The sequence below is a fragment of the Muscardinus avellanarius genome (genome assembly GCF_963383645.1).
Source record: "Muscardinus avellanarius genome assembly, chromosome: 5".
Taxonomy (NCBI): domain Eukaryota; kingdom Metazoa; phylum Chordata; class Mammalia; order Rodentia; family Gliridae; genus Muscardinus; species Muscardinus avellanarius.
Genome location: NC_137790.1, coordinates 70,199,965 through 70,344,143, shown reverse-complemented (window position 1 = coordinate 70,344,143; position 144,179 = coordinate 70,199,965). Strand labels below are relative to the sequence as shown.

Below are 144,179 nucleotides of genomic sequence, written 5' to 3'. Positions count from 1 at the left end.
ACAGTAATGCCTGAGATCTACCACAGACTAATTAAATCAGAACCTCTGGGTGCTGAAAATCAGGCATCGACATTTCCTGAAAGCTCTCCGCTCTCCAGAAGATGCTATCAGGCAGCCAGGACTGAGAACCTCTGCCCTATGCTCTGTGAAGCTCTGTTAATCAAAACATGGCTGATGGACAGAAATACATCAGCAGCACCTGGGGCAGTCTTAGAAGTGGAGATCCATCTCAGGTCTCATGCAGGACCTCCTGACCCAGAATCTGCATTTAACAAGATCCACAGCTGATTGCCAGTCCCAGAAACGCTGGAGGAGCACCGCTGCTGAACATTGCCTTCCAGCTCAAAAGATTCCATTTCTTTTCAAAGTATAAGTACAGGTTTTACTGAGGCCGTTCACTGTACCCCTGCATGGTGGAAACTATTCAAATCGTGTTTAAACAGTGCTCTTCTGTTCCCAAATACCATGTATTGCATGACTATATTTAGTAGTGCTGCTCATAGGTAAACCATTATATTCTAACCAACCCACAGCTTGTCAGCTTCCAGGAACAAGGCTTTCTAAACAAAGTAGTGTGTGGAAAAGCATTCTCCCTGGAGAGGCAGGTTAGCAGTTAGAAACTCGGCCAAGGTTTGCTTGAGAAAGTGGGGTCTGTAGAAGAGGCAGCCCCGGATCATGCCAAAGGGAGGAGAGAAATGAGAAACAGAATGAAGACAGGCCTGGAGAAGCCTCAATGATATCACTTGAGGTAGACTAAAAGACTGCGCTACACACACACACACACACACACACACACACACACACACACACGGTTAGGGAAGGATAAAAAGTTAGCTAGGCCATCCAGGCAGTATCTTTTAATTTTTTGTTCTAAAAAAGGGTCTCACTGAGCTGGGCGTGATGGCGCACACTTGTAATTTCAGCATTTGGGGGACTGAGACAAGAGGACCCGGGTTCGCGAGGCCAGCCTCAGCTACTTAGGAAGATCTTTTGCAACTCAGTGAGACCCTATTTCAAAATAAACAATAAAAAGTAGGGCTGGAGGTATAGCTCAGATGTGGAATGCCCCTGGGTTCCATCTCCAGTACCACAAAAAAAAAAAAAAAAAAAAAGAAGTTCACTGGGTTGTTGAGTATCTCATGAAGTTGATGAGGCTGATCTCAAATCTGTGACCCTCCTGTCTTAGCCTCCCAAGTACTGGAATTACAGGCATGCGCCACCATGCCTGGCTTAACCTTGCTTGTGTTTGAGGACTAGACACCTGAGGTCCAGAAGTTCCTCTTCAGGTGGACTAGCCCAAACCAGGTGAATCTAAGATGGCTGCCAGAGTGACCCAAATACCTCTAACTTTATTATAATAAAATACATGAGTATTTCTTCCTACATTAACTGTGCCTACCTCTTTATCCTTTTTACCCTATATTTATAACCTCCTAGCCCCCAAAGGGTAGGAAGCTGACTTGCAAGTTAATATCTACTTCTCCTATTTTTGGCCAAGAATAAATTCTCTCTGCTGCTCACTGGGTTTTCAGTCTTGTTATTGGTTCCATAATTCTGGGAGAGGAAAAGGATCCAACTTTTGGGGTAAAAAAAATACTAAAAGTTGCAGATAGCTGGCAGTGGAGGTATGGATTCCCAAAGATCACCAGTACCACCCTGTCTGTGAAGTCTCAGAGTATCAGGGGCAGCAAACTTCATCCTTTTTTTTTTTTTTTTCGGGTCTGGGGATGGAACCCAGAGGCATTTGACCTCCAAGCTATACCCCCTGACCTATTTTTTATTCTTTATTTGAAACAGGGTTTCACTGAGTTGCAGAGGGCCTCACTAAGTAGCTGAGGCTGTCCATGAACCGCCATCCTCCGGTCTCAGTGAGGAGATAGAAAGGAAATAGGCAGTTAGGGAAGAGGCCTCCGTATAAAAAACGTAATTTCCTGAGGGGATACGAATACTAACTAACTTACAAGGCTCAGAGATAAGAATGACCAAAGCTTCACAAAACCATCTGTTTACTAATCAACAAACCCAGGAGATATCACTGGAGCAAGTCTGACACCCCTACTGAAAGGAGACCCCCTCAAAGGACATGCAAATACCCTATGCAAATTCTGAGAACTTTTTTCCAGAATCCCAAACTCCAACCAACAGAGGACATGCAGACATATATAAACCCCTAGCACAGTCACCAGAACAGGTTACCCACTCTGGGAACCCCTCCCCATTGGGGAGCCGCTCTCTCTCTCTCTCTCTCTCTCTCTCTCTCTCTCTCTCTCGCAGGTCGCGTTAGCCTTGAGAGAAGGTGGAGTGCAACTGAAGGCACTTGGCCCGGGATACACTTGGACTTGGGTAGTGACCTGAAGACCTCTGCTGGACATCAAGGCCGACCAGGGCCCCTAGGAGTGACCTGCACTTCCTTTCTGGCAGATTGCGTGGACTTTGGGAGAAAGCAGTTTGCAACTGAAGGCACTTGGCCCGGGCTACACTCAGGTAGTGACCTGAAGGCAGCTACTGGACACCAGAGCCCTGACAGCCCGTAGAGGTGTTCTGCCACTTTCCCTATTCCTTTCTGGCAGATCATGTGGACTTTGGGAGAAAGCACCTTGCAACTGAAGGCATTCGGCTTGGGATACCCTCAAGTATTGTCCTGAAGGCAGCTGCTGGACTTCAGAGTTCCAATAGCCCCTTAGGGGTGTTTGGCCACTTTTCCCCATTCCCTGCTGCTTCCAATAAACCTTTTACTCCCCTTCCTGAGGTCTGCGGGTGTCATTCTTTGCTCACTGTAGACAAGAACCTGGTAAGGAAATGCCAAATTTCTTCTCAAGAAACTCCGTTTCACCTTAAGGAAATGCCGGGTTTCTTCTCAAGAAACCCCATTTCATCAGCCTCCTGAATGCTGGGATTACAAGTGTGCGCCACCACGCCTGGCTCATCCTTTCCTCTAAACAGAATAAGAAAAAGAGGTTGAGCCAAGGGAGGAGAAACGCCTGGTTCTATCTTCTCCTAGAAAATTTTAAAGAGAAAATAGAGAGGAATTGGAGTTTCTTTATATTATTTAATTTAATTTCTAAAGTAATTTAATTACTAAGTCCATCTTAGCTTTTTTTTTTTTTTTTTTTTTTTGGTACTAAGGATGGAACCCAGGGGCATTCTACCTCCAAGCTACACCCCCAGCCCTATTTTTTATTCTTTATTTTGAAACAGGGTCTCACTGAGTTGCAGAGGGCCTCACTAAGTAGTAGCCAATGCTGTCCATGAACCGCGATCCTCCTGTCTCAGCCTTCTAAATGCTGGGATTACAAGCATGTGCCACCACGCCCGGCTCTAAGTTCATTTTATAGAGGCTAAAGATGAGGCTTTGAGAAGTTAAGCTGCTTATCCAAGAACACAGAGCTAGAAGTGGGCTGACTAAAATGTAAACAGTTTCTCTAACTTCTTTTCATTATGCTAAAGGTAACTAATTGGTTGAATAGTGTCCCACCACCACCAGTCCCCTACCCCTATTATTTATGTATTTATTTATTTATTTATTTATTTATTTATTTATTTATTACAGTACTGGGGATTGAACCCTTGAACCCATGGGACATTCTACCTCTGAGATGCACTCCCAGTCCTATTTGTTATTCTGTATTTTTAAACAGAGTCTCACTAAGTTGCAGAGGGCCTCACTAAGTAGCTGGGGCTGGCTATGAACCTGTGATCCTCCTGTTTCAGCCTCCCACGTACTGGGTTTGAAAGCATGCTCCACCACACCTGGTTTATCCCCAGTATATGTGAAAGTCCTAACCCCTTCATCTCAGAATGTAACAATATTCAGAGATAGGATTTTGCAGAGGTAATCAAGTTGAAATGAGATTTTCAGGGTGAGTGCTAGTCCAGTATGACTGGTAGCCTTATGAAAAGGGGAAATTTACAGAAAGAAAGATATAAAGGTCAGAAAGCATGAAGAGCTGCAGGAGAAAGTGGCCATCACAAGCCTAGGCCAGAGGCCTGGAGCAGACACCCCCTCACAGCCTTCCAAAGGGACCAGCCCCACGGACACACTTTCTTTTCACACTTCTGGCTTCCAGAAATACCAAGGGATGCATTTCTGTTGCTTAAGCCACCCAGTTTGTAGCCCTTGGAAATCTAATAAGTGACCCCATGATTAAGGTTTAATCAAGAAAACAAAATGTACATCAGTCAATTTTTTCAGAAAGAAATTAACTTAAAAATTGTTAATTAGGTACTAGAAGTAAAGATGGACCAGGTAAAGGTGGAGGATTGAAGTAGCTTATAATTGCAGGGAGCAGCTACCATCCCTGGAGCTGGGGGGACCAAGTGGAGAGGCTAGGGTTATCAGGATCTAGGAGTTAGGGGAGAGGCCCTGCTGGGGGGCGGGGGAAGATGCTGCAGGTCTCCAAGGAGACTCTATAAGGTTAGCTCAGAGGTGAGGAAAAAATAGAAACCAGACCACTTGTTATCACTGGAGCTCTACAGGACAACACTGATTAGAATAGAATACAAAGCAGTCCCAAGAATCTCTTCCAGTCTTCCAGTCTCTTTCACACCCAATATGGCCAGAGCCAGCTGGCCAAGGAGAAAGATGGTTTGGTGACATCTTTTTTCTTTTCTTATTTATTTATTTATTTATTTAGGTACTGGGGATTAAACTCAGGAGCATTCTACCTTTAGGTTGCACTCACCCCAGGCCTTATTTTTTAATTCTGAAATAGGGTTTCATTAAGTTGCTGCTTCTGGCCTTGAACCTGCAATCCTGTTTTAGCCTCCCAAGTTCTGGGATTACAGCATGCCCCAACATGCCCGGCAGCATTTCCTTTCCTATAAAGACCTAGGGGTTTTTTTGTTTTTGTTTTTTTTTTTTTTTTTTTTTTAGATCACTGCCTGACATCCCTTCCTCAGCCCCATTGCCAGTGGCCCTAGAATTTATCAAAGCTCACTTGAACCAGCTGGCATACTACTACTTTAAACAACTTCCCAAAATGTCATTTTCCTCACGTTATGCTTCTGAAAATCGTTAGTTTTTCGCAGTTGTCTCCACAGCCTCCTGTTCTCTCGCCTTGGGCCAGGCCCTCAGCCCTGAGCAGCCATGAGCTCACGGGTCCCTCTTTAACGCCCTTCCTTGCTCTCCACACCGGCAAGCCCACACTCTCGTACTTTCTTCTCCCAGCCCTTTCCCCATCTCAGCAGTTCAAGCCACTTCCCAACATGTAGTCTTACACACAGAAACGTTCCAACTTCTCTCTCCTCTTCGTCTAAACCTTCTGACATGGTCCACGCTTTCCTCCTTCCTGCCCGTCCCAGAGGAAGAGTATTTAGCCCCCTGCTCCAGGCTGGCTGCTCCCTGGGGTGCCCGGCAACCCTGATCCTACCCTTTCCTCCCAGGCCTTGCTATCTTGTCTGTATTTTCAGTCCTACTCTCTCCAGGAGCTACTGCTTCTCCACCTATAAGTACCCCATGTCTCCCCAGCCCAAAAAAGGCTTCCCCAGAGCCGGCTTCCTTTCCACATTCTCACCCACGCTGATCTTCACTCCTCGCCTTTCAATCGCTCACCAGCTGGGTATCTATCACTCAACAGTCTTCCACAAAGGCAGGAATGACCAAGTGACCAAACCCACTGTGTACTTTCCTTACCTTCATAGATCTCCTGGGAGAGCTGATGAACTTGTTTTTTCTTTTTAGTTTAAAAATAATACCTAGCTAGGCATGGTAGAGCACACCTGTAATCCAGTAACTGGGAGGATGAGACAGGAAGACTGTAGGTTCGAGGCTAGTCTCAGTAACTTAGTGAGACTCTCAGCAACTTAGTGAGAGTCTGTTTCAAAATTAAAAATAAAACAGAACAAGGAATGTGGCTTAGAGGAAGAATGCCCCTGGGCTCAATCCCCAGTAACACACTACTACTACTACTACTACTACTACTACTACTACTCATGCATTATTATTCATTATGGACACTCTGGGAAAAAAGAAAAGAATAAAATATATTTTTTTAAACAGTCACTATGCAGAAAAGAAATGAGATAACTGAGGTCCTTGGAGTGGAAAATTGAAAAAGAAAAATAGAAGTTGAAAACAGTTCAGAAGACACCATATTGTGATGCTGCAATCTCAACTATTGGCAATCTTTGGGGAATACTTGTGGATAACCCAGAGTTCTGAATAACTAATGCTTATCCCTGTAACCACCAAATCATTTGAATCTCATCACAGAATGCTAAAAATGTATTTTCAAAATAGCATACTTTTCCACTTTTAACAAAGAAATCAAACTCACCCTTTTCCTGATGTTGTATAAGTAACAATAGAACTGCATTTATTCCCTGCCTGATAGGTGCCAGGCTCATGCTAGACATTTTAAGAATGTAACCTGAATGTAATCTCATGTAATTTGAACAGCTTATCTGTGTTTTCTAAGAACTTAAGGCCTTATGTTCTTCCTGCTCCACGAAGCTGCATTCCCAGGGCAAGAGCACGGGCTTCACTCCTGTGTCTTTCCAGGACCTTGGGAAACACCACTGGGCCACTCAGTGACTAAATTACAAAGTCCCAGGTGGGCTATTGCAGCAGAACATAGATAACAAAGAAGTTCATTCTTAGCATATGGGTTTCAAAATAATCTTTGCAATAATTTGCTAGGGCTACCATAACAAAATACCACAGACCAAGTGGCTTAAACAACAGAAATTTACTTTTTCACAGTAAAAAGTAAATTTCTGGAGCCTAAGAGTCCAAGACCAAGGAGTCAGCAGATATGGTTTCCTTGGGTGTCTCTCTCCTTGGCCTGATGATGGCCATCCCTCCTCACTGTTACTCTCCACGGCCTTTTCTCTGAGGGCCCACATTCTTGGTGTCTCTTTGTGTGAATAAATTTTATCTTATAAATAGGACACAAATCAAATTGTATTAGGGCACCCCATGGTTTCATTAACTTAATCATCTCTTTAAAGGCTCTATCTCCAAATACAGTCACATTCTGAGGTTCTGGGGTTTAGGGCTTCCACATAGGAATCTTGGGAGATGCCAATTCAGACCATTATAATCTTTGCATGAAAAAGGACTTTGAGATCCAAATCTTGGCTTTTAGGTATCAAAAGCTAATTACCAAGAGACACAGGGCATAAAATCATATTATTATTATGTCATACCATTAAATTATAAATCCCATATTTCCCAATTCAGTTAGATTTCTCTGAATTCCCACTGAGTTGTAAAACACTATGACCAATTCAGACGTGCGTACAAGATATTTTGTCCATGCTAAAGTCGCTAGGCAGCATTGATGCTTTGAATGTTTGCACCTGACTTTCGTCATAGTTCGTACTCCTCAGCTGCTAGCACACTATCAACAGCTTTTCTGACTAATTGCAATATACAGCCAGATTCTTCTGTCACTCACTAACTTCGCACTAGCCCAGAAATTGAAAATTGAGATGCTTGAATATGTAAAAAAAAAAAAGGCTTTATTCAAAGGCTCAAAGGGCTCACCTGTGGATGAACTTGTGGTGTATGGTCACTGTGAAACCTGTTTTAGTGACTTGGGGACACTGCTCACTATCTTCTATCCCCAGCTGTGTTTGGATGGTTGTAGTCGCCTCAATCAACCTGTGTAGATGAGATGTTACTATCTAGTAAAATCTTGGCAAAAGAAAATTTCTTACCTCTCCATGGAGGAAAAATCTTAATGTTGATAACTGAAACTCTGGGATCTATTTAAATCCCAAAACTGATGAATAACACAGTGGCATATGTTGGCCCTCCTCTGTGGGTTCGCATCTGTGGACTGAACCACAAAGAGATTAAAAGTGTAGTTAGAATTGAGACAGGAGGATCACAAAGCCAAGGCTAGCCTGAGCATCTTAGCAAGAACCTGTCGTGAATAAATAATAAATAAATAAATAAATAAATAAATAAATAAATAAATAATAAACAAGCTGAGGATATAGCTCAGTGGTAGAGCACTTTTGAAGGGTTTGAGACAAGCCCACCACCCCAAATAACGAAGGACACTTTAGAGATGCAAGAGACAAGCGAGGTTTATTGTGCTGCAGCTCTTTCCCGGCAAGCCAGGGGTCAAAACCCAGACGTCACTCACCAAACACCTCACAGGGGATTATAGGCTACCAGAGAGTGGCCCTGGCCAAGCCGCAGCCCCTTTAGTAGGCGAGGGAGTTCGGTTGAGGGTCGACCCCGAGCTCACTGAAAGTTCTGAATTTATAGTCCAAAGAGGGGGTAGTCACACACGTCAGAGCCCGCCAAAGGCATATCCAATCATATAAACTTGTAAACAAGTACAACCAATAAATGTAAAAGCAAGCATACTCATACTTAATGCACAGCAAATGATTTTACAGAGCTGCCTTTCTACGTCATTGCCGCCAAGGGCCAGCTTATCTCCCTTATGCTGGGCTTGCTAGTGCTGCCTCTGGTCTGCAGATGTTCTAGCAGATAGCAAAAACTTAAGCAGATTAAGATGAAAAACAGGAACTTGTTAGTACCCACCAGCCTATCTAGATAACACACTCTTTCCTACATTCTCCAGTCCTATGCATAAGCATTTTACTTAAGCAGATCAGGATGAAAAACAGGAACTTGTCAGTTAACTACAATCCCACTAGTTGCTGCATTCAATAATTTTAAATTTCTCACATCACTCTTAACATTATTCTATCTTAAGTAACTTATAAAGCTATCTTTGCTAAACTTTCATGCTGTGGGGGAGGACCTCTGCTCACATATTCCCAAAGAGGTTAGTTCGTGGTTACAAGCTTCCTGGAACAGAGAACTTGTAAAATGCTTTCAACTTTCTTTAGCCTTCCTATTCCAAAAGCATATTTCAAAAGCAAAGCATAATTCTAAACTTTTCAAAATTCATTTCTTTACAGGCTTTTTACCTCTCTTTAAACCTAGGCCACATCTTCACGTAAGCAGAGTACAGAAGCTAAAGTTCAAGTAATTCATAAAAGACACTTACACCCACACATTTCTCAAGAAAAACTATCCTACGACTTTTACTCAAAAATACCATCAAAACACTTATTTATTTTTCTATTCTGAAGTCATTCTTTTCTTCACACTTATTACTATCCTATTTTCCTATTTCTTATCCTTTTAATCTCACATAATATCACCTTATACTCTAAGTCCTAATTCCTATTACACACCTCATACTATCCTGTATTGTTAATCTAAACCTTCATGGGGCTGGGGTCTTTTCTAATCCTCTAGTCCCTCACACTTTCTTAGCACATGAGGCCCCAGTTTAACTTCTAATACTGCAAAAAGAAAGAAAGAAAAGGAAGAAAGAAAGAAAGAAAGAAAGAAAGAAAGAAAGAAAGGAAGAAAGGAAGGAAGGAAGGAAGGAGCCGGGTGTGGTGTCGCAAGCTTGTAATCCCCGCACTTGGGAGGCGGAGACAGGAGGATCAGGCTGGTTGGAAGCCAGCCATACACAGGATAGTATGAGGCTTAGAGACCCTGTTTCCAAATGGAAAGGTTAAAAAATAATAGGTCTGGGAGTGTAGCCCATGGGATTGTATCCCGGAGGTAGAAGGGCTTCCAGGAACCCAGTACCACCAAAAAAAAAAAAAAAAAAAAGCAAGAAAGGAAAAAGAAAAAAAAATGTAGTTAGGTCTAAATGGTTGCATCTGTGCTAAACAGATACTTTTTTTCCTCATTATTCCCTAAGCAATACAGTATGACAATGATTAACATATCATTTACATTGTATTAACTATTATAAATCATCTAAGGATGCTTTAAAATATATGGGAGGATTTATATAAGTGTATGCAGCTACTGTGCCATTTTTATATAAGGAACTTGTGCATTCGCAGATTTTAGTAGCCATGTGAGTCCTGGAACTCATCCCTTGTGGGTACGGAAGAACCACTATGGAGCGGGGTGATAACACTGTGTTCTCCTCTGCCCACCCACTCAACCCCACACATATTCTTACCCATTGACTAGCCTCTGACTGGCCTACACCTGAGGCTGTCATCACCTCAAAGTGGGTTTGTTACAACAAAATGGAGATAACATTTTTTTTTTTATGTTCTTTGCTTTTGGATTTCAAAATACTATTTTGGGAAAAAAGTCTTGAGATACAAAATCTTATACCCAAAAAAGCACATATTGCAAATTATAAAATTATAAATCCTGTGTTTCTTTCTTTCTTTCCTTTTCTTTTTTTTTTTTTTTTTTTTTTTTTTGGTGGTACTGGGGTTCCTGGAAGCCCTTCTACCTCTGAGCTACCTATTTTATACTTTTTTATTTTTGGAAACAGGGTCTCTTAAGCCAGCACGGCTGGTTTCAAACCTGCGCGATCCTCCTGTCCCTGCCTCCCAAGCACGGGGATTACATGCGTGTGCCACCACACCCGGCATTAAATCCTGTGTTTCTAAAAGGGTAATATAGAAAGTCTCTTAGCCAGGTGTGGTGGTGCACGCCTGCAATCTCAGTACTTGTGAGACAGGACTCACAACTTAGTAGGACCCTGTTTTAAAATATAAAGTAAAAGCCAGGAGTGGTGGTGCATGCTCTAATCCCAGCGCTTGGGAGACTGAGACAGGAAGATCACACAGATTCAAAGCCAGCCTCAGCTACTTAGTGAGACCCTATTTCCAAATAAAGTATAAAAAAACTAGGTCTGAGAGTATAGCCCAGAGGTAGAAAAGTCCCTGGGTTCCATCCCCAGTAAACACACACACACACACACACACACACACACACACACACACACCATATATATATATATATATATATATATATATATTAGAATGCCCTGGGTTCAATCCCCAGTACCACAGAAGGAGAAAGGGGAGAAGAGTGGGGAAGGTGGAGAGAGGGAGAGAGAGAGAGAGAAAGAGAGAGAGAGAGAGAGAGAGAGAGAAAGAGAGAGAGAGAGAGAGAGAGAGAAAGAGAGAGAGAGAGACTCTCTTTGCTAGTTCTAGCTATTTTGTAGTAAAAGAAAAAAAGAGGTGTTATTTTCGGGCATACACTCCAATAAGAATACAAAGTTAAGTTGTAAAAGCAACTGTGCCACAAATAGTAACTGAGAAGAATTCAAGAGGCCTGTGATCTAGTCCTCCGTTCCAGGCTGTCTGAGTCTGGTCGCATGGGTCATTGAGAACGGCCTTTGGGCCCTTCCCCCACCAAGCTGAGACCAGGAGGAGGGTGGATGGATGCATGCTCAGAATCCTGCTGGGGAAATCTGAGCTCAGGGAGTGTAGTAAACTCCACTTCCCTGGAGGACTGACTGGTCTGGCCCCAGGCAGCCTGTGGGCAGGCAGGCCAGAGCTGTCTCAGAGATTGCCCTGTGCCCAGGCAAGTGGGCCTGCAGAAGCCTCATGTCTAGGGCAAGGAGGACCAGAGGGTGAGGGAGACCGCTCTGCAGAGGCCAGGTGTGCTGTGATGACAGCCCAGGGTTAGAGTCCATCCTTCCCTCCTCTCCTCCAAAGGCAGAGAACACTGAAGCCAGAGAGTAATCCCAGATTGTTAGTCATGGGAAAGGAAAGAATGTTACCCCACACATACACGCACGCACCAGCACACGCACACTTCACGCAGACCTGACTTACACCCTTGAAAGCCTGAACTCCTGTACTCTGTCACACACATACAAGAGAGCTGGGGAAGTGAGGAGTCTCCTAGCGCACACTCTAGCTAAGCCACTTAGCCTCCACCAGCATTTCACGAGCTGAGGTTAAGGGTCCAGGAACACCTCAGGACGCCTGTGACCACAGGCCAGCAGGGGTCAGGTCAGTGCCCGCTGGTCCCAAGGACCAGAACCACCAAGCCATCGTGTATGTGTGTGTGTGTGTGTGTGTGTGTGTGTGTGTGTGTTACTTGGGGTGGAACCCAGAGGCTTTTCTACCTCCAGGCTACACTGCCAGACCTATTTTATACTTTATTTGGAAATAGGGTCTTACTAAATTGCTGAGAGCCTCACTCAGTAGCTGAGACTGGCTTCGAATCTGTGCGATCCTCCTGTCTCAGCCTCCCAAGCGCTGGGATTACAAGCGTGCGCCATCACGCCCAGCTCCAAGCCATCTTAAGAAAAATAAGATCAAAGCCGGGCGTGGTGGTGCACGCTTGTAATTCCCGCACTTGGAAGGCAGAGACAGGAGGATCACGCAGGTTCGAAGCCAGCCGTGCTGGCTTAAGAGACCCTGTTTCCAAATTTTTAAAAGTATAAAAATAGGTCTGGGAGTGTAGCCCGGAGGTAGAAGGGTTTCCAGGAACCTCAGTACCACCAATAAATAAATAAATTAATTAATTAATTTCATTAAAGAATGTGTTGGAAAGATGATGCCAGGGTGTCTTGCAGGACTTGGAAAGATGGTGGAGAATCAAGCCTGGGCAGGCTCTGCCTTGCCCTGGGATCCCAGGCTCCCTTCCTCTGCTGCTCTCTGAGTGCTCTCTAAGTGGAGCAGGCTTTCTCTTAAATCCACACCTGGCCCCTCCCAGCCCAGATCAGTATCTGGTTTCTCAGCTCTTCAGAGGCCAACAAAGGACTAGAGGCTCTGGAGCCAATGCTTAACTCAAGAATTAAAAAAAAAATCCATAAACTTTGTAAACCAAAGAAAAGTTAAAAACAATAGTACAATGAATACTTGTTTATCCTTTAGTTTCATTTACCAATCATTAGCACTGTGACATTTCCTTGCGCTCCCCCCCTCTTTCCTGTCTCTCCTCATCTGTATAATATGGAGACATATATACTTATTTTATGAACCATCTGAAAATAAATTGTAGATCTCATGGAATGTTTTCCCATATTTCTTCTTCCTATATCTCCTGAAAACAAGAATAATCCAGGAGGGAAAACTGAGTTGACTTGAATACCAAATTGATTCTCTCCGGGTCAGATGTCACTGGTCCAGTCAGAAGGTAAAATCCCAACTCTGAGGCCCTCTTTTTGAGTAGGAAGCACTTCTCAGAGAAGAGCATGCCTGGGCAGGTACCAAAAATGGTTCTAGTATACCTCGAATACCATTTTATCCATATATATATATATATATATATATATATATATATAATATTTTTAATATGTCATGGGTCCTTGAGGCTGTCAGTGATTAGCTACAGCTGCACAACAGAAACCCACCAATGCCACAAATCTCCTATATTTTAAAAATGGCCAAAATCTATCTCTGTTCAATGTTTATAAAATGCTCTGCTGTTGACTACTTTCAGTGATGAAATTGTGATCTTGGAACATTCAAGAAAAAAGTAATTATACGGAAGATTCTGTGCCTATAAACAAATAGAACAGTTAAACAATCATAGTGATTGATTACTCTACATTGGGAACTATTTTAAGTATTTTGCATATATTATCCAATTCCATCCTCATGAAAACCCTGTGTGATATTATTATTTTTATTATTCACATTTTACAGAAGAAGAAACTAAGGAGCAAAGCGCTTAGGCCACTGGTCCAAGCAGTTAGCAAGTCAAAGGCCTTTAACAGTCCAGATGCTATCAGCTAATAGCTTAACCATGGCCCTATATTCAAAAGCATGACTGGTGCCCTGAATACTTAAGAAAGCTTCATTTTCCCTTGCCCCTATAATACAAAAAGAGAACTTGAGCCTCTTTTTAATAACAAAGGATAGAACCGGCTCCAATATTATATCCAGATCGTCTCAAACAGCAGTTATCGGTCTTGCTGCAGGAAGCTCACTGGGGACTTATCATCACAGAGTATTCTTGTGCCATTTAGAATGATCTCCCAACAGCCCCAGGATATTCCAAGTTCAACTGAAAGGCCACAGGGCAAATAAAGAAAGGTTATCCTTTCCTTATGCAGGTATTGGAATGAAACTTTCTAATCTCATTCCTGTGGCAGCCAGCAATACTTCAATGGGCGTCTCTGTGGGGACTGAGTCAGAGGACAGAAGGGACCATGTCCCCAGAGTCCTTCCTCAGGAATATCCTGGGCTAAGCAGTGTCCATTAAATGCACGTCTAATTATCCCCATCCCAGAGTCACAGAATGTTGGCTCTTGAGAGCCATTTAACCTAAAAAGTGATAGAGACACTGTTCTCCCGTCCTATTGGCTCCCGTGAGCCCTTCAGGCTACTTCAGCTCACTGTTTGAGACTGGTTGGGGGCTTCTGGGTCTCAAATCCTCAGGGATCCTGTCAATTTTGTAGTCCCTGCTGGCAGCTTCTTTGAGAGGAGCCCTATTCCACACCCTCCTGGGTTCATCCTGCCTGGAGTTGTGTGCGATCAGGCTGCCAGAGCGGTGTGGTAGGAGAGCGTGACTCTCCCCTGACCTCCACCTCAGAAGGGGAAACTGCCCCAACACACTGAGCTTTCCCCAATGTCACTCCTAACGCTGGGTCACACAGATACTTTTTAAAGCTTTTCTTAAAACTACTTATGTTTCCTACTTTTTATAGGTAGAATGTGTCCCTTTTGCAATGTAAGTCACCATTTCTATGTATCCATCTCAACTGTGTTCATTCAAGTTTCCTCAAATGGTCTCTAGTACAAATCTTCTCATTAAATGCCAAGTCGCTTTATGAAGGAAATATTTACCCCTACAATAAAAGAAAGCTCTTCAAGCTACTTGGAAACAACACACCCATAGTAGTGAAGGAAATGTGTGCACTGCAAGGGAGCATGAAAATGTGAAGCAGGAGAAATCATCCTGTCTTAACCAAGGCCTTCCAAGACTAAGGAGCCCGATGGTTTTCGCAGAGACAGAAACCTGGTGTTGTTCTCATTCAGTCTATCTCTAGTCTCCCGCTTTCACTGTATCACCAAGGTATATTCTTCCAAACACTGTGGATTGAGCCAATTTACTCCCCTTGTTGATCAGACTCCAGGCTCTTGGTCTCAATCCTCCCTTGTCCATCTTTTATGCCCAGGATAGCAGGATAAGCACACGCTCTATGAATACTGTTCAGAAGGCAGCTGGGGACGTGCCAGGCATTTAAATCTTCATAGTCTTATATCCTGGTTTGTATTTTGTAGATTCTGTTCTATAACCTCAGAGTTGCCTCAATAAAAAAAGAAGAAAACAGTATGACCACTAGCAAATTGTGGAGCTGAAAGAATTGAAACGCTCCATTGTTGCTGTGTGCAGGAAAGAGTTGACATAGACTGCAGATGACTGCTGTGCTTAGAAAGCCCTGGGTGCAAGGTTGGCCCTTGGTGAAGAACAGGAAAGTTGGATTTCAAAAGGGTTCCCATCATGTCCAGAAGTGTCTGTGCAAACACTATGGGATCTGGTAGCATTTTCTTTCCCTTCGGGAATCTAGAATTCTGGTGCAAGCTAGGCACAACCAGCTCCCAGTAAAAACAAACAAACATTGGACAACGAATCTCTAATGTGTTCACATTTCACACACATTGTACCAACTTATTGTTAGAGGAACTAAGAGCATCCTGTGTGACTCCAATGGGAGAGGTCCTTGGAGGCTTGCACCTGGTTTCCTCTGGTCTTCGCCCACGAGCCTTCTTCCCTCGCTGGCTTTGCTTTGTGTCATTTCACTGTAATAAATCAGAGTCATGAGCACAAGCACGTCCATGTGCTGAGTGGTGTGAATCCTCCTACTGAACCACAGAATGTGAACATGGTCTTGAGGACCCCACTTAGAGCCAATCCAACCCATAGATTTCCATCCACATTAGACTAGCCTATTCCGTCACATAAAAAAAACTGTAAGTCTCTCCCCTGCAGAGATATTACTTTGTGCATTTATTACAGCCATGCATTCATTACAGCTACTTAAGTCAGTAACTTGAAAGAGTCAGCTTTCTTTGGAAGTAGCCATAAGCGACTAAAAATTTAATGAGGGCAAAGAGGAGACATGGGAGGGGTTGCAGAGCCAGCAATCTGAAAGGCTCACTCTGAAGGAATACTCAGCAGCTTAGTGCCAGCATTTCTATATGCCACGAAAAGCCAGTAAAAATGTGCATTTTCTGCCATGTTCACACATCCTTAATAAGCCAAATTCTTCTCCTCTGTGACCTGTGTGTGCAGGTCAGTTCCTTTGAGCACAGCTGCATTTGTTCTCGTCCATTTTTAGGTTTCACTGGTGAATTAAAAATAATACCTAAGGTTCTGAAAGAAGCCCTGTCATTGCTCAGAAGGGCCTGACTTACTTCTGGGGGTAGCCTGGACCCAGATAGAACCTCAGGCACTGAGGTTTTGTGATAAATGTCAGCGATTATGCTGATAATAGAGTGCTCCACCAAAACGAGGGGAGGTATTTTCTTTTCAGTGGGGAAAAGAGCATAAATTGCTTTCTGCTGAGACCGGGATGGTGCATTAGCATCCTGCTTCTCTCAAGAGTAGAAATGGAAACAGCAGAAAAGAAGAAGATACAGAAGGAAGGGAGATTGAAGTGGGGACAAGAGGGAGACGGGCTCTCTTCAGGCGCTGGCTCTCTTCAGCTGTGGGCCTCCATCTCCAGGGGCTCAACTCTATCCATAACCTAATGCTGCCGGTGATACTTCAGGGGCCACTGTGGCCACCCTCTGTTGACCTGGACCAGTCCCATTCTGACAGGCACCTAAAGGAGAGCAAGCCTATCTTTTGTTATCAAGTCAGAAGCTTTTACACAAATTCGAATGGCAATTGTTTACTCTTATGTCTGGGTCTAGAGGAGGAAATATTCAACATCCCATGCTCAAGGAAAAGTCCAGGTTTTTTGCCCACAACCATATATGTCCTCATGGTGTCCCAAACTGGAAAAAAGCCCAGGAATATGGCCTACTGCCTCATAGTGGGCATTGATTGTGTGATCAGCCCCATGTCTCTGCGTTGGAGGTATCTTCTTTTTTCCACATTGAGTGAGAAGCTATGCATAAGAGTGTGCCACCTGCCATAGGGTGGTCTCATGACCAAACCCAGCCAGCCGCAGGACTGTCCCCTTGGCAAAGTGCTTTGTCCATATAACAGCACATGACAGGAGCAGGACCAATCAGAACCTTGCCTGGGATGGAGCTATGGACCTTGGGAGAATAGAATCTCTCTCTTGCTGAGGTTCCCAAGCCAAAAGGATATGATTTGAGACCTGTGCAAGCCATCTCCTCAGCCAGGTAGTGAAAGTGAAACAATAGAATAAACTAAGATTCTGGGGAGAGAGAGAGAGGGAGAGAGAGAAAGAGAGAGAGAGAGAGAGAGAGAGAGAGAGAGAGAGAGAGAGAGAGAGAGAGAGAGGAGAAGAGAAGAGAAGAGAAGAGAAGAGAAGAGAAGAGAAGAGAAGAGAAGAGAAGAGAAGAGAAGAGAGATATTACAGCATGAAGTCCTGCGCTAATTTTCTAGGGCTGCCAAGATGTTGATGACCTAAAACAACAGAAATTTATTTTCTCCCAGTGCTGTAGGCCAGAAGCCCACACCAAGGTGTGGCAGGACAACACTCCCTTTGGAGGCTCTGGGGAGAATTCCTTGATTGCCTGTTCCAGCTTCTGGGGGCTGCCAACATTCCCTGGGTGTTCCTTGGCTTGTGGCCACATCATCAAATCTCCACCTATCTTTACATCACCTTCTCCCATGTGTGTCTCTTCCAGCTGTGTCTGCATAGAACCTCCCTCTGCCTCCACTGCCTTTAGGGCCCAGCTGGATGATCCAAGACAAGCTCCTCCACTCAAAATCTTTAATTTAACCACACCTTTGCCATATAAGGTAATATTTACTCTTTTGGGGAAAAAGGTAACATTTAAAAGTTCCAGGACGTGAGTACATCTTGCGGGGGCATTTCTGAAGTCCATCACAAATCCCATTCAAGTCCCTGAGACTTAACTTGATTCTTGCAGCAATTCCTTCAGCCGCAGGAGCCACCAAAGTCTCCTTGGCAGCCAGTAATTTCCCTCTGGGCTTAGGCTAGTATGCACTGGGGTCAGGGATGCAGATTAAAGGTGTCTTTAGTAATACATGTTCCTGTGTCTGCAGCAGGCTGGGCCGTGAAAGAAGAAACATGGTGCTATGGGCAGAACATCTGCTCTTCTGCAACTGTGAGAAAAAGATCACTTCCCTTTTCCGACTCTGCTGTTTCAGAACCTTTACAAATATTAGGCTTAAGGGATTAGTGCATTTGTTTATACTATCTTGTTTTAAACACTCTGTAATAATATTTATGGTCTGATGACTAGTTGGAATGTTTTTCAATTGTATATTTTTGAAAAAGCAACCCAAAAGGCTTGAGAAAAGACAAAAGACAAGGAACCTAAAAACGTACAACTTAGATGAGGTACAGCTCCAGCTGAGGCTCTGATCCTATTCCCAGCCTCTATCTCTGGCTCTGCTCTCCTGGTGGCATGTCTCAGGCCGTGGAAGGAAGCCTGCTGTAGCATTATACTCAGGCAACTAGAATCCAGGCCCAGTCATCTGGTCCATCAGAGATGGTCAGCTTCTCTGATGGGTATGACAAAAGTCCTTGAATTTGATTTTAGTAACACCATTGTGCTGACTTCAGTCACATGCCTGTTTAGCTAATCACTGTTGCCAAGGGATGAAATGCACCGCTTCATCTGTCCTGAGTCACTTCTCCGCCTCTAGGATAAGGTGGAGCGCGTGGTTGAAGAGAAGATGAGGAAGGGCATTCTAGGAGGAAACCAGGTATCACTGCCTGAAATGCAAAACAAGCATGCTCAATGCAAAAGGAACTGATTTCTACCAAATATTGTGACATTTAAAAAGTTGTGGCTGGGACTATATAGCTCTGTGGTAATGTGCAAAGTGCATGCTTTGCACATATACAGCCCTAGATTCAATCCTTAGCACATGCATGCACACACATGCACATTTCTATAAAGTCCTTTTGTTTATCCAAATGAATAGGCCCCTCAAGCTCATGACAAATAGATATATTAACATAAATCATAGTGTATGGATATAATTGCAAAATCTATAATACCAATTTACAGAATTTTTCAAAATTAACTTAGATGAGATTGTGTGGATCTAGTACGTGTGTGTGTGTGTGTGTGTGTGTGTGTGTGTGTGTGTGTTGTATGTGTTGTGTACTGGAGACTGAACTCAGGGGCATTCTAACTCTGAGCTACACCCCAGTCCTATTTCTTACTTTTTATTTTGAAACAGGTCTCACTAAGGTGCTGAGGCTGGCCTCAAACTTGCAATCCTTCTGTCTCACCTCCCCAGTACTGGGATGACAGGCATGTACCACCATGCCTAGCAGGCCTAGTACCTTCCGGCAGGTCAGAATAGTCATACATTTAAATGTTGCTTTGCTCTGGATATATCAATGAGTCCATAAATATTCAGTAAATATTTCCTCAAATTGCTGATGAAAGCATCTTGCCACAGGTATTCTCAACAATTAGCAAAATGTCACAATGAATGTGACTAAATCACCATAATAAACAGTATTCTCAGCCAGGAGTTGTGGTACATGCCTAAAATTTCAGTACTTGGGAAGCTTTGACAGGAGGATCACAGGTTCAAGGCCAGCCTCAGCAATTTAGGAAGGCTCTCAGCAGCTTAGTGAGACCCTGTTTTAAAATAAAAGATACAATTGGGCTGGAGATATAGCTCAGATGTATAACACACTTAGGTTCAACCTCCAGTACTAACAAATAAATAAATAATTACATACATACATACATACATACATACATACATACATACATACAGAAATAGTGTACTCAACTCTCAAGGTGTCCTTTTGACCTCAGTGTGAGAAGATCACTATAGCAGTGACTTTAAAATGTTAAGGTCAGCCAGGCGTGGTGGTGCACACTTGTAATCCCCGCACTTGGGAGGCTGAGACAGGAGGATTGCGCAGGTTCGAAGCCAGCCTCAGCTACCTAGTGAGGCTCTCAGCAACTTAGTGAGACCCTGTTTCCAAATAAAATATAAAATAGGTCTGGGAGTATAGCCTGGAGGTAGGAAGCCTCTGGGTTCCACCCCCAGTACCACCAATAAATAAATAAATAAATAAATAAATAATAAATAAATAAAATGTTAGGGTCTCACACTACCACTAATAACAATAAATTAATTTATACAATATAAAACATAAAGAAATATAAGATGATTTAAATATTAAAAATTAATATTTAAAATATTTTTATCTTACTTATTAGTGGCCAAAAATACTTTTTTATCTCAGAAATAAAGGAGTGATAAATTTAGACAGTGATGTTCTTACTTCATTTTAAAAATATTTGCACCTGGCTCTTTGGACATTTCTTTTAAAGAACAATTACCTTATTACTCCTTAGTACCATCACATTTTATCTTGAAGTGATACATGTGTATGGATTTGTCTTAATCTGGTGGGTAAACTGAGCATGGTGGTGTACCTACAATCCCAGTACCTGGGAGGCTGAGACAGGAGGATCGCAGGTCTGTGACCAGCCTCAGCAACTTAGTGAGGCCCTCAGCAACCTAGTCAGGCCCTGTTTCTAAAAAAAATCCAAAAAGGGCTGGGGGGGGGGGAGTAGTTCGGAGGTAGAATGTCCCTGGGGTTCAATGCCCAGTACCACACCACACACACACACACACACACACACACACACACACACACACACAATGGATAGGAAGCATTCTCTTTGTTGGCACATTAAAAAACAACAAATTGAGCTGGATGTGGTCGCTCATGCTTGTAATCTCAGTCCTTGGAAGGCTGAGACAGGAGGATTGCAGGTTTTGGGCCAGCCTCTGCTACTTAGTGAGGCCCTCTCCAGCTTAGTGAGACTCTGTATCAAAATAAAATAATAATAACAATAATAAAATATAAAAATAAATAAACAACAATAATAATAATAATAATAATAATAATAATAATAATAAAACAGGCCTGGGGGTGTAACTCAGAGGTAGAATGCCCCTGGGTTCCATCCCCAGTACCATACCACACACACACACACACACACACACACACACACACACGGAGAACAATTCTCTTTGTGTCAAAGATGCACATTTTCAAGATTGACGACAGTTAAGGCTTCTGTCCCAAAATCTCCTGTAAGCCTCAGTGGGGTATAAAATATTTTCAGAGCCACTACCCATGTGATAACTAAATACTACAAATGGTGTGCTTTATTTAATTTCTGTAATTTATTAAATTGGCCCCAGAGGTGGCCTGTGGTGCTGCTTTGGCTGCAGTATCGGCTGCAGATGCTCCTCCACCAAATGGTGCAGTGAAGGTTTCACGCCAAAGCCTCTCTGTGGAACCTTCTTCCAACCAAATCAAAATAGCCACTCCTCTGTGGCCTCACTTTCACAGTTCCTCCAGGAAATATTGTTTTCATTAAAGATGCAATGTATTATTAAGAATGTGTCTTTCCTGGTATAGCTTTTCTTCATTGCTCACAAAAAAGCAATTCTTTGTGTATTTCATTATTGAAAAAGAACCTAGCCAATATAATAATTGAAGGAACATTTGAGACATCACTACATAGCGTGTCTTCCACATAGTATAATTTACTCTAATGATTGTTTGGCTTTTTTCTGCTAATCTACAGCTATATATAGAAAGAGCTTAGAAAAAAATATATATATATGGCTTAGATTATTATAGACAATTACCCCCTTGGTATCCTGGGGAATTGTTTCCAGGACACCCCTGAAGATACCAAAATTCAAGAATGCTCAAGTCCCTTATATAAAATGGTGTGGTGTTTGCATGTAACCTATTGTGCATTTTCCTGTATACTTTAAATTATATAGAGATTACTTATATAATACAATGTAAATGCTATACCAATAATTGTTACAATGTATTGTTCAGAAAATAATGACAAAGGAGAAAGTCTATATGTATGCACTATAAATGCAGTTTTTCTGAATATTTTCTACCTGTGGTTAGTTGAATTCATGGACGCAAAACCCTAAATGTCTATATATATATTTTATAATCATAATGTTTTCATGAAATAGTTCTACTATTTCTTATTAAAACAAGAAGACAAGCCAGGCGTGGTGGTGCATGTTTGTAATCCCAGTACTTGGGAGGCTGAGATAGGAGGATCGCAGGTTCTCAGCCAGCCTCAGCTACTTAGTGAGGCCCTCTGTAACTTAGTGAGACCCTGTTTCAAAGTAAAGGATAAAAAATAGGGCTGGGGGTATAGCTCAGAGGTAGAATGCTCCTGGGTTGAATCCCCTGTCCTGCAAAAAAAAAAAAAAAAAAAAAAACAAAAACAAAAAAAACCCAAACAAACCAGGAAGACAATTGTTTTACTCAGAGGTATGTCTTTTGCAACTAAGAAACTTAAAGTCTCTAAATATTTTGTAGTACGTTAAGTAAAACTTTTTTTTTTTTTTTTGGTGGTGGTGGTACTGGGGTTCCTGGAAGCCCTTCTACCTCCGGGCTACACTCCCAGACCTATTTTTATACTTTTTTTTAAACTTGGAAACAGGGTCTCTTTAAGCCAGCACGGCTGGCTTCGAACCTGCACGATCCTCCTGTCTCTGCCTCCCAAGCGCAGGGATTACAAGCGTGCGCCACCACACCTGGATAGGTGGAATTTTTATAAAGTACAAAATTGAGTATTGCATATCTTTAAACATCGCTATATATACATATGTATATAATGCGCACACACACACACACACACACACACACACATAGGTATCTTTATGTCTCAGATACCTTGTTTCTAAAGATCTTGCTGATCTCAAGGAGCTTTTTTTTTTTTTTCAGTACTGGGGATGGAACCCAGGTGTAGTCTACCTCTGAGCTACACCCCTAGCCCTATTTTTTATTCTTTATTTGGAAACAGGGTCTCACTGTGGTGAGCAGGGCCTCAGTAAGTAGCTGAAGTTGTCCTACACTGCAGTCCTTCTGTCTCCCCAAGTACTGAGATTACAAGCATGGACCACCATGCCTGGCTTTCAAGTACTTTTAACCAATTTCTCAAGGATCCTTAGGATAAGGCTATCAGTAAAAATGAATGTGAACCAAATGTGTTTTAGTTAATCTTATTGTTATATTTGGATTTTTTGAGTGTTTTATGGTAAAATCTGATTGTTTTTGCTAAATCAACGTGGCAGACAGCAAGCTCTTTTCTGAACTAGGAAATGTCAGTTCTGCCCTCTTCTTACTAATAGGGAAAAGCTTTATCCTCAACTGTGGGTTTGTAGCTGAAACGTTTTTAATCTTGCTTAGTTAACACTAGATAATATTGAATGAATGCCCGCTGAAGTGGCACACTGCGGTATACCACGGTCTGCTGAAGGGACCAGCTGCTGCCAGGCCCTTTGGGTGGAAGATCGCCCACTCTCCTGCTGTTTGGCAAACGGGATTTAAGTCATGACTGTCTGACACAGGAACCAAACATGGGTTCCAGAGTCAATCTACATATTTGCAAAGCCAATTTCTGTTTTTAGATAGGAAATAAGTAAAAATAGAATTCTAACATTCTTTTCCCGTGCCTTCTGGGGAGCCTGTACCCCTGTTTGGAGAGCGCTGATCTCACAGTATGAGTTTTTGACTCACAGCTGTTGACTCTCTATTAGAGCAGACACTGGCTGCTCTCAGCATCCATTCTCTGTCTCTCCTGCCAACATTAGCCCAATCTTTTTTTGGTCCTCATTGGCTTAAGCCAGCCAATGTTCTCCCCCCATTACAGTGACCCATTTAAAAATGTCAAGAAACTCAATTTGGTCTTTTTTTTTATTTTTTTGGTACTCGGGATAGAATCCAGGGGCATTCTACCTCTGAGTTACCCCCAGCCCTATTCTTTTGGTCTTTTTAGTTTTTTAATTTTTAATATTTTTTTATTTTTTATTGGTGCATTATATTCATACATCATAGTGGGGTAATAAAAAAAAAAGACTTGTGTAGACATGGTAGACATGCACACATCACCCAGTCAGCCCCCATTCAATCCCCGCCCCCTGGCTTAGTGATTGATACATTTGTCTAAATACATCATGTAGCTGGGCATGGTGGCGCATGATTGTAATCGTGCTTGGGAGGTGGAGGCAGGAGGATCACGCTGGTTCAAAGCCAGCCTTGCTGGTTTAAGAGACCCTGTTTCCAATTTAAAAAAAAAAAAAAAAAAAAAAAAAAAAAAAAAAAAATATATATATATATATATATATATATATATATATATATGTCTGGGAGTGTAACCCGGAGGTAGAAGGGTTTCCAGGAACCCCAGTACTACACACACACAAAAATAAATAAATAAATAAATAAATAAATAAATAAATGCATCATGTGCCTCAGAGAGCTTTTTACCCTCCTCCCCTCCCCTCAGTCAGATTGCCCTATTTGCTCCTCCATAGGCTCTCCTTTTCGCCTGGGGCTCCTCCTATGACCATTTCTCCCTAGCTCTCACATGTTAGTGAAAGAATCCGATTTCTTACTTTTTGTAACTGACTAATCTAACTTAGCATAATGTCCTCCAGTTCCATCCATTTCCCTGAAAATGCTGTAATTGTATCTTTTTTAATGGCTGAGTAAAACACCATTGCGTACATATCCCAGAGTCTTGTAATCCATTCATCCGTTGATGGACATCTTGGTTGGTTCCATAGTTTGGTAATGGTGAATTGCGCAGCTATGAACATAGATACACATGGATTAGTTCGATAGTTTGGTTTGCTTTCTTTTGGATAGATACTGAGAAGTGATATTGCTGGGTCAAATGGTAGATTTGTTCCCATTCTTCTGAGGATCCTCCATACTGTTTTCCAAAGTGATTGCACTAGTTTGCAATCCCACCAACAATGTTTTAGAGTTCCCACTTCTCCACATCCTCGCCAGCACTTGTTGTTTGTGTTTTGAATGATTGCCATTGTAGTTGGAATTAGGTGGAATCTCAGAGTAGTTTTTATTTGCATCTCTCTGATTGCCAATGATGTTGTCTTTTTTATTTTTGAAACAGGGTCTCACTGAGTTGCGAAGGGCCTAAGTAGCTGAGGTTGTCCGTGAACTGCAATCCTCAAGTCTTTGCCTCCCGAATTTTGGGATTACAAGCATGCACCACCACCCCCAGTTCCAATTTGTTCTTTAAAAAGTATATCCTATCCCAACCTCACTGGCCCCATGGGCCCCAGCACCAGCCTCACTGCACACTGGGATCGGAGCCTGCAGAGCGGCGAGGCAGGTGCTGGGGCCCGTGGGGCCTGCCGAGGCCTGGATTGGAACCTCCCAAGCTGCAAGGCCAGGACCCGGACCTGCTGCACATCAAAGGGCCAGCGGCTCCCTGCAATCGTGCAGTCAGGAAGTACTTGAAGCTGCCACTGCCTCACCCCATCTCTCAATAGACCTCCAGATCCAAGTGACCTCTATTAAAAAATTGGTGTGAGTGGATCATCTTGTCAAAGTCACTCACCTTCTGGCTGCTATGATTCCAGCAAATAGGAAATAGTGTGGAAAATAAAAGGACTTCCAAGGAAGAGATAAACTAATTGATCGGGTGTGGAGAAATAGAAACTGTAATACATTATTGGTGAGATTGCAAATTAATGCAACCACTTTGAAAAACAGCATGGAAGATCCTCAGAAGAATGAAAACAAACTTACCATATGACTCAGCAAACCACCTATGGGTATCTACCCCCAAAAATGAAAACCAAACTACCAAACCCAATGCACGAGTGTCTATGTTCATAGATGCAAATTCATCATTTCCAAACCATGGAACCAGCCAAGATGTCCATCAGCAGATGAGTGGATTGCAAAGCTATGGGATATGTACACAATGGAATTTTACCCAGCCATAAAGGAGAACAAAATTATGGCATCTACAGAGAAATGTCACAAAAAAAAATAAGGAATCAGATGCTTTCCCTAATGTGTGAAAACTAGGGAGAAATGGGTAACAGGAGGAACTCTAGTTGAAGAAGGGGCCTTATATAGGACAATTAAGGTGACCTAACTGAGGGGATGGGAGGGGGGAAGATGGAAATTCTTTAAAACACATGATGTACTTAAACATATCAAAGTCAATCACTAAATCAAGCATGGGAGTGAGGGAGGGGGAAGGAATGGGATGGGGATTGGATAAAGGCTAATTGGGTAATGTGTGCATATATATCTCCACAAGTTTTTTATTCCATTAAGATGTTTGACTACAATGCGCCAATAAAAGTATATTAAAAATAGAAAAATAAAAAGTATATCCTGAGTAGAAGTGGTGCTCATCTGTAATCCCAGCTACTTAGGCTGAGGCAGGAGGATGGCAACTGCAAGGCCATCCTGGGCAATTTATCACGACCCTGTTTCAAAATTTAAAAAGTAAAAGGGCTGGGGATGTAGCTTAGTGGTAGTGGTAGAGTGTCTCTGGGTTCAATCCTCAGTACTAGAAAGAAAAAAAAAGCATATCCTAGGAATTTCATAGCAACTCCAGAAAGAGGCTCTCCCACCTGATGAGACCAGTCCTGTAGTCAGTGTACCACCTTGAGAGAAAAGACAGACCATCCTGTGTACCCCAGGGTAGACTGAGACTGCTGAGGGCAGAAGCAAGACCGAGAAAGAAACTGATCCTTGCTGGACTTATCTGAACTCCCACAGGAAGGTTTACCTAAATCCAATTCTATCCCTGGATTTCTCAGCTATATGCGTCAATAAATTCCATTTAATTGTACAGCCATTTACTTAATGTCTCTTTGTAACCTGGAACCAAAACATCCCTCACCGACACAGCTCCCATATCCCTCATGCATTTTGTTTTGTTATTCTTACTTGCTTGTCTTTTTTTTTTCCTTGTTTGTTTGCTGTGGAAAACTAACCCTGCTCTGAATCAAGAACTAGGTGAACAAGTGTCAAGCACTTGTAACAATGTGCAAAAGAATGCCAACCTGCAAGCAGTATAAGCCACTGGATACTGCTGGAAAAGTATCTACACTTTTATAAGCTTCCATTTTTTTTAACTTGAAAATTGGAATAAAAAATATCTTTCAGTTTGTTGTGACAATTAAAGTGAGTCATGGTAAATGGCTCTCACAGAACCTGGCACATGGTGCCAACTGTAATTTAGATGCAAAGCCGATCACTGAAATCATAGCTACCATTCACAGAGGGTGCTAGCTGCTAGGCACTTTCTATAATATATCTATTTAGATTTCCCAGCCCCTGGAGGGTATCATCATTGGCACTTGTCACATGCAGAAATCTAGGCTCCAAGAGCCTTAGTAATTTGATGAAGGTTACACAGCTATTAAGTGGCAGCGACGGATTGAAAGCCAGGCTGGTTTGACCTCAAGCCTGTGTGCTTTCTACTATGCCAAGCTGTTGTCAGAAAAGGCACTTGAGATGCAATGAAACTTGACATGGGCTCTGCAAACAACAACAACAACAAAACAGAATTTTAATAGACAAGAAGGGAGGCATGCCAGCTTTGAGGGGTGCTGTGCTGTGCAAGGGATGCAAAGTGTTGTCAGTTATCAGAGGGCAGAGGCAGGACTTGACCCAGCACAGATCCCTCCTTCGATCCCTGCACAATGGTTAGGACATAGCAATGGGTGGAGGTACATCTATTTCCTATTATTTTTCACGGGAGCGGGCCTGAGTGGTCTGACTGGTAAGAGTCAAAGAACGAGGCCTGTGTCCTCTACCTCCTTGAGTTTAGGGGGCAGGCCTGTTCCAAGAAGCAAATGTTTCCTGCTTTTCCACAAAGTTAGTTTACATGAGAAGGCTTTCTGGTTCTGTCTGTGACCGCGTGGGCATGCTTAGTTCTGGGGTGCACTAGGAATAGGCTCATTGCCCCTCCAGCTCTACAGCCATGGCCACCATCCCAGTTGTCACCAGGACCAAAGCGGGCATTTAGCTGGGCGCAGTGGTGCACGCCTGAAATCCCAGTACTTGGGAGGCTGTGACAGGAGGATTGAAGGTTTGCATGAGCAACTTAGACTGTTTCAAAATTAAAAAGAAAATAATGGAATGGGGATGCAGTTTGGAGGCAGGATGACCCTGGGTTCAATCCCCAGCACCAAAAAAAAAAAAAAAAAAAATATTTTAAATGACATTTGCTGTCCATCAGTGAGACTCTTGTGGCCATCAATTGCACGGGAAGCTGGGCGCTATTTTGACGTCCCCTAAAACTTCAGCAGTAGGCATTCAGCAAGCCTTAACAGAAGAGTGACCACAACAAGGTGAGAGGACAAACCGGCCTGGTGTGAGCAGCAGAACATGCTGAGCATGGAGAGGCCAGATGGCCAGGGCGCACCACGTCTTAGATGACGAGGGCTTACAAAAGGGAAGAAGGTTTGGATTTAATGTGGGAGAAGAGTGCTGAAAGTTTCTTAGTAAAGGAAGAGAATAAAGAAGAATGGGAGAAAGCCGTTTAACCAGGTGGTCAAAGACTATGACAACCTGCTGCAGGGGACACAGAAGGTGGGGGTGGCAGTGGGAGCCAGAGGACAAGCAGGTGCTTTCTAGAATTTCCAAGAGGGAGAGGGAGAGTGACGTCAGGCCTATGGAAGTGGCCTGGGAAGGGGAGTAAGGGACACCTATGAGATCCCAATAGGAAAACCACCAGGCTTGGTGACAACGGGCCTCTGGCAAACGCAGATGGGCTTTGGAGGTAACCACGGAAGGAGCTAGATGAGGCGTCCCCAGAGCTGGCGGGAAATGAAGCCCAGCTTCCAGCATGCCAATTCTGAGGTGCCCAGGGGTCTCCTGGAAGGAAAGAGGCCATACATCAGGGGGTCAGCACTGCCGCAGGTACGCAGCTTTAAAGACTGTTGGCAAGAAGTTGGTGGATTCGGGAGGCACGACTAGGAAGGCTACCTGGATGACAGCGGTGTAAGGAAGCAGGGACCCAGGTGAGGAGAGGGTCCAGGATGGGAGGGAAGGGCAGGACTAGCCAGCTGCAAACACTGGACTCAGCCAGGCAGGGCGGCCGCACCTTCGCTCCCAGATCACAGTGGAACCCACAGCAGCCTTCCTACGCCTCTCGGTCTGCGCCCCTGGGCCCATTTCCCTGCGTTCCGGCTGCAGGGTCACCGCTGCCCCCGACTGGAGGGCCCCTCTGCACCCCCCCCCCCCGGCAGTGGGGCGCCTTTCCTCCAGGTCCTCAGCCCGGGCCGGCCCCCGCGGCCCGCCCACCTGGACACCCGCCGCTGCCCGGACCGCCGCAGGCCAGCCGGCCCCCGGGGTGGCGCTTGGCTCCCCCCTGGGCGCCCCCGGGACACCCCCGGGCCTCGGCTTCTGCGCGCCGGCCGGACCCGGAGGGGGGCTCGGCGGCGCCGGGCGCGGGGCGGGCGGGGGCGGGGGGAGGCGCGGGGCGCCGCTGCAGAAGGGGAGGAGAATGGGAGGAGCTGGGGGGCCGGCGGCGGGGAAGGAGGGGTCTTAAGGGGCGGCGGGCGCCGGCCGGGTTCCCTCGGAGGCCGGCGATCGCGAGGCTCCGCGCCTGCCCCGCTCGCCGCGGCCGCCTGCCCCGCGCCCCCGAGCCGGACCGCCATGGTGAGCCGGGGGCCGGCGGGGCGGCTGCGGGACCCGGGCAGGTCCGCGGCGGCGGCCGGTCTCAGCCCCTCTCCCCTCTCTCCGCAGATGAGCAGGCGCTGGGTCGCGCTCGCGCTGGTGGCCGTCGCCTGGGTCCGCGCCGAGGTAGGGGGCGCGGGGGGGGGGGGGCTCCGGGGACGCTCCGAGCAGAAAGGCTGCTTACCGAACTTAAATCTCAAAATCGGGAGAAGTTTGGGCCCCGAGCCGGAGCCCCACCGCGCCAAAAATGGAGAGAGGGTGGGGATGGGGAGGAAGCGCGAGCTGGGCGGGTCGGACCGAGGCGGGACGCGAGCGGCTGCCGAGTTCAAAAAGCGCCTCGAGTGCTTCACTCTGGAGGAAACTGAGAATAGTTGGGGACTTTTTCTTTCCAAGTCAGGCTCCTTGGGGGTGGGGGCGGGGGGTGGAAAGATTCTTCTTTGAGGGCAAAATAGATGTTTCTTTCTCTTTTATAAAGTGAGATTGTAATTCCTTGAAATTTATTTTCTTCTCTGAAAAGTGCTCTGAGATTTTGTATTATTATCTGGGCCATATAACGGCCTTTTAAAATCTGAAATTTCCCCTTAAGCCCACGTTGCGCAAGTGTGCGAGACCCAAGGCGCTGCCCTTTGGGGGCTCTGCGTTTCCAGTCAAAGCATTTCAGCGCTGGGTTTTCTTTTTCTTTCTTTCTTTTCTTCTTTTTCTTCTTCCTTTTTTTTTTTTTTTTTTTTTTTTGGTAATGTTTTCTTTTCAACTCCAGTGACCTTCCTGAGACACTACAAACAAACCAACAAACCTTCGATCACAAGCCCCTTCATTAACTCAAAGGTTTATGGACAGAAAATAAACAATTCTAAACTCCCTGGGCTCTAGTCTCCAGAACAGTGAGGTCAGAAACTAAACATTTGATAATTGTGGCAGGAAATGTGGAAGGAATTACAAAGCATGAGGGAGAAGAAATGGAATGCACATTACAAAAGAAATAGCTCCCTGGTGGGTGGTTTCCACTCCTCTTTGAATTTTTTTCCTGCATATTACAGTTTAGCCCCACCCTTACCGTTTTAACTTGACTCTGTCCCAAAATTCAGAAAAGCATACAGAGACTTCACTATTTAAATAAAATACACATTGTACTGAAGTCTCATTTAATTCACTACACTCTTGGCTAAGGTAGCAACACAATCGTTTTTTATTCCCAAAGGAATAAGGAAAATAGCTAATATTTATTAGATATCTACGCTGTTGTAATGAAATCCCGTTTTAGTGATAGAGAAAGTGAGTCACAGAAGTTTAGGTAACTTATCAGATGCCCTCAGCTAGAACTGGAACCCAGGTAATCTGGCTTCAGCCCCCACGCGCTTGGGAAGCGCCCCGCTCCACTTCCAGGAACTCCACTGCCAGGAACGAAGGCTTATCCTTCACCAAGTACTTTGTATAACCAGATATTGGCGGTGTTACGTGCATGATTTCTAAAGCTCTCCCCAACTCCATAAGGTAGGTTTCATCATCCCCACTTATAATGGAGGGAACAGATTAAAAGAGACTTGGGCACCTTGCCCAAGGTCATACAGCTGGTTTGTTGTGGAGGAGGATCCAAACCCAGCTCCCTTTACCTTTGGAACCCACCTTGAACTCCAGGCCTCCTCATCCATCTTGCTTTGTGGCCTTTAAGAATAGGAAGCATCTCCCTTCACGGGGAATCTAGCTCTGGTTAAGGAACTCGCCTCCATCCCCTGCTGTGGCCCTCAGAAGACAGCTGTAGTTAGTGATGGATGAGGTGAATCCCACTTGAGTGTTACAGCAGGCCTAAGCATTGCCAGCTAGTGTGTGAAATGGCTCTGTGAACCAGAATGTAAGTGTGAGGTGTGAAGAGGCTGTGAGTTCACCCACATAGAGCTGTGTGGTCCAGAGTCTGTACTACAACCCCTCCCCACCCCCCTGCGACTGCCAGGAAAATCCTAGCCCTGGCACGAAGTTCCCCCAGCAGCAGTTTCCTGCTGGAGGTAGTAAAGCATCCAGTACTCTCAACTCCCAGGCAAAAATCTACAGGGAAAAAAGCAAAATGGAGAAGTGCTGAGGCCTGAAAACAGAGGGAGTTGGTGCAGAAACAAGGCTCTGAAGTCAGGCCGTGGTCTACTGAAGAGCGAGACATCACATTTCATGACTTTAGTTTTTTTAAGGATTGTTACCTTTTTTAATCAATCCAACCTTTGGTACCTGGCCCTACAAGTAACTGGCAAGTTACTTTTAATCCATGTGTTAGTAATATACTTTTAGTTATTAATGAAAAGATAAACCAGCTCTCTCCATAGGAGTCTCGTGATTTGGATATATTTTAAGCATTATATCTTGTAGTTGATGGTGCTTGTGGCAGAAGTTTTTTTCCTTGTCAACTATAAGGACATTCAGCAAACATGCTCAAATATGGTATTTATAGTCTTTATTGGCATGAGTCCATTTTAGTAAACTTTTGATCAGCTAAAATTGTGCAAATCATACAGAACTCTTTCTTTTATTTAGTTAGATATTGGGAAATGAACCCAGGGGCATTCTACCTCTGAGCTATACCCCCAGCCCTATTTTATTTCTATTTTGAAACAGTGTCTCACTAAGTTGCTGGGGTCCTAAGTCGCCAAGGCTGGTCTCAAACCTTCAGTCCCCCTATTTCGGCCTCCCAAAGTACTGGGATTCCAAGTATGTGCCACCATGCCCTACCATGTTGAATTCTTTAAAAATGATATTTAGAAACTGAGTGTGGTAGAGCACACCTATAATTTTAGTACTTGGGAGGCTGAGACAGAAAGATCGCAGGTTTGAGACCAGCCCCAGCAATTTAGTGAGACCTTGTTCCAAAATAAATAATGAACCTCTGAGTTCAATCTCCAGTACCAGACACATATATAGGAATGAACCGTAGAGCTGGACACGGTGACACATGCCCAGTATTTAGGAGACTGAAGTGAGAGGACCACAGCTTGAGTGCTAGCACACAGTGACTTAGTGAGACTATTTCAGAATAAGAAATAAAATAGGGCTGGGATAAAGCTAGAATTCACCCTACACACATACACACACACTCACACAATGAAATTTAGAAATAAATTGTATAGGAATGAATAATCTGATTTGTAAATCTGCCCCCCTCCCCCATTCTAGACCTGGAGTGTTGGGAATGAACGCCAGCAGAGGCACTACCAAGAGCGATGGGAGGACCTGGGCACTCGCCAGGCTCCCCTCCAGAAGCAGGCAGCTGGGCCACAGTGTCACATAAAGTGAGGCCAGGCATGGTGGTCCAGACCTGTAATCCCAGCTCTTGGGAGGCTGAGACAAGAGGGTCACATATACAAAGCCAACTGCAGCAACTTAGTGAGAGCCTGTTTCCAAATAAAAAATAAAATAGGGCTGGAGGTGTAACTCAGAGTAGAATGCCCCTGGGTTCGATCCCCAGGAACCACGAGGAAAAAGAAAAGGAAGAGAGTTTTCTTGATGCTGTTTGCTTTACTTTTATTCAGTGTGTGTGTGTGTGTGTGTGTGTGTGTGTGTGTGTGTGTGTGTTTTTGCAGTACTGGGAATAGAACCCAGGGGCATTCTATCTCTGAGCTATACCTGCAACCCTATTTTTTATTCTTTATTTTGAAACAGTGTCTCACTGAGTTGCAAAGGGCCTCACTGAGGCTGTCCACGAACCCAGATCCTCCTATCTCAGCCTCCCAAATGCTGGGATTAGAAGCGTGTGCCACCAAGCCCAGCTAGCAAAAATGTTTTAATAGTGTGATTGCCTTACAAATCATGTTGATGTTTGAAGATACCAAAGCCTGTGGAGTAAACCTTCAGAACTGGAAGTGGTCCAAGCTTCGGAAAAGGCGACTATCAATATTGCTAATGTCAGTCTATGTAACTCCCATTTGGTTGGATTTGAGAAGCTGTTAATGAGTCTTATTAGGGCACGTGGTGCACTGTTTTTCATGGCCATCCTCTTACCTGGCCCTTTAGGGTTGCTTTTTGATTGCTTCCTTCCTTTTTGCTTACCTGCTCATTCCCTTACTCCTCCATCCCAGCCAGCCACCTTCTGAATCCTGCCCCATGCACGGAGCACACATTCACTGCACACTTAGAGTCTCTGCTTGAAAGAGGGTGTTGCGTGCTCCACATGCCTCTAGATGTAATGTTGGCATCTGGATGGCAGTAGACACAAGATGAAGGCAGCGGCAGAAGGGAGGCCCCAGCTAACACCCAGGAAGGACCTGCTCATTTTCTCCCATCCCCTCTCACTGGTCATCACTGCAGTTCCTGGAGAGGTGCTGGAGATGGAGGCATGTTATAGAGAACCCAGGAGTTAGCTCGTGTGGCCCTCAAGTCTCTGTCCGTGGATCTCTGTCAAATAGGACAGGCTGGAGGTGATGCTGGCAGCTGCCTGCTTCTGGAGGGGAGCCTGGCGAGTGCCCAGGTCCTCCCATCACTCTTGGTAGAGCCTCTGCTGGCGTTGATTCCCAACACTCCAGGTCTAGAATGAGGGAGGGGGCAGATTTACAAATCGGGTCATTCATTCCAGTACAGAATCCACACTTGGTCACGTAGGAACATAGCCAGGAAAAGCAGGGGCACTCCGCACCTCCCTGGCCCTGAGCGCGACATGCATCCTGGGAGATTATCCAGGCCTTGTCCCTCAGGACCACACTGCTCGCCTCCATTGGCATTCCAGTATCTGCAATGTGGCTAACGCTAAGGGCTTTGTGGGCTGATTTGGGGCTCCTCTACATTCCTTAGAATTGTCCTGAGAGAATCAGGCAGGCCCAGAGAATAGCCCACACCCACTTGCTGCTCCTCGGAGCTCCCCCTTGTATATTAGCCACTAAAATGACCTCTTCTGTATCCTTTGGCAAATAAACTACTTGCTGCGATTCTCAAGACCACTGTTGGAAATTTGGATGTTAGGACATAGCAGAACTGAGCCGGACACAGTGTCACATGCCTGTAATCTCCAGTACTTGGGAGGCTGAAACAGGAGGGTCACAGTTCCAGATCAGCTTCAGCAGCTTAGTGAGGCCCCTCAACAACTTAACAAGACCCTGTTTGAAAATGAAAAATAAAATAGAATTGGCGGTGGGGGGGAGGTGAATGTAGCTCAGAGTTATAATGCTCCTGGGTTCAACCTCCAATACAAAACAAAATAGCAGGATTGCTGCTGATAGCCAAAGCAGCTAGGCAACTACCTGGCAAACGAAGACCCTAGCCACTGAAGATGCCTTTAGAGAGTAGTTATGGTAGTTAAGTTCCTACAAATGTCTCTTGATGGGTTGACAGAAACTAAGAGTCATCAGAAGCCAGTTGGCAAAGAGCCATGATGGAGAATGGATGTGGGGGGCAGAGGTTGAGGTGGATGGAATGACCCTAGAAGAGATATCCCAAAGAAGCAAATAAAGCCAGGTAGGCAGAGCTGCATAGGCTTTCACAGAACAAAGAGGGAAGCGCAAGCTGTGAATACCAGTGGTCACGTATGAGAATTCAAAATGTCATTTCTTTTTCCTACTCCTCTTCACATAACTGCACATCCAACAGAACATTCCTAGCAGACACATTTTATTAGCTTAATAACAACAACAGATATTAGCTGGAGGTGGTGACGTAGGCTTGTAGTCCCAGCTACTGGGGAGAGGCTGAGGCAGGAGGGTCATTTGAGCAAGATCAACCTAAGCAACATGGTGAGACCCCCAGCTCAAGGTAATATCAGAGATTGTACGATTGAAATAAAGTATGGTTCATTTTGTAAACCAGATGATCAATATCTTTGCAGTCAAATGCATACTTTTCCAAGGTGCCTATTTCTAGTCCTTGCAGTTTGGGCAAAGGTGCTTTCTCTAAGAGTGAACCATGGATGGCACAGGATTCCCTTCTCTTTGCTGTCAGATAGCATCCGCTCCTGCAGGCTGTGCACACCTTGCACATGGCGCAGAATCATGGATAAAGTGCAAGACACGGTCTCAGCCCTTGGGTTGCTTACAGCCTGGTGGTGGCCTTTTTCTTTTCTTCCTTTTTTCTTTTTCTTTTTTGGTGGTGGTGGTACTGGGGCATTAACCCAGATGATGCTCTACCACTGAGCTTCCCCCTCAGCCCTTTAAAAAAAGAGAATGTTTATATGTATAGGGCTGGGCCTGGGGGTTCACACCTATAATCCCAGTGGTGGGAAGGCTGAGATAGGAGGATCACAGGTTTAAGACCAGCCACAACAACTTAGCAAGACTTTCAGTGACATAGTGAGACCCTGTTTCAAAAACAAAAAAATACGGAGGGGATAAGAGGGAGGATAAGGGAAACTCTTTAAAGCACATGATGTATTTAAACATATCAAAGTCAACCAGGAAGCCAAGCATGGGTGGGAGGGAGGGGAGGAAAGGGGTTAGAGATTGGGTAGGGGCTGATTGGGTGATGTGTGCATGTATATCTCCACAAGTTTTTTTTTTTTAATCCCATTGAGATATATGACTACAATGCACCAATAAAAATTTATTAAAAATAAAAAAATAAAAAGGGCTCAATCCTCAGTACCACAAAAAAAAACAACAACAGAAAATTTGCTTTTATTTTTTAAAAGTTTGTACAATATACAAATCTTTACTATGTAGCTCAGTGAATGTGACATCTGGATATATCTAGGTAGCCAAGACCCAATCAAGACAGAGGATGTTGGTGCAAGAAGGTGGTTATAAACTAATGTGGAAAGACATCTGGTGAAGACAGTGAGTAATAGGAACGATCATTTTGTGTATGTTTCATGTTTCTTGCCCAACGATGATTATATTTTGTCAGTCCAGATTGTTGGTGTTTTGCCCTTAGTAACATTTGGCAAGTTTTTAATTCATATTTTAGCAAAAATGAGCATAATTAATGAAAAGGTAAATTAATGCTCTTGGTGAGACTTGCAATTTGGATATTATTTTAAGCATTCTAACTTGTAGTTAACAGTGTTATGGTAAACTGTTTTCCTTGTTAGGTACAAGGACATACAGCAAACATAGTAAGTACAGTCTTTATGATATGAATCCAATTTAGTAAACTCCAGATCAGCTTTGGGGAAGCTTACTTGACCATTTCATTGGTGGATATTACAGGACTCACTTTAATATATATTGAGGAACTAAGTTAAGGAAAAAGCATCAAATCATTCTATTTGGCCAGTTTGTCCTGGTCACTATTACATTTAAAGAGATTAGACATAAGATGCCAACTGTGTTACCTATGACAGCTAAAAACAATGCCGACTAAATATCCAATGGGAGAAGGGTAAAATAAATCACACCACAGCCATGTGTGCCACTAAAAGTTGTGTTTATAAAATATTATCTGTAGGTGGTAGGCTTATTCTTGGGCTCTTGTCTTTTCTATATTCTCTAAATGTTTTATGAGCATATTTTATTTTTATGTTTTATTGGAAAATAGCATGTTAATTTCTTTATTTAAATTAAATAATGTATTGGGAGGGTAAATTTGTTTTGAAAAAGAAAGTGGTCAAAAGAATTCTCTTGATGTCAAGGCACTGGATGAAATGTCCAAAGAGCAGGACTTCTAGAAATTGTCTTAGGAGAAGAATGTAGGAAATAAGGTTTTATAGATAGCTACTCTCGGTTCATCCCTCTTCTGGAGAAATGATCAAACCAATCAACAGAAGTATGCAATGAGCTTATTAGACACGGTAGACAATAAAAGTACCACCAAAAGTACCTCCCAACACTATGAGATAAATGGCCTCTAGAGATGGCACAGACACAGCATACACATCACCACTACATTCCCCCTTCCTCAGGACAGACGTTGCTAATCAATCATAGAATTATTTTCTACTGAACCTGGAGGAGGTTTGAAAATCCTACTCAGCAATGTTCCAGGTAGTCATTAGCAATCAATCAAGAGTCTGTATGTGAGATGAAAGCTATTTGCCATTCTTACTGGAGAAAATCAATTCAATTTGGCAAGCACTGACAAATGTTTAGCCAGAATTAGAATAATTAGAAGACAGAGTTTGGGACTGTGTGGAAATAACAAAGACAACATAGAAAAAGAGATGCTAGAACCAAGGTCTCATGTGAATGAAAAGGCTAGGGGAATGGCACCTACCAATTTCTGACCCAAGCTTCTGCATTCTTCAGATGAATTCATTTGAGCCAAACCTTCTACCGTTGGCAGCAGAAAGGGTAGGATGATGAGATTTTCTTGGCTCTTCTGATGAAGAAAATAGTTGCTGTTACTAAGGCTCTAAGCACTGCTGCTATCATAGATAACAGCTTTTGCATTAGCAAAGTCTGGCAATGACTTGCTAATCAAATGCTCTTTGGGTAGTTGGAGTACAAAATATATCCTATAAATTTGCATTTTCTGCTGCGGTTGAAAGATTTCTCTGTAATCTTTTCACAGACTTTTTATGTCCTCATTTGAAAGCCATCACTGTTAAGCTATTCCCACGATTAAGTGTGAATTTATGATCCCCTAATACATTGCCTGAATAATCCCAGACACCATTTGTGACCAACCAAGCTGTTGCCAAACAAGTTATAGAATACTTGGCAAAGAGCTGTGGCATGTTGTGGGTCCAGATGTGTGTATGCCTTTGTTGTGGGATGTTGGCTTGAATTGATGGAGGAAAACAGTCTCTGTCTTTCTCAACTTTTTTTTTCCTGTTGTTTTCTAGCTTTAAATCTGGTGTCTGAGGCAAAAGTTGTTATTTTTTCCTCAGTAGAGTGGGACTAACAGGCGATACCTGACAGGTCCCTGTTCTGAAGGAGCTGCCACCACCATCGCTACTGTATGGCTCAGGCGCATCTGGCCTTTGGGAGCCAGATCCACGGTGTTAGCAGAAATTACCACCTCCTGTCTCACCTCTGGCCCCTGGCCCAGCAGATGCTGAAATAGAGCTGTGGGATGGGTGGCCCTGCCCCTCAGAACCTCAGAGCTCCACTCGGGCAGCCAGGCCATCCTCATCCTGTCCACCTGATCAGTGCGTCCCATCCAGGGGGTGGAACTTCCTCTGAAGGTGTGTCTGTCCCTGGGCTCTGGTGTTTTTCTCTTGCTTCTTATTTTCATGTCGCTCAAGCCTTCCCCAAATTTCCTCCTTCGTTTTTGTCTCTCATTCTCATATTTGCATTTCTCTAAGTCTTTCTTTTTTTCTTCTTTTCTTTTCTTATTTCCTTTTCTCTCCTTTTCTTTTCTGTGTCCCAGTCCTGAGGGTTGAACCCAGTGCCTTGTACATGCTAGGTAAGTGCTCTACAACTGAGCTACATCCCCCAGTCCCCAGTCTGTCTTTTACATGAACCCTGTCACGAGCATTTTTGTGTGTGTGTGTGTGTGTGTGTGTGTGTGTGTGTGGTACTGGGGGTGGAACCCAGGGGCATTCTACCTCCAAGCGACACCCCCAATCCTATTTTTTATTCTTTATTTTGAAACAGGGTCTCACTGAGCTGCAAAGGGCCTCACTAAGTAGTAGCTGAGGCTGTCTGTGAATCCGGATTCTCCTGTCTCAACCTCCCAAATGCTGGGATTACAAGCACGCACCACAATGCCAGGCTGAGCATTTTTTAAATTAAGAGCCATATTATGATATATTAAACCAGTCCTTGGCTGTCTTGCTTTGCCCCTTTCTAGCTGATAGCACTTTTTTTCAGGATAGCTAATGTCTCTGACTTAGGGCTTGACTGACAGGCTTTTGGGTGGTTGACTGGGCTTGACTTCTGGTTTATCCAGATGTGAGGCCTTGTGCAAGTTGCTCATCTTCCCTGAGCTCACTTTCCTCATCTGTAAGGTGGGAAGGATGCTATCTCTGCCTCTCTCCTCAGTGACGTCATGGAAAAGGCCCCTCTCCTCATGGTCCATAGTCAATAACAAAAATAACACTGTAAGAGATGAAGCGTCTCCTCGTTCCCCACGAGGCACTAACAAAGAATGTTTTGTTTTGTTTTTTGACTCTATAATTTCAACAATGTACACAGAAATATCCACTAGTCCATTATCGTACAGCCTGTGTTCTGGCTCAAGTGAAGTTCTAACTCTATTTTGGGAGGCTGAGACAGGAGGATCACACAGGTTCGAAGCCAACCTCAGTTACTGAGTGAGGCTCTCAGCAACTTAGTGAGACTCTGTTTCCAAATAAAGTATAAAATAGGTCTGGGAGTATAGCCTGGAGGTAGAAAGCCTCTGGGTTCCACCCCCAGTACCACACACATACACACAAAGAGCAGAGTATCTAGATCAGTGGTAAAGTGTCCCTGGATTCAATCCTTGGTACTGCAAATAATAATAATTATGATAAACCAAAATAAATTTGTGTGTGTGTGTGTGTAGTACTGGGGTTTCTGGAAGCCCTTCTACCTCCAGGCTACACTCCCAGACCTATTTTTTATATTTTTATTTTTGAAAACAGGGTCTCTTAAGCCAGTGCGGCTGGCTTGGAACCTGCGCGATCCTCCTGTCTCCGCCTCCCCAGCGCGGGGATTACAAGTGTGCGCCACCATGCCCGGCAACCAAAATAAATTTTAAAAACAGGGCCACCATGCACAGTGGAACAGGCTTGTCACTTAGATACTCAAGAGGCTGAGATGAGAAGATGACACGTTCAAGGCCAACCTGGGCAACTTAGGGACACCATGTTTCAAAATAAAATTTAAAAGACGAGGGATATAGCTCAGTGATAGAGTGCTTGCCTAGAGCTTGTGCAGAGCCCTGGGTTTGATACCTACAGCCTCAAATAAATAAATCACACACATAAAAAAGAAAACTGGGTTATTCCAGTGGGTGCTTTGGTGCTCAGAATTTATATCAGAACCCTTGCTTCTACTGAGTCAATCTTGCCCTTTAAACGCCTATATTGTGTTTCCTCTGTAAAGCCCCAACTCTGCCATTCCCCCAGGGAGAGAATTCTGCCCTCCTGCCACACCTCCTGGGCGTAGGTGGTGGGTCAGAGGCAGCAGAGGTTCCCCCAGAGGCAGTGGAGGATGGGAAGGACTGGGAAGAGAAGAAAGGCAAAGGAAGGGAGACGGAACTCCTCCTGGGTTCCTGCACGGCTTCTTCTCTCTCCTGGGTTTCTCTGTGTGTGTTGGTGGCCACCAGATATCTTGGATGAACATTTTCATATATTCTTGCTCTTATTCCCCTAGCATGGCCTGTTTTCTGACAGGGTTAAATTTTAGTGTTGGGAAATATGATCACACAAATAGGACCCGTTGCTTTCATTGTCTCAAAAAAAAAAAAAATCAGCTACTCACAGGCATGTGCATGTGCGTGCGTGCGTGCGTGCGTGTGCGTGCGTGCGTGCGTGTGTGTGTGTGTGTGTGTGTGTGTGTGTTTTACTGGGAATTGATCCCAGAGGCGTTCTACCTCTAAGCCAACCTTCCAGCCTCATTTTATTCTTTATTTTTTGTTTTTTGTTTTTTATTTTTTATTTTTTATTTATTGTAGTACTAGGGATGGAACCCAGGGGCATTGTACCTCCGAGCTACACCCCCAATCCTATTTTTTTAGTCTTTTTATTTTTTTATTATTTTTTTATTTTTATTTTTTGGTGGTACTGGGGTTCCTGGAAACCCTTCTACCTCCGGGCTACACTCCCAGTACCTATTTTTATACTTCTTTATTTGGAAATAGGGTCTCTTAAGCTGGCGTGGCTGGCTTTGAACCTGCGCGACCCTCCTGGCTCTGCCTCCCAAGCGCGGGGATTACAAGCCTGCTTCACCATGCCCGGCCTTTAGTCTTTTTATTTTTGAAACAGAGTCTCGTTGAGTTTGCAAAGGGCCTCGCTAAGTACCTGAGACTGTCCAAGAACCATGATCCTCCAGTCTCAGCCTCCTCAATGCTGGGATTACAAGCATGCGCCACCACTCAGCTTTATTCTTTATTTTGAAACAGGGTTCACTAAGCTGAGAAGGGTTTTACAAGTTGCTGAGGCTGGACATAAACCTGAAATCCTCCTGTCTCAGCCTCCCGAGTACTGGGGTTAGAAGCATGCACCACCATGCCCAGCTCCAACTTAAAGACAGGCCAGGAGGTGTTTCTGGAGCAGGCTGGGATTTGTCCCCTTGGGAGCCAAAGCGGCACCTTTGGGTGCTTTGCACACAAACCTTGAGTCCTCTGGGGAGGTAGTGCTGGGTTCACGGCTGTCCTGAGAAGCCATGCATGCCCACCCAGCTGGCCCCAGGCCCCGGAGCTGGTCCTGCCATCACAGTGAGGTCATCTCAAAGTGGCTGGGCTGCAGGAGGAGTCTCCTAGAACATCCACAACCACCATGCTCATATTTATGTAAAGATACAACTGCACAAAGCCATGATGTGCTGGTTTACATTAATCATCTGGGACAAAGTACATTTTTTCTTTCTTTCTTTCTTTCTTTCTTTCTTTCTTTCTTTCTTTTTTTTTTTTTTTTTTTTTTTTTGGTGGTACTGGAGATGGAACCCTTCTACGTTTGGGATACACTCCCAGACCTGTTTTATATTACATTTTTATTTGGAAACAGGATCTCTTAAGCCAGCAAGGCTGGCTTCGAACCTGCGCGATCCTCCTGTATCCGCCTCCCAAGTGTGGGGATTACAAGCATGTGCCACCAAGCCCAGCAAAGTACATTTTCTTAAAAAATCAGCTCAAAAAAGGAAAGGGGAAAGTCTCACAGACCTGTTCCCTCTCGCTGCATTTGTGCCCCAGGGAGCTTCCAGCTCTGACCCAGGCTCATAGTTGTCCAGTGTAAGAAGCGTGAGGACAGCACTAAGGGCCTTGTGGGGTCCAGGAAGGTCTCCAAGAGGAAGTGGCTTGCAAGCTGAGCTCAGAAAAATAGCCAGTGGTTATCCAGGAGGCAGACAGGAAGAGAAAGGCCCCATCTTATTTAATTCTCATAACCTGATAAGTAGTTACTATAATGTGCATTTTATCCATGAAGAAATCATGGCTCAGATAATCCAGCTGGGTACTCCAAAGCAGCCACCCTGTAAGTAGCAGAGTCAGGGTACAAAGCCAGGACTTAAATCCCAGGGTAAAGCGCAGTGGCCTGGGTCCACCCACTGGGCCTTATACGTGAAACTGACTTGGAAACAAACCAGACACTTTGCCCGTAGCGTGGGCTCAGCACCGTGGAGACCGGCCATGTAGCTCTTCAAGCTCCACCAGTTGTTACATAGATTGAGGGCCAGCTGACCCTGCCTCACGGTCCCTCTGGCCAGGAGGACGCGGTCATGGTCTTCACTTGGATTCAGCTCCAGTGGCTTTTCTGATGCATGTTGGAGCACAGATGCTATATCAAACCATTTGCAGCTAATAGTCAGTGACTCAGGATGTTTTAGGGCAATTTTTTTTTTTGTCCTTCAGATGTATTCACAACTGTTTCACATTAAAGAAGGCCAAATTGCAAGATGGCTCTGAATCTCCAGCCTAGTTGCTGGGGATGGTTGTACAGATTGTTTGCTGCACAAATGCGCCTTGCTGAGGAGACATGTAGTGCTGACTCTGCCTCACCCTGTGCTCACCAAGCCCAGTACCCCAGCCCAGGGCTGTGTGCCACCAGAGAAAGGGACACCGTTTTCCTAAAGAATGTGCCAAGTTCCTCAAACCCTGCACTGTCTCTGAATCGTGTGTTGCTTACTGGAAAACAGTGGCCATATTACATATTACAAAACTCTGAATGATATCTCTTGTATAAATAGATATCATTCAGAGTTTTGAGGACGCCATCAAAAAAACAGTTCTTGCTGGGTGTGGTGGTGTTATATGCCTGTAATCCTAGTAACTCCAAAAGCTGAGACAGGAGTATCTCAGGTTCGAGGCCAGCCTCCACATTTTAATGAGACCCTCAGCAATTTAGCAAGACTCTGTTAAAAAAAAAATAGGGCTGGGGGTATGCCTCAGAAGTAGAATGCCCCTGAGCTCAATCCCTGTTACTGCTCCCCCCAAAATAAAAAGCCAGTTCTTAGCCAGGTATGGTGTCACACATCTGTAATTCCAGTACTTGGGAGGCTGAAATAGAAAGATCACATGTTCTAGGCTAGCCTCAGCAAGTTACCCAGATCTCAGTAAGCTAGCAAGATCCTGTTTGAAAATAAAACATAAAAAGGGCCAGTAGGAGGTAGAATGTCCCTGGGTTCAATCCCCAATACCACAAAACAAAGGCAGTTCTTTATTTTGTGGGTTTCCTCATGAATAAGTTAAGACGGCAGAAATGGAAATCTTAAAAACCTGCTCCTTTAGCTGGGTGTGTGGTGCAGGCTTGTAAACCCCATTGCTGGGAGGCTGAGGCTGGAGGATTGCAGGTTTGAGACCAACCTCAGCAACTTAGGAGACTGTGTTTCAAAAAATAAAATAAAATAGGGCTGAGAGGGGAGTGTAGCTCACGGGTAGGGTGTACTGAGGCTCAATCCCCAGTACCACAAAAACAAAACAACAGTCACCAAAAGCCCTTCACCTTTGTCCTCTCATTGCCCAACTCAGTCGAATTTGGGAACTTGGAATCCCCAGGAATCAGCTCCCCTCCGATTGCTGGATTAGCAGAACTTCCCTCAATCTGCAGCTGAATTCCAGCCCCCAGGAAGAAATGTCATTCATAGAAAGAGCCCCCAGCCTGGAGCCTGTCAGAGGTCGGGTGGTGTGTTTTCATTAGCTGAACATGAAGTGGGCAGGCTTCCCGCCTGGCCCCCTCCTTTCCCCCTCCACTGGGAGAGGCCCGAGAAGTCTAGACAGTGTCTGCTTGGCACCGTGCCTCTGGGCGCAGTCCACGAGGCCCTGCAGCCCCCACTTCCCTGCAGCTCTGCCTCGAGTTGCCTCTTCTCACTCATTTTCCCAGCTTTCTTAGCCTTAAACTGTCCCGGGGGACTGGTCCGAGCCGTACACATAGGAAGCAGGTGAGTGAATTTATGAGCCTGCCAGGACTGCGCTGCCTCGAGGTGTACTGAATGGAGAAGAGACAGCAGCACTGGCTGATGCTGTGGCTGACGCTGGGCATCCCTCATAGAACCGGCTGCAAACGAGCCTCTGTCAACTGCCCAGAGGAGGGCTGGGGAGAACAACCAGGACAGACCGTGGCGGCCCAGGTACCAGCCTTATGCCATGCGGACTTGAGGGAGTCCCCTGACCTCAAGAGGGTGAGCTCTAAAACACAGCCCTGAAATCCTACCCATCTGAAAGGAGGCAGGCGTTTTAAGCTGGGTTATCAAAATAGTCTACTGAATGGAGTTTGGGTATTGCCTTAATTTACGGCCTCGGAAGGAGGGGTTGGAAATCGAGGCTGGTCCAGAAGGAGACCACAGTGAATGAAGCAGGAGCTCCTCTGTGTCCCTTCCTTCCCTCTGCTGTATTGAGTGCAAACAGTACAGCGTGCCGTCCCCCCCAGACTGTCTTCGTTTATGCTACAGAAAGGAATCACTTAATTTTTCCACCTCAAAAGCCAGCTGCACAGCAGCTCTGGATAAGAATTGAAGGATGCTGGGTCCCTGGGGTTGAGTGAGGAATCTTAAAAACATAAAAAGAAAACTGCAGATTCAAAGTGTGAAGTTAGGGAACTTGCTTTTAAAAAAAAGTTCCTTCTGATTTTATATGCTTACATTTTCTTTTTAAAATAAATCAGGTGTGGTGGTACATGCTTGTAATCCCAGGACTTGGGAGGCTGAGACAGGAGGATCACAGGTTCAAGGCTATCTCAGCAACTTAGCTAGATCCTGTTTCAAAAGAAAAAAAAAGGCTGGAGGGTGTCACTCCAGGGGTAGAATGCCCCTGGGTTCAATTCTCAGTAACCTCCACCCCCAAATAATGATGATGATGATACCGTGTGAAAACAGCTTACAAGAGCTGTCTGAAAATGTTGCACAGGATCTTATTTTGTTTTCCAAAACCTTTCTTGCTCCTCGCCATATTGTTTAGCCAGGGTCTCCTGAACAAGATGTTGATGAAGTTTCTGCCTTGGTCTCCTGGCCCTAATCTCCAAGTCAGCTGTGAGCTCATTACTATGCATGAGCACTGATCTTTGTCCTCAGTGCTTTAAATCAAGTGTCTTGTTGGGGTGACTTTAGTAAAGAAGCAGAGGCCGACACAGGTGTTTAGTTATGCTGAAATTTCGGTACCTTGCCTGCATACTCCAGTTCCTGAATCCCACAGTCCTTGGATGCTAAATTGTGCCACCTGTAGGTCCTGAATGGGTTCGGGGTCATCCCAGTGTTGCATGTGTCTTTCCTAGTCAGGGCACTTGTATCCTTAGAATTGAATTAAAATTGGCTGTGCCCCAGGGTAGACTGTGTGTGTGTGTGTGTGTGTGTGTACACACATGTGAGTGGATGCACAGGCACACACTGATTTTACTTCTTGGAAAACATGGCCATCTACCTATTCTGATACAGGTAGAGACTTCCCTCATAAACAAATCCAAAGCAAATTAATGAGAAACAAATTGTCTTCAAATTTACTTTAATTTAACTGTTTTAATGGAGTTTTGTGTTTGGCTTATTTATTTCTAATCCTAAGACACCAGTGGTTTTTGTGTTTGTTTGTTTGGGTTTTGGGTTTTGGTACTTGGAATTGGACCCAGGGAATTCTACCTCCATGCTACAAATCCAGCCCTTTTTATTTTTTTATTTTGAAATGGTATCGTTGAGTTGCTGAGAATCTCGCCAAGTTGCTGAGGGCCTCACTAAGTTGCTGAGGCTGGCCTTGAACCTGCAATCCTCTTGTCAAGTACTGGGATTACAGGTGTGTACCACTGCACTATATATATATATATATATATATATATATATATATATATATATATGTGAAATTTGACTGTAAGTTAACTTAAAATGCATGTTATTCATTCATTTCTACCTCAAAAATAAGAGACATGTTTTTCCTCTCAAATCAAATAGGTCCTATTAATTCTGTAAGGGTTAGGATAATTAAATATATTTTCAGTTATGGGGGGACCCAAGTTGGTAAAATAACATTTGCGACAAAGAAAAAGAAAATGAATGGGGAAGTCAAAGACAGTCTGAAGGGATTCCTGCTTCCTTCCCCAGGAATACTTGCCTCTTTCCAACTTGAGTGTGAAACTGATCAATGTGGAATTTCTAGCGGAGCAGCCAACTCCAGTGAAGGAGGAACGCAGATCCCCACCCTGAGCACAGTCAGACAAACCCGAGCTCCCTTTGCTGCCAGGGTCTCTCTCTCGAAGGCTGGGTGGCTTCCTGTGGCTTCTTGGTGGCCCAGCCCAGCCTACTTTGGGATGGAGGCAAATGTCTACATCATTCATCTCAAATGCATGAGCGCCAGTGCCACCTCTCCAAGGGCATCTTCACCCCGAGCCTTCCCTACGTGCTGTGATAATGATGCTTCAGATAATTGGGGCCGAATGTGTGGTCCACCCCAAAAGCAGAAAATCCACCTGGCTTCTCCTTGGAGTCCCAAGCGTCTCTCAGGAACGTGTCCACTGGTGCTTTGCCTCCTCTCCTCTAGTCTTTCCTTTTGATGGTTTCTGTTTTCCTTTCTGGTCCTATGAGGCCTCGGCCTTGCCCACAGCCACACATAGAGCAGCAGATTTCCCGGGGTAGGGAGTTTATTTTAAGGTAAAGCTTTCATTTGATGCGTTAATTGGCATCTGTATTGTGTTCAGCACAAGGGTAATTTTCTGCTTGGCACCAAGTGCTGGGTATCAATGAAAGACGGCCTGAGCACCAGGAATCCCCAGCTCAGGTGTGAGCTCTTTTGGGATTTCTCAGTGTCCTTTCTTGGAGAATGGGACTAGAAGGAGAGTGGGACTGGAAAAAATTTTTTTTATTGATGCATTATAATTACACATGATAGTGGAATTTGTTGTTATATCTTTGTAAATGGTCATAATTTGGTCAGTTCTGGAAGCACTTTGAGTAGGGACCAGACACTGATGTCTTTGCTAAAGCTTAGGTATAACAAATTCAGTACTCTTTGCAAACTCATTTCTTAGTAAAATTCTCTATTCATGGGCCGTGTTTAAAGGACAGTCACAGCATTAACAGTTTTCTTACCGATGTACAGTTGGGAAATTTTGTGGATTTCTTCTACAAAAGAACATGTATAATTTAATCTGGATAACAGACTAACAGACTGTGAAAGTTGAGGGTAATTTTGTTTACTTTAAACCTTATTCTAGACACTCTTTTCTCAATACAAAATTAAAGAAACCATGGTGGATGGAAGTGATATGAAATCCTATAACAACAACCAATGGCTGAGGATTATTAATCCCACTGTGTTGGTCATTTCACAGCTTCAATAGTGGCGTTTTCCCTCAAAATTCCCTGGACACATTTGATCACACAGAAGGCTCTTCATTTCCTGCCTACGTTGCCCCACTCCGTGGTAGTGTTGGTTAGAGAGAAGCCGGTTCCTCTCCACTGGCTGTGTTTCTGTTGAGGTTATTTTCCCAGGTAATGCAATCATTTTGCCCAGTGTAAAGGATACCTTTGTTTAGTGACTGTAATTACTCATGCTGGAGCAGCCCGGGAAGCATGGACCTCCTTGCTCCCTGGTGATTTGTTGTTTACTACCAGGGGAAAGGCTTCTCCCTCTGCCTGTGCTGGTGAAGTGTGTGTGTGTGTGTGTGTGTGTGTGTGTGTGTGTGTGTGTGTGTGTGTTAGCTGGGTGCTGTTAAAGGCTTAGATGCCAGTTTGTAGACTCAGATGTGATAGTAGCCACATTCAGGAAGTCAAGTCATGACATTCTTTTTGGGGGGAGAGACACATGTTAGGAGTTTCTAAGGCTGAGGGTATTCAAAGCATGAACTGTCCCAAAGTGGTTCTTGCCCTACAAATGGAGGGAGCAGATAGAACACAAGAGAGTAATGAGGAATGGATGAAGAGACAGGTGGCAGTGCAGGTAGGAAACTCTCACTGTTAATTGTAGATAATTGAGTTAAGCAAGTGAAGGTGGGATGATAAAGCGAAGGATTTCTGATCTTTATCGTAGATGAGCGAGCAGATGAGGTGATGCACGCCGGTAATCCCAGGAGGATCACAGGTTCAAGACCAGCCTCAGTAACTTAGTGAGACTCAGCAACCTAGCAAAACCCTGATTAAAGAAAAAGAAAAAAGAAAAACAGCAAGTTGCACCTCAGAGATAGAATGCCTCAAGGTTCAATCACCAGTATCAAAAAAAAAAAAAAAATGTATCAGGACACTGCTGATATGGATGATCAAAAAAGATACATAACTACTTCTGCAGTTAATGTATGACCCATACTCACAAAAGAAATGATAATGCAACAGTTGTATATTAAACACCAGTATATAATGCATAGCAAGGGAGATGTATATAATGTGCCTTGCACCAAGTAAGTACTCAGTTAATAGTAGTTATTACTCTCACTGCTATTGCTTGAATTCCAGATGACAGAAGGAGTTGAGGGCCTCGGCCTGTGCTGTATATTGGGTGATGTTAATGTATGTGCTAGATTTAGTGCTTTTTGACCTGTGGGACCTTTCAGAACCTTGCAATATTCATGTGCCTTAGTTATGATTTTCTTGGAGGAAAGTATAATAAGCATTGTTTCCCAATCATTTCACCACAGAGCGCCATGTCAAGAAATATCAGAACTGTTCAAGACTAGCGTCCCATGGACCGATCTGAACAGACCTCCACAAGCAGAGTCAATTTACACCCTACCCAAGGCCTTAGAGCTCATTTCCTAAACTACTCCCATTTCACCAGGAAGGCGTGGACCCATCTGGAGCCCAGGGCCAGTCTGAGGGAAGATGCTTCTGGGAGCGGCTCCAGCCTGGGCCGTCAGCATGACTTTGTCCATATGGGTATGGAGGGTATCAAGCCGAATTACCCAGGAATTTTTCTCTTTAACATTTCGCTTTCCTTTCCCATACCCCAGGCCCTCAGCAAGTTCCGTGGACCCTACTGTCAGGATATATCCCCTCTCCGTGTTCTGCCCTCTGTCTCATTGCCTCCACCCTGATCCCGGCCACCAGTGTGTGGTGCCTTGGGCTACCGCAGTGACAACCTGGCTGCTGTCTCCTTTCCCCTCTTGTCTCCCTGCCATGCGCCTCTCTACACAGCAGCCCGAGTAATCCTTGCAAAACACGTTGTCTGGCCACATCATTGCCCTGTGTAAAACTGGTTGCATTAAGAATGAAGTATCAGTTTCTCAGTGCTGACGAGGCCCTGCAGGCTGCAGCCCTTGCCTGCTCCCAGGCCCAGTCCCTGTTGGAACCTCTGCGTCTTTATTCTGTATGAACTGTTCTCATGCTTCAGGTTTTAGCTCAAGAGCATTTCTGACCACTCAGTCTGGGGATGCCCTGGCTCCCGGATGTCCGCCATTCACATTCTGTTTTCCCACAAACATACTCATCCCAGAAATGAACTTGTTATTTTTGCTTCTTCCCTGACCTCTCACTAGAACATGGACTCCTTCAGAACAGAGCCCTTGTCTGTCTCATTCACCAGCACATCCCCAGCACCTAGAACTGTGCTTAGTTATATAGTAGTTGCTTAGTAAATATCTCTTCAATGGATGCACTGGCTGAAGGAAGATCAATTGAAGGAGATCAATGAATGGAACCAGATGTCTAATTTGTAAGATGAGAAGGTGTGCAGCATCCTGCCCATAATCCACGTATCGTCATCACCATCTCAATGCCAGATTCCACAAGTATATTGTGGGCCTGGGAAGATGGTTTTCCACCGGTGCCCATCAACACATTTCTTAACCTTGGACACAGTAGTAATGCTGAGCTCGCTTAATCAGACACCTGGATTGTAATTCTCACAGGCCCAAGTGAAGCTGAAACTTAAGCAGGAGTTAGCAAAATAGTAAATATTTTTATTCTTTCCTTCCATGATCAGCAATTCTGATATAACTGGGCACCAATCCCAGAGGAAGCTAATGTCCAAAGGATATAAAATAAGGCACTAAGTTCTGTTGCTGGTGATTCTCTACCCAAAGCCATGAGTCACTTTTTCTACTGGCGTTGCCATTTGCTGAGACCTTTTCAGGTCCTTCCTGCTTTTGCTTATTTCCTACGTCATCTTAATCGGCAACTGTGATGTCTCCAAGGGGGAGAAAGGCACACAATGTTGCTGGATTTGCACATTCAAATCTCAGAGGATTCATTTATTCTGGGAACGTTTTATCACATAGCACACACCTATAGGTCCCAGGTAGCCGACCTCCCCACTCCTCTGCCGCCTTAACGCTCTTACACTTGACCCACAGACCGAGTTTCCGGATTTATGATAACACAGTGTTCCACTTTTTAGTGAAATTGGAGATTCCATGAGATAACCAAAAACAGTTAAATATATGGCATTTCTCCAGTGTTCAGTGAGTTTAAAATGGATAGCAGGCGCAGAGGTGCACACCTGTAACCCCAGCACTTGGGAGACTGAGCAGGAGGATCACAGATTCAAGACCAGCCTCAGCAAGTTAGCGAGGCCCCCCTCAACTTGGTGAGACCCTGTTTCAAAATAAAAACTTAAATAGGCCTGGGGGTGTAGTTTGGAGGTAGAATGCCCCTGGCTTCAATCCCAATGCCCCTCCAAAGAAAAAGGATAGCAATTCTGATAACTCTCCTGTTACATAGTACTTGGGAGTGTTTTTAACCACAAATGATAATCTATCCATAGCAACTAAGCTAGTTGGTCCTGTGTAGACTTTCTCTGTTTCCCTTTTGACCAGATAAGGAAGTCTTTGTGCATTGTTGGTACTGCTAGAGGGTCTCATGGGAGTTTAATTTGAGAAAGTGGAGGATTTTGCTGCAGGGGAAGAGATGCCTGACAACTGCTTATTGGTGGGCATCTTGTCAACTAAGGCCTGATTGGCCAGTTCATGAGTAGGTTCTACAGCTCCTTCCCCAAGCTGTGGCTTCCCAACTGCTCCAAGGAAAGAATGCAACGCAGGAAGGTAAGAGTAAGAGAATGTGCATGTTTGAATCGACTTGAATCTTAAGGCCCTGAAGATGTGTGTGTGTGTGTGTGTGTGTGTGTGTGTGTGTGTGTGTGTGTGTGATGTTGAAAGCCATTGGCAAGAGAAGAAAGCAGTCAAACCAAAAAAATGAAAAAAAAATTTTTTTGAGAAGATGCATTTACCTTCTTGCCAAATTTGTTCATGGATGTCCATGCCAAATAAAGTACTTAATTAAGGGAGCTAAGAATATGTAGTTTAACCAACTGTTTATCCTTGTTTCTGAATTAATCCATGCAGAGTCCTAAAGACAGGAGTAGTAAATATCTTCCTTATGGAGACCAGAAGGATAAAGTGACTTGTCCATAACCATTGAAAGCTGAGCCAGAATTAGGTTATGTGCCCATGATACCTGCTTGTCTTTTCTTTTCCTTTCTCATCTTTCTCTTTCTTCCTTTCTCCCACCCCCCCTTCCTTCCTTCCAAAATTGAACCTAGGTCATTCTACCTCTGATCTATTTCCCCCAGCTTTCATATATATATATATATATATATATATATATATATATATATATATTTTTTTTTTTTTTAAACAAAAGTCTCACTAAGTTGCTGAGACTGTCCTCAAGCCTGCAGTCTTCTTGTCTCGGCCTTCCATGTACTGGAGTTACAGGCATGTGCCTGGTTGCCTGCCCATTTTCAAAGTACTAGGTAGCCGGGTGGTGGTATGTACTTGTAATCCCAGTACTTGGGAGGCTGAGACAGGAGGATCTGGTTTCGCGGATAACCTCAAATACTTAGTGAGACCCTTTGCAACTCAGTGAGACCCTGTTTCAAAATAAAGAATATAAAAGAGAGTGGGGTATAGATTGGAAGTAGAATGCCCCTGGGTTCCAACATCAGTACTGCAAAAAAAAAAAAAAAAAAAAAAGTACTAGGTAAACTAGACGCGATGGTGTGCACCTGCAATTGTAGCTACTCAGGAGGCTGGGACCGAAGGATCACAAATTCGAGGCCAGCCTGGAAATCACAGAGAGACCCCCATCTAACAAAACAACCACTGAAGTACTGGGTATTGATCACTGGAGCATCCTAGCCTCGGATACAGTCCATCATGCTACCTTGCCCCATAGGTTCCCAAAATATCTGTGGACTATATACACTACTTCTAAAGCATTCTAAGTAAAGGTCTTCCTCTTTCTAGCAAGCTCTTCTCCTCCGACTCAGTAAGGTCAGAACTGAGGCCTCCCTGGTTAGAGATGCACTGTTCAGTAGAGATGGCTTCCAGCTGCAGGTGGTTATTGAACACTTGAAATGTGGCTGGTCTGATGAAAGTGCACCCTAAGTATAAAATACAGACCAGAGTCCAAAGACTGAGTGTGAGAAAAAGCTGTAAACTACTCAGTACTACTCATTACAAGTTGGAACAATAATATTTTGGACATATTGGCTTAAGTTTGTAACTAATAGAAAATTTTACTTTTATATGAGACTGGTCTTCTATTTCTAGTGGGTAGAGCTTCCCTGGACAATTGTCGCTTAGCCATATACATAACATTTAGTCACACGCTATGATTTTGTGTCACTGCTATGAGACTGTGGTATTCAGCTACCTGAGAGTCTATGGATGTATGTTTTTGTCTACTCACTTAAACCATGTTGGAGACATGGACCATGCTTTTTTTCTCTTCATCCTCGAGCCCCCAGCATGTGGCCTGTTTATTATTTTATTGTCTTATTGTTTCATATATTCCTTACTTGCTCCAAAATGGGTTTCATTCATTTCCACTTTGGACAGTGATAAAGAAATTGAGTGTTGGGAGTATTACATTTTTTTCCAAAAGAGTTTTTTTTTTGTTGTTGTTGTTGTTGTTGTTGTTGGTACTGGGGATGGAACCCAGGGGCCTTCTACCTCTGGGCTACACTCCCAGACCTGTTTTATATTTTATTTGGAAACAGGGTCTCTTAAACCAGCTGAGGCTGGCTTCGAACCTGCGTGATCCTCCTGTCTCAGCCTCCCAAGCGCGGGGATTACAAGCGTGCGCCACCACGCCCGGCTCCAAAAGAGTTCTTAAGTGTTCTCTGTTCCAGAAAGATCGCCATTTCTCAAAACTGGACTATTAAAGTCCAGAGTTATTAATGGAAAAGCTACATTTGAATATGTGTGTACATGTGACTATAACATTGTTTACCTGGACACTCAGTATTGGGAGGGAGGGAAAAGGGGAAACAGAGGGGAGGGCACCAAGTACTGTGTGAATATCTGCCATTGTCGACGTGATCCACATTATGATGTGAGACGATAGTGCACCAATAATAAAAATTCAGGGGATGTATAGGGCATGCCAGAACTTCCTTACATCCAACAAAGAGCAAAGGTGTTAAAAATCAGTGCCTCTAGGTCATAAGAAGCCTCTCTGTACTTGGGGTAAATTCCAAACTCAATGGAAATTTGCAGCCCACTTTCTAGAACCTGTCTGGGTATAGGTAAGGTAAATAAGGCATGTTGACCCGGTGGCTTCCACCAGCAGCCACAGCTGTCCAGCTACTTTCAGGAACTCCCACTAGACGGCTAGGAATCCCAGAGTCCCTGAGAAAACACCAGAAGATGCACCCTGGGTGGGCCTTGCCCTTTAAATACCCTACAATTTTGTAACTGAGCTTGTGGCTGAACCACATGCTCATAATACCTAGGGTGGCTTTATTAGGCCTAAAATACAGTCATTTCTGTTGATCCCCTGGGAGAGTCTGACCTTTCCCTGCCTTTCCTGACCACAGGATCCCTGAGCCACTGTTTCTGGTTCCCTTGTTAAGGAATGTGCAAGAATGCAGCCCTGGAAACATCTCCTCGTTCAGAGCAGATTTATGAGGTCTCGCTGCTGGGAATGATCCCGCTCCGCTGGGCACTTTATCACCATAAACAATTCACAGAGAAGCATCTCCCTTTGGTGACAATGTGTGAAATCAATGATTTACTCTTTAGAGGAGCAGTTGAAAGGATTTAAGTATATCTAAGATTGAAAAGCAAAAGTGGTCTCATCTGCTCAGCTTCCCAGCAGCAGCACCCCCAAATTCTCACGTGAATGTTGAATCAAGGAAGTGTAAAGCTACAAGAGGCAGCTCACACTCCAAGTAGGCATTTCTTGATGTTTCTTATTGTTCCTGGGTTTGGGGATTTGGGGTTGTGGGCATCTAATATGTCCCATTGGAAATTAAGTCTCCAAATCTGCGGCTGAGTTTCTTGGGGGCCCATAGACATTAAGTTAGAATTCCCATGGTATAAAATAAAAATAACAATTATTCCTGTAGGTAGCTAGTCATTAAAGTGACCAGATATCACAGTTTATGCCTGTTGTCTGAGTATATCTATTTAAAAGATTCCCTTTTTGCTTTCAAATGTCCCAGTTTGGGTGATAAAAATATATGGCTGAAGGCCATAATCACACATTCCTCCCTGTCCTGCAGTACCCATCCTCGCAGAGGAACTGGGCTCCGTAGGGATGAGGAATCCGGCCTGCAGCCTTCCTGCATGACCCTCAGGCTCAGATCCTGAAAGCCCCAGGGAGCAGGCACTGCCCAGAGAATGAAATGTCTGTGCAAGCTCTTCTCCAAGGACTCCTCAACTCCTTCCTCTGGATGTTGCAGAAGGGAGCCTTTAATTTGCATTTGGAATTGTGCCAGGTGTGGATCTGGAGGGTGGGAATGGGGAAGGAGAAGAAATCAGATGGAGAGAGGGTCCTGGAGAGCCAGAGGAGTCAGCCAGGAGGAGCACCGCCTGCTGCTGGCCTTTCCTTGGAAGACTACTCCTGGGGCTTCAGGTTCTCCCCCCTCTTTTCTCCTGGCCAGCAGTTGCCATGGCAACCCAGTGTCTGAGAACTTCTAATTACATCTGTCTGCTTCTCCTAGAACCCTACTGAGCCACACATATGGAGACTTCATTTAGCCTGCAGTTTCTGGCTGGGCTTTAACCCCTTCTGCATCCTTGGGCTAGATGCTGGAAGCTCCACAGCTGCTTTGCAGCCACGCTGCCCAGGGCATCCTCAGGGCTTTGTCCCCGATTTTAAAATGAAGACTCTGTATGCTGGGTGTCTGGGCTCTACTTTGTTCTGGTCACCCCTGTCCTTCCTGCCACCCAGACATGCTGTCAGATGGCCTTAGTCTTCGCTTTTTTCTTTTTATACTGACTGAGGATTGAACCCAGGAACATTGTACCTCCAAGCTATACCAGCATCCTACCTATCCCCATTTTTTTTTTTAACAGAGTGCTAGGTTTCTGAGGCTGGTCTCAAACCTGTGATTCTCCTGTCTCAGCCTCCTAAGACTGGGATTGCAGGTGTGCCTCACCACGCCCAGCTCACACTTCTATTTAATGTGTCTATTCCAGGGGAATAGCCCACGTGGGCACAGCCAAGGTCTTGCCCTTCCCGCACGAGCCACTTTTCGGTGTCTTTCAGTGGGTTGCAAGGTCAGTCTGGTCAAAGCCTCTACAACACTCTGGGAGCGGAGGGGGCAGAGCAAGACAAGAAGGCTCTTATTCTGGTCTAAGGAGACTGACCAACCCTCTTCCCCACAGGACAGTGCAGGCGCTGGGTCCTGAGGAATCCACACAAAACAGCTGCCTTGGGTAGTAAACCCATATTTACCGTCTCTCTAGAACCATCCTCGCTGTCTCTCTTGCCCTTTCCTCCCCCTCTTCATCCCTGCCTCTCCCATGTCCAGGCCACCAAGGAGTCAGGCTGCTCTTGGCTGCCCAACCCTTCATTCTAAACGCACCTCCCCACTATGTATCCCCCACCTTCTCTCCCTCCACCAAATCCTTATTCTCTCAGCATGTCTTAGCTAGGTTATACATTAATTGTGGGCGAAGGAAATGCCTGAAAGCCATTTTCATCCCCCATTGCCCTTCTGTCCACCCAGCAACACACACATACACATGCCAATGTCTTTCTGTGGGTCTATGCCAATCTCAACTTAGGAAAATTCCAGGCCGAATATTTATAATCTGGTGGGCAAGGATGGAGTCCTTGGGCCGTTTTCCTAGAAAGACCCAAGTCGGGGTGGGAGAGGCAGAATCCCCGAGGGAGGAGTAGCAGGCAGAAGCCTTTGTGCCCCCACCCCAAGTCCCAGGCCACGTGGCTCAGTCTGCTGTCTTTCTTCTAACAGAGGTTATAGTAGGACCTACAAAAGGCCTCCAGAACAGAATCTGTGTCCTCTAGGAGCATACAGGTTAGCTATAAAGCAGAATTTGGCAGTTAATTGTGTGTGTGTGTGTGTGTGTGTGTGTGTGTGTGTGTGTGTAGTACTGGGGTTCCTGGAAACCCTTCTACCTCCGGGCTACACTCCCAGACCTATTTTTTTTTATATATATATTTTTATTTGGAAACAGGGTCTCTTAAGCCAGCGCGCGCAGCTGGCTTCGAACCTGCGTGATCCTCCTGCCTCCGCCTCCCAAGCGCGGGGATTACAAGCCTGCGCCACCACGCCCGGCGGGCAATTAATTTTTTAAAAAATAAAATGATCAAAATGCAAAGGTCGAACAAGAAAGAAGGAACTCATACCAAAAAAAAAAAAAAAAAAGAAAGAAAGAAAAAAAAGTGTCCCGCAGGATGAAGTGGTGTAACCGGAGCTAAGCTTTGAAGGACAGGAAGAATTTGGGCAAGCCATATAATAAATCAGATTTCCCAGATGGTGGCATTATTTTTTTAGCTACTCTCCTGGGACGTTCTCTGCCCCTGTGAAGGTCAGAGAAGCATCTAACAATACCTCACAGTGCTGACATTTTCAAAGGGTAATGAGTTCTCATTTCAAACTGTAGAACCTCGGGAGCCCTATCCCTTTAATTTAGTCCTCTTGCCACTGAAACCTGCCCTCACTACCTGCTTTGCTCAAAGATTGCCCCCCCCTCGCAGCCATCTGTAGCCATGGGAAGTGGGAAGTTACTGGAGATGAGGTGGAGGATCTTGAGGTTACATAAATAATGAAGTCACCAGGAGAGAGGATAAGGACTCTGAGCCACGTGCAAAACACCTTGTTGAATGCTTCCAAGTGGATGCTGGCAGGTGACGGTGTCAGGCAGCCAACGCGGTGCCAGGTCATATGAACCACCCTGGAGAACAGCAGCTGCATTTTCAGCGTAGAGAGCCAAGTGCAAATTGCAGTGAGGGAAATGTGTGCTGGAGGCCTGTGTCCTCTGCCACAGTGCGTTCCTTCCCCAACAGGTGTGTGGTGTCGGGAACCACACGGGGACCTCCTGAATTCAACAGCACTCGGGCAAAGGGAGTGGAGCAAAGACTGGGTGCCTCTACGCTATGTTCATCTCATCTGCCTCCCGCCAAAGCCGGACGATAAATTCTGCATTCCACACAGAATCCTAAAGAATGAATCCTAATTGGTTCCGGGCATGGGAAGCTTGGGAGGTTGGCTTGCTGGGGATGAAGCTCTGGAAACACGCAGGGAGGTTAGTCCAGATGTGGCAGGCACTACAGGGGATGCTTCTAAAACCGGCTGGCTGAGAACTCTCCCAGCGCGGCCCTGCGGCCTCTCTCCCCTTTGAGTCAAGGGCATTGGGATTTAGGTATGAAATATATTTTTTATCAGTCATTTTCCTTGAACTACATGTGGAAATCATTAGAGCATGACTGCTGAATAGAAGTGAGCTCTGGCAGCCCCAGACATACTTCAGTGAAGGTTCTTGGCAGGGATGAAGACTTGTGAATCTCCTGTGAATTTCCTTTAGCCGTTCCCTCATTTCTTTTCTCCCTTTTTTCCATGCAAGGCAAACACAAGTAGAATAAGAACTTTGTTAACATTCTAGGAGAATAGAGGGTTCCAGACAGTTCACCCAGAGTGAAACCAGGCCATTTAATTGGGGTCCCATAAGACTTCCATGATTTCCTCTGTCGTGATTGATTTGTGTCAGGGGAGAAGGCATCGCTTTAGGAAAACCCCTTGACTCTGAGATCCAACTGTGATTCCTTACCAAATCCCCAGAAAGGTCAGGCTTGGTGGTGCATGCCTGTAATCCTAATACTTGGGAAGCTGAGACAGAAGGATTGCAGGCTCAAAGCCAGGCTCAGCAACTTAGTGAGAACCTCTTTTCAAATAAAAAATAAAATACAGCTCTGTATGTAGCTCAGAAGTAGAATGCCCCTGGTTTCAGTCCCTAGTGCCACAACAAACAAATCCTGAAACGCCATCAACAGCTCTGTACATAACCGGTTACTTGATTTGGGCATTTAAATTAGCTTTGGAGATTAGCCGGGTATGGTGGTGCACGCTTGTAATTCTAGCATTTGGGAGGCTGAAACAGGAGGATCATGGTTCAAGAATAGCCTCAGCTACTACTTAGGCTCTTTACAACTCAGTGAAGAAAAAATAGGGCTGGGGGTGTAGCTCGGAGGTAGAATGCCCCTGAGTTCCACCCCCAGTACCATAAAGGAAGAAAGAAAGAAGGAAAGAAAGAAGCTTTGAAGATTAAAAGTTTGGTATTTAGGGTCATCTAAAAAATGGCATTGGTGTGTATGTCTGTGTCTCTGTCTGTCTGTCTGTCTCTCTCTCTCCAGTACTGGCAATTAAACCCAGGGCTGCTGTACCACTGACCTACATCCTTAGCTCTTTTGGTTTTTATTTTGAAGACACAGCCTAAGTTGCTGAGGTTGGTGTTGAACTTGGGATCCTCCTGCTTTAGCCTCCTGAGTAGCTGGGATGATAAGCAGGCACCACTGCACCCAGAAGAATTAAGTCATTCTTGATTGGCAAGTCCACAGTAGGTATTGTTGTTTATCTTAAAGCCAACACTCTCGGGGTTATTCACCCCTCACTTTGATGCCACTGAGCTCAGCCATATCTTCCCAGAAGCATGATGAATGCTTTTTTCCTGGCCTGAATGGACCCCAAGTTAACATTTTTAAATACATTTTTCCATTTTTAAACAGCTTTATTAGAATGTCATTGGCAAATGAAAATTGTGTGTGTGTGTGTGTGTGTGTGTGTGTATATATATATATATATATATTTAAATTGGTGGTACTGGGGTTCCTGGAAACCCTTCTACCTCCGGGCTACACTCCCAGACCTTTTTTTTATACTTTTTATTTTGGAAACAGGGTCTCTTAAGCCAGCGAAGCTGGCTTCGAACCTGCGCGATCCTCCTTTCTCCGCCTCCCAAGTGCGGGGATTACAAGTGTGCGCCACCACGTCCAGCTAAACTTGTATATATTTAAGGTACACAGCTTGATGTTTTGATATTCGTGTACATTGTGAAGCCATCCCCAATACCTAGCTAATTAAGAAGCACATCATTATCTCTTCATGTTACCACTGTGCATGTGCAGAGGTATCCAGAAGATTTTGTTATTGTCTTAGCAAATTAAAAGTATCTATGTTAACTATACTGTCATTGATACTTTTATTTGCTAAGGGAATAAATTCTCCAGGAATTTTTTCATCTTGCATAACTGAAATTTTGTATCCCCAAGTGACATTTAGTATACAAATCACTAATTAAGCATCTCTCAGGCAGGACACTGCTGTGCATTTGTGGGAAGCCGAAGTGTGCAAGGCGCTTAGAATCCACTTGAGATAAGCCATGTATGCATAAAATATTAAATGAGTCTAACCAACTGAAGGCCCGAAAGCCATTGCTGGAAAGATCTCATTTTTGAGTAAAATAATAGAGCAAGTGGAGGGTTGGGTTTACCAGAAGCGAATCAAGGGCCAGTTTCAGTCCTTTTATTTGCAGGGCCCCAGTTTTGCATTCAGAATCGTGTGTTCTTTTCCTCAGAAGGTCCCACCTTGTTTAAGCTTTAGGCCTCCCAGAACCTGGTGCCCCAACCTTGAGATGAAGGGCTGGCTGTGAAGCACCAGTAAGGTAAGGGAAGGAGGCTTACAGGAGGGTTGCCACAAACGCGGGACCTGCTGCCAAGGGCATCCACACTACTGATGAGCTCATGACTTCGCCCTCTTTTCCTGGAGCATGGGTACCACCCACCACAGAATCGCAGAGGTTGAACAAGTCATGTGACTCTCCCGCCAGCTTCCCAGGGCAGATGCCCTTTTGCTCTTTCTCCTTGGCTCTGGAGCCTTGCTAGGGGGGGGCTGCCTGGGAGCAGCCGGCACCCCACCCTGGCACCACGCCCCGGCGCCTCCTTCTTCCCCCAGTGCTGGAATTCCTTTGCCCCCAGCTCTGTGGTACTGTGTGTTTCTGAGGGGCCCTCATGTTCCTGTGAAGTTTCCATGACTCATTCTGGCAGAGCAAGGAGAGCCTTTCTCACGGCAACAAAGCTGCTCTGTCTCAGAATAGTGGCCAGTGCAGCCAAAACTTCACCTTGGCATAAGCAGAGCATTTTTTAAAAAGAAAGTTGGGAAGAAGGAAAAGACTGGAGGGGACAGAGCTGACCCAGTTCACATCAGTGAAAAGATGGTGTATTAAGCTGTATTAAGCTATGGCTTCGCTCTTAAGCTTCCTCCCCTGCCAAAGCATACTGTTCTTCCCAAAATTATTTTACTTCAGAAGAGTTTTTTTTAAAAAAAATTCAAAGCATATTTTGTTCAGGCTTAATGCTGGTCAGCCCTGAGGTCCAGACACATGATCACCTCTACCAGTGGTTTTGCAAACAACTCACTTTAATATTTGCTTTACAAAGGTGTTTTTTTCTTTTTCTTTATTTGTAAAAATAATTTTCATTCTGTAAGACTTTGGATTCAAGACGACACCTCTCTTGGCTTTGATTTGTAAAGAGGTAGAGTAGTTTAATGGAAAAGAGGATGGATGAAAGTCTAGAAACATCAGACTGGGACCCAGCTCTGCAACTGTGAGGTCTTGGGCCAGTGACGTGTAGCTGTGAGTCTCAGCTTCATCTTCTTCATAGGACCTTAAATCTGAGAGAGCCTCAGAGGGGACCCCCTGCCTGCCCTTATTAAAAGGTTGCAAAAGTCGAAAACAACAATAAAGCCAGTCATGGTGGCTCACACCTGTGATCCTAGTACCTGGGAGGCTGAGACAGGATTGCAGGTTTGAGGCCAGCTTCAGCAACTTAATGGGAACTTGTTTCAAAATACAAGAAATTAAATAGGGTTGGGAATGTAGTGCAGAGGTAGACTGCCCTGGGTTCCATCTCTGGCAACACAGGACCCAGTTTGCCATACATTAATAGAGAACCTGCCTGTGATCTCACACTCCTAGGAGAGCATGCAAATGCCAGGGTGTTTATCTATGCACAGGTGAAGTTCTCATACAGCCCCGGGGACCTAATTTAAAAAAAAAAATCACTGTGGTGGTAAAACAAATAATTCTTGTTCACTCACAGTGACCCTGTGCCAGCCTTTAGCTGCTCCTCCCCACCTTTCTCCCTCCACCACACCCCAGGAGGGAACATGGAGGCCCCGGGGTCAGGCCAACCTGTGTCTGTTCCTGACTCACCTCTCACTGGTTATGTGGCCTCCATGTGCCACAGCTTTTCTGAATCTCAGATGCCTCTGCATCTGTTATGTGGGACTGAAAATATGGGACCGTGCACATAGGTGGCCAGGCCAGAACCCCATTCAGTGGGTGGTGCTGTAGTTAACCTCAGCAGGACCTTAGACCCTTGTCATCCCCGACAGGATTGCTGCCTCAGACCTGCCGGGTTTCCCTGCTCCCAGCCTCTCTCTGTCCAGGATGCTCTGCATTTTAAATCAGAATTGTAGATTGATAAGGGACTCAGCACAAATTAACATCCCAAAGTACCAGGTTCATCATGTCATCTGCTCACTCCCCAACCTAGAGGCTGTCTAGGATCTGTCCTAGGATCGGCCGTGGAGATCCACGCCCCTCACTGCCGTGGTCTGCTGCTTCAGATCTCTTCCCTGCTTCTCTCTTCTCATCGCGGCCCTCCTCACCATGCAGCCATCGCTGACCGTGAGCCCGTCCACACAGTGTTATCCCCCCTCCAGGTGTTTTCTCTCCAACTCCAAATCAGTCACTCCACAGAAGAGTAAGGCCACCTCCCCTCCTAAGGAACGCTCCGGGCGCCTAGGGGATGCACCTGACACCTTTGCTTCCTGAGAAGATGGGGCTCAGAAAAGAGCTGTCAAGAGATGCCACCTTTCTAGAGAAAATATTCTTCCTTCTTGATTTTAATTTCTGCCATAAAGCATGCTTATGAATGGGGAGAATTGGGGAGAAGTTTGAGGGCTTGGGAGAAGACATCCCTCCCAAGTTGGCAGGTACCCCTGCCTGTGCTGGTGGGGTGCCCAGAATTCCCACATCCTGCCCCGCGTGTCACTGGGAGGGCAGAGCTGGGCAGAGCTGCCGGAGCTGAGCTGCTTCTGCACTGCGGCTCTGAGCTGTGGGAGACAAAGAGAGAGATTGCCACCTATTGACAGGCAGGCGAGTCACCTGCAAAGAGGAAGGGTGTACGACTAGCGGCTCCCCCATCTCTCTGGGGCCTGCTCACAGACCACCAGCAGTTTTTAAGCCCTTTGCTTTCTCCAGTCTGCCAGTCCTCCTGCTCTCAGCTATGATTTCTAAGGGAGGACAGGGGAAAATGGGGTCATGACAGCCCAATGGCCATGACAGCATCCCAGTGGGTAACTGAAGTACATTGCCTGCGTGGCGGCAGTCTCTTTCGGTTGTGTGGCTGGCACTCTGCATGCAGTATGTGTCGTTCAGTGTCACACCCACTCTTTCAGGATCATTAGTCACATTTTACACACGAGGAAACTGAGGTTTAGAGAGAGGGCCGTGCCCTTCGTGCAAGTAAGAAATGGAGGTGGGTTGTGCGGAACTCAAGTCTAGACCTCTGCTGAGCTCCTCAGCACTTTCTCCTGACACTTGCTAATCATGCTGTTCACATCCCCATTATAATTTCCTTAACTTTATGTCATCTGGGTATGAAAATAAATACAAAAGCACCATTTCCCTTTAGTTGGGTAGAGTCCTCGTTCTGCCACTTTTTAGTTATTTTGGCCTTTAAGACAGTTCCCTCATCTGTAAAATGAATGAGACTGGTGATGATGTCTAAATTATGGAAGTGTTTTATAGCTTAAAAAACAATATAGGATAAGTCACTTAGCAGGATGCCATGTATTTATAAATGGGAGCTTAGTTATCTATGGTCTAAAGATACGGGTTGGAATCCTAGATCATCTCATTTTTAGCTTTGAGACCTTGGGCAAGTTACTTGGCCTTTCTGATCTCCGATTTCCTCATCAATAAAATGAAGCTCAGAATAATATGAATCTTCTTGCAGGGTTGTCAAGACAGTCAGACGAAATTGTAAGCTGGGTGTAGTGGCGCACACCTGTAATCCCAGTACATGGGAGGCTAGACAGTAGGATTTCAGGTTCAAGACCAGCCTCAGCAACTTAGTGAGAGCTTGTTTTACATTAGAAAACAAAATAGAGCGTCAGGTGTAGCTCAGAGGTAAAATGTCCCTGGGTTTAATTTTCAGCACCAAAAAAAAAAAAAAAAAGAAAGAAAGAAAAGAAAAGAAAAAGGAAAGAAATTACTAGGGAAACACCTAGTAAATTTTAACTGTAGTATTCAGAAACGAATTGGCTAATTGTTGTAATTTGAGTAGAAAGTATCTTTCTCCAAATGGATCTTTGAGAACTATTTCTGAAAAAATAAATGACCTGGGTTGAGTTTAACCTATAAGAAAATACTTTTATTTATTTATTATTCATTTACTTACTTTTATGGGTACTGAGGATGGATCCCAGGGGCATTCTATCTCTGAGCTACACCCCCTGCCCTATTTTTTATTCTTTTATTTTGAAACCGGGTCTCACTAAGTTGCAAAGGGCCTCACTAAGTAGCTGAAGCTGTCCTTGAACCACAATCCTCTGGTCTCACCCTCCCAAATGCTGGGATTAAAAGCGTGCGCCACCACGCCCAGCTGAAAATACTTTTATTTTTAATCCTCACTAAAAGCAAGATAAGCTAGACAGAGACTCCGGAAATGCCACTCACAGGCAGCTCTGTACGGTGTTACCATTAATCCCACGTCGGGCTGCTTGCTTTATGGTTATGATGCACTTCCAAATATATTATCGCATTTCATCTTCACAGAGCAGCGCTGGTATTCGCTGCCCCTTTTACAGATAAGGAAACATGAGGCACAGAGAACTAAAGTGACCAGGTAGAGACACACAGCTGCTGGGCGAGCTCTGTGGTGTTTGCCACAGCTGTGCGCTGCTGGTCCTTGAGTCCTTGAGTGTGAGCGTGCTTTTGTGTGCGGGTGGCTCACGGGGCACACCCGCAGGGGTAGAGTGGCTAGGGGAAGGGAGAAGATTATTCTGTCTCGAGTTTTTTGTTGTTTTTTTTTTAACATTGACCAGCAGTAGCCTTTTCGGGTTCCTTTTCAGTGTTGCTTCACATTTCCAGGCTTAGTTCGCACAAGAAGGTCCTTGCCTGGAGAATACAGTTTGATTTTTATCTGCACTCCCTGTTTAGAAAACAACCTCTCTCCAGGCCCTCTGCCTTATGAGAATTACTTCCTTTTTTCTTCCCTGCCTGCCAGCTTTATTAAATTCTCCTCAGCAACATCCAGAAAAGAATTGGTTTAGCAACAGCATGTGAACCAATGAAAGGCGAGTGTGCAGAGGACTCCTAGGCCAATGGGAGCCCTGCCAGGCAGGCGAGGCGGCTTGTGGAGGGAAGAATAGCCTTGCAGTTCTCAAGGCCGCCGCAGGGTGGCAGCAAACCAGCTGTATTGGACAGGTCCCTCGGCTAGCTCTCCCGTCTACTTTGTCCTTTTCTTTTCTTTTCTCTTCTTTTCTTTTCTTTTCTTTTCTCTTCTCTTCTCTTCTTTTCTCTTTTCTTTTCTTTTTTAATAGAACCTATTCTTGGATTTCAGACATTTACCGGCCATAAGAATTCTCCTGTTACATCTTTGTGGGTGTGAGTTCCCTGCATGACATGGTAGACATGGCCTTCCTCATGCACCCTTGCCTTTGCCACAGCCAGTCCTGTGACCCCAGTGGTTTGCCACAGCCAGTGCCAGCCCAGTGGTCTTGGGCCTGGTGGTGTGCGGCGACTCTGGCTGCCCAGCCAGACCGTGAGAGGGGTGGGGAAGTTACCCTCGTTCGCTGAAGCACCACCACTCCTGGGCGAGTGGCGAGTGAGCAGGCGGCTCCTCCAGGGAACAGGAGCAAGGCCCTGGGCCCCCGACAGATGGGCGCCGGCAGCACCCGCGCAGGTGCAGACAGACGCTCCTGCCTGGGTTCTGCTGCGAACATCTGGACAGGAGTCTGACCAGCAAGTGGTTTGGGGGTAGTTTCCTCTTTCAGGTAGTTTGGCTCTTATGGTTCTGAAGTTAAAGCAGACAAAGAGATGCCCAATATCAAAAAACCAAATCCCCGTTTGCGTGGTTTAGCCGTCCTTCTTTTGCCCTTTGAGAGATTGCTTTTAACACCAGGAGATGTGGTGTTAAAAGCAATAAATCTCATGTGGGGCCACGAGATGCTCGTATTTCTCTCCAACATTCCCATTTCTTTTGGACTTAGTCTTCTCGTCCCGTAAGAATCACGGAAGACATCAAACTTCAGAAAAACTCGTTTGATTCTTTCCCTCCAGTTCTCTGTGACCCCTGATGTTTCACATATATAAACACGTACTTTCTCATATGTAAATATATACATACACACACAAACACTTTCACATATGTAAATACACACACACACACACACACACACACACACACACACACACACTTTCTAAATGTTCTTTTTTTCCTTGATATTTGTGGAACTGCTTGAGGACAAGGACTGGTCTTGGTATATTCAGCCCAATAAGCTTCTTTTCTTTTCTTTTCTTTTCTCTTCTTTTCTTTTTTTGGTGGTACTGGGGTTCCTGGAAGCCCTTTTACCTCCGGGCTACACTCCCAGACCTATTTTATATTTTTGAAACAGGGTCTCTTAAGCCAGCGCGGCTGGCTTCGAACCTGCGCGATCCTCCTGTCTCCGCCTCCCAGGCGCAGGGATTACAAGCGTGCGCCACCACGTCCGGCTTTTTTTTTTTTTTTTTTTAAGAAAGGAATTCTGGTTCTTGTAGAAATGAACTAGGACTTAGGTGCCTGAGCCAGCCTGGAGCAGTGCCGGGAGCCCAGGGCTGGCTGTGGGGGTGACTTTTGGCTGACCTGCAGCACTGTGAGCTGCGACTCCAGACTGAAGTCCAAGCCTGAAGGCTAATTACTACCACTGTCTCTTCCTGTGATGGGGCTCATCTCAATAACGTGGTTTCCGTTCTGATTTGTGTTTTAGGAAGAAATAAGGAGCAAGTCCAAGATCTGTGCCAATGTGTTTTGTGGAGCCGGGCGGGAATGTGCAGTCACAGAGAAAGGCGAGCCCACCTGCCTTTGCATTGAGGTAGGTCTTGATGTCAGGAGCCTGAGGACATTGGCCAAGGCCAGTGTGTGACTACCATGCTGGAGCTGCCAGTCAGCAGGGCAGTGCCAGCAATTTCATCATCTTTATAAAGGCACACCTTGTCTATCTGGAAGACATGTAGAAATGATCCCCCAGGGTTAAAAATCAGATGCCTGATTTTTAATGCAGATATATATTTTCTTTTATAAAAAATGTTTAGCCGTACAAGACTTTTCAAATTAAGTTTTAATTTATATAAGTCAAATAGTATAGACATTTGTACAGATATAAAACTAGTAACATTTCTGTGTAACCCTCCAATCCCATTCGTCTGAGGTAACTGGTATTAACAGTTTGATATATGTTGTTTCAGGTTTTTTTTTTTTTTTTGCTATGGTGGTATGAACCTAGGGTTTCCCTCTGTTTTGCATAGAAATGAGTTTATAATACAGGGATATGCAATTTGCTTTTCAGACGCATAGATATATCACGGACAACACTTCAGATGAGCACATATAGCTTTAACTCATTTTTAAACAGCTGCATAATACTTAATAATAGAAAATAATTAGATTTATTCAAAATGGTTAAATAATATTTTCTTATATAAAATAACTAGATTTAGTCAATCATTTTCCCAGAGATAGACATTTAGGTGGTCCTTGGGTCCTTTGGCACAATAAACAATAACAATCTTATACAATATTTCTTCAGGCTGCTGCCTTTATTTCTGTTAAGATCGATGGCCACCAGGTCCTTCTAGGTCAAAGTATATGCAAATTTAAAAAAAATTCTGGACAGAATGTAGGTCTTGCAGTTTCACTTTTAAATGACATTTGGAGTTCAAAGTGAGCCAGGCGTGATGGTGCATGCCTGGAATCCCGGCACTTGGGAGGTGGAGACAGGAACAGCAGATGTTTGAAGCCAGCCTCAGCAACTTAGCAAGGCTCCCAGCAATTTATTGAGACCCTGCTTCCAAGTAAAAAAATAAAAGAGGGCTGGAGATGTAGCTCGAAGGTAGAATGCCCCTGGGTTCAATTCCCAGCATACACAAAAGGAATAAAAAATAAAAATAAAAACAAAAAATGAACCTTTGTGAAATAGGCAAGACTGATAAATTCTCACTCCTGGTGCAGACAAATACCCTGGACCTGTGTCTTTTTTTCTGTCCCTCCCTTCTGAAAAATCAACCTATAACCTGGAAACACAGGTCTTTCTTAAGTAAATATACCCAACTTAGTCTCCATATTCAAAACCCTGACCCATTGCCCCAGAAAGGAAAGTCTCCCAACTCGGAAACCTAAAACCTGGTCTTACTCCGAATCATTTTGCCCTGGGGGGTTCTTGCTGAACATACACTGACCACAGCATGGTGGCAGAGCCCAGACTAGGATCCAGAAACCTGACGTCTCAGCTGGGCCACATATAAATGTGTGATTTTGAGCAAACTAATTCCCTTGAAATGTCATGAAAACAGAGCCGGTGTTTAGTTTTTAATTTTTTTTTAACATCTATTCTTTCTGGTTTTGATCCCTCTATAAGGTCTAAGCTAAACTTGCTTTTCAGGCGCATAGATATATCATGGACAACACTTCAGATGAGCACATAGCTTTAACTCCCTTCCCCCTTCTAAAAACAACAGAAATCTTAGGAAATGGAGGTTGTCTGTGATTTTGGCACCTTCAGTAGCAAAGCAGAACTTAGGTGCCAGATGAACTTTATTCCATATTCCTGTCCATAGTGATTGACTGGAGCCCTTCACCCCACCCCACACTCGCAAAGGAGATTGTGAAAAGAGGAGGAAGACAAAATGGTCCCTAAATACCAAACAGAGCAAAAGATCTCTATAATTAGGCCCCAGAAAAATAGAGAGAGAGAGAGAGAGAGAGAGAGAGAGAGAGATGGGGGGGGTGGGGGGGTGTCAGTGACCATCAATCTTCACATTCCCACTTCTAGCTGTTTTGTCATCGAATGTTGAAATTTTAAGAGATCTTAGATCATCAAAAGACATTGCATAACTTTTTCCAAAGTGACAATCCAAATTCCTGACTCCTAATAAAATGTCCTTTCTATTAACTTGAGAGACCATTTGCTGTGCCCTAATAAAATGCCTGAGATTGCGTAGTGTATAAACAGTAGGGATTTAACTCTCACAGTTCTGGCCACTGTGAAGTCTGAGATCCAAGCACACGTAGCTTTGATGCCCGGTGAGGGCCGCTCTCTACTTCCAGTTTGGCACGTTGAACACTGTTTCCTCTCACGGCAAAAGACAGAAGGGCAAAGGGAGAAATGCTGTGTGAAACTTCTTTTATAAAGGCCTTCATCCCATTCATGAAGGAGGAGCCCTCCTGACCTCAATACTCCCAAGGGCCTTGCCTGCTGATACTGCCACATTTGAGATTGCGTTTCAATAGGAATTTTGGAGGAGGACCAAGTACTTAAGCCACAGTAGGATATCTGTTTCCACATTGAGTAGAATAAATGACCCTGGACCAGAATGGGCACCAAGTGCCATGGGGGGCTGGGAGGTGAAGGAATGCTTCCAATATCAAGGGGGTTAGGGTTGCTGAAGGCCAGACCTGAAGATCCCTGTGCCCTGGTGGCATAGAGGCTCCATCTTGCTGGTCGAGAGTCCATGCATGAGTGTGCATGGGTGTGTGCATGTTTGCACACGTGTGCCCTGGAGTATGTGTTGGTACCCATGACTCACTGGCACCCTCCCTCGGGTCCGTTTCAGCAATGCAAACCTCACAAGAGGCCTGTGTGTGGCAGTAATGGCAAGACCTACCTCAACCACTGTGAGCTGCATCGAGATGCCTGCCTCACTGGATCCAAAATCCAGGTTGATTATGATGGACACTGCAAAGGTACGGCATGCTGTCACCGGCTGCACGGCCACCCTACCCACTGGGAGCCAGGGAGCACAGCTGTGTGGCCGGGCTGTCCTCATGACCTTTCCAGCATGCTTATGGCCTCCTACAGCTGTGGAGACCAACCACAGCAGACCAATCCTACTGACATTTGTGAGCCTGCTGGGCTTGCCCTGGATGGCCCAGGCCTCTGCCCTGGATTTTCTGCTTTAAGCTTCAGAGGGGCTTCTAGCACTGTCTGCAGCTGGAGCGCAGATACAGTGACCACATCGGTAATCAAAATAAGAAAGTAAGACAACCCATGAAGGAATTCCATACCTTTACAAAGAGCAAATACATGTCTCTTTTCCTATGGCTGTGAATTTGGGAACCTCTTAGCCTTATGTTTCCTCTATTATGTGCCCCGTTACCTTTGGAGCAAGAGGGAAGGAGTCCCAGGCTTCTCGCTAACTAGAAACCAGTCCCTGGCCGGGCCATAGCCCTGCCAGGCCCGCTCAGCCTTGACATTTCCCGTTTCCCAGGCGTGGTCACCACTTCATTCCATCCAGAATGATTCTCCATAGGAAATCTCAAAATCCCAGGGAGCCCAACCGGAGAGCAACTCAGTGGCCCCAAAATATCAAGAGAAGATCCTCATCCTGGGGTCCTGGAGGATGGAAAGGAGACAAAGCTTTAAGACAAAATGATAGACAAGTTACAGTATACTACACAGTTTTTATCCTAGAAATACACAGAAATACACCCCTCCATACACACACACACTTTGTATTACACATGTTTTTCCTTTTGCCTTACAGAGAAGAAGCCTGTAAGTCCATCTGCCAGCCCAGGTGAGTTCTGTTTTCCTTCAGTGTGCAGGTATCTTGAGAGGGAACTTTGTGTCCCCCCAGCCCCTGCCAAGCACACAGACGCTCCTGTGTGTCAGAGCTTGTGACCCACAACTAGCTGCAGCTTAGCAAAGCTCAGAAAGCTGGAAAACTGCGTTTTCTGGGTGCCTGCCAAGAAAACAGCTGGTTGGGTGGAAGGTTAGCTGTTTTCAAATTTTTCTGAGTCGTGACAGCATTGCAAGGACAGAGAAGCCACTGAGTCCTTCTTTCAGCACCCTGCAAACATCCTCGTATCACCGGCCCAGCAGGACCAGGACGCACAGCTCTTTGGAAAGGGGATAATTAGAAACTGGGTGCTGTGGCGCATACCTGTCATCCCAGTACTTGAGTGACTGCAACAGGAGAATCACAGATTCGAGGCCAGCCTCAGCAACACAGCAGGATCCTCAGCAACTTAACAAGATCTTGTTTAAAAAAAAGTCCTCAGTATTAAAAAATAAAATAGGACTGGGGTGTAACTCAGTGGTAGAGTGGCCTTAGGTTCTAGCCCCAGTATCACAAAAAAGGAGTTAATTAGAAATTCTAATAAGGTGCCTGATGTGGTTTTCTGTTCATATGAATTAAAATTTCATCATGATTGCCGGGCGTAGTGGCGCACGCTTGTAATCCCCGCGCTTGGGAGGCTGAGACAGGAGGATCGCACAGGTTCAAAGCCAGCCTCAGCTACTGAGTGAGGCTCTCAGCAACTTAGTGAGACCCTGTTTCCAAATAAAGTATAAAATAGTTCGGGGAGTATAGCCCGGAGGTAGAAAAGCCCCTGGGTTCCACCCCCAGTACCACCAAAAAAAAAAAAAAAAATTCATCGTTATCTATATAGGCACAGAAGCTTGAGCGTATACTTTCCTCAGAGCCCCACAGTATCCTTATGAGGTAGGTAGATCTTACTTAAGAAGAAATTGAGGCTCAGAGAGATTATGTAGGTTTCCCCAAGTCACACAGCTAGGAAGGACAGAGTGGAGAAAAACACCCAAGCGTTCCTTCCGCTGGCCTCCCACCATCTTCCTACCCCGCCGTAAGTTGTCTTCCCAGAATTTTCTTCTTCCACAGCTCTCTCTATTCTGCTTCCCCGCCCGCCCGCCAGACTCTCAGTGCCACCTGTTGCACCCACGTGACTACAGCAGCTGTGCAGAGCCGGGCTTCCACATGCCCTTCCTTGGCCTCATTTGCTTAAAAAATAAATAATAAATAAGATACATGTGAGGTTTGGGGGTTTGTTTTGTGTGTGTTACTGGGAATTGAATCTGAGGCCTCTTATGTCCCAAATTTCATTAAGTACTCTACCACTAAGCTACATCCTCCGCCCTTTTTATTTGGAGACAGGGTCTCGCTAAGTTGCCGAGGCTGGCCTCAGACATTACATCCTCCAGCCTCTGCCTCCCGAGTAGCTGGGAATCACAGGCATGCAACCACCACGCCCGGCTAAATGGTGTAAAAAATTTTAATGGGAGAAAGTTTTGATAGAAAAATCAGGAATCTAGTGACGTAACGAACTATGGGTCTTGTTTATTCTCCGTATTATTTCAGCCTAGCTTTGAGCCAAGAGAGCATAGCTCTAGCCATTGATCCCCCCCTCAGCTTCCTAAAGTTAATGAAAATGCCCTATTTTTTTCACACTCAAGCAACAAAGGCTATTTTAATATTCTCCATCTTTGTCAGTGTTATAGAGGTACGAGCTTGGTTCCTGGCTAGACATCTTCCGGTGTGCGCCCTGGGTGTGATCCCCTGTCTCCTGCGTGCTGTGAAGCCTGGGTGACTCAGGCAGAGCCAGGGGTGGGTGTCTTCTCCTGCCAGCACTGACCGCCCTCCCTCTCCCCGCAGTCGTTTGCTATCAAGCCAACCGTGATGAGCTCCGGCGGCGCATTATCCAGTGGTTGGAGGCTGAGATCATTCCAGACGGCTGGTTCTCCAAAGGCAGCAACTACAGTGAAATCCTAGACAAGTACTTCAAGGTAATCCACATCGGCTCTCCTCCCTTGCCTGGCCAGGAGAAACTAGAGCTCTGTTTAGCATTCCCAAGTGCTCCACAGTCTAGATCATTCCAAAAGGCTGTGAACGTTTCCTCTGACCCGCTGGAGTGTGGGAGGCCTGCAGCCGACCTTTGGGGTCCAACACATACGAGCTGCTCCCCATGGGCAATTAATCCACACGGGTCTTGGAGAGGCGTCGGGGAGAAACGTGGCCAAGCTCTGTCCCCTGATGGAGCTGGCTGATGACTCACTGGCCTCACCCCAACCCAAACCGCTTCAGCCTCTTTTTACCTATCCAGTTTGACATTTCTCTGTCACTCACCTGACCATCCACAGCCCACAGAGCTTGCTCATTTGAGAAGAGGTGATGGACCGACATTTCATGGCTCCAGAGATTCTTTATGAACTGAGTCAGGGCCATTGCCCACCACATTTACTTGAAAAGACAGAACCTTCATTAAGGCCAGGAGAGATGCTGCTTTTAAAAAATGAGCCGGGCGTGGTGGCGCACGCTTGTAATCCCCGCGCTTGGGAGGCAGAAACAGGAGGATCACGCAGGTTCGAAGCTAGCCCCGCGCGCTGGCTTAGGAGACCCTGTTTCCAAATAAAAAAAAAAAAATGCAAAAATAAGTCTGGGAGTGTAGCCCGGAGGTAGAAGGGCTTCCAGGAACCCCAGTACCACCAAAAAAAAAAAAAAGAAAGAAAGAAAAAATGAGGGCCGGGCATGGTGGCGCACGCTTGTAATCCCCGCGCTTGGGAGGCAGAGACAGGAGGATCTCGCAGATTCGAAGCCAGCTGCGCATGCTGGCTTAGGAGACCTTGTTTCTAAATTAAAATGTAAAAGTAGGTCTGGGAGTGTAGCCCGGAGGTAGAAGGGCTTCCAGGAACCCCAGTACCACAAAAAAAAAAAAAAAGGAAAAATGAGGAAGGAAATAGTAATTGACAACGGATAGGGCCGCCAGGCATTGAGGTATTTCAGAGAGCTCTGTAGAAGGAATGGTTAAGGCCTTTCCAGGTGACTGACAAGAACACCAAGCCAGGCGTGGTGGCACACGCTTGTAATCCCAGCATTCAGATGGAGGGTGGTGGTTCAGGGACAGCCTCCGCTACTTAGTGAGGCCCTCTGCAACTTAATAAGACTCTGTTTCAAAATAAAGACTAAAAAATAGGGCAGGGCGTGTAGCTTGGAAGTTGAATGCCCCTGGGTTCCATCGACAGACCTGCCCCCCACTCAAAAAAAGAACACAGGCACACACATAGGAATACTCAGAAACACACACAACAGGCTGGGCACACACACACACACGCACCCGCACACGCACACACACACACTACAGAGTTGCACATGTTACACAGAAACATCCTGCACACAGACACGCACACTTCCACAGAAGCACAAAGCCCCCTTCACTCTTAAGACATAGATCTCACCAGGCATTGGTGCCCCATGCCTGTAATCCTGGTACTTGGGAGGCTAAGACAGGAGGATCACAGGTTTAAAGCCGGCCTCAGGAACTGAGTGAGGCTCTCAGCAATTTAGCAAGACCCTGTTTCCAGGGTCTGGGGGTATAACCCAGAGGTAGAAGTCCCCTGGATTTCATCCCTAGTACCACACACACAAAAAAGAACAGATTTCTAGGTGGACCTCATGCTCCCATTACGTGCTCTCAGTCCTGACCAGCCAGGACTCCGGGGCAGCGCCAAACCCCAAGAGACTTCTTGCAGCTCTGAGGCCATTCATCACACTCAGTGCCAGTCTGAACTGGAGATTCTTGCTTCTAGAACTGGTATTGTGGAGGAATTCTGGGTTCAGTTAAATGGATATTGGATCATTTAAGACTTCTTGACTCATTGTGAGTAAATAAAAGTTTCTCTCCTCTGTGGCAGAATCGCTCTCTCTAGATTTCAGGTTTCTGAGATCACACCAGTTTGAGAAAGCATAGCTCCTTTCTGTCCTCTGCCTCAGCCATTCCCACAGGACAGAGCCCTTGTGTCAGGGTGGCTTCTCTTCTACAGACAAACACAGTATGATGCTGAGCAGGAGAGTTGAATAGGAGCAAAAAGTAACTTAAAGAAAATGCTGGCCATATGCCTGTAATCCCAGTACTTGGGAGGCTGAGACAGGATCGCAGGTTCAAGAATAGATTCAGCCAGGCGTGGAGGCACACGCTTGTAATCCCAGCATTTGGGAGGCTGAGACAGGAGGATTCAGTTCTCGGCCAGCCTCGACTACTTAGTGAGAGGCCCTTGCAACTCAGTGCGACCCTGTTTCAAAATAAGGAATAAAAAATGGGGCTGGGGGTGTAGCCCGGAGGTAGTATGCACCTGGGTTCCATCCCCAGTACCACACACACACACATACACACACACACACACACACACACACACACACACACACACACAAATAGTCTCAGCAACTTAGCAAACCTCTCAGCAACTCAACAGTGAGACACCTGTTTCAAAACAAAACAAAATAAATAAATAAATAAAATGGGCTGGGGGTGTAGCTCAGAGATAGAATTTCCTGGGCTCAATTCCAAGAATAAACAAACAAACAAGCAAATAAATATTTTTTCCAAGCCCCAGTGAGTGGTACCAGCAGGGCCTGTTCTGAGCAGTGACTGCCCTGTGATTACAGCATGGAGCTGTGGGCCCCAGGAAGCGCCTTGCAAGGGGCCACTTGGGACCTCGTAACCATTTACAGTGGCCCTTTAATGTACCTGTGTGAGGCATCTGTGACACCTGCTATTAGATTTGACTCCCAAGAGAAAGCTCGGTCACCAGTGACAAACACGAAGTCCCTCTTCCCAGACGCTCTGGCCATGTCTTACAGGAGAAAGCCAGGGTTCCTTCTCACTGCTTTGATGACTGTGGGGGCCTGCGTGGTACTCTTTACGCAGGGAGGTCCCTCCCAGGAAGTCAGCCGCAGCCTGCTGGTGAGATCCAACATCTCAAAGAGATCGTTTCTGAACCAGTGAATTACCCCACCTGGCTGGTGTTCCATATATCAGAATAGTTGAAAAATAAGCCAGACGTGGTGATGCACGCTTGTAATCCCAGCATTTGGGAAGCTGAGACAGGAGGATCACAAGTCAGCGGCCAGCCTCAGCTACTTAGTGAGGCCCTCCACAACTTAGTGAGACCCTGTTTCAAAATAAAGAATTAAAAAATAGGGCTGGGGGTGTAGCTCAGAGGTAGAATGCCCCTGGGTTCAATCCCCAGTACTGCAAAAAACAAACCCCCCCAAAAAAAAATTTTTTTTAAAGAATAGTTAAAAATGGATCTAATCAGCCGGGCATGGTGGCGCATGCTTGTAATCCCAGCATTCGGGAAGCTGAGACTGGAGGATCACAGTTCACGGCCAGCCTCAGCTACTTAGTGAGGCCCTCCACAGCTCAGTCTATACCCTGTTTCAAAATAATAATAAAAAAAAATAGGGCAGGGGGTGTAGCTCAGAGGTTGGATGCCCCTCGGTTCCATCTCCAGGCCCACAAAAAAAAAATGGATCTAATCTGAATTTGGAGAAGGCCAGAATCTGCCTTTCACTTCTACCAGTGGCTCACTCACCAGGTGAAAACACAACAGAAAGAAGGGACGACCCTCCTGGGAAGATGCTTTCAGGCCATGTCACACTCCCTGTGACTCCAGGTGAGACTCCTGGATGCCAGGGCAGAATCTGGAGCAGCCTCTTACCTCCCTTGCCCTGGAGCCCTGTATCCAGTTGTGTCAGCTGCTGTGTGTGAGTGAGTGGCGGGCTCCGCCCATTGTTTCTGAGAAATCTCTGAACTTAGAATAATGTGCCCCAGCTTGAGTCTCAAGAAGCGCCTCTGCCTGCCTTTTCACACCCCTGAAGTTACATCTCTAATATAGAGCTGGGGAATCCAGGCATACTAAGCCTTTGTAACTGATGGCTGAACAAAGGCTGTGATTTCATGATGGATCATGGTCTTGGCAGGCAGATCCCACAGGCATTTCGTGTTATTCCTGGGGCAGGTACCAGACTTCTGGGTTCCTGTGGGTTCCACACACAGATCTGGCCTGGGGAGGGCCAGCTGGGCCTTTGTGAAAGAAGACTGCAGACGGGCTGGGATGTCACCGTAGCCTTGGGTCTGTATTCTAGTGCCACTAGTGCTTGAAGTGTGTGCACATGGCGCTGCCTTTGAGAGCCACCTGGACTGTAGTTGTCAGGTGCAGGGTGGCCACGGCGTCCCTCTGGTCGCAGGCCTGCAGCCAGTGTGAGACTGTCGGCCTCTACACAGTCATCAGGCCCCGATGATGTTGGGGTGTCTGAGGGTTGCTTCTCTCTGCCCAGTGCATGCAACATTTGGACTCAAGAAACTTCTCTGCTCCTAAGAATGCCCCTAGCGAAGCTTTTTAAATTACCCTCCCTTAGCCGGGCGTGGAGGCGCACACTCGTAATCCCAGTACTTGGAAGGCTGAGACAGGAGGATCACAGGTTTGAAGCCAGCCTCAGCAACTTAGTGAGGCTCTCAGTAACATTAGTGACACCCTGTTTCTAAATATAAAGTAGATCTGGAGTTGTAGCATAGAGGTAGAAGGCCCCTGAGTTCCATCCCCAGTACCACAAAAAATAAATAAATAAAAATAAATAAATTACCCTCCATTGATTAATCAAGACCTCACAAGGAGAACTATAGGGAGGTTTTGCCTTAGGATGAAATATACAGTGGATGAAGATTATCTGCGGTCTGTTCCTGGGAATCAGGATGGGAGTGAGAAACCAGTGCTGAGCAAGGGCCTCCTGGCTGTTTCACACATAGCTGCCACTGTACACTCTGTGGGAAGATTACAGCCTTGGAGTGGGCACATGTGAAACAGCAGTTGTGCAACCAGAGGGCATCACTACATTTTCCCCTTCTCCTGAAAACCTGGACAACTTTCCCTCCAGAAGCCCTCACACCATCTGAGGAGCCCACCTTGAAAGTCACATGGGGCTGCCGGTCATTTCCCTGGACAGCGCTATGATGTGGCCCTAGAGAAAGAATTTGGGGTGTCATGAGGTGGAGCTAAAGAGGCAGCATCATCCAACCTGAAATTCAATCAAGGCCCCCAAATTGAATAGAACCAGGGCTTCTTGTATGGTCTCAGGTGGCCAAGGTCTCAGTTGGGCATCTCGCCTTGAAGGGAACAGTGCCTGAGCTCATTCCCCACACAACCCATGCCCCCGGGTGGTCAGAACAGCCTGCATGGAGTTGCCTGAGGACATGTGCACACATCTTCGGTGGGGCCCACAGGGCAGGGCTGGGCCTTTGCACCGCCCCACCTATAGCTTGCCTATTAGTGGCCTGTGCCTATGAGTTCCCACTGATAGGGTTGGCTACAGGAACCAGTTAAAGAGTTAAGCCCTGATATCAGGGCAGAGAGGCTGCAATCAGACAGTAAAATAGAGTTCTGTGGTTCCCTAAGGGAGCTGGGAAGGTGGCTTGCCTTTGCTGCTCCAGAGCTGCTAGTCAAAAGCACGCATCCTGGGCATCATTGCGGATTCCGATTCGCAGCTTGCAGTTTTACACCCTGTCATTCCATGTGCGTCAGAGTTTGGGAACGTGTCTGGCCTGAACCCGAGGGTAAAGATGAGAATACATATGGGACAGTGTGCGGGTCAGGGCTACAGAGCATCCTCGGGCACCCAGGCTCAGGCCACCCCCCTGAGCAGGGTATGGACCAAAAGGCACCTGCTGGCTCCTACCCAGGCACTGTCATTCATCTTAGGGCACTGGTTCCTTCTCTGGATGCACAGCGATTCCAGCCTTTATTGCCATAGCTACTTAAGGAAAGGCCGGGGCAGAATTAGAATAAGTCAAGAGCGATGGGGGAGCCCAGTGTGGTGGTACACACCTGTGATTCCTGTACTTGGGAGGCTGAGACAGGAGGATTGCAAGTTTGATGCCAACCTCAGAAACTTTGTGAAGCTCTCAGCAACTTAGCAAGACCCTGTTTCCATATTTAAAAAAAACAACAACAACAACAACAAAATAACATGCTCTGGAGGTAGCGCTCAGAGGTAGAATACCCTGGCTCAGTCCCTAGCAATGATAGGATTGGAGTCCCACAAACATTCCTAAAGCATCTCTTCATGCCCTTTCCCTTTAAGAACTTCGATAATGGTGACTCTCGCCTGGACTCTAGCGAGTTCCTGAAATTTGTGGAGCAGAATGAAACTGCCATTAACATCACCACGTATGCTGACCAGGCAAACAACAAGCTGCTCAGGTAAGAGGAGCGAGGGCGCGGTGGTCCATGATGGGAGGCCACCCAGCAGAGGGGATACGAACCCCTCCCTCCCTGCCAAGGAGCCACTCGTACCAAGGCCAAGTATAAAGGGGAAACAGGAATTCTGCCCTCTTCTGCTCTGTGAACAATAGGAACTGGTATATTGAGCAACACTGATATTTGATCACATAACTATTGTTGGGGCCAGAACTTAGAAGAGAAAAAGAACGTAATTTTAAATGATCAAGGTCACATCAGAGCAAAGTTGGTTGTTGAAAGCTGTGGGTCATAAACTGGTTAGTTTTCCCGAGGAATTACTTTAAGGCATTATCTAACTGTTGGTCTAAAATAGCTTCAGTTTTGATTTTTAAGACAGTGCTGATTTATGTAGATTACTCTGTTACAGATATTTTTTTTCTGGTATTATTCCAGAATAAATATTAATAACAGCCTTTATGAAACTTCTGATGTGATTCCTATTCCAGCATATTGATAAGATTAAAGATAGCAAAAATACCTCTCTTGTGTTCAAAAGAAGTCCAAAACAGTTTCTACAAGAATTCTTTCTAATAATAATCCATAATCTTAAAGTATAGAATCTGCAAATCCTAGCCAGGCATGGTCACGCACGCTTGTAATCCCAGCATTTGGGAGGCTGAGACAGGAAGATTGTGGTTCGCAGACAATCTCAGCTACTACTTAGTGAGGCCCTTTGCAATTCAGTGACACCCTGTTTCAAAATAAAGAATAAAAAATAGGGCTGGGGGCGTAACTCAAAGCTAGAATGCCCCTGGGTTCCATCCCCAGTACTGCAAAAAAAAAAAAAAAAAAAAAAAAAAAGAGAAGAAGAAGAAGAAGCCGCAAATCCTTCAAATTTTGGTAAACTGAAATCAGGTAATGCTTACACTTTGAATATTTGACCCTCATAACATTCCAAGGAAGGAAAGCTTTTTGTCTTTCCTTTCTAGGTGAGAAAACAGGCTCAGAAAAGTTGAACAACTATCTCAAGACCATATGGAGAACACACACTTAGTCCAGGTCTCAAATGCAGGCCAGCGAGAGTGCAGGAACTTGCCTTCTATAAAGCTTCCTTGAAAGAGCTCTTTCTGGGATGGAGATAGTCGTGATTCTTGCTTGATTCCACAGTCTCAAATCCCATACTCCTTTCCCGTCCTCGAAGATCTCTTCTGTTTTGATTTTTCTGGTCCAGTTGACTATTATACCATGTGGAAAGGCAATTGCTACTGAAAGGTGTGCAGGTAGTGAAAACCTTGGTCAGTCAAGGTGGACAAAATTATTCACAAAACTTTAGTGGTCAGCTGGGCATGGTGGCATACGCCTGTAATCCCAATACTTGGAAAACTGAGTCGGGGTGGTTGCAGGTTCAAAGCCAGCCTCAGCAATTTACCGAGGTCCTCAGCAACTTAGTGAGACCTTATTTCCAAAGTAAAATAGGGCTGGAGATGTAGATTGGAGGTAGAATACCCCTGAGCTCAATCCTTAGTACCAAAAAAAGAAGAAAAAAAAGAAAAAACTTTAGCGGTCTTGCGAGAACATTTGAACAGCGTCAGTAATCTGACATACAGCTTAATAAACTGACAGTGACATACTTCCAGGAGCCAGGATGGGCAGTGGTTGTGATGGGTTAGTGTGGGAGGGAAGTTCCTCGCTGTGCACTCAATTGCTCGGGGTACATAAGCCTCATGCTCCCTTCCCTCCTTGGGCATGAACCCAGGTCTGGCTGACTCCTTTCTCCTGCATTTGGTTTCAGAGGACTCTGCGTGGATGCTCTCATCGAGCTGTCTGATGAAAACGCTGATTGGAAACTCAGCTTCCAGGAGTTCCTCAAGTGCCTCGACCCATCCTTCAACCCCCCTGAGAAGAGTATGCCTAACCTGGAAACAGAGAGTTGTCAGGGGTGGAGGCATTTGGGGGACCAAGATAGAAAGGACTGGTGGAGCCGGGGTGGAGCACATGCCTGTCATCTTAGTACCTGGGAGGCCAAGACAGGAAGATCACAGATCTGAGACCAGTCCCAGCAACTTAGCAAAAACGTCAGAAGTCTAGTGACACCCTGTTTCAAAATAAGGCTGTGGGTGTAACTCAGAGGTAGAATGCCCCTGGGTTTGGTCCAAGGAAGGAAGGAAGGAAGGAAGGGAAGGAAAAAATAAAATAAGGCTGTGAGTATAGCTCAGAGGTAGAATGCCCCTGGGTTTGATCCAAGAAAGAGGGGAAGGAAGGAAAAAGGGAGGGAAAAGGAAGAAAGAAGGGGAAGGAAGGAGAGAGAAAGAATCAGTGGTACTCTCCAGAGCTAGCTGAGAAAATCCCCACCCCTGATTTCAGAATTGGCCACAACCCAGCATCTCTACCACATGGCTAAGGTCCCAAAGTCTTGGGTTGATGGGGGCATGTGCTCTGGCATGGAGCCGCTGAGGGACAGGCAGGCCTTGTCTGGGAAAGAGGGAAGATGTACAGACAGCAGCAAGGACACCCTGTCCATCCTCACAACCCAACTTGCCTTATTTCCCATCCCACAGAGTGCGCCCTGGAGGATGAAATGTACGCAGACGGGGCCGAGACCGAGGTGGACTGTAACCGCTGTGTCTGTGCCTGTGGCAACTGGGTCTGCACAGCCCTGACCTGCGACGGTGAGCTGTGCCCCAGGCAGAAAGGACAGCATCATGAGTCTCTCGGGAGAAGCCCGTGTGGGGATGTGGGAAACAGGGCAGCTATGGGGAGCAAGGAGCCCGGGAGCTCCCAGGGTCTACACTGATGGTGAAGCTCTTGTCACAGGTGCATGGAGTTTGAAAATCACTCCAGAGCCGGCCGTGGTGGCACACACTTGTAATCCCAGTACTTGGGAGGCTGAGACAGGAGGATCACAGGTTCACAGATTAGCCTTAGCTACTGAGTGAGGCTCTCCACAACTTAGTGAGAAATAAAGAATAAAAAACATGGCTGGGCATGTAGTTTGGAGGTTGAATGCCCCTGGGTCCAATCCCCAGTACTAACAAAAAAAAAAAAAAGAAAGAAAGAAAAAGAAATGGAAGGAAGGAAGGGAAAATAACTCCAGAGCCCTCAAAACCAGAGAGGACTGAGACCCAGGCCACGTGTAAATATTGATGTGAGCCTAGAAAAATCACAAGGAAGGCAAAAACTGATTTAATGAGAATGATGTGCTGGGCACTCTTCTAAGTACTTTAGATAGTAATCCTTATGACATTTTTACTACATGTAAAAGGCTCAGGTAGTTGAAAGTCAAAATGACTCCTCAGTTTTTACTCCTATTATGGCAAATACCTAGCAAGAAAAAAAAGAAGAAAGAAAATTGTCTATTGACCCTCTTTGAACTACAAAATTGGATAATTCCTCCAAACATGTTTAAAATAAATTGAGATAGTTGAGGCATGGGTGGGGTGCATTGGGAAGATAAAAGTGTCAGAGTTTGAGGGACAGGGCAGAGGCTAAATAGTATGTTGAGAGCAATAGGGTCCCATCAAGTCTGAGCCCTAGCGAAGAACTGGAGACATTAGATTGGAGGCAAGACAGAGAAGGGTGTTAAAGCCAGGTCCAGAATGGACAGTCGCATCAAGTTTGAGAAGAAAGGTCAATTGGAATCAGACCCAAAAGTTACACCAGATGAGGCAAACCTAGAGTTGTAGTTTAAGAAGTGAACTGAAGCAAGAAAAAGGGTGCTTTTCCTAGAATTGTGTTCAGGAAGATCAAGTGAAATGGAGCCTGGGAGGCAGAGTTCAGGACCCAGGAGGAGGTTCCAGGCTGGAGCCCAGGGAGCCCCAGCAATGTGAATGGATTCAGCACCACCACATGATCACTGACCTACCACTGCCCACCACCGAGCGTGCGCACAGCATGGGTGGGCAGGGGCCAGCCTGACTCTAGGGATGGGTAAAAGAGCAGCAAAAGTCTCTTTAGAGGCTAGAGATTTCTGGAAGTTCTAGAAAGTTACTGAAAGCTGAGACCAAGCTGGGGACAGCCAGATCTTAAACAATACAAAGCAACTACTCAAGTTACTAAGGCCGTGTGTGTGTGTGTGTGTGTGTGTGTGTGTGTGTGTGTGTGAGAGAGAGAGAGAGAGAGAGAGAGAGAGAGAGAGAGAGAGAGAGAATGTGGTGTGTGTGTGAGAAAGAAAGAGACAGAGACAGAGAGAGAATGTGGTGTGTGTGTGTGTATGTGTGTTGCTAGGGATTGAACCCAGGGACATTGTACCTCCAAGCTACACCCCCAGACCTACTTTTTTTTTTTTAAAACAGGGTCTTATTAAGTAGCAAAGGGCCTTGCTAAATTACCAAGGCTTGTTTTTTTGTTTTTTGTTTTTGTTTTTGTTTTTGTTTTTTTGGTGGTCCTGGGGTTCCTGGAAGCCCTTCTACCTCCAGGCTACACTTCCAGACCTATTTTTACATTTTTATTTGGAAACAGGGTCTCCTAAGCCAGCGCGCACGGCTGGCTTCGAACCTGCGCGATCCTCCTGTCTCTGCCTCCCAAGCGCAGGGATTACAAGCGTGTGCCACCACGCCCAGCCCAAGCTTGTTTTGAACCTTCAGTCTTTCTGTCTCAGCCTCCCAAATATTGGGATTACAAGTATATGCCACCACATATACAGTTACCCAGCCTGCCTCAACCAGGAATCATCCTACGCTTCTTTCCCAAACTCTTTTCCACCACCACCACCACCCATACCTAACCGTTCTTGTTCTGGCTTGTAAAGGTAGCCCTCCATTTTTAAAATGCAAAAGTCAATGCACAGCTGGTTTATGGAAGACTATACATCGTCCCCTGGAGAAGCCCCCATTACATACATCAGATGAAACCCAAATTATCACCCCTATGGGACAGTGTCCATTTCTATAGCCATGCAGCTCCGGGCTGCTTGCCCTCCCTCCTGGGAAATTCAAAGTTCAGAGCTCTGTGTGATTATAAAGAGCAACCCAGGGCCTGGGAGTGTAGCTCAGTAGACGAACACTTGCCTAACATGCCTGAGGCCAAGGGTTCAACCCCCAGCATTGCAAAAACTAAAGAGCAATCCAGAGTGGTGGCACTCCAGGGGCCTCAGCATGTCCTGATATGTAGGCCATGGGTCTAAAAGTGGAAATTCTAGAGGCAGTGTTCCTGGTATTTCTAGGCTCGTGCCTGAAAGTCAGCAATCTGGTCTTAGATCACAAATCCCAACGGGACAAGCAACAAGAACATTGAGATAATGAAGCCACATGGAGCCAGGGCCAAGGGAAACTGCTAGGGGGGGCATATTGATGCCAGTGTTCAGTGTTTCCTAAATGTAAACATTGTGTTTGATAAACAAGATATTCCTGGGCACCGTCTCAAACCTACAGAATAAGAATCTGCAAAAAGAACCTGTGTAGAGTTTGGCTTTCATCACTGAAAATTTGGGAAATGCTATAGATGCAGTGGTTTTTAGCCCTGGCTGCACATCAGAATCGCCCGAGAGCCTTTAAAAAAGAAACAAAACAAAAGATGCTAGGCTCATCAAGTAGATCATGATGGTGAAAGGTAGGCTTTTTTTTTTCTCTTTTGTGGCACTGATGATTGAACACAAGGCTTTTCCCATGGTAAACAAGCACGCTACCACTGAGCTACATCCCCAGTCAGCAATTATATTCTTAAATATTGTCCAGGACATTTTGAGGGTGTGTGAACACTTGAGAATCACTGCTCCAGAGGAGTTTTCTGAGCGAGGACTCAGATTCTCTGCAGAGCCAGTCTTAGCATGATATGCTGAGCATTTGAAGGAGATACCAGGAACAGAGGTCAGGAAAGAGTCTGGGCAAATTACTAGCTTATAATGTGCTGCTTTGGAAGTGTCAGTTGCATAGGATGCTTCATGCCTTTGTACTCAGAAATGTGGGTGGCTCACCTCTCCCTCCACAGGCCAAATGGGAAATGAATTGAGAACTGATAAGATCGATACTGGTGAATCTCTGATTGGCTTAGCACAGCCATCACTGACTGAGGGCTTGTTCTCCTTGCAGGAAAGAATCAGAAGGGGGCTCAGACCCAGACAGAGGAGGAAATGACCAAATACACCCAGGAGCTCCCAAAGCACCAGGTGAGTGACAGCAGCTGTGCTGGTCCCCGCATTGCTGCTGCCCCCAGACCCTTGAGCTCAGACCCTGCCTAGGGCCTCAGGAGACCGTGTTCAGTACCGTAGATCCTGCATGACACCCTCTCACCTACACTATGAAACCGTGGCACAATTTTCTCATAGAGAAATTGTATTTTCGTAGAGCCCAGCAGGTTCCAGCAGACAAGGCTACAACTTGGTAAGAATCAGCTAGAAGCCAGGCATGGTGGCGCAGGCATGGTAATCCCCGCACTTGGGAGGCTGAGACAGGAGGATCACACAGGTTCGTAGTCAGCCCCAGCTACTTAGGGAGGCTTTCAGCAACTTAGTGAGACCCTCTTTCCATATAAAATATTAAAAATAGGTCTGGGCATGTAGCCCAGAGGTAGAAGGCCCCTGGGTTCTGTACACAGTGCCACCAAAAAATAATAATAATAATAATAATAATAATAATAATAATAATCAGCTAGGTGGTGATTTGCAAGTGAGTGTGGTCTAAGGAAATGTTGGTGTTTGCTGGCATGACCAGTGTCCAGGCTGAAGACCTCGTGCTCCCTGAGAGCAGGTTCCATAACCTCCTCCTCAGTGTCTCAGCATACCCCCAAGTCCAGCACAGGGCCTGGTATGTGTTGTCATTCAAGGAGAGTGAAATGTGTGGATTGGGCCACAGCTGAAAGGATTTATGCTAAATGCCCATCTAGCTCGAGTAGGCTGTGATTGACAAAAGTTCTCCTTCCTGGAGACTCAAGAAGATAGTAAATAAGAACTCTGTTCAGGCTGTATGCCATGAAGTCACAGGCCTCCTGAGGAAAGGATTCTTATAGAAGAGTGATCCAAACATGGCGGTCTTGGGTCCTGGGCCTGTCTTTCCACTCGCTTATCATCCTCAATAGGAAGTCGCGCCTTGCGTTTCCTGTCTGCAGACGAGGTCTAGCAGCACCAGCCTTCTCCCTGACACATAGTTCTTAAGGCACATAATGGTCACAAGAGCTGCTAAACTACTATTAAATACTTGATGTGAGCGAAAATATATGATGACTATTGACAGTAATTGCTCATGTTTATGGATCATTCTTCACGTGCGTTTTGTCATTGTCGCTGATTGTGTAGGAATCTCATGTCCATTGTTTAAGCAGATGCTTCTAGTCTTTTGCTTTTCCCTATTACACCAGAATGAGTGCCGAAATGAGTCCAACCCCATTAAAGACAGGGAGGAAATAAAACGCACAGAAATTCCCTCCTAGGGTAGAGAAGTTACCGTGGGGCGACGGACAATGGAGCGAATTATAGTAGCTAATATATATTTTATATATACATATATATACATATATATACACACATATATATATGTATGTATGTATATATAAATATATATACATATATACATACATATATAATATATATATTTTATATATACATTTATATGTATATGTATATATATTTATATATATTTATATATACATATATATAAAATATATATATTTTTTGCAGTACTGGAGACTGAACCCACGGGTATTCTACCTCTGAGCTATACCCTCAGCCCTAATTTTTTATTCTTTTGTTTTGTTTTGCTTTGTTGCAGTACTGGGGATGGAACCCAGGGGCATTCTACCTCCAAGCTACATCTCCAGCCCTATTTTTTATTATTTAATTTGAAACAGGGTCTCACTGAGTTGCAGAGGGCCTCAATAAGTAGCTGAGGCTGTCCTCAAACCACGATCCTCCTGTCTCAGCCTCCCAAATGCTGGGATTACAGGCATGCGCCATCACACCCAGCTATTCTTTATTTTTGAAACAGGGTCTCCGTAAGTCGCAGAGGGCCTCACTAAGTAGCTGAGGCTGGCCCCGAATCTGTGATCCTCCTGCCTCAGCCTCCCAAGTACTAGGATGACAAGCGTGCACCAACATGCCTCCAGTAGCTAGCATTTCTAAGTTTATCTTAAGTTTTGGCAGTTCCTTCAGAAGCAGATACTGAGGCAAGGACTCAAGTAGAGAGTTTACCTGGGATGCTGTCCCAGAGAACAGCACAAGAGGGGTAGGAGAATGAGCCCTGGGGCAAGAATCAAAGAGTGGTGCTCACCTGTAATTCTACTGGCTCTAAGGCCGAGGCAGGAGAATCAAAAGTTTAGGACCAGCCCAGGCAACTTAATGAGACTATGTCTCATAAAATAAAACAAAGACAGTGTATTCAGGCATGGCACCACCATGGTACATGGAACTTAATCCTGTTGGGGAACTCTGAGAACAGCTGACAGAAGGGAGCTGGAATATTTCTACAAAACCTCCCATCAGCCATTGGCTGAGGGCTGCCATCAGGAAATGTAATTCCCTGCCATTTCTGGCCACCAGCATGTGTGGTCAGTATAAACCTTCAAAGCCAGGGAAAGCGCTCAGGCGGAGAGGCAGGTTTGGCAGTAAAAAGCCATGCCAGTATCTACTGAAACATTCCAAGCCAGGACTGGGGTGGAGCAGCAACCATGTCTACTAGATACCAGCCACGGTTGCCAGTGTTTTCTTATTTAGTTTTTTTAATTGAGGTATAACTCACTACCATAAAATCTATCCCTTTAAAATATGCAATTTAACTGTACGTGGTGGCACACGCTTGTAATCCCTGTGCTTGGGAGGCTGAGACAGGAGGATCGCGCAGGTTCAAAGCCAGCCTCAGCTATTGAGTGAGGCTCTCAGCAACTTAGTGGGACCCTGTTTCCAAATAAAATATTTTTAAAAAGCCTCTGGATCCCACCCTCAGTACCACAAAAAAAAATATGCAATTTAGTGGGTTTTAGTATATTCATAAGATTATTGACCAGGTTTGGTAGTACATACCTGTAATCCCAGTACTTGGAAAGCTGAGACAGGAGGATCACAGGTTGAAGGCCAGACTCAGCAACTTAACACTCAACAACTTAGCAAGACCCTGTTTCGAAAATTAAAAGAGTAAAAAGGATGAGTGTAACTCAGAGGTAAGTGTTCCTGGGCTCAAGCCCCAGTACTCCCCCCTCCAAAAAAACTATTATCAACCATCACCACTATCTAATTCAAAAATATTTTCTTTTTTTTTTTTTTTTTTTTTTTTTTTTTTTGGTGGTGGTACTGGGGTTCCTGGAAACCCTTCTACCTCTGTCCTACACTCCCAGACCTATTTTATACTTTTTTATTTTTGGAAACAGGGTCTCTTAAGCCAGTGCTGCTGGCTTCGAACCTGCGTGATGCTTCTATCTCTGCCTCCCAAGCGCGGGGATTACAAGCGTGCGCCACCACGCCCAGCTCAAAAATATTTTCAACATTAAAAAAAACCCATGTTCATTAGAAATCATTTGCCCCTGACAACCACTTATCTACTTTTAGACTCTGTAGATTGCCTATTCTCCATGTATCATATTAGTAAAAGTATAATATATGTGGACTTTTTGTCTGACTTTCACTTAACAGTGTTTTCAAGGCTTATCCTTGTAGCACGAGGATTTCGTTTTTGTGGCTGAATAGTATTACACATATATTTTCTACATCCATCAGTTGCTGGGCATTTAAGTCATTTTAATTTTTTGGCTCTGGTGAATTAAAGCTGCTATGAATATTGTTATACACGTTTTTGTGTGGGTACATATTTTCAAGTTTTCGTGTGGACATATATTTTCTATTCTGTTTAGCTGGGAGTGAAATTGTTGGGTCATGGTAATTACATGTTAAACCTTTTGAGAAAATGTCAGGCTGATTTCCAGAGTGTTTTACCTTTGTACATCCTCATCAATTTTTTTCAATCTTTCCAATTTCTTTATATCCTTACCAACACTGGTTGTTATTTTGTGTTTTTGTTTTGTTTTTCTGGTACTGGTGATCAAACCTAGGGCCTCACACATGCTAGGTAAAAACTACCACCGAGCTAGAACCCCAGCCCTTTTTATTTTACTTTGAGACAGGGCATTGCTAAGTTACGCAGGCTGGCCTCTAGCTTGTGGTGCTTCACATCAGCCTTCTGAATAGCTGGGATTACAGCCACGCACCATCCCTGGCTGTTATTACTACTTTTTTATTTAAGCTGTCCTAGTGGATGTGAAGTAGTATTTCTTTGCAGTTCTCATTTGCATTTTCCTAATGGCAATGATGTTGGGCATCTTCTTATGTCCATATTAGCCATTTGAGAATCTTTTTTGGAGGAATATGACAGGCACTATTGTAAGAGCTGGTACTTTATCATCCTTGTTTTGTTGAAGACATTGAAACATAGAGACTTGCATTATGTACCCAAGCTCACCAAGAGAGTAGCACAGCCAATTCAAGCTCAAACAGACTGCCTCTGGAACTTCTCTAAAATGTAGCGCCTCCCAATAGTATTCTTTTCTTTATATTTTTTTTTGGGGGGGTGGAACCCAGAGGCTTTTCTACCTCTGGGCTATACTCCCAGACCTATTTTATATTTTATTTGGAAACAAGGTCTCACTAAGTTGCTGAGAGCCTCACTAAGTAGCTGAGGCTGGCTTCGAACCTGTGTGATCCTCCTGTCTCAGCCTTCCAAGCACGGGGATTACAAGTGCGCATTACCACGCTCAGCTTCCTTTTCTTTATCTTTAAAATGTGGGTAATAATATCTGATATGCTTGCTTCAAAGAGTTCAGATGGAGTCAGCGCTTAATTCACCCAACAGTCTCTGCAGACTATGTCATGGATAGTACGTAGTCCTCACCAGAACTAAAATTCAGCATAAGGATATATATATATATATATATATCAGCATAAGGATATATAAATCATTGCTATAGAAAGACTTAAAACCTTGACAAATGCCAGTGGTTTTTTAATATTTCCACGATGAGCATGATGATTATTTTTAATATTTTATTATGATTATTTTCAAAGGAAACAGCTGAAAAGACCAAGAGGGTGAACACCAAAGAATTCTAAGAAGAGGCACGCAGGCACAGCATCTGGAACCCAGCTCCTTCCCTTCCACTTCAGCGCTGAGTCCAGTATACACATGTGTCTGCTACCATCGCCACATCACCAGTATTTGCTTCTTATAGCAACAAATTTTATTTTGTTTATTTGTTTTGCAATAAAGGAAATGGGGGTGGCTTGTTAGGAGAGGCCACAGCCTTCATTCCTAGGAGTGCTTTGAGAGAAGCTGTACACAGTCCTCTGGGGCTGGAAGCAGGCAAGGAAACTGCATCGGGGTTGAGAAAGGAGCAGACCTGGGTCAGAGCCTTTCTGAGTCCACATGAGCAGGCTGCAGGGAGAGCGTGTAGTGCCGGACAGCACTGAGCTGGCTGTCCCTGGAGGAGTGTTGGGGAAACTCAATGGAGGGAACACATTCTGCTTCTGGCCCTTGCTGTGGCACTGTCGTCACGGCAGACCTCTGCTTCTCCTCTTGGTCCCAATCACCACCTCTAGATACACAATCACTCTGCTCAGACTGGGATGGAGTTGCTGGGAAGGTGTACCCCAAAGATGCAGAGACTTGTACACTTCAAGCCCCGTAGAGACCTAACCAAATTTTTGAAATACTATCTACCAAAGGTGCTATTTCTCTGTAAAACACTTTTTTTTCTTGGCACGTTGACTTCATTCTTCATTTATTATCATTATATTGTTGTTGTTTTATAATATTTTATTTTCTTGACTAGATATTAAGCTCTTGTAATTATTTTCCAGTACTACCATTTCAGAGGTGGGAGGAGTTTGGGGTTCTTCCTGGTGCAAGAACTTCTATAACCCAGACGCCCCCCACCCTGCCACATACTAGAGGAGATGCAGCCCCAGAGTTGGCTCCCTCGGCTTCCAGCAGTTCAACCTTGTACCACGTAGAGCAGGGAGTAACTCAGAAGCCAGAGAAAGAAGAAATATCTTTATATAAAGCTTTCAAGATCCAAAATGTCAATTTGTTTTCTTTTATTCTGAAAAGTTTAGGCAAATCAATATTCAAAAGGATGGAGGCTTAGGACACCCTGGCCTACCAACATGCCCATTATCCACCGCTAATAGCAGGGTGACTTTGGCCCTATCACCTCCTATTTCAGCTTCTCAAGTGAGCAGACGAGAATATACTAACCTCTTGGTTTGATAAATTATAAATTAACTGGTTCTGGTAATTAATCCATAGCCAGATACGTTCCTGTGATTTTCCTTTATCTTAGGATAAACTGAAAAAAAGAGTTAGACAACCAAAAATAAAATGACCAAATTTGACCTCAGTCTGAGTGACCCTTGCAGACTGTGCTGGGACGCCAGGCCTTTGTGAGAAGAAGGCCTGCCCAGGAAGAGAGTGGGAGAGACGACTGCTCCTCTCTCTCTTCAGCTGTTCATGGGGTGTACAATCTCTGGTTGGAGTCAAGAAGAGCTTTCCCTTCAGAGATGAGAACAAAAGGTTATAGACTCGAGAGGGGTGAGAAATGGAGATTGAATCATAAAACTGAGCCTTGGGGAGAAGCCAGTTGTTCACAGTCTTGAATCTTTTGGCCTCTTATCTAACCCCCTCACTCCCAGGTTCTAAATCCATTTGGTATAACAAGAATCAAAAACTAGGTTTCTTTTTCAAAAATCAAATTACAGATTGTTCAGTTTGTACTGCATGGGCAAATGTGAGAAATTTGTGCCAGAAGTTGAATTCCTTACAGTTTTCCTTGTTCTCAGTTGAAAGGAGAAAAATCCCACTTGGCTTAGAATTCTGAGCTTTGCCGTACCATCCCATTGAGAAATTCTATGAACCCCACTGGTACAGTCTGAAATGCAGCTCCCTGTCCAAGTGCCTTGGAGAGCTCACAGCAGCAAGCCTTCACCAAAAGAAGTTTTGCCAGTTCTTGGGCACGATGGGAGAGTGCCATAGTACCAGTTTATTTAGAGCAAGAAGCCACAGTATCTTTTCACTGGTCACATGTAGAATAGTGGTTCCCATCCAAGACTGTACCCCGCCCGCAACACTAAGTTCCCCAAGAGCAAATCCTCATTCCTCTTGAGTTCCGCTGCTTCTGTCTAAATAGGGCAGCCGTTGTCGGCACCACAGATCACGTGGTCTGAGGGCCATTCATGGAAAGCTGCTAAATAGCCTAGTTTGGGGAGACTGCATAGAGCTTTGCATGGAGCAAACCAGCAGGATCAAATTGGGTGGTTCAGACCTCTAAAAGCATGTAGAGCCTAGACTGCAAGCTTTCTGGGCTTTCTCTCTGTGTGTGGCTTTATGAACAGTGTCTGTTAAGATCCAGTGTTCATTGAAAGCTTTCCCACATGCCAGGACTTGGGGCTCTTCCACTGATTTTGGAAAAAGGGCTCCTTCACCTGCTAATAAGCCCATGTGAACCAGTCTGAGTATCTCTCCTTTACACCTAAGAGTTAAATAGTCAAGCGTCAGGAAACAATTTGAACAGGTTTTTGTTGCCTGTGTGTTTGCAAAAATGTATTTAGTATGCTTCCATATTGCATTTAACTTGTTTTTGTAACTTCTGATTTTTTTTTTTTGGTTACTATTGATAAATAAAGAAAGTAAAATTATGGTTGTATTGATTTCCTTCCCCCCTCCTTCCCTCCCCCCATGAAGGCCAAATTAATTGGGAGAACAATAACTACCTTGTAAAAGTAGATTTGACTGTCTGGAACATTAAAAGGGGATAAAACTTTTCTCCTAAAGAAATCTGAAGACTGCAGCAGGGAGGGAGTGTTTGCTCAGGCTGGTAAAACCAATTTCTTTAAAAGTATTCTTGCCAGGCTTGGTGGTGTACACTTGTACTTGGGAAGCTAAGACAGGAAAATAACAGGTTCAAGGACAGCCTCAGCAAGTATCCTATAAGGTTGGTCTAGGACAGAGGGTGATGAGAAAACAGGGAGTGGCTTGGTCCATTCAAGCTGCTATATCAAAATAGCTAACCAAGCATGGTAGTGCATACCTAGTACACGGAGGCTGAAACAGGAGGATTGCAGGCTTCAAGCAATCCTCAGCTACTTAGCAAGTCTCTCTCTCTCTCTCTCTCTCTCTCTATATATATATATATATATATATATATATATATATATATATATATATATTATGCCCAGCATGTACAACTTCCTTGGGTTCAATTTCCAGTATCACAAAATAGCTTAGACTGAGTAACTTATTAACAATTGATCTCTCACAATCCAGAGGCTGGAAAGTCTAACATCAAGACAGCAGCAGACTGAGTGTCTGGTGAGGGTATTCTTTGCTTCAGAATGATGCCTTTTTACGTCCTCATGTGGCAGAAGGGGCAGGCAAGCTCCTTTGGGCCTTTTAACGGATCCTATTCATGATGGTGGACCTTTCTTGACATAATCATCACCCAGAGGCCCCCACCCCTAATACTATAGGGCACTGGACATTAGGTCTCCATCTATGAAATTTGGGGGGAGCACAAACATGCAGAACATAGCGGGAAGCATTCTTGCATTGGGAGGAAGTTAAACTAAAATTACTGCTAAAGCCTCCTTTTTCCATAATTTTTTATGCCTCTTAGGAATCTGGAATGTCATCCAGCGAGGCTTGCTATAGGTAAGCCTGTATGAAAAGCCAAATAAACTGGGGAAGCTACCAGAGAACAGGCAATCCTTTCCAGAACTGGGTTGATGACTTCCTCGACACATCCCATTGGATAAGCATTTCCAGGTGGACCACACGCTGCTTGGTTAAGACTGTTTGATTCCATCTTGAAGACAAAAGCAATACTTGTTTTCTAATTTTCTATTTTTATAGAGATGATGCCTTCCTTCCCCCCACCACCAATTCTGTCTTCCAAAAGAACACATATAGATAACAAGGTTTAAAGGCTTAATTTCAGACTCTGTATAAGTCTTGCTTCCCCAAAATTATAGCCAGGTCATTTTCATTGGATTTGGAGAATTAAGACAAATTTCTGGTTACTTTATTGCTGCACATTACTGAACTCATGCAATATATATATATATATATATATATATATATATATATATATATATATATTTTTTTTTTTTTTTTTTTTTTTTTTTTTTTTTTGGTAGTACTAGGGATTGGATCCAGGGGCATTCTACCTCTGAGCTGCACTCCAGTGAAAAGAGAAAATGATCTCTGCCTGGTGGGGCTTATTCTAGGAGGGAGAGACAGATAATAGACAAGGAGGTAGAGTGTATGATATGTTAGAAAGTGATAAAGACTGGATAGCAAGATAAGGGAGAATGGGAGAGTGTGGAGCAGGGAGTGGAGGTAATGGCTCCATGTGCAGTTTTAAATAGGGTGGTCAGGACAGGCCTCAGAGAAAGTGACAGGAGACATGAAGCAGAGGGAAGTCTATGTTTGACAGCTGAACAATAAGAACCCAGTACTGGATGGAGTGTCAGTTTGGGTAGAAGGGAAGAGAGACAGCAGTAAATACAAGAATAAAGCAGCTGTGGGTTGGGTGTGGTGACACATACCTGTAATCCCAGAACTTGGGAGGCTAAGATGGGACGATTGCAGGTTGGAGGCCAGCCTCAGCAACTTAGAATCTGTTTCAAAATAACAAAAAAAAAAAAAAAATGGATGGGGGTATAGTTTGGAGGTAGAATGTTCCTGAGTTCAACCAAATGAAGGAAGAGGAGGAGGAGGAGGAGGAGGAGGAGGAGGAGGAGGAGGAGGAGGAGGACAAGGAAGAGGAGGAGGACGAGGAGGAAAATGAGAAGAAAAGAGAAGGAAGAGGAGGAGGAAAATGAGAAGAAAAGAGAAGGAAGAGGAGGAGGAGAAGAAGAGGTGGTGGTGGTAGTAGTAGTGATGGACCAGGGTTAGCCACTAGGGGGAAAGAAGATATATCCTGTGGTCCTGTGAAACCTTGGCTTTTATGGAGTGAGATAGGAGACTTTGCAGGTTGTTATATGAAAATAAGTGGAATAAACGACATGTGATTATCGCTCCGAATGTGTGCCCAATCATTTCTAAAATCTCCTTTTATACCTTTATGATATCCCAATCCAGAGATCCCTGTGTGTTGGTTCATTTACCAAGATCAGAATCCTACCAAGATTCTGATTTAAAATGAGAAAAAAAAAGCAAAAGCAAAACTTAAAGGTTAGCCAGGCATGGCAGTGCATACCCATAATCAGTAATCCCCTTGGTTCAGTCCTCAGTTACACACACACACACACACACACACACACACACACACACACACACAATGAATAAATAAATAAAGTAGCTCAGAGGTACTATGGCCTTAGGTTTAATCCTCAGTACCAAAAAATAAATCAAAACTTACAAGAAACCACCAACCCTATATTTACTGGATTAATACAACTTTGCTAGTAAAAGGTCAACTAAACTTAGGGAGAAAGAACTGCACCCCTCTGGAATGCACAGTCTTATCTCACCTGTGTGGTCAAATGAGAAACAAACAGAAACTCAGTGACTAGGGCCTGTAAAAAGAAAGCATTTCCAGGAAAACATGATTTGAGATGAAGTAAAAATATAATATTTAACCAAGAAACTTGCACAAAATTGTCAAGAAAATGAAATAGGTTTGAAAGAAAATATTTACCTATGAAAGAAAAGGGACCTGATCCTCCTAGTTCCTGGCCTAGTTTCAAAAACACAGGTTAGCAGAATTTGTCATTTTTCAAGGAGCCAGGACAACTTGAAACAAAATCTGTCTGCTCCAAAATTCTTCCCCAGAGTTCACAGTCAAAGCTGGTAGTCAGTAATTTCTAAATCATTATATATTCTTTGTCTTCATAAATGCCAGTCATTCTTAATTTCTGTTTTAATATCTCTCTAATTTACATAGATCAAAATATGGTTCTTATTGTGATTGATACTATACTGAGGGGCAATATATTATAATGCTCAACCAGGCTTCCTGGGTTTAACCTGGCCCTGTTGCTACCTTTTTTTCTTCTGGCAGTTATTTAGCTATTTTGTGCTTCTGTTTCCTCTTTAAAGTGGCAAATTCATGGTAATTATCTCATTCTTTTCTTATTTTCAGAATTAAATTATCTGATGTAGGTTAATTTTTCAAATAATGTCTGACATACAGAAAGTGCTAAATGTCAAGTATTATTTTCATTTTCACCTACTATACTCTTAATTCTTACCATGACTCTGTAAGAAAGATATTTTACAGATAAGGAACTTAAAGTTCATAAAGTTTAGGAACTTGTCCAAGACTACACAACTACCAAAGAACAAAGTCGGGATTCAAATTTGAGGATGTTCATTCTACCATACCACAATATATTTTTTAAGATGATCACATCAGCTTGAACCACTAATTTCTAATTAGTGGTCTCTACAATGTAATTGCCAAACACATACAACTAGTTTCTACATTCCTGCATATAGGTATAATCGCTGTGTGCACAATCCTCTGTTTCTTTTAAGTAGGTATGTGAGTGCAATTCAGGCCACACCTCTGAAGTTCCCTGAAAGGGGATCCCCAGCCCCACTTGGTCTCCTCAAAGATGCATTATAGCTAGGAGTCATGTCAGCCAGTGTGGATTCCCCAACAACCTTTTACCACACACCTCAAAGGCTAGGTTTGGCTTGGTAAAAACTTACTTAAGAATGTAGACATCTGATCTGTACAACTGCATACATCTCCCAGATATGCCTCCTTCCTGTGATGTCTTATGTGGCGGTCTAGGGAGATGGTGCTGGGAATTGAAGCCAAAACATTCTACCTCTGAGCTATACCTCAGCTCCATTTTATTTTTTATTTGGAAAAAGCATCTTGCTAAGTTGCTAAGACCCTTGATAAATTGCTGAGGCTGTCCTCAAATCAAACCTGCGATCTTCCTGACTCAGTCTCCCAAGTACTGGGATTACAGGTGTGTGCCACCACAGCTGGCTTATGTGGAAGTTTTAGAAGCAGACATATACTTTGTACTCAACTCAATTATTTCATCACTTGAATCCAATGATCCAAGTTTTGAGTCAATTAAAAATTTGGGTCCCTTGACAGTTTTCTTTACTTTTTCCTTATTGTCTATCCTATTGGCTTTCTCCTCTCACTTCCATAACCTAAGCTTGATTTCTATAAACCTGGCCATCAGAAAAATATCACCACTGCCTAACACCAAAAAAGAATGAAGGAGGATGGATGTCTTGGCCTGTTTGTGCTGCCAAAACAAAATGGCATGGACTAGGTAGCTTAAAAAACACAGAAGTATATTCTCACAGTTCTGAAGGGCAGAAGCCCAGGATCAAGGTGCTGACAGATTTCAGTGTCTGGTAAGAGCCCCCTTTCTGGTTAAGAGATGGTATCTTCTTGTTGTATCCTCACAAGGTAGATGGGACAAGGGACCTTCCTTGGGCCTCTTTTCTGAGGGTGGTAATCCCATTCACAAGAGCTCTACCCTAAGGCCTTAGTGGCCTCCCAAAGCTTTCACCAAATACCATCATATTGTCAGTTAGGATTTCAACAAATGAGTTTGGGAGACACAATCATTCAGATTACAGCAGAGGAGAATAGCTATATAAAATGCATAGAGATAGGAGTGATTTGGAAGGTGAGATGTAAGAACAATAAAAACTCTAAAGTCAATTGGATAAGCCAGGCATGGTGGTACATGCCTGTTTATCTCAGTACTTAGGTGGATAAGAAAGGAGGATTACAGGTTTGAGGCCAGTCTCAGCAACTTAGTGAGACCCTGTTTCCAAGTAAAAAATAAAAAAGGGTTAGAAGTATAGTTCAGAGGTAGAATGCTCCTAGGCTCAATCTCCAGAACTATAAACAAACAAACAAACTGGGCAAATAAGAAAAGTTCAAGAGTTAGCCTCATCTTTGAATTTCCAAAGTTCATGTAGCCTTTGACCAGAGAAGATTTTAGCAAATATAAGAATCTCTACCCATAATAATTTTTAGAAAAATGCCTTTCTCAGGTTCTCCTTTGTGTCAACAAACTGTACATGTAATATTATCACTGAAAACAAAACAAAATCTGGCTTGGAGAAAACATAAAACAGATTTTCTCTATTCTGAACTTCCCAATATGTCATTCATCGCTGAAGCATGAAATATACAAAAAGACAGTTCATTTGGCTTTTTAATTCTCTTTCATTTTATACTTAAGATTTTAAAATCTTACTTGGATCTAATATGTAAGAGGTATAAGAGCAAATAAAAGTAAATCTTCTAAAATAACAGGGAAATAGAGATAAAGAAATAAGACTTCCACATACAAAGCTAAATGGGGCAAAATGTGAGATTTCCTGTAGCATTTTTTATTAATAGTCAATACTCCAAATGGGTCACTTTCTCACTTATTTCTGTTCATAATAGATAGATGTCTAGGGCCTACAAGAGAAAATAGGAGTCCAGCGGCGAAATGCAAAGCAGGTCCTCGGGCAGATGTTATTCATATCTCCTAATAGAAGTCATAGGCACTTGGGTACTTTCTCTCTACAGAGACAAAAAAGGAGGAAAAAAAAACATGAAAGGTGTGATTTTTGTATTAGAGGCAACCCCACATTCAACCGCAATACATTTCTCTTTCTTTTTTTTAATGGGGAATTGAACCCAGGGGCACTTGCCTAGCATTTGTGCAGTTTTAGGTCCAATGCTCAGCTATAGGGATTGTGGGGAGAGTAGCAGGATCATTGGAATTTAGGTGCTAGTGGCAGCCAAAAAGTTGTTCGAGTTTGGACACTAGAGAGAGTAGTTGTAGAATAAGATGCTTGAAACTGAGATAAGGGAAAGGTTTTGATTATGGGTAATGATATAACCCATGGAGAGTGTGGTTAAGATAAGATGTAGGGAGGATTCAAAATGGCGACTGAGGGACACAGCACTTCTCAGTAGCTGAAACAAATAAAGTTCAACTACTTAGAAAGCAGTGTCTTAATCAACAAAATAAATACATCCCAGGAACCAAAACAGATCCAGGTACCTCGGCGGAAACCCTGAACTCGAAGAATAAGAAGAACAAAGATCGGACACCAGACCTGCTGCAGATACAATCGGGACGCCCGCCGGAGGGCTGCCTGCGCGGGCTGCCTCCCAACCCAAACTGCACTCCTGAGCCCTGACTGAAATCACCGCAGCAATCGAGACTGAAAACGGACATAGAGCCTCATCTTAAGCAGCGAGCAGCACCCACGTCAGAATTCTGTGTGCTCACCAGCACTGGATCACAACAGCACAGGGACTCCCACAGACGCCTGAACCAAGGAAGCCAGGTACCTGAGTGCGTCCAGCAAAAGTGCGGGTCCTAGTATGCGCCCCAGGCCCAGCACCGGCCCGGGGCATCTGTCCCACGCCTCAGAACCCAGCACTGTCCTCGCGCACCCTGTCTGCACCCCGGACCCCTGCTAGTAGTCAGTGCCTGTGCCAATGCCACCCCTAAATTGGAGCTTACCTTGTGTGCCTAGCCCCCGCCCCCCACTGGAGCCCAGATACCCATCTTGCCGGAGGCCTGCTTTCCAGGCGACAAAAGCTATGTGCACCCGTGAAATCTCCTTGGGCCCCCCGCTTCTACGCCCCGCAGGAGGCAGAGATCATTGCTGCACACTGCGCAGCACCTGTGCACCCGGACCATCGTGCACCTATCCCGCGCCCCTGGCCCACCGCTGGGAGTTCCTGCCCACCAGGTAGCCTGATACTCAGTTCTAGTCTAGGGCACAGCTCAATGCACCTTGGAGGAGCATAGCAGCAGGCACGAGGCTGCTGCACCCACTTACACCTGGGTCCAGTAATAGCAGCGCACCTAGCCTGCACTCTTGGAATAGGCAGAGCTCTGGCAGTAAGTGTGGGCATCCAGGAACCAGCATTCCTTTGCCCAGGGTACATCTTGGGACCACACCAGCTAGCCCAGTCAGAATTTCCAGAGACACAGGAAAATCCATCGAGACACAATATCTGCACAGGATCTCAGGGGGAGGTCCCAAGTCTACTTTGGACATCCTCCACTCCTGCTGTAGGGGAAGCACAGGCCAGAGTCTAGGGTGGTGAGTGCAGAGGTGCTGACTACAGGTTGGACTTATGCAGAACCTGAGAATTGTACAGAATCTAATAACAGTGATACTAGACATCCTGACACATAAACCCAAAGCAGTTAAAGGAAAGAAAGGTGTCCAAACACCCAGAGTGACCTAAGAAGATAAAAATAGAGTACAAAGAAAACTAAGAGACATTGGATTATATTCTGTAAGCTACCAAAGCAATCAGATACGCAAATATTATATGGACCTGATCCCATATTCGTAAATAAGTAGGACTGTTTTCTTTTTTTACTTTTATTGTGGATGTTTTGTTTTGTTTTGCTTTTACAGTGCTTTTATTTTGGTATGGTTATTGCTGTTTTATTTTTTTTTCTTTCCCCATCCTTCTTTTACTTTAACTTGTTTTTTTATATATATATTTGATAGTTTGCCTTATTTTTTTATTTCACACAGCTGCTAGTTCCTTTTATTTTATTGTTGTCCTTTTTTCCTCTTTCTTCCTCTTCCTTTTTTCGTTCTCCTCCTTTGATTGGTTTTTCCTTTTTTTTCTTGGATTACATAATAGTCTTGGTATCTTGTGTGGATTTTTTTTTATGTTTGTCTGCTCCTTCCATCACCCCTCTTACAAACTTCCCCACACTAACCTATATACTCTTCTCCCCTAAAACTTTTCCCCATAATATACCTCCTTGTTAGATACTCAAAGTATTTCATATATCCATACTTACTCTACTAACGACAAGAGTCCTACTAGTTAACTCTCATTCTTAGCAAGATATTACCTTATCATACTTAAAGTCTTTCTCAACCTAAACATACCCTCTACCTAATCCGACTCCTTTACCCATCACCCCAGCTCCTCCCACATCACCCAACCTCAACTGCCTAAGACAGCAAATCTCTCACCAGCAAGGACAACATTCTCTGACTTCTGTTTTCTGGCTCCTGACATACAGTAGGCTCTTGGAATTGGTGTTGGCATTTTGAGCCTTGTCATCGTGGCCCCAGAGATACAACATGACTTAGAATCTTGAAGAGAGAGATGCCCGACCTCTTGATTCCTTTTCATAAGGAGCCTTGCCAACATTTCCTTCCCTCACACCCCACTGGGCTCTCAAGCACACTCTATAATCTTTCTTTGGCTGGGAATTATTTTCTTTCAGAGCATCCTGAAATGTGGTGGAATTTGCTAACCTGATACATCAGCTACTTTTCTGTAGGTCCCAGTCCCACACACCTAACAGACACAGGCTAAGGGCCTGGGCCTCTATTACTTGTTACCCTTTTCTTTCTGAAAGTTGTTAAGAAATACTATCCCATTCCCTTCTCTCTTCTCTAATTTTTCTCCAAACAACATTCATTGGATAAATGGGTAAATCAAAATTTCCTCTTACAAATAAAGGAGAAGTGTAGAGTAATGAGTGAGTCCCCGTAAGGGAACTACTCTTAGGTGTACTTAGAGCCCTCTTAGAAGGCCACCACCCTTGGAGAGAACAAAGAATTTATTCTTCAACTGTTTTTTCCTGTGTAGCTTTAAGAAATGCATTTTGTTGGCTGTGATGTAGCTTAGTGGTAAAGTGCTTGCCTTGAATTACAATGCCCTGGGTTCAATCCCTAGTATCAAAATAGAAAAAACAAAAACAACAAAACCAAGCTTACAAGAAGTAAAACAAAAATTTTACCATGTTGATTTGGCATTGTATAGTACATAAATTAATAGCCATATTGGTCTAAAAACATTAAACTTAATTTTTCCCATTTAAACAGGGATAATGCATTGTACTATATGTGTAAGGTCTTATCTACATAAGTTTAATTGTAGGAACTAATTAAGTTTTCTCTAAATATTGAAAAAGAAAAGAAATGAAAGAAATGCATTGTAAGCCAGACATGGTGGCACATGCCTATACTTGGGAGGCTGAGACAGGAGGATAGCAAGTTTGAAACCAGCCTTGGCAACTTAGTGAGACCATGTTTCAAAGTAAAAGATAAAAAAGGATTGGGGGTATAGCTCATAGATAGAATGCTCCTGGGTTCAGTCCCCAGTTACATATCACTCCCACACAATAAATTAACAAATGAAGCTTTCTCTGAACAGTCTACTTAAAATTACAATAAATTAACAAATGAAGCTTTCTCTGAACAGTCTACTTAAAATTACAATCTTCCTTCTCCCACACATATTCATTCCCCCCCCCCCCTCTTCTTCTTTTTTTTTTTTTTTTTTTTTGGTGGTACTGGGATTAAACACAGGAACCATCTCCAGGCTATACCCCTACCCCTATTTTATTTTTTATTTGGAAACAAGGCCTCACTAAGTTGCTGAGAGCCTCATTAAGTTGTTGAGGCTGGTCTTGAACCTGTGATCCTCCTGTCTACACCTCCCAAGTACTGGGATTACAATAGTGCACCACCATACCTGGCTCCCACACTCCTCTTCTAATCTACCTTCCCTGTTTCTTTTTCTCAATGTGACTATTCACCATCTGATAGACTACATAAATGTTTTACTTTTATTGAGATATAAATACGGAAAAGTGCATTTAAGTGTCTACCCCCAGTTGATTTTTTAAAATGGAATTCAACCATGTACCCAGTGCCTTGACCAAGAAACAGAATCCTGCAACTCCCAAGAGCCTCCTCATACTGTCTCCCGTGACTCCACCTGCTCCCACACCACAAGGGTAACCACTATCCAGATCTATCACAGCAGAGATGGCTTTTCCTGCTTTTATATTTCATATAAATGGGCTCATGTGGTGAAATATATTTTAACGATCTGTTTATTTACTGCCGACTTCTCCCCACAGGAGTTTGTTTTCTCCACTGCTGCCTCTCCAGTGCTGAAAACAGTATCTGGCCCAGAGCTGGAACCCAACAATTATTTGATTCCTGAATGAATGAACTATTGAATAAATAGAAATGAGAGTAAGAAAGCTAAGAAGGACTTCAAATCTGAACCAAATCTTGAAAGTTAAGGAGTTCATGTCTAAGCAGGAGTCCAGGAAGCAGAGCGAGAAAAGAAAGGCATGCTGGAGGTGTACTCAGTAGTAGAACACTCCTTCACCTGCTCCCAGCTCAATCCCCAGCACCACGGGGGTGGGGGGGAGGCTTGAAGGAAACAAAGGCATTCTAAGAAAGGCAGAGTCTATATAAAAGTGTGGAGGTGGGGCAATATGACAAAATAATCCCAGTCTAAAAATTCACCTGCGTCAGCAAGCTCAGAGCATTGAGCAATGGCCATGTGTGCTGAAGAACAGAAACCACAAGGCTAGAACAACAGGCAGATGCCAGATCTCAAAGGCCTTTTATAAATAAATACATGAAAAGAAGTGAAGGAAAGTAAAATACAGGGGCCTTTCAGGTATGTCTAGGACTTTTTTCAGGGTGTTGAAATTTAAGGGGATAAAAAAACAGGATTTCTTTGAAGTCAACTCATTAATAACATGTCTTAGTGTTCTCAGAAGAGAGTCTGAGGCCCACTGTAGTGTTCAAAGACCTCTAACTACTCCTAAATATGTGGGAAAGAATGGAGAATAAGTAGGCCCCTCTTGTCTTTCCTTTGAAGGAAAGGTCAACTAAAGTGGGAAATTGAAGTTTACAAGTCTGTCTGATTGGTTGTGGTTTACTGAACTAAGGCACTGAGCCAGGAGCTCTGCCTTTCTTACCTGTCAGACATGGCTTACAGGAGGTGGTACCCTATCCTTACAGGGAGGGATGGGACAGAGGTGCTCTGGGTATCTTCACCACCTACCCAGGGCTCACACCCTACATCAGTGGTTCTTAAGCTAGAATGTGGCTCAAAATTACCTGGAGGCCTTGTTAAAACACAGATTGCAGGCAGGTGTGGTAGCACCCGCTTATGATCTCAGTATTTGGGAGGCTGAGACAGTAGGACCACAGGTTCACAGCCAGCCTCAGAAAGTTAGTGAGGCCCTGTTTAAAAAAAAAATACCCCAATGCCACAAAAAAATAAAAATTAAAAAAAAAATAGGGCTGGGGTGTAGCTCAGAGGCAGAATGACCCTGGGTTCAATCATCAATGTCACTAATAAAAACAGCAACAACAACAAACAAACAAAATATAGATTTCTAGGCCTACCCCCAGTTCTAGGATGGGACCTAAGAATTTGCATTTCCAACAAGCTCAGGTGGTGCCAATGTTTCTGGCTGGGGATGGTGGGTGGAGAACTGCTCCCTACCTAATGCTAGCCTTCTAACCCAGGCAGAAGTCTTTAGTTTCTTCTTTCTCTTCTTCCAGAGAGGTTTGAATGCTCCCTCTCTTTCCCCCCTGAGCCTCAACTTTCTCTTAAATGCTGGTGCCAGTGAAATATAGGACACCAGTTACATCTGAATTTCTGATAAGTAAAAACTATTTAGCATACATATGATATTATTTGTTGGTTATCTCGAAATTCAAATTTTGTGCTTATTCTCTATCTTCTTAGTCAAATTATTTAACTTACTGGTTTCCTCAAATAGAGGGGAACAGTAATAACAGTTGCCTTGCAGGGTTGAGGTAAGGACTGAAAATGGTAAAGGAGCAGACACGTAGTGAGAGGCTGGTAAATGGCCGCTGTGACTAGTCAGCCTGACACATCAGAAAGCTGATGTGGAGCAAAGGAACAGAAGCCTCATCAGCAGTAATGGCCACATCTGTCAGGGAAAAAGCCATTAGTCCCTGAAGCAAGGTCTTTTTTTGAACCCAGATAGCCTCCACCACACCACCTTCTCTTGCCCCAGGCCCCAAGCGTATGTTCCTGCTGCTTCCTTAAAACCCCAAAGTGCCCAGAGTGCCTGCTGCATTTGGCCTTCACTAAATATTAATGAATGATGGCTTCTTATGGTGAAGGCACCCGCGTTCACTCTGACTCTGGGTTTGCACTTACTCGGGTACTTGCGGATGGCTCTGAAGGGCTGGTTGTTCACGTCCGTCTCTGTTATTTGGCAGACATATTTCTCATTTAATTTGACTGGGTATTTCAGGACAGAGAACACCCTGTAGAAGCCATTGATCTGCTCCTCCAGGACCTCTACTGTACTATGATTGCTCAGGTCTCTCTCTGCCCGGTCCAGCCAGGTCACATTGGGCGTGAGGTACCAGCCCTGGGAGATGCAGGTGACCACGTCCTCATCATCAATCTTGTCAAACCGCACCTGAGGCATTTCAGAGTCTAGTTGAGAAAAATAACAACACAATTAGTTCTTTTTTATTTCAGCCTCTGGAGGCTCAAGGTAGCAGAAATCTTGCTGTTGGATTTTACATTAACCCCTATGGAGGCAGCACATATTGAGGTTCACTGTAGCTAAAATTTTGATGCAAACATAGAAAAGAACAGAATATATGCATGTCCCTGCCCTCCAGGTCTTATCTACCACTCCTGTCTTTATTTTCAGAATCTTCCTTTCCTGGGGTGGGTCCATTCCAAACTCTCCAGCAACCTCAGATTCTGAGAATTACAGAAGATAATGAATGATTCTCACCACCACCACCTTCCCATCTCCTCCAACTCTTATCCTGAAGGAATTCTGTCCTGCAGAACCAGCAATTCCTATGAGGTCTCTGGTGGGAAGAAGAGAGCTTGTCATGCAATCCTGCAAAGGGTAAGGCTCCCCGGGGCACAGTGGAGATCCACTGATCCAGTCCGACCTACTTTTCCTGTTTGTGGAAGGGGAGGGAGTACTGGGGATTGAACCCGGTGAATTCTACCTCAGAGGCACAGCTCCAGCCCTATTTATTTATTTATTTATTTATTTATTTATTTATTTATTTTTGAGACCAGTCTCACTAAATTACTGAGAGTTCTGGTATGTTGCTGATGCTGTCCTCGAACCTATGATCCTCCTGTCTCAGCCTCCCAAGTACTGGGATTACAGGTATGTTCTACCACTCACAGCTCCAACCTACACACAATAGTGAGAAAAGTGAAGCCTAAAGAAGCTAAATGAGTCACCCAAGCTAGAACTGTCCAAGTCCTAGAATGAGAACTTGGACTCCTGACCCCCCAATACAGGGCTGTTCTCAGAGTCTTCATGTAGTACTATTATGCTCTATCAAATTTGAGGATTCTGTTTTTAAATTTTGTTTGGAGAGTTTGGGATTAACCCATGCTATTACTATCATTGTTGTTTTACTTATTTGTATAATGAATGAATGATGCCAAGAGATACAAACACAGATACTTTTTGTTCAAAGCAATATTTTCAGCTTAGATAAATTATTTAAAATTCCCGACTCTCATGATAGGAATAAAAAGAGTATAGAGCAATTTGAGTAGAAGAAAAAATAAAAACACAGAAAGAGAAAACTTGCAACTTATATTTATGTGCAGAGGTAGAACTTGATTCTAAGTTCACACAGTAAGTGCCTTTACCTTCTACTATGAGCTTAATTGTACTTTGGCCTCTTCCGTCTGGTGTGACAGCTGAGCACTTGTAGAACGCTTCATCCAAGAAATCCACGTTTCTCAGCAGAAGTGACAGAGTCCCCTCCGAAATTTCAGCCTGATCCACAGAGACTCTTCCTTCATATGAGGAGTTTTGATCTTCTAGTTGCTCCGTGTTATTGTGAAACTGGTAAACCAACTTTGAGAAAACGTCAAAAAAATCGTAGTATCTCAAAAAGCGGAAGTATTCTGCATCGTCCTCTGTCTCATACGCCTCTTTGATATCTTCTCTTTCCCAAGAAAACTCAAGATTTTCTGTGCCTTCCACAAAGGAGAAATGGCAGGGGAGGGTCACGTCACTAAATGGATGGGTCCGCAGCTCTTCTTCTTCTTCGGACACTGAGAATGTCAAAGAAGAAATGGAGTTAGTATAGACCAACAGTCATGGCCTGGGGTAGGGGTCCATAACAGAACAAAGAGATCACTCCAGGTATGTCATGCAGAAAGAGATTTGACGCAGGGAACTGAACACTTGTAAAAATCACTGGAAAGTGGGAAGAATAAGCCCAAAGAAAGACGCAAAAGGTGAGATTTGTGATGTGTTTGTTCAGTCCTTCCCTCATTATACCAGGCTCAGCATGACACAGCAGAGCTGGTCTGCCAGAGTGGCTGCTGCCTCTGCCATATCAGGATGCTGGTGAGTTAGAAATGTGTCCTGGCAAGTGGTGGCTCCAGAGTCATACTGTGCCTGCCAGATTCACACTGGCACTATAACCTTTTACCCTGCTTCAATTAGCTGCCAATTTAATCCTTGTGCAAATATATCTTACTGGCAGAGCCTAAGTTGCTCCCAAAGCTCTACTATAAAGCAATCTGGGAAATGACTTTTTTGTTTTGGTTTGGTTTTTGGGTTTGGTGGGCTTTTTTTTTTTCTCTCTCTCTCTCCCCTCTCTCTAGTTTCAGTATTTCAAGAAGACACATTGGGAAGGCAGAGACAGATATTCAGTAAATACCTCTATTCTACCTGCCACAAATACCGACCAGTCTGAGCAGAGTTACCACCAGCTGGGCCAGAAGGCTACGGGGATGCAGCTACATACTATGTGCCTTCATAAAATCATACCACGGATTAGAATCCTAGTATGCTATAGCTGGGAGAAAGTTCAGAAATCATCAGATTCAATGTTTTCAATCTATTTTCCCCAGAACTCACCCCAGAGGTTGCCATCAATGGCCAGGTGAAGACCAAATCCATGGGAACCCACTCACCACTTCAATTAGAACAATCCCTCTCTAATTTTCCTACAAATTTAGGTATCCAAATCAGAATTTTTCTATGAAATGTCTCTACTATAAAGCAAAGCTGCTCAAGGTAACTAAGATACTATTCGCACTATAGAAACAAGATCTCTCAGAATGTAAAAAGGGCCTGTAGAGTTACCATTCCCCCCCCCCCCCCCAATGCTGGGGACAGAACCCAGGGCTCCATACATGTTAGGCAAGCACTCTACCACTGAGCTATATCCCCAACCTTTTACCTTACCCTTGTGCCTACAAGACTAAGTAAATTTCCAGCTTGAGCAATGCCACTGGAATGGAGCGCCTGAGGAGCTCCTCAAAGGAAGGTGGGATTCAACACAGGCAGTGAGGATCCTTGCAATCATGGAAGAAAGGAATTTAAGCACAGGTCAAAGTGAGGCATAGACCGATTTTACTGAGAAAAAGCAAGAGGTACACACTATGAGAGATAGAGCAGAGCATGGGTATTAGAGAAGAACACGCTAGCTACACTGGGAGCTAGAAGTATTTACAAATGTGAACTCTGTAGCATACAGAATGCTCTGAAAAGGTATGTCTAGTTCTCCTTTGTGTTGAAGACTGGATACGTTAATCACTGCCTGCTAGGCGTTCTTTTGTCTTTTGTTTTTGGTCAATCTTTATTGAATTCCCATGGGGGCTTCATGGTTCTGCTTTGCTAATTTATTTCATTATTTACTTACTTTGGGTACTGGGGATTGAACCTAGGGGCATTTTACCTCTGGTATACACCCTCAAAACTTTTTTATTTTTTTTATTTTGAAACAAGTTGCTGAGGCTGGCCTCAAACCTGCATCCTCCTGTCTAGGCCTCCCAAATACTGGAATTACAAGTGTACACCACCATTCCCAACTTGTTTTGTGAATTTAAACACGACTACATCAGTGTATCATTGAGGTATGACATATAGACAAAGTAATCTGATCCTAAGAATATAAATCATAAAAATATCTACTTGTGCTGGGCATGGTGGTGCACACTTGTAATCCCCGTGCTTGGGAGGCTGAGACAGTAGGCTATCACAGGTTCAAAGCCAGCCTCAGCTACTTAATGAGGCTCTCAGCAACTTAGTGAGACCCTGTTTCCAAATAACATATAAAATAGGTCTGGGAGTATAGCCTGGAGGTAGAAAGCCTCTGGGTTCCACCCCAGTACCACCAAAAAAAAAAAAAAAAAAAAAAAAAATCTACTTGTTAAGCAAAAGCATTCTCGGGCCTGTTTTTCTAATAGGTCCAGGTCCAGAGAGAAGTTTTTTTTTACTGACCTGCAGATTAGGTCTAGTAATGTATTTAATAGTGTTCTTTGTGACCAAAATATGTGAAAGAGCACTTTAAATCTACATCTGTAATCCATGTCAAAATGGACTTTAAATTATGACCACTCTTGTTTTGTCCCACATGTCTCCTTTCTGCCTAGTTTCATGTCTTCTACCTCAATAAGAGAGAATAATTAGATTTCGATTTAAACATTATGAAAGTAAACACTATAGTAAGAAGGCTTTTTTTTTTCTTCCTAGAGATATTGTGCAGGTGCTGAGCAGCAGAAAGGAGGAAGAGTTGGCCAATGTAAGCGTAAGCCTAAATAAGGATTTGTATTTTGTGTGTGTGTGTGTGTGTGTGATACTAGGGATGGAACCCAGGGGCTTTCTATCTTTGGGCTACACTCCCAGAACTATTTTTATATTTTATTAGAAACAGGGTCTCACTAAGTTGCTGAGAACCTCACTAAGTAGCCGAGGCTGGCTTTGAACCTGTGCAATCCTCCTGTCTCAGCCTCCCAAGTGTGAGCCACCATGTCCAGCTCTAAATAAGGATGTTATTTGATACAATGAAGTAAGATAAAATTAAAAAATAAAACAACAGGCAAAGCTCTGGGAGAGAGAACATCTGAATGATCGAAGTTAGTGGGCAAGAAAGCTTCTGAGCCACCAACCCATCAAAGAACAGCAAGACAGACACCCAGTAGAGGACATTCCAGGTGGTATAGATATGATCCACTTGTTCTAGCAGCAGCCATGTGGCTGTTGCTGGAGTTTTCCAGATATTTAGTGCAGTATTATTTGGGGTGTGTCTGTGACTGTCTTGGAATGAGATAGATATTTGAATGGGTAGACAGAGAGAAGCAGTTGCTCTCCCTAATGTGGGTGGCTCTCATCCATTCCAAATCTTAAAAGGAACAAAAAAAGGTGCGCCCCCCCCCCTGCAAGTAAGTGTTTTTCCTACCTAAATGTTTGAGTAATCGTTTTTTCCTACCTTCTGGCTTGAAATGAAACATGGGCTTTTCTCGTGTCTCCAGACTAGGACTCAGATTGTAGCTTGCTGAATGCAGACCTTGGGACTCTTCAGCCTCCATAATTGCATAAGCTAGTTACTAATTCATTCTCATTCATTCTCTTCTCTCCTCTTTCTCTCTCTCTCTCTCTCTCTCTCTCTCTCTCTCTCTCTCTCTCTCTCTCTCTCTCGTTATTATAGACTACATAGGTTAATATTTACTGAGCATTTACAATATGATAAACATATTCTAGGAGCTTTTCTGGCTGAAACATTCAATTTGCATACTAGATTGAAGTAGGTACTATTATTATCCCCGATTTACTACTGAGAAAACCAAGGCACCATAAGGAGAAGTAAGTTTCTCAAGATACACAGCGTGTGATTAGTCATCTGTGACTGAGGTCCAGGAGTTTGACTCCAAAGCTCTCCTTCTGAAACATGCTCTTTCAGTTCCTAAGAGCAGACACTCATTCTAAGTTTGATGAATGAATCAACTAATGAAGTGAGGAAATAAATATAAAGGAAGGCAGGATGGAAAGAAGGCAAGGAGAAGCAAGTTGCGTGACCTTTTTAAGGATAGCTTTGCAAATTAAGAAACCAAGTGCTTCTTGCTCAAATCATTAATTTTTTCTGATGTGGTTATACTTTTTCTAAATATTGTCTTTAAAATCCTGGTGTGAAGAATTGTAAGTCTAAGTTCTAGTTTTAAGTAACCCCTTACTATTTATTTGGCATCAGACAAGTTACTTACTCTCTCTGGGTTACAGTCTCCCTGTATATAATTCAGATAATAACACCTGCCTCGGGGTTGTTATGAAATGCCTTGGGAGCTTAGGGATTGTTTTTATATAACAGGATTCAGTCATTTTCCAGAGGGACAGAAGGAGAGCAGGTGGGTGGCTACTTTAGTAAACTGGCCTCACCTCAATCTCTATCACAAGAATATATAATTTACTCCAGAGAGGTTCTTGAGTCTTGTTTCTACCCAGGAGATGTTGAGGGTTTTTTGCTTTGTATGTGTATGTGTTGGGGGGGTAGTGATGCTGGGGATTGAACCCAGGGCTTTATGCATGCTTCTCCTCTGAGTTGTAACCTGGACCCTACCCAGGAGGTCTTGCTACAGCTGTATCCTTTTTGGAACCAAGGTGAAGGGTCTCAGATTCATGAATCCAGAGCTTTTAGCCAATGAATTATGACACGTGATTCTATTGAGGATACAATAGACAATACACAAACCAACTTTATACTTATGTGACTGCAGATTGTCCTACTTGAATCTAAATACTTCTTTTGTCTATTTAATTCTGTTATTTTTTTTCCCCTCTTTCTTTTTTTCTTGTGTGTGTGTATAGTATGTGGTGTGTGTGTGTATGTGTGTGTGTGTGTGTGTGTGTGTGTGTGTTCTTGAGGATTGAACCCAGGGACATTCTACCTCTGAGGTACACCCCTAGCCCTTTTTATTTTTAATTTTTTGTTTTGAAACAGAGTTTCCCTAGGTTGATGAAAGTCTCACTACCTTGCTGGGCTGTCCTTGAACCTGCGATATTTCGGTCTCAGCCTTCCAAGTACTGGGATTACAAGAGTGCACCACCATGCTGAGTTCATTCTATGTCATTTCTAGACCACTATGTCTTTTGCTTCCCAAGACCTAAGGTTGTGAGGCAAAACCTCAGCAAAAAGCTAATACTGTAGGAAAACATTTTGAAAACTATAGAAAGATACAATTAGTGTCTAAAGCACCTGATATAGTACCTGACACACAGTACTTGGTTGGCAATGTTGTTCTGAAATATAAGATACTATGACAGTAATCCCAGCATTTGGGAGGCTGAAACAGGAGGATCACAGTTCGTGGACAGCCTCAGCTACTATTTAGTGAAGCCCTTTGAAAATCAGTGAGATCCTGTTTCAAACTAAAGAATAAAACATAGGGCTGAGGGTATAGCTCAGAGGTAGAATGCCCCTGGGTTCCATCCTCAGTATGAAAGGAAGGAAGGAAGGAAGGAAGGAAGGAAGGAAGGAAGGAAGGAAGGAAGGAAGGAAGGATACTATTAGAACCCCCTCCCAAATCTCTTCCTTATTCTCACCTACAGCACTCCTTTTGTTTAGTTTGTTGGATTTTTCCTGACTATGAGTGATTATCAAGTCACTTCGCCTCACTGCCTGCCCCCCTTATGCACACATCAAGGGGGAAAATCTAGTAAATGCAGCTGGTGACCAGGACTTGCGATGACTCCTCCCTGAATTAGTTCTGGAGCCCGAGGATGCCTTCAAGCTGCTTCTGCCTTCAAGAGTCTGACGGAACTGCTGTAGGTCCCCGAGAGAAACACATACCTGAAGACCGCACATGCGTTTGATCACTATATGGAGTATTTTTATTGCGAGGTTTGTATATATAGTAATTTTTAGGAACTGTTGCTTATATACTTTTTTACTTGAATTATATTAACATTTCCAACAACTCTATCTTATTAATCACCAGCATTTTCCCCAAGTTGTTTGTTTGTTTGTTTCTTTTGGTACTGGGGATGTAACCTGGGGGCTTTCTATGACTGGGGTACACTCCCTGACCTATTTTTGTATTTTATTTGGAAACAAGGTCTCATAAAGTTGCTGAGAGCCTCACTAAGTAGCCGAGGCTGGCTTTGAACATGCACAATCCTCCTGTTCTGCCTCCCAAGTGCTGGGATTACAAGCGTGTACCACCACGCCTGGCATTACCACCAGCATTTTATAAGAACTGAGTACAAAGAGTTACATAAACCCAGTGTTGACTGCCCATCCAGATTTTTAAGATAAGACTTGATTTCAAATATTCTGGATACTATAGTATAATTTGGAACTTGTCAGAATCATTTGAAGATGGGGGTGCTGTCTGGATACTTTTTCCTTTTGGTTGGAAAGTTCTCAATATAAATGTGAATATGGGTGTTGTGGTGTGTGCCTGTAATCCTAGTACTTGGGAGGCTGAGACAGGAGAATCATAGGTTTGAGGCCAGACTCAGGAGCTTAGAAAGATGCCTAACAATTTAACAAGACCATGTTTCAAAATAAAAAATAAAATAGAGCTGGGGGTGTGAGTTTCAGAAGTGGAATGCCTCTGGGCTCAATTCCCAGTATGACACACAAACATATATGATAGACAGACAGACAGGCAGGCAGGCAGATAGTGAATAAGATTAGTCATGCAGAGATGGCCTCAAGTAGACAAACCAAATTAGTGGCTTTTCTCATTAAAAAAATAAAGTAGAATGAACAACAATTCTTTATAATACATGCCTTATATTCTCCCACCTGCTCTTCACCATTTTCTGTGAAGCAAATATAGCAAGATTTTGTTTGTATGTTCATTTTAGGGTTTTGTTTGTTTGTTTTGCAGTACTTTGGAGCCCTACAGCAAGAACTTGTTATTCACAGTTAACAACAAATGAAAAAGAAATGGAGGTTTGAAGGGATTAAATCATTTGCTACTTTGGCTTTATTTCCAAAACATTGTTTTCTTCACTATCCTCAAAGCTATCTCAAAAATACCCACAAATTTTTTTGAAAAATGACTCACCGGCATCGTGAAGAAGTAGAAGTAAGTTGACAGCCACCCAAAAGAAAGACATTCTGTGAGGAACAAAAAGAAAGGCAGACATTTTGTTTCAGCTAAGAGCATGTGGGCACAGCTGGAGCCACCTGCTGTAGGTGGGAGAGGCACTGGGGCACACCTCTGCAGTCCGCCCGGCTCTCAGCATCTCAGTCTCCCTGTGGGAATGTTGTCTGAGCTAAGCACACTCAGCTGACCCTCTGCAGGTTTGTTTGTTTTGTTCTATGAACCTGGAACTCCATTTCTACAGTACACAAATTGTCTTTATAGGTGAGTCACAGTTGGATAATTCAGATCCACAGTCAGCCTTGAAGATGACATTTGAGGGGTTAATAACAGCATCCCAAGCAATGCTCAGTAGCCTCTCTGGATGCTACCAGGGCAACTTGGAGGTGGAGAACAATATAAAAGTGTAACTGGGAAGTTATGGAGCGATGCTTCCCCCCAAAAAAATAAATAAATAAGTGACACTTCTAATCCAGTCTTCCCAGAAAGGCTGCACTTTAACGGGAATAATATTAACGGGCCTAGGACAGCTCTGGAAGGGGTGAGAGAAATGACTCAGGGAACACTCAGCCCCTTCAAGAAACTCTAGCACAGATGAATAGCTACAGGCAGGTAAAGCCATTGGCACCAGTTGAGTCTGCCTCCCTCTCTGGCCTCATCTCCCCCACCTCTCAGACTATAAGTCCTACCAGTACTATTCCAATGTTAGGTCCAAGCCCTCTGTGCACGTCCTGCTTCACCACTTACTCCGCACGACTCACGTACTCAAAACTCTGCCCAAACAGCCCTCTCAAAGTCCTCCTGACCCCACATCCAGCTAATCATTCTTTTTTTCTTAAACATGCTTTTATTACTACATAAATCACATTGTATGGCAATTATTTTTATGTGTTCTTTTGTCCCTCATAATTTCAAAGAAGAAAGATAAGCTGGGCCTGGTGGCACATGCTTGTAATCCCAGCACTTGGGAGGCTGAAACAGGAGGATCACAGTTTGCAGACAGCCCCGGCTACTTAGTGAGGCCCTTTGCCCTTTGAAACTCAGTGAAACCCTGTTTCAAAATAAAAAAATAATAAATAGGGCTGGGGGTATAGCTCAGAGGACGAATGCCCCTGGGTTCCATCCCCAGTATGGAAAAAAAAAAAAAAGGTAAGACAATCATCTTCTCTCAGCATCTTTTCTTTTTTTTTTTTTGCCTCTTCTTTCTGTCATCCATTAGGGAGAGAAAAAGAAAACCACAATCCTCCAAGTCTACCTATAATACATCATAATAATAGCAATCATATGTCAGATGCTTACAGATGTCAACTATAATATTAATAATAAGCCTATGGCATAGGTCCTATTATTATCTCCATTTATACACGTGGAAACTAAGGTATAGGAGCATAAAAAATTCATTCAGGGGCCCACAGAGCCAAGATTCTCATGCTTTGAGTGAGCTAAAGCGTGTGCATTCCACCCAAACTCTGTCCTGACAAACCTCCACCACTTCACACAGCGGGAGATGTCTCCCAGGGCGTCCACCAAGAGAACAGGAAGTTCCTGCACTGATGAAGCAGATGGCTTAGGGGATGTTACAAGTGTCTTTCCTACAGGCCTGTTAGACCCTGAAAAATATGTACTCTGAAGGTTGAATATTAACAAATACACACATCTCACAACAGAAAGATAAAGGAGCAGCCCTTCCCAGCCAACTGACCGAAGTAGCATTTCTAGGGTCAGTGGTACAAGTGGGAAGACTCATGGCCAAGCCTATGTACTCGGACTAGAAATGTAATTCATGATTGGCATCCTCTGTGGATTTACAATATCTCCGCATGACAGATATGATAGAATATTTTACAGATGTATCTAAAATGATGTAATATGATGGATAGCAGTTACTAGATCTACAGATAGTTAATAGAGAGGACTATCATCAGTCACAGAGGAAAAATATAGGAATATCCCTTTTCAATTAAATAAACTTTCATCATCCATTTCCAAGACATGAAAGTTTTCCATTATTATGAAAGACAGAAATCCTCAGGCCTTCCTGATCCCCTTATCCTGGTCAGATCTAATCTTGGCTCCTTTCTTCTTCCACTCTATTTTATATTACTATGTAATACTCTAATAAGGCTTGTTTTAAATTATCCTAATAGTAACATGGATTTATTGTAATAAAAAAAATAGAACAGAATAAAAAAGAATATTAAAATCACTTTTAATGCATCACTCAGAAAACAACTATTACTATCTTGAACTATTACTTTTAGTCTTTTATATATGTACATTTTAAGAGAATTCAAATTCTATATACAGTTTAGTTTAATTTTTCTCATGACATTATTTTGTAAGCATTCTCAATAACTAAATAGTTATAAATTGGACCACTTTACCTTATAGTTATGTATAGACATTTCTTATCAACAATACTAGGTTGTAAATTCCCTAAGGCTGAGGCTAGGCCTTCCCTTTCTTTCATCTGTTCATCATTGTATTCCATGTATTTTACACACTATTTTGTCAGCATATTCAACATTCAAAGATATTTATAGAGCCGGGCGTGGTGGCGCACGCTTGCAATTCCAGCATTTGGGAGGCTGAGACAGGAGCATCACAGTTTGTCGACAGCCTCAGCTACTTAGTGAGGCCCTTTGCAATTCAGTAAGACCCTGTTTCAAAATAAAGAATAAAAAATAGGACTAGAGGTATAGCTCAGAGTTAGAATGCCCCTGAGTTCATCCCCAATATTGCAAAAAAAAAAAAAAGGATAGTTATATACATTTGTTATTAACTCTACTAGGCTGTAAGTTCTCCCAGGTTGAGCTAGGCCCTCCTTTTCTTTCATATATCCATCATTGCATTCCATATTTTATAGGCCCAATAGGTGACTCCTGAAGTAACTGAGTTAAATTAACTCTGGTGTAAGATTCAATTTCACTGTATAACAGGAAAAGAGAAAAAATAACAAAAACAAAAAGCATGGAAGGAGCCGGGTGTGGTGGCGCACGCTTGTAATCCCCGGGCTTGGGAGGCTGAGACAGGAGGATCACGCAGGTTAGAAGCCAGCCACGCTGGCTTAGGAGACCCTGTTTCCAAATAAAAAGTATAAAAATAGGTCTGGGAGTATAGCCCAGAGGTAGAAGGGCTTCCAGGAACCCCAATACCACACACACACACACACACACACACACACACACACACACACAAAAAGGCATGGAAGGAATTCACACACTACTGAAGATGAGTATAAACTATGTTAAAAAAAAAAAAAAAGCTGGTGGTGCATGCTCCCAGTACTTGGGAGGCTGAGACAGGCAGATTGCAGGCTCAGAGCCAGCCTCTGCAAATTACCAAGGCCCTCTGCAACTTAATGAGACCCTGTTTCCAAATAAGAAATAAAACTGGGTGGGGGTGTAGCTGAGAGGTAGAATGTCTCTGGGTTCAAGCCCCAGTACCAGACACACACAAAAATTATGGGTGAATTAGTTCGAGCCACCCCCTCATGTTACCCATGGGTACATGAGGCTGTAACTGTCTTCTATATTTCTATCTTTTTAATAAATTTCTTTAAATGCTATGACAGGAAATTTTAGCCATGCACACAGATCTTACCTGCAGGGTTTATAACCTTTTCACCTCTGGTTGGCAGAAGAACAGTGAGAATTCTTTGAACTAGCTCTGTGTAGTGACGAGAGCACAAAGCAGCCAGGTAGAGATGCCAAAGATCCCTCAGCCCTTCTGTTGAACTGTCAGTTATTTGACTCTCTCATTCACAATAACGTTAAACAACTTATCCCAAATAAAGAGTCCCTTATGGAAAGGGCTTACCTGAATGCCAGCTGGTCACTTCGATTATCCAGATGAGGAGTAAGCAAGGTGGAGTCAGCATGTTTTCGAAGGGACATTTGTGTGACAGTCCTCAGGGACAGGGCAAGTAGCTACTGTTATCACCATGCTGTTGCCACAAACACTTAGCAAAGAGCTCCATGAGACAATATTTCTGCAGTCATATTTGTTGGCTAAAAATGTGTTTATAAGATATTCTGATGGAAGGGTGGAACTAAAAGAACATAATATCCAATGTTGAGGAATCATTTGCCTTTTTGTTAAAAATAATCACAGCCTTGAGGAATAATTGAATAATATGGGAAAATGCTGACTAAAATTTTTTGTGAACAAAATCAAAACACAAACCTTGCCGGGAGTGGTAGCGCACGCTTGTAATCCCTGCGCTTGGGAGGCAGACAGGAGGATTGCACAGGTTCGAAGCCAGCCTCACTGGCTTAAGAGACCCTGTTTCCAAATAAAAAAAATAGGTGTCTGGGAGTGTAGCCCAGAGAAATAAAACACAAAACTTAATATACATATATACACGTATGATTTCAACTTTGAGGGAAGAAAATGTTCATTAAGAAAGAATGACATATACTAAAATGTTAGTAGCAGTTATTTCTTTCCTTTTTTTTTTTTTTTTTTTTTTTTGTGGTACTAGGGATTGAACCCAGGGGCAATCTATCTCCGAGCTGTATCTCCAGCCAATTTTTTATTCTTTCTTTTTTTTTTTCTTTCTTTCCTTTTGTGGTACTGGGGGGTGAAACCCAGGGGCTTTTCTACCTCTCACCTCCCGGCTATACTCCCAGACCTATTTTTTATACTTTATTTGGAAACATGGTCTTACTAAGTTGCTGAGAGCCTCACTCAGTTGCTGAGGCTGGCTTCAAACCTATGCGATCCTCTTGTCTCAGCCTCCCAAGCGCTGGTATTACAAGCATGCACCACCACACCCAGCTTTATTCTTTATTTTTTGAAACAGGGTCTCACTAGTTGTGGAGGGCCTCACTAAGTAGCTGAGGCTGACCACGAACCCAGATCCTCCTGTCTCCGCCTCCCAAGTACTGGGATTAAAAGCACATGCCACCATGCCCAGCAGTAGTTATTATTTCTAAATGATGAAATTGTGTGTGATTTTAGTGTTTTTGTTACCTATCTCTGAATTTTCTGTAGTGTCCTTTTATATTTATTATAATAAAAACTTTATAACTGAAAAAATAAATAGAAAGACCAACTCCTCTCCCCTCTTTGATACTGAAGAGTGAACTCAGAAGCCTTCTATCTCCTGCCTCTATTTTATTTTTTATCTTGAAACGGGGTCTCACTAAGTTGTTGAGGCTGGCCTTGAACCTGCTATCCTCCTGTCTCACTCTCCCAATTACAGGCGTGTGCCACCACAGCTGACTGAAAAGACACTTTATGTGCACGACATGGTACAGAGGGTACCGAAAGGAGAGAGAAAATGAGATTCTTTGTTCTCTTCTTTTGGTAAATATGGTTCCTGTTTCCTATTGGAAGCCTTGTCCACTAAACTTTAGGCTCAAGGTCAGTAGTTGCCAGTTCTTTTTTAATCTACCTTTCCCTCTCCCATCCCCATAGCACATAGATTGCTACCTAGGTCTTAACTGAGTTGACCTAGTTCTGACACAGCCCTGGTAAACTGTGAGAGTTTGAGGGAACTTCTCTTAGTACGTAGACTTACCCAAACAGGGTGAATAAGACCAAGAAAAGAACAACTGGCCTCCTTCTGGGAACTAGAACTAGCTTGTTTTATTTAGTATCAAATGTTTTCCAGCAAAATAACTGCAGAATGGAATATGATGAAATGAAAGAGTTACAATCTATTCATATCACTTCTCCCATTCATGCTACAGAGCCCGAGGCTTGACCTACATTTGACTTGCACCCTGAGGCACAGGAGGAATGCCCTGATTTGATTGCATTATTGAGAAACTGTGAAGAATACTTTGTACTGGGATAGAATGTGATTTCTACAGAGGCCACTTTCTTCAAATGCCCCCAAGCTTTACAGTCTTTCCATGAATTGCCTACAAGAGCCAGCAAGGAGATGGGATCTGGATTTCCAGCAAGAGTAGAATGGGAGGGCATCCCCTCACCTGGTACCCATCGTGCTCTCCGTGGCCTGGATGAACCAGCCTGTCATCTCTAAGTCTACTGTTCCTCCTCTGTGTCACACCAGTATGCTTCCTATTTTAGATTTTGGGGCAAAATTACAATTTAAAATTTTCTGCCATCATTTCCCAAAGTATGATAGATTTAACTATTATAAACACCAGCACTAAGTGTGGCAGACAATCCAGACCTCCTCGTCTTTTTTTTTTTTTTTTTTTTTTTTTGTGCTGGAGATTGAACCCAGAGTCTTTTTTACTCCAGTCCTTTTTATTTTTTATACTTTAAAACAGGGTCTAAATGCTAAGGCTTTCCTTGAACATGCAATTCTGTCTCAGCCTCTCAAGTACTGGAATTACAGGTGTGCACAACCATACCCAGATCCCTCACCAATTCTCAAACAGATGGTATAATTTCCTCTTTGTTTTTGACATTCTTTCTAAAAAAAAAATGCCTATATTATTTCCTTCAATTTTGTATGCTTTATCCCATTTCTACCAAAACCTATCATCTCCTGAAGGCATTCTGATTATAGCAAGCCAAATGGCCTTTTTCATCGAAATTTTAATAGTTTTTGGTTTCCTCCTCCCCCTCTCCCCCCTCCTCTTCTTCTTCTTGTACTGGGGTTTGAACTCAGGCATCTCAATGGCATTCTACCTCCAAGCTACACCCCCACCCTTATTTATTTTTATTTGGAGATGGGGTCTCACTAACTGAGTTGCAGTGGGCCTCATGAAGTTGCTGAGGCTGCAATCCTCCTGTCTCAGCCTCCCAAGTACTGGCATTACAAGAGTTATCCAACATGCCAGGATTGATTATATCTCTTTATGACACTTACCGAATGCTACTTTGTATCTTAGTTACTTTGAGTTTTTTTTTTGTTGTTGTTGTTGTTTAATTTTTTGTGGTATTGGAGGTAGAACCTAGGGGCTTTTCTACCTCTAGGCTATATTCCCAGACCTATTTTATATTTTATTTGGAAACAGGGTTTCACTGAGAGCCTCACTAAGTAGTTGAGGCTGGCTTTGAATCTGTAAGATCTTCCTGTCTCAGCCTCCCAAGTGCTTGGATTACAAGCGTGCACCACCACACCCGGCTACTTTGAGTTTGAGGTTGTAGCCCAGAGGTAGAAGTCCCCTGGGTTCCAACCCTAGTACCACAAAAAATAAAAATAAATAGAATACCAATTTGAGATTTAATTCACATACTATACAATTTGCCTACTTAACATGTATAATCCAGTGGGTGTTAGTATATAGTGTATTTTATAACAATTTCATTACCCCCAAAAGAAACTCTCTACCCAATAGCAGTCACTCCCCATTCTCCCTAATCTATGTCCTGTCTCCATAGATTTGCTTGTTCTGGACATTTCATATAAATAGAATCATACCATATGTGTTCTTTTGACTGGTTTCTTTCACTTATGTGTTACCATAATGGTTTTGAAATTCATTTTCTTGTAACATGTATTAGTACTTCATTAATTATTATAGGTGAATAATGCTCCATTGTATGGATATATCACATTTCTCTTTTATCAGGTGGTGAATATTGGGTTAATTTTATTTTTGTTACAATAAAAATGCTGTTATGAACATTCATGTACAAGTTTTTGTGATGAGATATATTTTCATTTCTCTTGGGTATACACCTGGGAGTAGAACTTCTGTGTCATATGGTAGCTTCATTTTTTTTAACCTTTTCAGACTTGCCTGATTGTGTTTCAAAATGACTGTACCACATTTCATCCTACCATCAGTCTATGAGGGCTGTCATTTCTTCACATTTGCCTAACACTCACTAACTTATTTTAGCCCTCCTAGTGAGTATGAGTGGTATCACACTGAGGTTTTGAATTGTGTTTCCCTGATGGATAATGGTGATGATTATGTTTTCACATTCTCATTGGCAGTTTTATATATCTTTTTGGGAAAATATTTATTCAGATCCATTTCCCTTTTTAAAATTGTATTTTTCCCCAATGGGTTTGTGTTTACTCTGTTTTTCACAGTAAATCTCCTGAACACACTGATTATATCTGTATAAAATCATGAACATTAGGGTTATATTCCACTATGTTGGTATTCAGCTCTATTGTAACTGTGTGACTTGGCAAGTTCTTTAATTTTCCCATACCTTGGTTTTCCTGTCTGTAAAGTGAGGATAATAATATCTACCTTATAGAATGGATGTGAAGATTAAATAATGACCATAAAGCCCCCAAGACACTTAAAAAATAACCAATTAGCTATTACTACTAGTAATATCTATACTTTCTAGTGTATAGTTCAGTTTCTTACACACAATAGGTGTTCAGTGAGTATTTATGAATGCAAAAGTTGGGAATTAAAATGATTTTAGCTCATTTATAGCTCTCTATAGCTTTAACAACACTTAGCCAAAGACACCCTGATCCAAAAATGTCATTATTTGAGTCTTCAAAATAAAGAGAGACCAAACTTCAATGGAGAAGCCTGGTTTGGGGAAAGAGATTCAGGAAGCCATCTTTATTAATTCTACAGCAAGAACAAGCCAAAGCAGAGGCAGGAACTGCTGATAAACAAGCAGGCAGATCTTAACCAACTGGCTGAAGACTTAATATAGGTTCTGATAGGTCAGGTCCCTCCCTTCCCCCACAGGACCCCACAGCAGGAGGCAGAACTCAGAAGCCAGAAGCGGAGATGGAGATGTTGGGAGACTTCAGGTGTCCTGGGGCACACTCTTAATGCGGTGGGACTGGCGATGTCAGGAGAGGACCGGCTGCTAGCTCCACCCCAAGACCCCAGCTACATAAATACCCTCACTTCCTCTCTGAGGGTGACTGCCTACCGACTCTGCTGACTGCATGACTCTGTTGCTCAGTCATCAGTCCCTTCCCCAAAGGTCTGCAGACCTCACCCGAAGGTGCCGTTTGATTAGAGGCCTTTAATATTTGGCTGGTGTTTGCCTACTTCGTGACCCCCAACTCAATTTCAACATTACAGGTTCCTGTAAACATAAAGACTGAGCTGGGGGTGTGGTAGCCCACGCATGTTCTTCCAGCATTATTTGGGAGGCTGTGACAGAGGGATTGCGGTTCACAGCCAGCCTCAGCTTAGAAAGACCCTTTGCCCTTTGCAACTCAATGAGACCCTGTTTCAAAATAAAGAATTAAAGAAAAAAAAGGGGGGGGGCTGGGAGTGTAGCTCAAAGGTAGAATGCCTTTGGGTTCCATCCCCAGTACCAAAAAACAACAACAACAAAAAAACAAACATAGACTGACTCTGCATGATGGCTTAAGAGTACAGTTCCCTCTGTCTTACACAAGAGAGACACGTGTGTGTGTGTGTGTGTGTGTGTGTGTGTGTGTGTGTAAGAAAAATTCATAATATTTTCCCTACAATGTTAGGGAGATGGCAAAACCTGAAGCAATCCCAAGTTAATATGGATAAGTCAGAGTGAGAGGGATTCACAGTGAAGATGTTGGGGTGAGTTCTCAGCTTAGGAACTTGGGGTCTGCTGGGTCCTTGGCTAATGTGACAGAAAGGAATTTCAGCACCCACCAGTTAGAGATATACAGGTTTATTTGGGGAAAAGGGAAAGAAATACACATTCAAGAGAGAATGCGGGCCACCTCAAGATGAGGAAGGCATATTGGAAAATTCAGGGTTCTCTTCTTATAGGGGACTTTCGTGAGGGGTGGGCTAGAGAAGGTATGTGAGGATGAACTCAGTCTGGTAGTCCCAAGGCGGTTTATGGTAGGCAGGTGGTCTGGTCAGCCTTAGGGTGGATGAGCTCAGGCCAGTAGTCCTGAGGCACTTCCTGATGGTCTGTGGTCTGGTTAGCCTTAGGGTGGCTGATCTTGGATTGATTGGGGTCCTCATTAGTTAATTGATAGGTAAACTGGGATATCCTAAATTATAGGTTTTCTCGGAAATATTGTTAACTCTAGGATCTACAGGTTTCTCAAGAATTTATGGGAGAGTCAGGCCTGGGAAAGAGAACTGGTTTGTGGACTAAAGGCTGAAGCATTTCAGCTCCAGGATCTTATATTAAAGTTATAGCTGGGCGTGGTGGCGCACGCTTGTAATCCCCACGCTTGGGAGGTGGAGACAGAGGATCGTGCAGGTTCGAAGCCAGATGCTCTGGCTTAAGAGACCCTGTTTCCAAATTTTAAAAAAGGATAAAAATAGGTCTGGGAGTGTAGCCCAGAGGTAGAAGGGCTTCCAGGAACCCCAGTACCACCAAAAAAAAAAAGTTATATTTTTAATTTTCCTTCCTGTCTCCTTTCTACCTACTTATTCCTTCTATTCTACATCAGAAATAAAGAATCTTGTTTCCCAAGCTAAGCAACCGAGGCAGGAGGCAAAGAGATGGGTTGAAATAAGTGCTTTCAAAGGCTAGTTAGAATCAGAAGTGGTTGGAATGGGAACTTAGGTGTAGGAGGCAAGGGGTCTTGATACAACCTGGAGACAGGACAAGTTTTCTTAAGTGGTGGATATGCCATATACTTTCCCAACTCACTCAATCCATTTCTTCCCCTAAGCACTGCATGATTTTGTCCTCTGCCTTTCACATTCTCAGTCTTCCCACTGCCCATCCTGCTATGTCCTTCAACTAGCCACATACTCCATCGCCATTAGGGTCCACAGCCACTAAAGTTCTTTCTCTTCCCAAATGGTTTTTAGCGCTCTCGAAGCTGACTGGATGGTTTCAAGGCTCATAGCATGGAGGGCTGAGGTTGCTTAACGTAGACTCACCTGACTGCATTGAGGAGAGAAGCAAACATGGTAGGAGAGGGGCGGGTGGGGGGGGAGAGCTCCCTCTCGCCTTCTCTTTTTTCTTCTGCATTGAATTAACTCACCACTGAGCTATACTCCCAACCTCTTTTTTATTTTGAAACAAATATGGAACAATTAGGAGAGCCCCAGGTGCTCACTGAGGCCTCCCTCAGTGGTGCTCTCGTTGTGGAGGCCTGGGATGTTGGCTAGGAGTTGAACCCAGTTCTTCAACTTAACAATTAATTTATCTGTCTCAAATTAAGGAACCTCCTATATTGAATTTCAAAAGCATTCCTGGTTACTGTAACTTGGTCTCAAAACTACAGAAATGCTCCTATAATTACAACGGGCCAAAAGTCTTTATATTACTTCTATTACCCTTAAAAAAAAAAAAAACCGCAATCCTATAGGGCAAACACGGCAAGTATTATCCACACTGTGCATGGAGCAATTAAAATCAAAGACTCAAGGCTATTTAACAGCGGGGAGAGGAGAGGGATTTGGAGTAAGGATCCAGGGGTTCTGATTTCTAGCCTAGCTGACTTCGCCCTTGGAAGAGGGGTCTGTTCATCCCCGGACTTTAAATTCCTGGGATTTGCTACCACGTCTGTGTTCTCTCCGACTAGAGACGAGGAGCCCCATTTCTACTTCGAAGACAAAGAAGGCGGAGCGCTCTGACGCACGAACCTTAAGGCCAGGTCAGCAAGACCTTGGGCTGTTTACCGAGGCGGCCCTGGAGTCCGGGGACGCGCTATAAAGCGCGGCCGCCGAGCTCGGCGGGGCGCAGAAGCCTGGGCGCAGGGCCGCGCGGCGCGCCACGAGGGAAGCCCCGCCCCCGAGCGGCGCGCGCACCCAGACGAGGCGTCACGTGACGCGGCCGGGCGCACGGATTAGCCGCTCGCCACGCCACTTCCTCTGCCGCGCGGCGCTCGGGTTCCGGGGCGCCGCCGAGCTCCGGGGCTGCAGAAGCCCGCGCCAGGCAGGCGCCGCGCGGCCGCCCGGATGGAGGAGGCCGTGGCGGCGGTGGCCTCAGCCGGAGAGGCCGAGCTGAACTGGTCCCGCCTCAGCGTGTCCATGGAGACGCTGGAGTCGGAGCTGGAGGCGCGCAGCGAGGAGCGGCGCGGCTCGCGGGAGGCGCTGCTGCGGCTGCTGCTGCCCCACAACCGTCTGGTGTCGCTGCCGCGGGCGCTCGGCAGCGGCTTCCCTCACCTCCAGCTGCTGGACGTGAGCGGCAACGCCCTGACCGCGCTGGGACCCGAGCTGCTGGCCCTCAGCGGCCTGCGCACGCTGCTGGCCAGGAACAACCGGCTGGGCGGCCCGGGCGCGCTGCCCAAGGGCCTGGCGCAGTCGCCGCTCTGCCGCAGCCTGCAGGTCCTCAACCTCAGCGGCAACTGCTTCCAGGAGGTGCCCGCCTCGCTGCTGGAGCTGCGCGCGCTGCAGACCCTCAGCCTGGGCGGCAACCAGCTGCAGAGCATCCCGGCCGAGATCGAGAACTTGCAGAGGTGAGCGGCCCCTGCTGGACCTGCGCCCGGGCTCTGTCACGTGTGGCTGTCCTGCAGCTCTCCTTAGAACTGCTGAGCGCTCTGTACTGCCCGGCCGTCTCCGCGGGGTGTAGGAAAGAAGAATAGCACAGCGAGTGTCGCAGTGTTTGGTTCTTGTCTGTGTCCCGTGCAGAATTTCGGAGCAGTTTTGCTGTCTTATTTCTCGATCTGGGGGCTGGCCTCGGTTGGGTGGGGGCTGTGTATGTGTTACTCGGGATGGAACTCGGGGGCATTCTACTTCTAAGCTACATCCTCAGCTTTATTATTTTATTTTGAAACAGGGTCTCACTAAGTTGCTGAGGCTGACTGCAAGCCTGCATCCTCTTGTCTCAGCCTCCCAAATACTGGGGTTACAAGCGTGTGTCGCCATGCCTGGCAGACAGGTACTCTTAAACAGATAGAAGTTTGAGTTTGTCACTAACTTGCACAAAAAGTCTTAGCTGGTTTCCATGCCTGTAGATCCATGTAGGTGCCTTTTAACACGGCATACAAAGAGCTCTTATCCGGCCCTTGCTTTTCACTTTCCATCTCTTTTCTCTGTAGCAATACTGAGTACCATTTGTAGAGTTCATTGAGCTGTGCACTTTCCCATTTTGCTGAGGAAGCAGGCTGCAGATGCTGGCACTGGCAGACACTCACTAAACGTGTGTTGAGTGGATGCAGTCTTAGTACGTGTGCGATTCCTTTTGCCTGGACTGTTATTTCCCTGGCATACTCGTGTTGGTTCTTCTAAACGTATCCCAGAAGTCACTTCTGCAATACCTTCTTCACTACTACCTGACAGCTATTAATTGTTGAACTGTCCTGGCCCTCTACCTCATTCATCTTAGCATTGCATATAATTCTTTGTTTATAGGAACTATTTGCCTTATATACTAGATTTTTCGGTAAAGGTATGTCGAACTGAATGGAAGGAGGAAGTAGAAAAACAATAATAAAGGTGCCTTGCGGGAGAGGGGAAGACAAGTGGGAAGTAAGGCACAGAAGTATCTTCCATCTGTAAAATATTTTCACCTGTTTTATTGAATTTTCAGAGGTAACAGAATGTTAAGGCCGAAAGGAACCTCAGAATTAAGTGTGGTGAAGACCATTAGCCTGGTAATAAGAACTCTTGGTTCTTAAGCCTTAAGCAAAAGTCATTTGCCATATCCTAACCATAGCTTCCTAATCTGCCAGTTGAGGGATTTGAACAAGCTGTCCCTTCATTTATTCTTCACCAGATATGAATTGAGTACTTGTATGTGTCAGGCACTACCCTTAATGCTAGGATGCATAATTCTGCTGCCCTGGAGCAGAGGAGCCAGGTGTCAAACAATTCACTATAAACCTCATTTAATGGTAGCAGCTATAAATCCTCTGAAGACATACAGAGTGCTTCAAGACAGGAAAACAGAGGGACTTGTCTTATTTTGGTCCTTGAGCAAGTGACATTTGAATTGAACTTTTGAAAATAGAGTTAAGAAGATTAGGGGAGCCAGGTATGGTAGCACACCCCTGTAATCCTGGTATTTGGGAGGCTGAGACAGGAGGATGGTAGTTGTGAGGACAGCTTCAGCAACATAGTGAGACCCTTTTTCAAAATAAAAAGTAAAAAACAAAAAAACACCAGGATGTAGTAGTAGAATGCCCCTGAGATTGTTCCCAGTTACCCCCCCCAAAAAAAAATGTACAGGGTACTTAATTCTATTTGCCCAGTTGAAGTAGAAAAATAGCAGAATGTATGAGAAGACTGGAGGTAAGAAGGGGTACTACCAAAATTTTAAAAGATGGGCATTGTACTAGAAAGTGAACAAGAGGGAACTTGCCAAATACACATTTGGACCAGTCAGACCCTGTTGCATCTTGAAGGTTGTGGTAAAGTTTGGGTTTTATTCTAAGGGCACATAAAATAGATAAGAATAGAAGGGTGGGAGAGAGATTTACAGGTAAAGTTGAGAGGCCTTGGTTCCTTTTAAATGTTGTATAATTCCAACCATCTCATTTGAATTTTCTTAATACACTAAGTGGAACCCAGGACAAGTATAATTTTCATCACAAGGGAAAAGAAATAGAAGTCCCATTTTTGGAATATTTACAATGCAGTAGGCCCTGTCATTAGGTGCTCTAAATATACATTCTTAATTTTCATGATGATTCTGTGATGTAATGTACTCCACTTTTTCAGATGAAGAAACAGGCTCAGAAGAATTAAGTCTAAAGATCACAAAGCCAGTAAATGGTAGAACTGTATTTGACCTCTGGAGTCTCTGACTCCAAACCCATTTTCCATGGTGGTAAAGTAGGACTAGAACCTGAATCTTTGATCTTCTGTTCTGTTGCGTATGTGATCAGGAAAATTGGTCCACATCGTTTGCCTGGTTGACCTGATTTTCTGGCTAATCTATGGTGATTGGGCATGTTGTCTTTGGCTCCGGTCATTTGTAGACTCTTTTACGTCAGTGATTTTCTTTTTCAGTTGTATGCTCTATTTCTCTTTGCTGATAGGAATCAGTAATGATTAAGGTGATAAAAACCTCTGGCTGAGTGTAGGCTAAAAGGGTCATGTAAAATTATATTCCTAAAGGTTGAAACAGTTTTGACAATGATTTAATTCACCTCGTGTGTGTGTGTGTGTGTGTGTGTGTGTGTGTGTGTGTGTGTGTGTGTGTGTGTGTTACTGGAAAGGGAACCCAGGGGCATTCTACCTCTGAGCTATATATACCCCCAGCTATATTTCATATTCTTTATTTTGAAACAGGGTCATATTGAGTTGCAAAGGGCCTCCCTCACTAAGTAGCTGAGGTTGTCCTCGAACTGCAATCCTTCTGGCTTCGCTTCCTAAATGCTGGGATTACAATAGTGCACTACCTCTTTCTTTTTTACAAATAAAGAAACTGCGATTTCCTGTTAGTGACTGCTTGAGGCCAAATAGTGATAGTGAGAGTTCTGTCCTATCTTCAGAGACAGCTAACTACCCATTACTAAGATAATGCATTAAAGTTTCAAAATCACATAGGTGGAGGTTCAGTCACTAAAACCCTAAATAGCTGTTCAAGAACATCATCTTCTCTCAGAATGTACATGGGTTGTCTAGGTCTCACTGGTAACTCTTATATATGTTGTAGACTGTGCCTTGCACTTTTGTGTGTACACAGGCTCAATATTGGAACTTGCACATGCTAGGCAAGCACTCTACCACTAAAGTATGCCATATTGCTTTTTAAACCAAATCTAGAATTCTAGCACATTGAGAAGATTATCTACCCCCTTAAAGAGCAATTTAAAAAATTATGAGGACAGTATATAATCCATCAAAATTTCCCCTTTCCTCCCACCCTTCATTATTGCAGGAAGGAACAACAGATAAATATTCTTGGCTTAGTTGGTGTCATTGACCTTTCCAGATTTAGCAGGGTGTCTTCAGGTATTTTTTATTGCCCTGTTAATCCTTTCCACTAGTGGCTAAATCTTAAGGGGGAAAAGGTTTCTGAAAGATTACTGCCAAAGTATAAGTGGATATTGAATTTTTTTTGTGTGTGTGTGTGTGTGTTACTGGGTTCCTGGAAGCCCTTCTACCTCCAGGCTACACTCCCAGACCTATTTTATACTTTTTTATATTTGGAAACAGGGTCTCTTAAGCCAGCGCGACTGGCTTCAAACCTGTGCGATCCTCCTGTCTCCGCCTCCCAAGCGCAGGGATTATAAGCGTGCGCCACCATGCCTGGCTGGAATTTTTATTTGTTATAATTGGCTTCATTCCCCTGGAGTAAATTTAGATATCAGTGTGAAACATAAAAATATGGATATAGAGTCTGTCTACTGAAATGTAAGGTTATTCTTCAGCAAATAAGTGTAACTTTTATGTGGGCAAATTTGTTGTTTTATAATATTGAAAAAAAATACTTGTATTCTACCTGTTCTACTGAACTCTTATTACTGTCAGCTCAGACACAAAGAGTTTAAATTATCACCCACAGGGCAATATATTTCATTTTTGTAAACAAAAGCTTAAGTGTTGTTTGATATCCAGAATGTCAGATATTTGGAGAGTTTCATGCTACCTTCCCCTAGTCTTTTCTCAAGTAATGCCTTTCTTTTTCTGTTTGTGACCCCTCGCTAACCATCTGTTTGATGTGGCTTTAGAAGATAAAGATAGGAGGGTTTTGCCAAAACAAAAGCTAAAAATTAATGCCCTGGAATGTTTTGAAACTAGTATACAATAGGTGGATATATTAGGAAAGAGACAGGTGACCTGATAAATGGATATATAGAACATGGTAAAGTTTAGACTCACACATTGAGTCTGTGACTCTCAGCTTCCCTCTGACTCTTTCCTTAGTTGGGGACAAGCACCAGGAGATAATACCTCTACTCCTGTTTCTTGGGGATTTATAATGAATGTGTTTTAAAATCTGGTAAAGAGAGCCAGGCGTGGTGGTGCACGCTTGTAACCCCAGCATTTGGGAGGCTGAGACAGAAGGATTGCAGTTCATGGCCAACGTCAGCTACTTAGTGAGGCCCTTTGCAACTCAGTGGGACCCTGTTTCAAAATAAAGAATAAAAAATAGGGCTAGGGGTGTGGCTTGGAGGTAGAATGCCCCTGGGTTTCATCTGCAGTACTGCATAAAAATAAAAATAAAAAAGTAAAATCCTTTGAAAAGCTATAGTATTGAAAATGATTTACTATGGAGAAGCTATTTCAAGAAAACTATTTAAGAAAATGTATGAGTCAGGCATGGTGGCGCACGCTTGTAATTTCTGCGCTTTGGAGGCTGAAACAGGAGGATCATACAGGTTTGAAGCCAGCCTCAGCTACTTAGTGAGGCTCTCAGCAACTTAGTGAGACCTGTTTCCAAATAAAGTATAAAATAGGTCTGGGAGTATAGCCCGGAGATAAAAAAAAAAAAAGCCCCTGGGTTTCACAGTGATACCACCAATAAAATAAAATAAAAAGAAAATGTATGATTTTTATTGTTCTATGTTTATCTGTTTTCTGCCTCTTTGTATATCCCTGTCTCACTTTAATTCCATGATTTCCCTTTAATCAGCCATGGGAATAGGTACATTTTTATTACATTAAATATCATCTTTATTTGGATGAAGAAAGAAAAAGTATTTTCTACTTGTACCTGTGGTTAAATTTTATTGGCACTCTGGGGGCCTACTGTTTTTTGTTTTATTTTGTTTTGTTTTGTTTTTTAGTGGGGTTATTGCCTCTTAATAAAGAAAGGTACCTATTTTCATATTCCTGAGGATCGGAAAGGTGAACTTTCCAAGAAGCAAATTTCTGATTGGTCTGTTAACACCTAACAGAAAGGAAAGGAGGAATATTTTAGTGAGTAATTTTTCTATTTTCTCTGTTTGCCAAACACTGAATTTTTCTGTTTGTCAAACATTAAAAGAATAGATTTATTTCATCCTCGATTAACAGAGTGGTAGATTGTTGGCAGACACAAACTTAAACACTACAGATTTACTTTAAATTTAACTATATATATTTTTTTTCTAATTATAGAAAGGCATGTGTGGAAACAGGGTAGCTTTCAAAATTTAACTCCCATAAATCATTTAAAGGTTTCAAGTTCCTAGAACTTTGGAAATAATTTGAGTTTGAAAGTGAGAAATAAGCTTGACAGTGTAAGTTGAATATTGTGTAGTTTGGTTAGTGATACACATCAATTGCAAAAGAGAATTTATAGTACATCATTTCAAAATCATGGGCATGGTTGTATTTTAGAACTTAAAAGATCTTTCTCTGCCAAAGTCACAGTAACTGCTAGTCTTTGGCATTCCTTTGAGTACCTCCTCTGCTGCTTCCCAAAGCATTGAGGGAACATTGAGTAGTAGCTAGCCATCAAAGGCTTAATTCCTCTTGGCTCCTGACTATCTTAGTAACTTTAGGCTGCTACAACACAATACCATAAACTGAGTGACTTGGAAACAACAGGAGTTTGTTACTAGCAGTTCTGGAGGCTGAGAAGTCCAAGATAAAGGTACTGTCAGGTTCAGTGTGTAGTGAGGACTTACTTCCTGGCTCATAAACTTCAGTCTTTTCTTTGTGTCCTCACAAGGTAGAGAAAAGGGCGTGTCCTCTCAGGACTATAGGTGACTGATCCCATTCATTGTTGGCCCTACCCTCAAGACTGCATCTAATCCTAATTACCTCCCAAAGACCTCACCTCCTAATAACATCACCTTAAGGGTTAGGGTTTCAATACGAATTATGGAAGGATGCAAGCATTCAGTCTATGACACTAATCTAAGCAAATATGACAATATTTATACTTGCCCTCAGATTCACTCTTCTCTTTCTTTACTTTTTCTTTTCTCCCCTACTATACCCTATTACCTGTTGTATTTTTAACTATTGAATCTGTTATTAAAAATACTTACAAGTTTGCTAAACTGTTCCCCCAGTAGTCTTCTCATTAAAGGAGTCCCCTACCAGGGTAATTTCTGATATTTGACTTGTAAATGTTCGACTCAAGTAGCTCTTATTGAAAAGTAGGGGTTTCTGAGTATCTGAGCATTAACTTGTAAAATCAAAACACTCCATCCAGGATCCTTTTCCCACCAGTATTTGGGCACTTACATGTAGGAGACATCAATCTTGTAACCAGACAGTTGATTATTGCTACAAGATATTCTTTGAAAAAGAAATAATGTATCAAAGTTACTTGTCTGCTTATTTTTCTAAGCATTAAGAGTCTGGAGAGACATGCAGTCTTGAAAAGCTTTACATAATCAGAAATAGAAATGTGTCGTTAATCTATTAAAACAAGAGAACTTCAGATTCAAGTTGGCTTATAGAATCAAAGAAGGCTGAAATTATGAAAGACAGAGAAGAAATGGAGGAAATTATACCTGAAAAAATAATAAGGGTGTCAGTAAATGACATTAAGATAAGTATGCTTACTAACTTCAGAGAAGTAAAGGAAGGAACTTCATCAATGAAACAAGGAAGTTTTAAAACAATTATGAAAACTATAAAATTCCTAGAAATGACCCCTTGTTTGTGGTTTTGCTTCCCTGTGTTTCAGTACTCAAGGTCAACTGAATTCTAAAATAGTAAATGGAAACTTCCAGAGATAAATAGTTCACAAGTTTTAAATTGCAACCCATTCTGAATAGGATGATGAAATATATTTGGTGCTATCCCACTCTGACCCACCCAAGATGTGAACTAGCCTTTTGTCCAGTTTACCGACTCTATACTTTGCCAATTAGTGACTAAATCTTGGTTATCAGATTGGGTAAGGTATCTCTGGGCTTGTGTTCAAGTAACCCTTATTTAATAATGGCCACAAAACACAAGAGTTGTGAAGCTGGGTATTTGGATATACCAAAGTAAGGTCATAAAATGCTTCCTTTAAGTGAAAAGGTTAAAGTTCTTGATCTAGTAAGGGGGAAAAATTGCATGCCTCTGTTACCAAGATATATGATGAAAAAATTTTTTAGCTGTTGTAAAAGAAGGAAAAAGAAATTCATGATAGTTTTGCTGTTTGATCTCAAGCCACAGAGCATGGTAAGTGCTTAGTTAAGATGGAAAAGGCAATGAATTATAGGATTCAATGCTATCCCTGGTTTCAGGCATACTCTCGGGTTCTTGTGGCCCCTAAGAATAAGGAACAGTAACCACTATCGTAGAATTTTATACCCAGCTAATTTTGTCAAGACTGATGGGGCAAAATAAAAGCATCAGAAAGTACTGAGACCAACACGAGCCCTTGCTGAAGAAACATCTTCTTTTTGTGGTTCTAGGAATGGAACCCAGGACTATTGTACCACCAAACAACATCCTCAGCCTTTTTATTTTTTATTTTGAGACAGTACCTCACTAAGTTGCCCAGGCTGGCCTCAAAACTGTGATTCTGCTGGGCGTGGTGGCGCATGCTTGTAATCCCGCGCTTGGGAGGCTGAGACAGGAGGATCGTGCAGGTTCGAAGACAGCCTCAGCTACTTAGTGAGGCTCTCAGCAACTTAGTGAGAACCTGTTTCCAAATTAAAAAAATATAAAATAGGTCTGGGAGTAAAGCCCAGAGGTTGAAAGCCTCTGGGTTCCACCCCCAGTACCACCAAAAAAAAAAAAAAAAAAAAAAAAAAACCAACCTGTGATTCTCCTCCTTCAGCTTTCTAAAGGGATTATAGGTGTGCACCACTGCTTCATCCAGCTGAAGGGACTTGTCCAAGAAAAACAAACTTTATAATAAACACCAAAAACAATGGTGAACAAGAAATCAGTAAAAGATATTGACAAATCTGGATGGTTGTTGATACAGAATAACACGCAAAGGAAACTGAAGGAGTAACTACTAGTAAAATAGAAATAGCAAGCTAGATGCAGTGGCTTATGCCTGTAATCCCAGTACTTTGGAGGCTGAGACAAGAAGATCACAGGTTGAAGGTCAGTGTGCCCGGAAAATAGCAAGACCCTATTTAACAATGGCAGGAGTTGTATCCCAGTGGTAGAACACCGCTGGGTTAAATCTCTAGTACCAGCCGGGCATGGTGGTCCACACTTGTAATCCCAGCATTCGGGAGGCAGAGACCTGGTTCACAGACAGCCTCAGCTACTAAGCAAGGCCCTTTGTAACTCAGTGAGACCCTGTTTCAAAAATTTTAAAAAGACTACAAAATAGGGCTGGGGGCATAGCTCAGAGGTACAGTGCCCCTGGGTTCCATCCCCAGTACTGTTAAAAACAAACAAACAAACAAACAAACAAAAACCTAGTACAACAAATAGAAACAGAAATAACATCTCTAGCTCAAGAAAATTGGGAGGAATGGAAAAAGGAAATGATGCATGAAGCGAAAGACTAAATGGTAAAGAACATACTGATATACAATATCTTAGTGGGAAACACAAGCCCAAATAACCAGAGAACAAATTGTGTCCTGTTTTAAGAGTTACGCTTACATTAACAATTCACCAGTAAGTTAAAAGATTAGAAAAAGATGTACATTCCTCCTGCTTCCACCCCTGCCTCACAGAGCTCCCCCCAGTACTTCTCTAGCTATTTATGATCCTTCTAAAGTATAAGTCAAGTTACATACCTAAAAGGAAATTCAAAATCCTTAGAAGGCTTTTGTGATCTGGTCCCCCAGGCCATCTCTCTGACCTTGTTACTACCACGTTCCCACCTTAATCTGATCTTCGAAGTACTGGGCTGCTGCTTCATGACACACAGCGTTTTTTGGCCTCAAGGATTTGGCCTCAGTCATTTCATTCATATCTCTGTTCAGAAGTCAACCCTGGCACCCTATCTAAAGAATCACCTTCATTACCATCTGATTACCTCCCTTTTCCTCAAGACTATCTGCATCATAGACAGGCATTTGTTCTCTTACCAGAGCGTAAGCTTCCTCAGATGAAGAACTTGATCTTATTTACACTGTAGTTCTCAGAATGGTGCCTGGCACATGGTAGATTTATGTGTTTGTTCATATTTTGGGGGTGGGCATTTTATATCCTATATTATACTACTCCATTTTAAAGAAGAAGAAGCAAGCAGCCGACCTAAGTTCTTACATTGGTAAGTGGTAGAACTGAATTGAATGAAGTACTAACAAAAATAACACTGGTAGGTATATCAGTAATCAGGGAAAGTAGATTTCAGGGCAAGACAGACTTAAAGGAACAAAGAAAAATATTATATGAATTAAGGAGCGCCCCAACAGAAAGTCAGGAACCTGAATGTACCTGCAGTGTAGCTTCTATACATCGAGGAGGAGAGCAGACATTGACAGAACTCTGAAGGAAAGAAGGAAAACCATGGTTATGATAGATTAAACACCAGTAAGAAAGCAAAATAATAAGCGAAACTATAAACTGGAATTGCTCCATTTACAAGGTTGGCACATTCTTTTAGTACATATAAACCATGAACAAAAAAGTTCAAAAAAAGACCACGCTGTAAGCTACAAAGAGCAAGTCATGTAGAACATATACTTAACAACAAAGCTCCCAACAATTTAATGAAAATTATCTAACCTATGAGAAAAATGGTTAAATTATATCAAGAGGAAATTTTCCAAAGACATAGAAATAAAAACATATTTTGAAAATGCTGAACTTCACTAATAATTAGGGAACTGCAGACTAAAAGTACAGAGTGGTACCATTTTTCATACCATCAAGTAGTTTTTATTTTTTATTTTATTTGTTAAAGCAGGTGTGCCGAGCGTGGTGTACACGCTTGTAGTCCCAGCATTTAGGAGGCTGAAACAGGAGGGTCACACAGGTTCAAAGCCAGCCTCAGCTACTTAGAGAGGCTCTCAGCAACTTAGACCCTGTTTCCAAAAAAAATTATAAAATAGGGCTGAGGGTATAGCTCAAAGGTAGAAAAGCTCCTGCCCGCTCCCCCCATACCACTAAATATAAAGTAAATAAATAAATAAATAAAGCAGGTGATAATACTCAATTATTGGCAAAGTAATAGGTTTCTTAGCGCACTCAAATTCTAGTTGTGGATTTATAAATAGCCATAGTTCTGAAGGGCAATTTAGCTTTATCGTCAAAAATAGACCCTGTAAGCCTGGTGTGGTGGCGCACGTTTGTAATCCCAGCATTTAGGAGGCTGAGACAGGAGGATCACACAGGTTCAAAGCCAGCCTCAGCTACTTAGTGAGGCTCTGTTTCCAAATTAAGTATAAAATAGGTCTGGGAGTATAGCCTGGAGGTAGAAAAGCTCCTGGGTTCCACCCCCAGTACCACCAAAAATAAAAAAAAACCCAAAAAATAAAAATAAAAAATGTACCCTGTACTCTAAAATCTGTCATTCTCAGCCCTCCTTCATCCCAAACTCTAATTTGATGCATCTGGTTGGGGACTGTATTTTGTAGCTTTAAAGATACCCTGGAAGCCAGGTGTGATGGTACATACCTGTAATCCCAGTGTTTGGGAGACTGAGACAGGAGGATTGCAGGTTCGAGGACAGTGAGATTATCATTGACCTAGTGAGACTGTTTGCAAATGAAAATTAAAAATAGGGCTAAGGTGTAGCTCAGAGGTAGAACGGTCCAGGGTTCACTCCCCAGAACCACATTTTTTTTTTTTAAATGCTTGGAAGCCAGGTATAGTGGCACACACTATAATCCCAGTGCTTGGGAGACTGAGACAGGAGGATTACAGGTTTGAGGGCAGCCTCAGCAACTTAGCAAAACTCTTGGCAACCTAGCAAGACCCCATTTGACTGGCAGTGTGCCTTGAAGGTAGAATGTGCCTGGATTCCATCCCCAGTACCGGAAAAATAATGATAGCCCACATGATTCTTACCAGAGAAATTTGGGTAATAGTTTAGTAGGCTCTTTGCTCCCATTTTCAAGGTGTTTTGAAAGAATAATTGTTGTCCTGAGCAGATTTAACAAAAATGGAAAAGATCTGTGATCTAAGCAAAGTGACGCATACCTATAATCACAGTACTTGGGGGGCTTAGGAGCATACCTATAATCACAGTACTTGGGGGGCTTAGGAGAATTGATGGTTCAAGGCCAGCTTCAACAATGTAGGGAGGTTCTTCACAATTTAGACCCTGTTTCAAAATAAAAAAAATAAAATAGGGCTGGGGGTGGGGTTTACAGGTAGAATGCCCCTAGGTTCAATCCCCAGTATCACACACAAAAAAAAGAAAAGATAAATATGCATATGTATACTTTAAAAATTATTAGCCGGGCATGGTGGCGCATGCTTGTAATCTCAGCATTTGGGAAGCTGAGAGGAGGATCACAGTTCAAGAACAGCCTCAGCTACTTAGTGAGACCCTTTGCATTTCAATGAGACCCTGTTCAAAATAAAGAATGAAAAACAGGGCTGGGGGTGTAGCTCTGAGGTAGAATGCCCCTGGGTCCCATCCCCAGTACTGCAAAAAAAAAGTTATTTTTACATATTATAAGAAACATGTATATGTTAACATATACATACGTGTGTGTGTGTGTGTGTGTGTGTGTGTGTGTGTGTGTAAGTATATATGGGGAGAGAGAGAGAAAAACAGTAATTTTGCCACCCCTGGAAACATATTTGGAGGTGTCTTTCTGTAGTCATCAGAGAATAACATTTTAACCCAATATATGCTATGTTAATTTATTCATAATAAACAGAATAAGCCAGGCATGGTATCTCATGCTTGTAATCCCAGCACTTGGGAGGCTGAGACAGGAGGATCGCACAGGTTCAAAGCCAGCGTCAGCTACTTAGTGAGGCTCTCAGCAACTTAGTGAGACCCTGTTTCCAAATAAAAAAATATAAAATAGGTCTGGGAGTATAGCCCGGAGATGGAAAGCCTCTGGGTTCCACCCCCAGTACCACCAAAAAATAAAAAAATAAGTAGAATAATTATCTAGAACTTTAACTTCATGGTAATGGCCAGTTTTACATATAATCAGCTTCTGAGGAATCCATTTGCTAAAAGAATAGCAAAGAAGAAATGTAGAGGCCTCGGATGTGGTTTTGTGCTTTTTTCCAAAAAAGGCTAATGTCTTTTCACCCTATCAATGCATCAAACCAAAGTATACCAGCATGAAATTCAGAGTTTCTGTAATCTTGTCTCTGGATTGTTCAAGAAGAATTTTCCTTTTCCCTTAAATGGTATGCCCATCTAACCTTTCTCTTTCTTCCCATCTAAATGGGCTAAATTCATAGCCCGGATGATGGAAATCATTACACTTTCTGGAAGCTTTTTCTAAGGAGAACTGCTGTGACTTTTTCCTATTTCTCCTCTTTTTTAACTCCTATGTCATTTGTGAGTTATTTTTTCCTAATTTGGTATAATCACATAATGCTTATTTTGAACTTGTTTTGTGTTTGTGATACTAATACTAGTGTGTCTTGTCTGCTTGCCTATGGATGGTGTAAGCTCCCTGAAGAGCTTTTTCTAGAGGCAGAATAGCACATTGCAAATCTTAAGTAAAGTATTTGCTGAATGAATAGATGAAAATTTTATTGTAGTAGAGACAATAGAGTCTCTTGTCCAACTTATGTTTGTTTACTTTTTTGTTTTTGTTCATTTACTTTTTCAGTTTAGAATGTTTATATCTTGGAGGAAACTTCATCAAAGAAATCCCACCAGAATTAGCAAATCTGCCTTCTCTGAATTACTTAGTATTATGTGACAACAAAATCCAAAGTGTGCCTCCTCAGCTTTCACAGTAAGTACTTTCAGCAGTTTATATATACACACAAATCTGTGCTTAGGAGTTATCATCTTGCATTCACTCACATGCTTTGGCTATACGAAAGAGTGAGGTATTTTCAAAGTAAATGATGTGATAAGTACAGCTCTGAGGTGTTCTGTGAGTTGGGTTATTTCTAATTTTACTTTTAAATGCTCTGGTTTATTGATCAAAATATTTGTTCAGCTTGTTTTGTGTAATCAAAAATAGAATATTAATTTGTCATAAGTTTCCCTAAGTTTTTTGGGACTTCTAGTGATTTTGTTTTTGAAATGAAACATTTCTGTTCCACTGAGGCTTTATTACATCTGAAATCTTTCCCTTTTTTAAAAGGTATCTGAATCATAAAGCAGAATCTTTAAATATAACTTCTCAGCTAGCACATTGGAATATTTTCTAAGTATTCTAAGCTAAGATTCCAGAGGCAAAAGCCTTTCATGACATTTACAAAACTGCCCTCTGATCTGATTTTAGCACCTTTCAATTTCACTTTCATAGACCTTAATCGTAGTTGCTCGTTCTTATGGGGAAGTCAGACTGCTCACACACACACACTCACGCGTATGTACCCATTTAATTTTCTTGGTAGCTGTCTTGCTCATGCTGTTGGTTTGGGCTTTTTTTCCCCCTGCCTTCATTCTAGGTTACATTCGCTTCGTTCTCTCAGTCTTCACAATAACTTGTTGACATACCTGCCCCGAGAAATCCTCAACCTTATTCATCTAGAAGAGCTGAGTTTACGAGGAAATCCATTGGTTGTTCGTTTTGTCAGGGATTTAACCTATGACCCTCCAACTCTCCTGGAATTAGCTGCACGGACCATTAAGATCCGAAATATTTCCTACACTCCCTATGATCTTCCTGGGAATCTTCTTAGGTACTTGAGTTTAGCCAGCAATTGCCCAAACCCAAAGTGTGGAGGTAAGTAACTTCAGCATTTATATTATCTACTTACTTAGATGTTTTTAAATTTTAATCTAAATGTTGTTTTAATTAACTACAATTTCAGAGAAAGGCAGTTTCTTTTTTTTTTTTAATCTTTTTTTTTGGGGGGGGGTGTACTGGGAATGGAACCCAGGGGCTTTCTACCTCCAGGATATACCCTCGGACCTATTTTTATATTTTATTGGAAACAGGTTCTCACTGCTGAGGCTGGCTTTGAACCTGTGATCCTCCTGTTTCAGCCTCCTAAGTACTGGGATTACAGGTATACCACCACACCCAGCTTTCTTTATCCTTTTACCAGAAAGTAAGACATTTTATTCTCTAAGGATATCTTGCATACCTCTTCCTCTTTCTCTCCCCCTCCCCTCTTTCTCCCTCTCCCCTATCTCCATCTCCTAACTCCTTTTTTCTTTTTCCTTCCCTTTTTGTTCTGTCATACTGAAGATTGAATCCAGGGGCATTCTACCTCTGACTTATACCCCTAGCCCTACTTTATTTTTTATCTTGAAGCAAAGTCTCACTGCCCTCAAACCTTGAGATCCTCCTGTCTCAGCCTCCCAAATACTGGGACTAGAGGTGTGCCATGGTGCCTGGCTTCTTCCTTTTCTAAATTATTTGCATAATATTTTTAGATTCAACACAAAAGACATAGGAAATCTCATTCTCTCTTGGAACAATCATAAGATTCTAAAGTAAGGTGGTAAAATGAGCGAAACAAAGGAAATGTAAACAGCCTAATTATTTAGAAGGTTTCTAGATTGAGCACAGGGGCACACACATGTAATCCCAGTACTTGGGAGACTAAAACAGGAGGACTACAGGTTTGAAGCCAAGCTCAGCAACTTAGCAAACCTCTTAACAATTTAGCCATGCCTTGTTTCCAAATATAAAATAAGAAATAAGACTAGGGGTATCGCTTAGAGGTAGAATGCCCTTGGGTTTGATCCCTAGCACCACACACAAAAAAATTTTTTTAATATTTTTTAAAATGTTTCTACAATGTTTTTATACCTTTCATGTTTATTTAAAGGATGCATTTTTAGACTCACCATTTTTATTACCTTTTAAGGGTTTGACTTGGGATATATGAAAATGGGCTGAATGCATTGCAATTTAAGGATGTACCCTTGAACATTCTTTTAGATTCATAGTTGAATTTAGAGCATTTGGAGGGGATTAAACAAATGATAGAATGTAGGGTAGTGTAAGGTAAATATTCCAAAAGTTTTAAAAAGCCAGTGGAAGTCAAAAGAGAGAACGTACATTTCATTAGGTCTCAAAAAAATGAGATGGCTCCTAACGGATGAGCTAAATTTTACTAGGGTACGATGGAGGGTAGATTGAGGATAGAAGTCCTTTCAGGTGGGAGAGCAAGGCGGAAGCAACCGTGTGGGGCAGGGCGTTGGGCAAGTGACAGCTTGGCAGTAATGAGAGAAGAGTGAAAAGGTCCATGCAGACCGGCTTGAAAAGGGCCTGAAGTTCCGGGTCATGTGGGTTGGAATTGGTGCCTAATATTGGGTTATTACATCTTGGCTTCCTCATAAAAGACTGCTCCTGGAAAGGAATGGAGGTAGAGAACAGTATGTAGTGTTGGAGGGCAAATGTACATCCTGCAGAACTGTTGCATAATGATAATTAAAAGCCAAGTGAGATTTTTCTTTAGTCTCTGTTATAGGACTAAAAGGAGAGAAAATGATTAACTTCCTCAAAGATTATTACAAAATTTAAAAAAGAAATGGTTTAGCTTAAAACAAAAAAGACCATACTCTGGATTATTTCTGGCTACCTGCTCTGAGAAGTAGAGATTATAGTTCTGAGTCTCATTAAAAGTGCACAACCCTTTCCTCTGTGGCCCTTTTTTCCTGAATTGGCTTTAGCATTCACTGGAAAAACAGGATAGCATTCACCAAGACCTCAGGCTAAATCTAGTCTGTTTTGAATCCATTTTTTTTTTCTGAAAATTGATCTCTGTAAGGTTTCTCTTTTCTCTAATAAATGCCTTATTGATTTATTTAATACAATTTTAAGAAATATTTTTAAATTATCAGTTTAAACCTGGTACAGTGGCGTATGGCTATAATCCTAGCACTTGGGAGGCTGAATCAGCAAGATCCACAGGTTTGAGGTCAGCATGCAAGTGACTTAGTGAGACCGTTTCAAAATAAGAAATAAAAAGAGCTGGAGGTGTAGTTCAGTGGGAGACTACCCATGGGTTAAATTCTCAGTACCACCCCCCCAAAAAATTACCAGTTTCAAATTTGAGATAATGTATGTAAAATGAACCATTAGACCTTTTCACCCTTAGATTCATTATTGAACTGTAAGTTAAAAGTAATTCTTATTCTGTGAGATATTTTCCTTTTGTATAGTCTGAGATCTTACAAATGACAGGATAGTCTGGTACTTTTTTGGCTTATAGTAACTTTCCATCTGTTGTCAAGAAGCTAATATGTTTTGGGGGATTTATTATCAGCATGTTGACTGACCAGTTTATTTAATACATCTACTTTCTTAAATTGTTTAAAGTAAAAACTATGCAAGGTTAGTATGGATGTATCAGAAGAGGGAAAAATAGCAGAAATCATTATTTCTTCTTTGCTTGGACCACATCTTTTCATTTTAGTCCCTTCTGTAATAAACACACAATAGTTGGGGAACTTAGGTAAAGGTTAAAATTACTCTTCAAAGAAGCAGTGGAACCCAAATACTAGATATTCTGGTTATACTACAACCATTGATGGCCTTTGTGTATTAGAGACGTATTCAGTATCTTTTTAAGATCAACTGAAACTTGGAGGCACATCAAGAGATCTGAGTACTAGCTTTAGTCAGTTGTGCGAGAGTTTTGCGTCAGATCATCAGTGAGTCAGCATTGCAGCCTGCAGATTCATGACCTGTGGACAGTGTGAGATGGCATTTTAGTTCTTCACTATCCCAGTCAGTATATAAGAACAGGCTACCAAAAGCCATTTCTTTCCTTCAAATTTTGTGTATAATAACTAATTCTTTAAAACTTTAATAAAGAAAGTAGGTTCTTTGTTTTTGCTATTTTTGGTTTTTTTTTTTGTTTTTTTTTTTTCCTGTTTTGCCTCATGAGTGTAGTGTAGTGCCAAGGAGGTAGGTTGGAGGGTGGAAGAAGAGCCCTTTAGACATCTGGTAACCTCCATCACCCTCTGTTCCCCAAGTCACCCAGGGAAAGCTGCTAAGTAAACAGTATCCTTTCTGACCCAGCTTCTTTAAGATAAATCTCCTGTCCTTTTCTTTGCATCCAAATCATCATCCCTAAGACCTTCCAATATTTGTATAGACAGTGCTCTAGAAGACTACTAGTTCTGCTGTTTAAGATTCACTAAAGAGAAAACTGTATGACATTTCTCTGGAATGCTGGAGAAAGAGTTGAAAAAGAAACTGTGGCTTTTGGCTTTGTAATAATTACTTTATATTCCTTCTTCCCTCTAGGAGTCTACTTTGACTGCTGTGTCAGACAAATTAAATTTGTGGACTTCTGTGGGAAGTATCGCCTCCCACTGATGCACTACTTGTGTTCGCCAGAATGCTCTTCCCCCTGCAGCTCTGCCTCTCACAGCTCCACATCCCAGAGTGAATCTGACTCAGAAGACGAAGCTAGCGTCGCTGCACACAGAATGCAGAAAGTTCTTCTTGGTTAAACAGAAGTTCTGGGAGTTGTGAAATACAAAAACAAAAAACTGAGCAAAGTTGATTAGAAAAGAAAATAGAGCTAGAAATTGACTAGCTACCCTAGCATCTTCATCTGGAATGTCCATGAAAAAGTCCAGGATGAAGTGAAAGATTTTGTGTTTCATCGATCCATTCAAAAAAAAAAAATGAATCTAGTTTCATGTTTGCATCCATTGAATATAATTTGCTTTGAATGACAGACAATTCCAAATTTTGCTGATTATTTGCTATTTTCACTCAAGTTTTACATGAATCACACAGAAGAACAGTACATTCTTCTACAGTGTAATAATAGACCATGAGTAGTGGACTTGTGGCAGTTGAGATGAAGAAAGGAAGAAATTATTAAGCTGTAATTATCACCAGGTCGTCCTTGTGTTAAAGTTGAACACTATACCATCATGTCTAGATTATAGACTTATTTGTATATGCTCACAGATGGTTACATAGGACCTAAATGTTTCTTACCAACTAACTGGTAAAGGAAAGAATATAACCTAAATGGAATATTCCAATTCTTTAGTTTTTTGCTATGTTCTGTATGGTTGTTATTAACCTTATGTAACCCAGCAATGACTGTTATAGTGCCTTAATTGTAACAAGGGTATAGAACTTACTCAAAGCCAGGCATGGTGGTGCACGCTTGTAATCCCAGCATTTGGGAGGCTAAGACAGGAGGTTCGCAGTTCAAGGACAGCCTCAGCTACTTAGGCCCTTTGCAACTCAGTGAGACCTGGTCTCAAAATAAAGAATAAAAAATAGGGCAGGGGATGTAGCTCGGAGATAGAATGCCCCTGGGTTCCATCCCCAGACCCACCAAAAAAAAAAAAAAAAAAAAAAAAACCTCCAGAAATAGTGCCATACTATGCAAAATACTTTAAAATATGCTTTAACAGAACTATATAAACAACTGTATTTTATAAACAGCTAAGCCCATAGCCATCCTAACCCTTTTTTTTTTAATATGCAGTGAGTGATCCCTTGTAAAAATCATTATACCTAATGGGAGGCCACCATCTTGATAAGTCTATTCATAAGACAAAATAATGATTTCG

General features: G+C 43.6%; 3 protein-coding genes across 3 annotated transcripts; 2 read left to right on the top strand and 1 right to left on the bottom strand.

Annotated features, from left to right (window-relative positions):
• Window positions 1–29,184: 29,184 nt before the first annotated feature.
• Window positions 29,185–89,526, top strand: FSTL1 (follistatin like 1; the record flags this gene model as incomplete). The annotated part of the gene is given in 13 exon segments (XM_080696524.1): window positions 29,185–29,210; window positions 29,212–29,273; window positions 29,276–29,339; window positions 29,435–29,483; window positions 66,465–66,569; window positions 69,307–69,436; window positions 70,237–70,269; window positions 72,145–72,275; window positions 78,406–78,524; window positions 80,296–80,408; window positions 81,062–81,172; window positions 84,530–84,606; window positions 89,482–89,526. Coding segments are annotated over 13 exon segments (1,065 nt in total).
• A 14,560-nt stretch (window positions 89,527–104,086) lies between these two features.
• Window positions 104,087–116,958, bottom strand: LOC308263511 (CD276 antigen homolog; the record flags this gene model as incomplete). Its single annotated transcript, XM_080696523.1, has 6 exons — window positions 104,087–104,160; window positions 104,394–104,678; window positions 105,879–106,289; window positions 113,040–113,092; window positions 114,562–114,688; window positions 116,898–116,958. 6 exons carry the CDS (start codon window positions 116,956–116,958, stop codon window positions 104,087–104,089), a joined length of 1,011 nt encoding a protein of 336 aa, XP_080552649.1.
• Window positions 116,959–124,795: 7,837 nt separating this feature from the next.
• Window positions 124,796–143,093, top strand: LRRC58 (leucine rich repeat containing 58; the record flags this gene model as incomplete). Its single annotated transcript, XM_080696370.1, has 4 exons — window positions 124,796–125,295; window positions 138,328–138,456; window positions 139,124–139,401; window positions 142,885–143,093. The coding sequence occupies 4 exons, from the start codon at window positions 124,796–124,798 to the stop codon at window positions 143,091–143,093; spliced, it is 1,116 nt and encodes a 371-aa protein (XP_080552496.1).
• Between the last annotated feature and the right edge of the window lie 1,086 nt (window positions 143,094–144,179).